This window comes from Salarias fasciatus, chromosome 16, assembly GCF_902148845.1.
Source record: "Salarias fasciatus chromosome 16, fSalaFa1.1, whole genome shotgun sequence".
NCBI lineage: Eukaryota > Metazoa > Chordata > Actinopteri > Blenniiformes > Blenniidae > Salarias > Salarias fasciatus.
In genome coordinates, this window is record NC_043760.1 from 11,700,733 (window position 1) to 11,844,911 (window position 144,179).

The following is a 144,179-nucleotide window of genomic DNA, read 5'->3' on the forward strand; positions in this document are numbered from 1 at the left end:
TTGCATTTCCTTCCTCCCCTACACCTCCTTTTATTTTTGTGGCCTGGTCTGTTCACTAATATGGTTCGGAAAAAAAAAAAAAAAAAATGTATGTATGGTTCTGTAATTTTCTGCGTTGGTTGTCGGCTCTGTTTTGGTGTTGTCTAGATTGGGGGTTTGGGATTGTTCTAGGTTGCGTGTGGTGCGTCGACAACACTGTTTTGTATTGTGACTTTGTACATAGGTTGTGCCCCCCCCCCCCCGTTCTCCCTCTCTTTATCTTTCTCTCTTTCTGTCCCTGCTCTCTGAGCGTTTCCGTCCCGGTCCTGTCCGGCAGCCATGCCGGATGCCAGCTTTAAATAAAGGCAGCAGCAGGAGGAGACTCAGTCTCGTCCTGCTGCTAATATTAAAATCTGTTCGGATAGTAAAAGGCTACAATCATACAATATTGCATGCCCCAGCTGCCGAACAGGACAAGGGAAAAAAAAAAAAGAAAAAAAAGAAAACATGCCATTGTGCCATCAAAAACGTTTAGTTGTGGCAGCTGTACGAAAATCCATGTTGCGCCGTGTGTGTGAGGTATTGAACTAGATATACTGATAAAATGGTCCACAGTCTGTATGTTTGTCATCAGTATTTGGTTGCTCATTTAACCATATGCTAGCAGACCTCATTATTGTTGAGGCATGAAACATCAGATACACATATGATCAAATAGATATAATAAAATTAAAGTGATGTTATCTAGAGGAACGAACCCTGTAGAGCATAAAGACAACATTTAGTTTTGTTTAGTCGTACTATTATCTAGATAGCAGTGATGAACGTTTCAGCAGATCACGTTTTGCTCCCCCTGCTGTCATTCACAGCTTCAAGTGTGCTTTTTTTTCTTTTTTACAATCAACAAATGAATAAATCATACTTCTGTAGTGAAAAAGTAATAAAATAAGTTTAAAAAGATCTTCAGTGATCCGCAAAGGTCAAGGGGTCGTGGGGGTTAAAGAGCGCAGATTAATCATGGTCCCAGACTCCATCAGTCCCTCCTTGTGCCCTGTGTTTACTTTAGTCATTCCTCACTCTGCGGCTTCACGCTGCTCTTTTCCACAGCAGATGCAGTGAGTTTGCTGAGTAAGCTCAACACGTGGATTTCTGGGAGCCGGCCTCCTCTCCGTCCCGGCTTCTTGACCCGCAATCAAACCTCTGACTCTGGGAGGGTGCGGGGTGGGAGGGGAAGGCTGAAGAGCCACATGGCCACATGCTACTCATCCAATCCACCTGCATATTGACAGGCCGTCAGGCCGTGTCACAACAATCCCAAACACCCCCGTGCCCCGGCCTAACCTTCGCCCGCCCCCCCACCTCCCCTCCCCAGCTAACCCATGGTGACCCCTGCAGCCATCTGTTATGGGGCTCTGGGATGTGTTGATTGGCTGAGGGGGCAGTGGGGTGAGGGGTGGGGCCGGTATAGGGGATTGGGGCTCCTGGACTGATGATGGAGGCTGAGGAGCTTTAAGGGAATTTATACTCTAAGCGGAGCGGGGATCAAAGTCATCCACTGCAATCAACTTTTAAAAAAAAGTAATACTTTGGTGTATATAAAGGCTATAGCCTTACGTATATTAATATAGCAGCATGAGGCTGGGCTTTTTTGTTAAGTAGTACACTGTATATTTGGAAAAAGCTTAGAGTAAATGGTTGGGTTGTGTTACAGTCTCAGTCTCTGCTTGCTTTATTTCTTCAGTGGAGCCATCAAGTGCTGCCATAAAACACTCCAAGAGGAGGAAGAGGAGGAGGAGGAGGATGTCCCCTCCTTCTGCAATCCAAACAAGCAGTTTCCCAGTGATAAGCCTATTTCAACATCCATCTGCATTTGTGTTGTCCAAATTTACTTTTCACCTCAATGCAATCATCTTCTTGATCCTGCTTTAGCAGATGATTGAAGCTTACCGCTCTGTGTGGAAGTTTTGTGTGGAATATACGCTGATTAAGATAATCCTTGCTGGAAAGTATCTCACCTAAGTTTTGGTGTACCCAAGAGAGTAAAGAGTTCACACTTTATTCCATTCCCAAAGTACAGAAATGTGAACGTGAGAATAAAGGTTTAAGTGTCTTTAGTTGTTTTTATCAGTGCGAGGACTTAATGTGCTCAATGTGGGGAATTAAAGAACTAAATCAGGCAAAATGAAATTGCTTTTTTAAATATTTCACTGTTTTGCTCCAGAACCGTCTTTCTGAGAGATTGCAGTCATTCCACCTGTTGTGGATGACAGACTGAGCATATGACAGTGAAACGGCCTCAGAACAGGTGTGACTCTGCAGCCACTTTTCCTCCATACTTTTCCTGGATGATTCTCTTACTCCGGCGTGCCGTGACCTCTGCCCTGTCTCTCTCAGCCTATTTTTACCGGCACGTGGCCGTGGGTGAACGGGGTGCCGTCACACACCCCAGCTCCTGCTCTGCCGTCTACGGTGTCAGAGCTTAAGACCGACGTAGTGCCGTTTTACAGTCCCGGACCAGTTCATCACACTCAGGTTGCACTTAGTGACTGGTGAAATGAGCGTAGCGGTTTGCAGAATTCACACTTTGATACGAGCATTGAGTCTGGAGTCACGTGATGATATATCAATACTTTGAAAGACTATGCGAGCATATAGTCAGCAAGCTTATTGTGACTTTTCTTTCTCTCAGCACTGCGGATGGAGCTCCCTCAGTAACAGTTCTAAGTTCTGGCAGCCTGATTGCTTGGCTAACCCCAGCAGTATACTCTAGGTGTAGGGCGGAGAAGCACGGATCCAAACTTTAACTGCCTGGGCCCCGGGACGTCTTGCTGCGTCTCGAGGGGCTTTCCTTTTCATTAAACTGCAACCGGACCAACAGAAGCGAAGGAGTGACCCCAAACCAGATGCTGTGTACGGATGACCAGCTCCAAACAAACAGTTCCACCTCCGTGTTTCTGTCCCTGAATTGAGAATGGGTGCAAAAAACATTCTTTCCAAGAGGATTTCAGACTGGAATTTATTTTATTTTTCTTTCACTTTCTCTAAATTCTGTGTACAAAAGCATATTAATAGCTTTCCAACTTGTTCAGCGAATGGCACTCAGGACCACAACGTTTTCAAAGTGAAAACAAAAAACTGCTCGGAGTCTCTGAAAATGAATTTTTTTGAAAATGTCTCCCTGAGATGGAACTTTTTTATGAAGGTGACTCAAATATATAACTATCAAGTCCCAGGACAATGTGGACTGGGAGTCATGACACTTGAGGCCGCCACTGCTGCTGGTGTTTATCTATCTACAGTTAAGAAGAACTATGACTGTGGTGAGCATGAGAAGAAGCATCTCTTCAGAAAAGCTGTGTTTTGTTGTTCCCATTGAAATGGATTGCGTTTTCAGCGGATCTGAGCACTGTTGTTACGTAAACTGACAACCAAAACATAAGGAAAATTTTCCATTTTCATATGAAAATGTTCAAAATGTGCAGTTATGTTACAATGAAAGACCAAAAACACAGCAGGGATTCCAATTCCAATTTATTCCATATATGACCAAATTAAAAAAAATAGCACTTTTAATGAAGAATTTGTGCAATTTGAGCTGTGGTTTAGTCTGGACAAGTTCATCTGAACCATCTTGCATCCAAACAAAGAGGTATAGAGAAACAACTCAATAGTGTGAAGGTGCAATTAAAACAAACAAACAAAAAAAGCTCATCATTTAAAATAGAGAGAAAAAAAGAAAAATCATTCTGGCACCACACAATAAATTTCATCCAAAGAAGGTTTAAGAATCAGCCGAAAAACACCCTGAATCACCCAACATCAAAGCGTTAAACCTACATGGCTACAGCGTTGCCAGTGTTTCATGTGTGTGAAAGTAATTCGCTTTTGTTATTTATGGAGAGCGGACAGAAACATCAAGAGCCAGATTTAGAAAAAAAAAAAAAAAGAATCTGGGCCAGTCATGTTGAGCTGCATTTACAAAAACATCCTGAAAGAAGTATTTTTAGTCAAAAGTCTTTGAGTCAGGGGATGCAAGGCTAGCAGTCCAGGAGGGCGCTCGCTGCCCAGATGGTGACAGCGCTCTGAGGCGCCAAGATGGAAACGTTTGGAAGAAGAGTGACTCACACACACACACACACACACACACACACACACACACCGGTCACAGGACGGACAGTCGCTCTCGACTCCGGAAAAACACTTTTGTGCACGTATACAACTTGTGCACATGAACCGGACACATACTGTATTTGGATTACACGTCCGCCGGTCGTTTCCATTGACTGGGGAGCCGTAGACGCTGCGAACACGCACGCACAAACATTCGCCACATGTTTTTATCGCGCTCGCTTGGAGTTTTTCAGGTTGCGTGAAGAGCTAGTAGTCACTGGACCCCGTGTGGCTTTCAGGCCGTTGAGCGACAATCCTGCGTTCCGTCTGATATACTGAGTGTGTATATGTGAACAAATACAGTCCAGTAAACTGTATACATTTGCTTTCTTCTGCTGAGGTTTACACTCCATCTGGCAGAGTGTAAGCTGACTTCTCTGCGCGTCCAGTTGGAGGCAGGAGGCCTGACACTCGTTCTCACTCCAAATGGCGACATGTTTCCATGTGTGACAGTGGGCAACAGGCTTTAGCATGAAACCAGACACCTGTTGCTCCGGTCTGAGTATCACGCTCTGCCAACCAGACCTAATATTGATTCTCAGATCCTTTCCTCCTTCCAAAGCTGTATTTTCTTGCAGAAACAGACAGTAGAGTGACGGTGGACTGAAATAGAAGAAATCACCTTTGTTCAATATCCCAGACTTTCTTAATCTTGCGCCGGTGCCAGAGATCACACGGGGGTCCGGGGCTTTGTCTGCTCTGAGGTCGTGAAAATTAGATTTGCAGAATTAGATTATATTTCGCTGGGTCCTTTTGTATATTTGCGAGCATTTGGCATGACTGAAATGGTCTGGCAAACCTGAGCCTTTGTTCGTGGCAAACGGTGGGGAACTCCAGGGTCAGAAAGTTTGGAACGCCTGTCAACCCAAACGATTTGAAGAAACCTTGCTGAGAAAGTTTAGGGAACCTTAGTCTTTACTGTTTAGGCCTCATTCACAGGAAGGGTTTTCTTATGCTTCTTTGTTTCACACAATTTCCCTCAACTTTCACACCCGAAAAGATGAAATAAACTACATTCAGTGAATCTATGTGTCTTCTTGATCCAGTGTAGATGATTGCTTTTCTTCAAGATTCATGGAACAGGAAGTGACCCCTGTGAGTTCTTATCTGTTTCTAGCACAGATCATCCTCACAACACAAGAGAAAGTCGCGTCTGCATCAACAAGTCCTCTTACTTCACAACGTCTGTCGTGCCCCGAGGTTAGCGTGCACTCGTGTTTGGTTGACTCAAACTTCTTTGCGGTTGCAGTATCGGCTCATCGCTCCAGTTTGGGCAAGTGATGTCAGTGTTTGCCCGCCATAATGATACCTATCAAGACAAAGAGGGAGTCAGGTGAGGCTGCGCTCCTGGCCGGCGACCAACCAAACCAAAGCTGGGCCAACGGATAAGTGAGCGGCAAATGGCGAGCAGCAAGGGGTCCGCAATTAGATCCTCCAACCTGCTGTTTGGTTTGGCAAGCCGACTTGGAGAAAATTAGTCCATAATTGCACAGCAGTTGTTTGTCCAGAAAGCCAAGATTATAAGTCTTGATATCTAAGTGACAAAAACTGAGGCGCAGAGTGAAGATGCACAGAGGCAAACAGATCAGAGGTGTGATTCCTCCTCTCTTCCTCACAAACAGACCGTCTAAATCCCCCCCGATCTTTTCAGCTGGACCCCCTGCAGAGAAGCACATTAGCATTTTCCAGAGTCACAGCTCTCTTCCATGATATAAGGGAGATGAAAAGATTGTAATCCTCCTCTCAGGAAGCATTATGCAAGACTTCCAGTGGCGTTGGTACATTTTCCCATGAACTGCAGCCTGAACTTCGTGCTGTAATAGGAGTCCGTTAGGTGAGCACTGAGGTAATCTGTTTGAGCGCTTGATGCAAGCGTGACTGTGAAGGACTCATTGAGGTCTGCGACGGTTTGTTCCATCTATAATAATAATCAACCGGCTTACAAATTTCACACAGTAAATACAGTAGGTGATCCATGCATGAACGCCGCTGCATCACGATGCATATTTCTCTGGAACACGTCTATAAACACATCCATGATCTGAGTTTAGTTTCCCACAGAAAAAGGATCTACTTTTACCTTTTGTGTCATACTGTAGGTGAGACAGGATGCATGCTGAGCACAGTGTGAAGAGTGTGTGAAGAGTTTCTGATAAGGGAACACTGACATCATGTGGAAAAATGAACAATTACAGCTCACTGCAAAAACTACTGAATGCTCCAGTGGCCTCAACAAGGCAGGAAATAAATAACATTTTAACATGTTTTAAAACCTTTGAGTTATTTGATGTCAAAGACCCCTCAAAATGTCTTTATATTTCACAAAACACTCCAGAAAATAACAACAATCTCAACATAAAGCCAACTGTAAAGATGTTGTGTCTCAGTGACTCCGATTGGAGTCTCTTGCAGGCCGGTTGTGGCCCACGGGCCTCATGTTTGACAACCCTGCTCCAACATCTCAAACCTCATTCCAGTTAATACTGATCGGCGAGTCGAATCATTCAAAACAACAATTACCTCAAAACAGCCTAAAAGAATTAAATATGATTAGAAAGACTATTTCAAATTTACATGACTACCAAGTAAAAACATACAAAACCAAGCAAAAATTCTTCAAACATTTTAGTTTATGTGTCAAATAAATGGAGAAAATATGTAGGTTTCACTTGTGTAAAACAGTTAAAGAATGTTAAATCCAGAAAACTGGATTGATGTATTGAGATATACCCCGTATCTCAGCCAGCTTGGAACTGTCTGGAGGAGAAGGACATACATGTTCTCTGTGGAACAAACAGAAGTGCAGGTAACAACGTTTCTGACAACTTAACAGCATCTAACCAACAAACCAAAACTCCTACTGGTTTATCCAATTCGAGAGCTGACACTGTGCTTCTGAAAGGGTAACAGTGCCATCCTGTGGTGACATGAACAGTTACAGTCTGCTGCAAAAACCATTCTTTGACATTATTTAATGTTCGAAGCCTGTGAAGCTCTTGTAAAATCTAATGTCTGCAGGACTAAAAACCAGAAAATGCTCAAAGAATCAGTCTCTCGACCAGGGGTGTCAAACACGTTTCAGTTCAGCGGGCCACAGACAGCCCAGTTCCGTTTTGAGGTGGCCAGATAGGTAAAACGGTTTCATAATAACGTTTCAGTTTAAACTTTAAGGTTTTTCTTTGTGGTGGCACAGAGTTTATGTGATGAAAATGTCTATATTTCGACAAAATCCGAGAATATCTGTTGACAATTACTTCAATCTCAACATGAAATCATGTTTAATGGAACTTTCTGTTGTAAAATACAGTGAAATGTCTAAAACCCTGCCCTATAACTGCTCCATTATGCCTGTTTTGACAAATCCCTAAAATTAGTTTTGAAAATCAGTTTTCTTTGTGATTTTTACAATTTGCTCGGTGGTTTGGCAGCCCGGACTGGACCCTCTTGCGGGATGGTTTGGGCCCACAGGACGTGTAATTTCAAAGAAAACAGGAAAACAAATCCTTGCCGGCGTGATGTGCGACTGTGAAATCAGAGTTTCAAGCTAAAAAAGCCACGGCGAACACGCTCTCAGACATTCCAGGCATCCATGACTCTGAGCCACGCTTCGGTTTTATGGCTCTCGGCTTCTTATGTAACCTCCTGACATCACTGAAATAAAACACATTTCAAAGAGGTTTTTACAGCGTCGCATTTCTATAGCTTGCTCATTTTAAATATGCGCTTTTTTTAAAAAAACTGATTTTATTAAGCTTGCTAAGGGTCCAGAAAAGTGAAGTCCATAAATTTTTACTGAAACAGCTTCAAACTTTTATGGCTCAAAATGTTGATGTCATGATGGCCGACCGGTGATCCCAGCATGTGGAGCGAGACTGGACGAATTCATTCATTTATTTATTCTTTACCAAAAAAAAAAAGACTTTCTACACGTTACTGTGTGTGTGCACGTGTGTGTGTGTGTTATGCCTCAGTCGTATATCCAGAAGATGTCCTAAATAAGTTTTGGAATTGGGCATTTTTCAGTCATTTCAATCAACACAAAGTTTTAAAAGGTTAGTTCCAGATCAAGGTTAATGAAACCGTTCTTGAAAATTCATGGTCATATCAGTTAATGTACATTCCATGAAAATCTATAATTTTGGGGGAGCTTGAAATCTCTTAGGAATGTCAAGTGCGCATGATACGCTGGAAAAATATTTGAAGGCAAAAAAAAACCAGTTTGCAGTTGTAGGATGGTTTAGCTCAAAAATTCCCCACATATGTTTTTCCATAAAATTAGAGTTTCACCCTCCACATTGTTAATTTTCAAAAAGAAAAAAAGAGAAGAATCAAAATGCAACATATTGGGGAATATTGTCACTGAATAACATAAGTGTTGTTGTTGACTTAAAGCTAAAATAAGTTGATTTTGTCACAGATGAAGGTGGACTCAAAATGCCACAAAGATCAGGTGAAATAACCAACGGAGAACATGGACAATACACCTGAGACCCGACAGAATTCAACACAGATAAACCAGTAACAAGACGGAACTGAAGCCCAGATTAAAGCCCAGTTACCAGGTGAAGACAATCAGACAATCAGGCACAGGTGAAACACATCAGAACACAAATCAGACAGGAGGAGCCTGAAACCACAGACTGTGAGCAGTAAAGACACGTGTGCTGCGAACTCTGCAGATCAACAGACGTCTGGAACAAGGGTTCTACAACCTTTATGACCAAAAGAGCCATTTTAGTGACTCTCTGTCAAGTCAAGTTGATCTGGAGCCATAAAGCACATTTAACCATTAAAACGACGTGGATGCAGCTCATGAAGTTTCATCTATGGTTTTAATGCACAAACAAAAACTATATCTTAAGATGCATTCATGATGCTTTAACTACAGTTCAGAATAGAACCTTTTATTACATTTAACCTATTTTTTGTACCTGATTTTGACAATTTTGTTGACAGTTTTGAAATTTTAGTCATTTTATCTCTTTTTAAACAGTTCTGTATGATTTTTTTCCTACCATACTTAATTTTCTCATGTTAGAAATTGGAGAAATTTCAGTTTTTTAAGCTATTCCATCCTTTTTTTCACTGTTTTTCCCAATTCTACTTGTACCTTTCGTGAATCCCTTTTGAACCAAGACTGATGCATCATATAATAATTTAAAAGTTAAATGTTTATTCCTGTATCGTGTTGTGAAGGTTTCATGGAGCCGCTACAGAGGAACTAAAGTGCCGCAGGCTGCAGACCCCTGGTCTAGACCAGAAGCCACCTGCGGTCCAATTTCATCTCAGGAAGGTGGGACCAGTAAAATAATGGCTTAATAAGCTTTAAATATGTACTTTGAAGTTTTACTTTGCTGTGTAGCAGATTATATGTGATTAAAAATCTATACATTTTTACAAAACCAAATAACCACTCCTGTAAATGATTGCAATTGTTTTCGGGACTGATTGCTAACAAAATCATAGAGGCAATTTAAATGAAACCTTATGGTGCAACAAGTAGTGAAATGTCAAAAATACTAAAGCTGTTTCGTTTTGGGTGTTTTTACAAACTCACTGTTTTCTATAAAATGTTGACAATGTGCTTGTTAATTGGCGGGCCGGATTGGAGTGCTCGGTTTTGGGCCCATTGGCCCTATGTTTGACACCCCAGTCTGGGAAAGATTCAGTACAGAATAAATGACTTGTGGACATTTTCAGACCAGCAGTTGTTTCTTTGTCCCCACTGAACCCTCTCTGGGACAGTTAGTAACTTCAAGCTGCATGTTTGACACACTTGGCTCTGAGTTTTTCCAAATACTTGATTTTACTGCTGCTGCTCTGTTGCAATAAAGTGCATTAGAGATGTTCTGTAAACTCAAACAATGAGAAAAAAATGAGTGTAATTTAATTTTGCCTTCCCACAAACTGTAGTTATTTCGGCAAATTTTATCGACTGAGCAAACATTGTCATGTTTTCTCGATCTGACAGTCGATGGTACTAAAGGTTTCTGGTTGCAGGCGTATGTTCACCGTCCTTCACAGCGCTTCAGAAATTAATTTAAAGGATCACTACACCCAGATTGCCAAAGCAAGTAAAGTTAGTAATTTAAAAACGATGCATTTATTAACTGCTAATGAACATAAAGCTGCATGTGGAAAGCTTTCAGTTCTTCTGATGCTGTTTTTCAGAAAATTCAATGAAGAGGATTTCCCAAGCCCCGAGATTTTGTAGTTTCTTGTCAGGATTTGAGACATTAATGTGAGCATTTCGTCCCACGATTGTCACTCCATGTTAGCTCAACAAACCGCCGCAGATCAAAACCGAGATTGAAGCTCAGGTGTGACGTGCGGATGGAGGTTGACGTCTGCCTGGACTTTGTTTCTCCTAAAGTCTCCACAGAGCCAGTAAACACTCAGCAGGAAGTTTCAGGCTGTCCACTCTGGAATGCTAATGAGCAGACTGTGAGTTTGTGATTAGTCTGCAGCTCTTATCTGGAACGCGCTCAGCCTCGATCCGACACGCTGTAAATAAACCTGAACCTCGCAACTTCAGTGGAAGCCGACTGTAATTCATCACTGTCTGTGGATAACAGGGTCCTGCTGGCATGATGGGGGAGAGAGGACGTCCTGGACCTGGGGGGACAGCGGTAAGGACGTCACCTTCACTGAGGAGTCTGAAACCATCAGTGCAGCACAGTCCACGCTCAGCGTGCTTTAAAGTGAGAATCCAGTTTTCTTGGAGGGCAGGTGTGTCCAACATTAATGCCATCATGAAGGCTGTCGCTTCCAGCTTCCAAATGAGCGAAAACTGAAACAGCAGCTCCATATGTTGTTATTCTCCATTATGAAAAAGGCCACAGCCTCACTGAGCGTCCAGCGGTTCATTTCACCAGTTTGATCTCTATTTGTTTGCCAATAAATCTATTTTTACTGAGTTAATTCCACATGACCTTAAACCCTCATCACACACCATCCAGATGTGTGATGAGTTTGTCAACCATCAATATTTCTTCAGGGTCCTCCTGGGAAAAGATGGAGAAGGTTGTACTTTTTTGACACTGAACACAATTCACAGCCAGGATTCAAACCTACACTGCAGGTCGAGATTTAAGCAGAAACAACTCTTAAATTTCTTGATCTCATATTAAAAGGACTTACTAGCAACCATAAAGTAACATAATTTAGTACCACTCACCACTTTATCGTGATTTGCTTTCTTTCACTTGTAAATATATTTACAGGAAATTCATAAAAAGACTGTTTACTGCAGGGGTTTTATTTTACACTAATTTTAGTTCTGGGTTCACATGCAGCTCAATTTCATCTGGAGTGGGCTGGACCAGTAAAATAGTGTCATAGTAACATTGAAGTTGAACCTTTCTTATTTACTTTTTCTCAAGTTTTTCTTATTTACAGTGCAGAGTGTGCATCTGTATTTCCACAACAATCATGACTGAATATGGCTGCAATTTTAATATAAAGTTATTTTAGTCGCACCTTCTGGTGCAAAATACAGTGAAATGTCCAAAAAACATCCATAACTGCTGCATATCAATGAAATACTTCATCAACAACAGAAGTCACAGAGGTTTGTAGTATTTTCTTTAATATTTTGCAACAGCAACGTCATTGCAACCAAAAGTAAAATAACAGGAAAATACTGAATGAATGAGGGGAGAAAGACAAGAAACTGAAAGAAAACGAAAGAAGTCATAACGAACACAGACAATAAAAGACATTACTCACTCCAAAAGTGACAAGTTAAAAAAAACAAAAACAGGTAAATACTGAGACGGCGAATCAAATGTTGTGAAATTAAAAAGTGTAAAAGGTCAGTAAAAAAGTATGGGGCTGGATTAATGGATTCAAAGTGAGTAACAGAGAGGATGCTACGGGCTGGAAGGTGGCGGTAACGATACGGATCCCATCAGCTGTGTTGGTGTCGGGCGTACAAACAGGAATGTGTCACTGATACAGAGTTCTCACACACACGCACACACACACACACATATGAAAAGTCTGCCACGGAGTGTACCATTGGACATCTTCGACTATTTACAACTCTCACTGCCTGTGCAACCAAAAGGTACTCAAAACTAGTCCTTTCATTTTTTTTCTTCTTTGTTTTCTTAGAAAAATAACTCTTTTCTATAATGGATCTGAGTTTTTTATTTTTAATTGATATATTGAAAAAAAAAAAAAAAAGAAACCCAATTTAAATGCAAATGCATATAAACCTCCAGATGAAAAGTGTGACATCTTGACTCGAGCGTGGAGTTGGATTTTGGCACTTCTTCATACAAACAGGGGGGGGAGGAGGGGGGGCATCAGCAGCGGCTGTCCAGCGGGTCCAGGGAGAAGACCGTGCCCTCTAAGGTCAGTCCCATTTTGAACCCCTCCTGGAAGACAAGCCACATGTGGTTCAGAGAGCGCGGGGGATCGTCGCCGCCGGGTCGCCTGCTCCGGCTGAGACGGGGATCAGCGATGAGCGCAAAGCTCGGAGGTTAGGAGGGAAGGAAATGCAGGAACAGCAGGGCTGTTCCCTCATGCTGGGCGGCGAGCTGCGTTCACAAACAACAGAGCATGCAACGTGAAGGGAGGAAGGAGGAGGAAGAGATGCACAGCGAGCCATTTACTAATACACTGAGACTTCTGCTTGGTGTTTGAAATGGTTTCCAGCATGCCTCGGTTTTTGTTTTTGTTCCAAGGAAGTAATTATTGCTCAATAATAAAAATTCTATTGATACATGAACTGAATGAGCTGAATATTTTGTCCAAAGTACAAAAAAAAAAACTTAATCTCAGAAAAGGTTTAGATACAAGCTGGATGCAGATGCATGTGAGGAGCATGCAGCAGCATTTGGAGCATGCAGCAGCATTTGGAGCATGCAGCAGCATGTGAGGAGCATGCAGCAGCATTTGGAGCATGCCTGCAGAACACTGTGATGAGCACTTTCACAAGGAAGAGAGAGCAAAGAGTACGAACCATCTCTGACGCTACCAGTGGAAAAGCAGAGGAAACACACATACACACACACACATTCAGGAGCTGATTCTAGTGCAATGGAGAAAAAGCAGTTTAATAGAGGAACAGCTCCTCCTGCTGGTGACACCCTGCCTACAGCGCAAACTCAACGAAGCAGCATGTTTCAACTTCAGGTTTTTTTTGTTTGCATGTCTGTCATCTCATTAATATGTCATCCTCTGTCTGTCTCTAAGTTTGTGCTGAACGATGGACATACATTAATCTCCCTTGTTTTTCACCAGAGTAAATCAGAACCACCTTTAGAATTGCTAAGCTTCTTGCTAAATATATCGGTTTGAGGAGTTTTTGATTTGCCTTCTCTGCCCCTGTGGTTGATTTTTGCCTTCACACCGACTTCCATGCTTTGACGTCATGTTTGAAATCATTGAGAAAAACCAAAGGACTTTATTGAGGCTGCAAAGCAAAGGAAACTAAGTGAATTTAAATGTAAGAACCTTCAAATATCAGCTGTTCGTTTCATCCATTTTCAAGTTCTATTTAGATTTGCGAGGCTGTGAAGGCTGATGGCCTCTGAGAGAGGAGGCTGAATGAGCTGAGAGCTTCGACACTCGGAGAGGTTTTATGAGAACATAAGAGACGCTGGTATTGACTGGAGCTGTGGCGACCTTTAATCCAGAAATTCATTCATGATAACAGGACAAAAATACAACACTACTCTATGTGAATGTAAGACAGGGACGATACAGTGAGCTGCTATTTCTGTTCAGGAAACCATAAATGAGCATCATCTTAGAGATCGTTTTTATTAAATTATCTATTTAGGAACTAATGCTTTCCGTGTGAACAGTTTTTACTGTTTCCTGATTTAACCAGATCTCACTGAAACCGGTAGATCAGGAGATCTTTCAGGAGTCAGAGAACATAAAGGAGTTTATGGATCCACAGTGTGAAGCAGGAGAGCAGCAGAGACGGTTTGTTCAGAGCTGCGTTTCTCTCTGAGCTCACCTGCATCTCGTCCAGCTTGGACTGAATATCCGGGGGGAAGTCGGCCGAGCCGCAGGTGAACGGATCGAAAGGCTCGGCGCCAAACAGATCTTTCCCTGCAAACAAAGGTAGCAGATCAACATGACACAGAGTCGAATCGCGAACAGAATTCTGATTTGTTTGTTATGTCCTCTGCATACTTTCAAATCCCTTGCTACTCTGGATACGAGGTATAAGGTAGGGGTGCACTGATACCCCTTTTTTAAAGAACAAGGACTAACCTTTAGCGACTTTCATAGTTTAATCTTGAAATTCTTATTGGAACTCAACCTTGTGAAAGGAGATCTCACAGTGAAAAAGCTCTCCACTCACTTATATCCGGGGGCAATGTGGTTGGAGGAGGTGGCGGGCAGCCGTTGCTGGCCTGCGTGGGAACCAGCGGCGTCACCGGAGAGAAGGGAACCATGTCGAAGATGTCGGTGGACTGCGGCTTCATGGAGATGCTTCCGACCTGCAGAGTGTTGAAAACGGGTTAGAGCTGCATGTCCGCCTGTACGCAGACGACACAGCTCTGTCGGCGCCAGGACAGGAGAAGCAGAACACAGAGAGGAAAAAAAGGAAGCAGAAGGTAGTTACGCGAGGCCGCGGGATGCTGCAGCCCTCGGCAGGTTTAGCAGGAAGGAGAGCGGGTTTGGCAGGCGGAGGAGTTAGTAGCCCGCTGGACAGGTTGGACTCCGGCGAGCTCATGGGGGTGAGCGTGACCGAGGAGATCTCCAGACAGGAGAGCGACTTGATGCTGTGACACCAGAAGAGAGAGGACGGCCTCTGCAGCATGTACGCTTCGTTAGCGGCGTTTATGTGCAGCGGCTGAGGGAAAGACGGCAGACAGAGAGTGACACTGAGACGGGGCGGCGTCGCAGGTGATCGCAGGAGGCTGTCACCGGCGCCGGCATTTGGCCCAATTAGACAGCGAACGCATCCCATTCCTCATCAGACCGATCAGGTGTGTAATTGCTTTGCTTCAGAAGCGGCTCAGACCTCCAGATAGCAGCGGTCAGTCCGAACCCGAGGCCATTTAATCACAAGAGCAGTATCTGCACACACAGCTGTCACTAAACACTCTTTAAAAGCTCCCCTGCTTCACCTCCTTACAGGAAATGCTAATTTTTCTGTCCTCGTTTTGGCTGATTCAGAGCATATGGATCAAATTATCAGACCGTCAGGAAGAATTTGTGCTGCTGAAACGTGGCTTCATCCCCTTAAAGTACAAATCTGTTGAAGTGTGTGTGCACAGCTCCACTCAGCACTGTAAGAACCGAAGCCTTCGGTGGCCAGAAGTATCTAAAGCCTGTACTCATTAATGAGTTCATTGACTTTAAAGCTGCTTTCTGCTTGTCGTACAAATAGTCCATGTCGAAGCAAATAGGGCTGGAACAACCGCGGACGGCTAATTGTGTAATACCTGCCAAAAGTGGACTAATTATAGGTTTTTTCCAGGTAATGAAGCCCATGATCTAATAAGATTAAGATGAGATATTTAAAAAAAAAAAAAAAAAGTCCCATAATATGGGAATTGACATTGTTGTGACATAAAGTGGACAGTTATAAAAAGAATACAAACAATAATAATACATATTAAAAACAATAACAAAAGTAACAATGATGTGAAACCGTGACAATATTTATGATTCATTACATGATTGAAGTAGCATTAAAACCATTAGTTCCAGGCAGAGTGGAAGGGTTAGTAGTTTTCATATTCATTTTGCCATGCTTGAAAGAAGTATTTTATTATTTCAATACATCTTTGTCTTTATTACATTTTGATTGGCAAAATACTGTTGAATATTGCAAGAATGCTGTGATTTATGATAACTACAAACACTTTAGCAGCTGATGGTTAAAGCCTTTGATTTGTTCTTCTAAATACATGAATTTTTCTTGAACCATATTTCATATCAGTTGCAACTGAGATGTTTTCCTGTTTTATTTCTATGTGTTTTCCCATCATTTTATGGGAATCTTAGTCCAAAAGATTGGTGAAATATACAGTTTTTCAAATATATTTGTCTTGCAATGCCAAGATACACCACACGATGGTGTAGTGAGTCCATGTATTGATAAGTTGAAGCTTTAGACTGATGTACTGATAATTTACTTGCATGTATTGCAGTATTGGTGCAGCTGGTACGTACCGGGGGGACATTAGCGATCATCAGCTGTTCCTCCAGCTCTTGAAGCTGCTTCTTCAACTCAGAGTTTTCCGTTTCCAGTTCTTGAATCTGAAAAAAAAAGGAAAATAAAATAAAAATAAAGGCACAGCGTAAGACAAGGGGAAAATAAATTGTGTGCTCATAACAAATTAAAGATTTTATATCACAGCGACGTATTATAAATGTTCCATTGCTTTGGTCTTTCTGATGAAACGGTGCAGCATAGTGCGGCTCTACAGCTGAAAAAGCAGCTCCTCAACAACAGCCGACACAACAAAAGGTACTGGAATGACCAATACCTGTGAAAAATGTCATATAACTTCACATTTCTCTTATTAAAGTACCATAAAACTTGTGAATTATTCCATCGATGGCAACTAAATCCATAAAATCATTTCTGAATATCTAACTCAGCATGTGCGTCTCAGCCTGGAGTCCATCAGTTCGTACATTAAGGGGGGACAAAAAAGTTGACAAATTTTTAATTTAAAGAGAAAAAGCCATTTTCTGACCCAGCAGGGTGACTTTTGAGCAAACGTTCGTCAAACCGGGGCGGGCAGCCATGCATTCTGGCCCTGCTGATGGTCTGCTGAGCATTAATCGCAGCGGGACGTTTAATGAGAGTCAAAATAAACTATTAGAGATTAATGTTTCTCAGCATGAACTCAGCTGTGAATGAAGCTAAAGACTGAAGTACAGCTCATTGTGCAGGTACATTGCTGAGGCTGACCTTGGGACGCATGCGGATCCTGAACTAACGTGTGATATAAACATCAGCAGTAGAAAACAGAAGCAGAAATGAAACGAGGACAGAGGTCACTGAGTTTGAGCGAAGCTGCTCCTACTCTCTTCTGGAGGCTTCCGATCTGTTTCCTGGTTTCCACATCTTTGCCCCCGGACTCCAAGAACTTCTTGTAGGCCAAGTCGAAGGCCTGACCGATGGTCAGAGTGATCTCTTCTGCCTGAAACGCCGAGAAAACGACGACTCATAAATCTGGCTTCATCTTCCATCAGTACAGATTTTTTTTTCTTTTTACCAAGATGTCAAAACGTCGACATCCACCATGATCATCGTGATCAAAGCCGGAGATGCTTACACATTTCTCACTGTCGAACACGTAGCAGAGGTGTTTGTTGGACTCAGAGTCTTTGCAGATGAAAGTAAATATTCTTTTGTCGGTCTTGTCATCGGCGCAGAAGGATATCCTGTGTAACTGGCAGTTATGCTGCACATCCTGGAAATAAACAAACAAACAAACAAACACACTGCATTCGTTATTTAATCCCTGAGAGACTGCTGAGCACAAACCAACGCCTTTAATTCATGGTGTTTACTTTCAAGTATACCTTCAGGACTCATGAATATGTTTGCCAAATAAATAAAGGTCCAAGCTTTGGGCTCACTTTTGTCTTGGGGTCTAATATTTTCACGCCATAAATGGAGATTTGCAGTTCCACCTTGGGGGTCTTCTGGCCCTCCGACTTCTTGATGTGCCTCTGGAACTGAACATCGGAGAAAATAAAGGGTCATAAAAAGATCTGTTATTCATTATAATATTTAAATGCAAAATAAAACACACCCTGGTGAGATACAAAGAAAAAGAAAGTTTACTCTACATTAAAAAAAAAAACTGTTTTGTAGAGTTTTGAGACGAACTGGTGGCAATAAATCTGAAAGAAGAGTCTCGGCTCCCAGCGTCTGAACGGCACTGGGAGTTTGTGCAGGGAGATGTAATCATTAAGGCAACGCGTTTTACAAGAGAAATGAAATGTGTGATCCATTTAGCGGGCCCTTTTTGAGCCCTGCCAAAAACTATTTAATTCTGCCACAGCTTTGTTGCCAAGCGGTATAAAATGCTCAATGGAACTGGCAGCGAGTTTAGGTCAATAACTACCAAAATCAAAAGGAGGGTGTATTTAATGAGGAAAAAGGAAACTGGAGGAGTGATAATCCACTGGGAACACTTTTAAAATACTGTAATAAGAAAAAGATATGGACACTTTAGGTTTTTAGACCCCTACATCGGGGAAATGTCTGAGGTCTCCTGAAATCATCCTTCAACACGACAGCGAGCCCGAACGGAGCAGGAAGGGACAATCTGCAGCCTCGAGAACGAGACGTCCTCGAACAGACGGTGTGATCCCGCCAGATCATCACACCAGAACACAACTGCTCCACAAGGTGGTCCTTCCACTAATGTTTCCTCCTCTTTCACGATCTGTTACATTGCTTGTGAAACTGTTGTTGCTTTAATCACTGCATCACATTCAAGCAGTTTAACTTGGCAGCTGCGCAGTTGAGTCGACCAGTTCGGCATTCGTGACACTGTCAGAAAGTTATGGAAAGCCGTCTGCGGTCATACATCCTTCAAATCATAGTGTTTAGCCAGAATTAAACATTTACATACACCCAAAAAGCAAGATCTTTGTTCGAATTTCTACGAATCTAAAAGAATCAAAGACTGCCTCCAACACTGAGGCAATAAATCAATATATTCCGTCAAGCTTTCAGGGTAATCTTGCATCATTTCACGCCAACATTTCAGGGCCTGCAGACATAAACAAGACTAGACAAAGGACGACAAGTTTGAGTTCCAGGGATATTCACCTAACCTGAGGAAAAAAATCCCATTTTTATATGCTACCTGGCAGAAGGATCCCCTCATTTACACAAAGCCATGGATTTATCTTTTTAACCTTCGCACGATCTGCGGGAGAATAGCTGAATCTGCTCTTATTGCCAGTGTATCTGGGAGAGTAACCATGGAGCTTTGGTTCAGAAAGATCAAATGTAACGTAACAATGGAGGTTTGGGGGGACCGAGCTTCCCCCCTTCCAGCGGCCTCCCAGATTCAGTCAGCTCTTGGCAGGAGGAGACGGAGCGGAGGCCAGCAGGCAGCGAGTCGCAGCCACGTTACCAAGAAGCTGTGAGAACGGAGAGTTGCAGAGTTGCGGCTTTTCCCATGCCCGAAAGCTCCGATTAAATGTCACTAATGTGGTGGTGTATGTGTCTGGAAAGACATCCAGGTTAAGTGCTGTTCACTATTCATCAGTCAAACTGCATCCGAGCTCCTAACCTGAATCTGAAATGACAGAAGAAGCTGACTGTAAGGCCTTTTCAGAATAAAACTCTGAACATGACACCCTGAACTGACCACTGGATAAATATTGGAACCTTATAACCTCTGGTACAGAGATCAAACGCTCACTTTGGGAGATTTTAAGTCAGATTTAGCCACTTTAAAATGTCACATTACCTATTTAAATCAATATTTAATTTAAAAAAACTAAGTAGGAGATTGAACTGGATGAAATATAATGCTATACCAACAGAAAGTTGCCCAGCTCAGCAGTTTGTCTCAGTTCTGTCAGCGAGTTGCTTTGGGTGTGATCAGCATTACTTCCCCACTAAAAAAAAAAAAAAAAACAAAGCTCTGAAATTACCCATTCAGTGAACGGTTTCCAGACTCAGACATTTGCATTCAAGACTGTACTTCTGGCTACCTGACAAACTCAATCCAATATTCACTCTGTGTTGGTGTCCAAGCTTCCTGAGGGAAATCTGTGGCTCTTGAGCCGCTAAAAGCTTCCCTGTGCTCACTAGCTAGCAGCTAGATGCTAGAACAAGGTGTGTTCATCTCAAATTCACCTCAGGAAACTGTTAGATGATCATGAGATTTGTGGGAGAAAGCAAAACAGACGTCTTGAGGAAGCTCATATTGATGTTTTTATTAACAAATAGGCCAAAATGTGTTGGTGAGTGTTTGCACGGCTGCCTTCGTTCTGCCAAAACCCCTGCACTGCGCGGACTGAGGAAGTCGGATATGCTGCCAGTGCTTCATGTGCAAATTATATGGTTTCCACAATTTCAGCGTTGGACCTAAAACAGAAGGCTCCGTGGCAGATAGATACTCCTCCACGTTCAGTTCTCCATCCACCTGTCCAAGGCTGACGGGCCAAACTGCAGTGCTTATCCAGCAGTTCCAGACACCTGGAGGCCCAGGAGGTACGAAAAAAAACAAAACAAAAAAAACTCCAAGGGCACCTTGCTGGTGACGAATGAGGGAGGGGGGGGCGTTTGTCACTCAGGCCCAGCTCTCCCGGTGTCACTCAGGAACACCGTGTGATCCCGCAGGCTACGGCCGACTCTGAAGACAGGCTCCTACCTTCAGCTTCCGCACGGCATCCTTCACAACTTCGGTGCCTTTCGGGGCTTCGACCTCCGTGTTTCCAAGGAACTGGAGAGGGAAGGAAAAGAAAAATCTGTGTTGTGGTACAGACACAGTAAAAGAATGCAATATGAATTCTTAAGGTGAGTGGCTGAATAACAAAAACATGCTGGAAGTGTGGCATGACAATGAGTTCTGGCCTACAGTGATTTTAAACTCAGGGTCTCAGACCCTTTTGAGCCAGAAATCATGGACACAAAAACCTTTGAAGGTACCTGCGTTTGCATACTGATCACAATAATCCCTATAATGTTATTCCAAAACAGAGAACGAGCCTTTACTAAATTCCATCTGGGAGGGAATCGCTGATTAAAGCCACTTCTTCTCTTCTCCAACAGATGGAGCCATTAACCTTTGAGGCCGGACACCAAGTATTCGGTCTGGAAGCAGGAACAGTGACTGTTCCAGTTTCACACACTCACACACCTTTGTTGCCTCCCCACCTTTATGTGTGGAGCCTGTTCTAATATCAGACTTCATAAACACTGTTGTCAGACTCTTAAAGGTTGGGGGGGGACAAATCCGAAACAACAATGTGTGTTGCCGGAAACATCTCAGACTGATGAGAATTGTCTCGAAGACACAATCAATTCTGTGTGAATTCTCCCGTGACCGAGCTGTACTAACCCTCCTCTCAGTTTCGGGAGCACCTTACAGACTGCAGCCTCCCCGATGGTGTGTTCGGATTGCTTTATCTCACTAGGGATTTTTTTTTTTCTCTAGAAAACAAACCTTCATGTGTTCAGAGCCTTTAATTACCTCGACAATTCTTCATTTATTACCGTGGCAGAACAAAACAGGCTCTGATGCTTGAGTAGTAGTTTTATAAATTAATAAATCTGAATTATTTGTTGAACTTGTGCCAGCATGGAGCCTTCAATTAATTTCCTGAAAACTACTCAGGAAAAAAAACAAAAAAACAACCAAGAGCAGACCCGTGCTTATCGATGGAGCCAGAGAACAGATTGGGGGGTTTAAACCAAAGTGTCAGTATTCCACACCGCTGTGACAAATGTACTCTACAAACTGGCGGTCATGTCTGGAGGAGCCGCTGACAGATGCCCAGAATAGAAATGGAGGAGCACTTGTTCCTGACCAGTGCGTCGACTGGGGAGGTTTCACCAGGCGAGGCGAGCTCGGAGGCTCATCCATCAACCGGTGCATGCAGCTGAAACCCCATCCACCCCTCTCCTCACATTCCACACGGCGACGACTCGTGCTTACACACTCACACACACACAGGACTTCGGCCCTGTAGCAGGTCTGATAAGTTCATCGGGATGACACACTGACGATCTGAGTCCCACCGCGGTGACTGATGTGCTCACTAACCTTGAGGTTGCTGAATCCTTTCATTCATTTCAAAGCTTTACGCAGATCTTCGCTGTGGCCAATTAAAGAGACTTCTGAATGCAGTCCCATTGTTGATGATAGACGTCACACTGACAGCTGCTCTGAAGGCCGCCTGTCAACAGTTTCCTTTCTCTTTTTGCCCACAGGTCCGTTTTGAAGCGGCGCCCACAGAGGACTTTGAGGACTCGTGCCAGAAAGCGACTGCCGCTTCCGCCGTCACGTAAAGCTAATTAAACACCAAACACGAAGACACCGGCAGACCAGACAACTCTCGGCCGCCGCTCCATCTGATGAAAGCTCGAAATCTGCATGTTTCCTTCCACCAGCTGTGTGCTGGCTCCAGCGAATAATTATCGTCATTGATTATCCTCTCAATTAATTGCTTTGTCTATGAAATGCCAGAAACATTGATCAAATGTCTGATCTCGAGCCTCACCTCAAAGAAGTGGCCTTTAGAGATTGATCTTTAGGAAGCGAGTGAAGTAATTAGATCTGTGGTTCAGGTTATCACTGGAGTTTTGTCGGAATATGCTTTATTTAGTTAACGGTGAGATTAAGAGGAGGGTTTTAATGTCGGATTCTCTGATTTAATGTCACAATTAAACTAAACTAATCATACTTGATGAACCTCTTTGAGGAAATTCCTTTTTCTCCATTGACCAGGGAGCTGATGGCAGTCAAGGGTCTTGCTCAGCGACCCACAGTGGCGACCCGTCCACTCTGGGTTTCAAACCTGTGAACTTCTGCTCTTAAGTCCACTTCTCAGCCTCTTGGTCACCGCTGCCTGAAACCGATCAATGGAGGCGATTCCACCGGGGTTTGAGTGAAGCCACGGTACAGTATTTAAAGCTACCAATTAACCTCAAATACCTGGACCGCTTCTGGACTGTGAGATGAAATCGGACGGCCAAGAGAAACTCCACAAAGTTTTGGGGCTAGGTAGGAAATTTCTAATTACTCCTTTGACGAAGTCAGGCTTGTTTGTTTACTTCCGTTGTCTTTGGAGGAAAACGAAGACGGTCCAGCAGAGCCACAGCTGGGGAAACAGTCCTGAGACGATTCTCCTCAATGTCAGAGTAGGTTTTTGATTGATTTTATTGAGTTAGCATGAGGATTAGAGAGGAATATTTACACCGTTCAAATGTTTCGAATGGCAATCAGAGGACATGCTAAAAAAGCACACACACAGGTGTTATGGGAGCTGGTGGGACAGGACCATACTATGAGTTAAAGCAGGAAGGATGTGCAGTGTAAAGAATTCTAAATTCAAAAACCCCTGTAAAAGGTAGCAGCCAGAAAGAAATCCATCAGAACAGAACCTTTCCAGAAAAGAGTGTCAATAACTGATCAAACACACTGCACGAGCCTGACCTCATCAAACAACACAGGAGAAAAATTAGTCTTCATTGAAAGAGTGAAATTGAATTAACCGGGTGCAGTTAATGTGCCGAGCTCCATCCACCCACGGACAGGCGGATACACATAAATACGAAAATCACTCAACATCACCAGAACTCAGTAAAATATGCTATTAGGAGATGGAAGGAACACGGCGCAGAGAACTCCCAGCTAAATTGAGAGGCTCTGCAAGGGGTTCATTACCTGATATCTCTCTGCTGAAATCAATCTTCAATTTAACATTCATCAGTTTGGAAAGTCATCCGGGAAATCATTACGACAATGTTTGGTTTAATAAAGCCATCAGCATAAGTAATTACTATTTGATGGGCACTGCACATGTTAAATTTGCTCTTTAAGATATTTTCTGAATAAACTTTATTATATTATATTAAGCAATGAAAACTAATGAAATAAACTTTAGCCAATAGCAATGTAACTAATCATCTTTCCAATGTCCGCGTTCTCGCCATCCACTAGTGGTCTAACAGGAAAACCACACTGTCTTCAGCGTTTATGTGGAAACGAACATCGTTTCCAAAATGTTATGGAAACGCACAAGCTCTCTGAAATGAAAACGCAAAAAGGAAGCGTTTTCACTCGGTAATGTTGTATAAATGGCTCCTTAGAGACGAAAGGTTTCTTCATATCAGCCTAACAGGAAACCCTCAGTAGTGGGAGCTGGATATCTGATGATCCACGCTCTGCTCAAACGGCTTCTTTGTGGTGAAGATAAAACTTTCGGGGGGAGATTTAGAGGTGTTGGAGCTCCACCTCCGCTCCAGCTCGGCTTTGCCGGAGCACAGGATGCAGGATGACAGATGCGGCGCCCCGTGGGAGAGAGATTCTTTGTCGAAATGAAGCAGAAAACCCAGACTGACAGGGAAATGCTCCCAAAGAGAGACATTCCTCCTTCAAAAAGTGTTTGCTGGTATTTGAAAAGCAGACCTTTTTGAGAGAAAAGAAGCGTTTTGTAGGACAACCTGATTCCAGTGGAGACTGGGAGTGAAGATTTCACTTGAAGTTACTCTCACATCAGGACCAGCAGAGCTTGCTCGCTTTGACAAAGTCACTTTACATAAAGACATGCAGGCTCATTAAAAATAAACAAATCAAGAGAGCTAAAACACACAGAGACTCTTTCAAATTAAAATTTGACAGGGAGGATTTCCCCCCGCCGGAGCACCACGGGAGGACAGCTGCTTCCAAAGATAAATAAGGGAACATCCAGTTTTTGACAGGTCACTCCAGTTTGAAAGAAAATGAAATCTAGTCCTCCTGGAAATGTAAATTATCAATGTCAGTTACACAAGTTTGGAAGGGAAATTAAATGAACGTCGGGCCGATCTGATGTTTCCCAGACAGTTTCTGACACTTCGATCTGAGGCCACACACTCCGAGAGAGAGCGGGGTTCTTTAGCAGGGCATTACCAAAGAGCAGGGGCCGCTGGACCGGGGTGAAAAGGCCCGGGAGGGACGCATCAGAGGGCACATTGACTGAGAGGTTTAAGGAAAGGGGGACACACATTTTACAATCACGCCGCTCCTTCCACACCTCATTCCCACGCAACCACAGGATGGGAACACCTACCTTGGCATTGTAGGGTATGTAATGCTTGGCCAGAGCCTCCGGGGTGTGCATCCAGGATTTATCTGAAACGATACAAACAGCTCTCTCAGTACAGCGGCCCTCACCCAATACGGTTAGAGCGGAGAGGTGAAATCTCACACGGGAGAGGTGAATATTGAAGAAAAGACAACACAACCCAAGGAATGAGATTACTGGATGCAACACGTTGGTCGACATAAACAGCAACCTGTCCAATTTACAGCCGGCTAACAGTGCAGCAGCTCCAGGGAACAGTGGGGAGGGGTTAAAGGTCGCGTTCGAGGGCAAACCGTGTCAGCAATTAGCAGCCCATTTCGATTCCCCAGCCCAATTTGTCCTGCAAGAAAGGTGAGTGAACTTGAGCCCGAGAGTAACGAGCCTGCACTGCCAGGCACTGCGATGCATTCAATGCCAATGCAAAAAAATGTGGGTGGAAACAGATGTTAAAGTGCTGAGAGCGGGGCCAATTAACGAGAAAATGTATCCTTGCAAGAGGAGAATGTTTCCACATCGAAAACTACAGGTATCTGAGACTGAGACTCCGTGACAGAACGTATAAAGATGACATTCAAAAGGCGAGCAGATGGAGGATGGCAGGTACAGTGGTGGAAAGATGTCTCCAGCTCAGGTTTTCACAGCCCAGGAGTTTTCAACCTTCAAAAAGGAAAGACCTGTTTTACCCCCCTAACTACCCTAAAAAGCTGCTGGTACTGAATTTACCTCGGCTTTCTTCTGAGATTTTTCTCTTGTTGGGATTTATCTAACTCAACACAAGCTGGGGCTGAAAAGTTGAACAACTATTTTCTGCTGTGAAACTGTTGAATGGACGATTTTGTTTTGGGACCTTGCAATCTATTGATGATGAACAACAGATTTCTTTTTTCAGCCTCTATGGTTTAGTCCACCGTGGATTTTGGTCGAGGGGCTTGTTTCAGGCCTCATTTACACAACATTCTAATGGAAATGTAAAACTTTGGCAGTGCTTTAGAGGTAAACAGTTCTTCTGCATATGCACGAGTGAATGTGCTACGATAACGCAAAAAAACAATGTATTTTCACTTGAAATGTTGTCTTTAGAAAGCATTTATTTGTTACAGATTTCATTGTGATTTTCATGCTTTATCTATTTTTGTATTCATCCAATTTGTCAGTAATCAAACTACTGCTTCTGCATATGGTGTAGTAAGATGAAGCTATAGCGAGCTGCAAAGTGCACAGTACAAATCTACTGGAAAGATTGGCTACTCTGGACCTAAATCTAATAATTATTCGTGTGTAATTAAAAAGAGCCACATGGAGCCGCTGGGGATACACTCACTATCGTAATAAAACCATAGATTGCAAACCCCTTGTATAACCCATAAAATTGTATTTAAACGATGACAAACAGGAACAAAATGATCATTCGGATGAATCCCCACAGAGGATTTTCACAGAGATGGTGAAAAAAAGGCACCATATGCTCCTGAGATTTCACAATTAGTCCAATGTTTTCAGTCTGTTTTGATGTTGAAGCACCACAAAATCAAATAGCTTCTCATTTTGTGTTAAATAAGGTTAATTTGAAGAAAAATCTTTTAATTTTATTCTTTCATTTTTTTAATGATAAAGGAAAAAGCTCATAACTCAGTACTTTTGTCAATATTGAATTACTTTTTTTTTTTTTTACAGACTCACAAAACAACCTGGAGCAGATTGGTAGGAAGTGACTGTACCGTCTTTGTTCCTCTTATTTCTCACCTGTAGCTGAAGGCATTATGTAACGGACTGTGAGCTCTTTTCACGATTTGTACAATTTCCGGACTATTCTCAAACTCATCTCCAAAATCACCAAAATCAGAAATTGGTGACACTGAGCTGTGTTTGAATGTCTGCAGACGGAGCACCTGCACATGAACTGACCTGCGCATCAACCACAAGAAGTCAAAACGGCCCCAACAAAGGCATCAAGGCCGAACAATCCAGCCTCCATACAAAGATCAGGCTTTACAACATCACCGCTACGGTTCTTTTGTCTGGCTGTGAGTGCCGGAGAGCGACGAAAGAAGATATGAGGAAAATAGAGGTCTTTCATAACAGATCTGCAACTGAGGAATAGTATAAGAGGACGGACAGCATGAATGACACGACTGCTTCATGAGCAATTCACACTAAATGACACCAAAGCAGGAAGATACTCCCAACAAGTGTATTTGTGTTGAGGAAAAAAAAAAAGATTCATCCTTTATATCCACCCATCACTAAATGGCATTTTAAACATCTGTGTTACAATGATTACAAGAGTGTTTAAAGAGTTTTTTTTTTTTTTTTTAAAGACAACTTAAAGCAGTGTTACACATCTGAAGTGACTAACAGTAAGTGGTCGATGTTTTTGTTTTTCACTTCCACACAAACTGGATTAAACTCAATTCTGAGCTTCAAAATGCCATTTCTCCCTCTCCCAACACAAACACACTCCTGTGAAGCGACTTCACAGACAATCAGCAGGAGCTATCTTCCTTTAATCGTCTGTGTTTCAGCAGGAAAAAATAAGAAGACTATTTTTAATATCATCACACGTCGCATGCGGCTGATGACTTATTACAGCGAAGCTGTGGAGGAGGTCTTTGAAGATGACGCCACAGAGGCCAGAGATCATCGCAGGACACTGACGACTCAATGCAAAGCGCCCCATTATTAGTGTTTTTTTTTCCCTCCTCCCTGCATTTCTTGATCGTCTGATTAAAGATTTCTTCCCGTCTTCATTTCCCATTCATAAACGGCTTATCTCCCTGCTAATGAATCTTGTGACAAAAGACGCACGACTGTGACCTTGGGGGCACAAGACGCCTGGAGGTTGATTGCGTTAATCAAGACTTTGCAAGGTGCGACCGACGTGAGCCAACTTCAGCGCATCCCCGGCATAACTCCGCTAATGACTTTGTTTACATTGATGCTGTCGGCTAAGTGGCTTGATGAATTTAAAGTCTGTTCTAATTAATGTTAATTTGGTGGCCCACATTTGCCTAATTGTGATTGCTTATGGATGCTATGCTGCTATACCGTTCGCGCTGTAATCCGCGCTCACAAAGGAAGTCGTGCGTTCTGTTTTTAGACCGAGCCGCACACACGAGGAGGTCTATTTAAGGCTTTCCAACAAACTTGGATCCAAACTCCTCACATCATACGTCTTAGCTGTAAAGTTTACCCAACAGCTCTACGCTGAGGTGTGACGACCAGTTTGGGTAAATGCTAGATTTTTAGACTTCTACCTTGGACTACTTTATTTCGGTCAATCTGGCTCATAGATGCTGCTGAGGGGTGCATCAGAGGGGATCTGGAAGTGGGTGTGCACAACGCTGACTGAAAAATAAGCGGGTCTGCACCGTAATGCCCGCGTATACCCTGGACGCCGCCGCCGCCTGCAGCCGTCTCTTGCAGCCGTCTCCTGCAATCAATCACCTGTCTCGAATCAAGGCTGATGGAGGGACGATGCGTCTCCGTTTGTCTTCTGGAGCTGAAGTAGGCTAAGAAAGTGCAATTTTCCAAACAAGGTAAAGAGAGAAGACGGAGGAGAGCGGTGCGGGCTGACACAGCAGGATGGCGGGTCGGCCACCATTTGATTAAGGTGTCAGCACACAGTGTTCTGATTAAAGGGGGGGGTGGGGTAGGGGACGCTTCCTTCTAGCTCTTTGTCACATGAGCTACATGAGCAGTAGGAGGGTGGCGAACGCAGCATCGCGGGAGGACTGGCTGCCGGAGCATGAGGAATGGAGGTGGCGTCTGAAGGTCACTCCGAGCGGACGACCTGTCAGCCCCTGGATGAAGACGAAGGAATATTCAGTCAACGGCGGCCGGAAAAAAGAGCCGCTGAGCCGCTGTCACGCCGTATTTTCTCCTGAGACACGTTGCATTTTGTGCAGAATCACGTCGGACGTGTGGAAGCATAAAGGTCAGGAGCCCCTCGTGCACGTCACACACCTCCAGAGCCTTCTGCTGATGAAGTCAGCCCCACTGTGTAATAGGGTTTCTGAAATTGGCTACTTGGTTTAGTGTCTGCAGGTCGTGACCCCAGAAGGCAGCGATGTCAAACTCATTTTAGTTCAGGGACCAACTACACTCCAACTTCATCTTGAGTAAAATAGCATCTATAAATTCAAAATGTAAAGCTTTCCCTTGTTATGGTGGCGACTGTACGTGATGAAAATATCAATATTTTCGTATAAACATTTTATTTCTGATAATTCTGTAAAATTATCCGTCTCGGCAGGACTTCAATCAGCTTGGCCATTCTAAATGGAGGATCTTGTTAAATATGCACCTGTATTGTTTACCCAGCTTTACCTTCTCTGTCTAGGACTGGATGGGATCAGAGAACATTGGCTGTTGTGTACATATCAAGACGCGTGGAGGAAAGACGGATCAAAAGGAGGAAACGCTGCCAGGTGTTGGCACGCCAGTAAAGGACACTCTTGAATGGAAGCGTTTCCGCCGAGTGTCGGCCTTTGAATGTTTTATGCGCTGCTTTTTAAAACACATCTGAAACATCATGAAACATCTGATGGTTCTGCTGAAAAGGTCCGTTTCGTTTGCCTTTTCTTGGCCATGTCTTCTGGATATTTCCTTTCACCGGGCAAAAGGCAGTGTTACGAGAAATTCTTTAGTAGAAACCAGGGAGTGTAAAAAATGAGGCTTTGGAGAAGAGACAATTCCTAAACCACCACAAGTATAAATCTCACCAACAGGGAAGCCACACTAAAGAACAGAGTTCAGTAAGTTCAGAGCTGACTGTGGCACTGCTGCTGCTGTTTGGGAGTTACTTCAAAAAGCAGAAACTTGCCTTAAAGGCATTATAAATAATCCAAATTCGGATCGTTTTCCAAACATCCTGCGTGCGATAATCTGTGATTTATTGATGGTTTGGTCTATTATCAGGTTATCGCTACAATCTCTCCTTGTCTGCTGGCTAACAGCTGCTTTTAGCGACATCTCAGAGGGTGTTATCTCAGGCTGTGCTGTGGATCCGAGGTGATAATGAGGCTGTGTGTCAATATATGAAAAAAAAACAAAAAAAACAAGTGCCTTGAGACGATAAGGTGAGCTGACATACTATTGCATTTCATTCATTGCATTTAAATAGTCCAACAACGGGATACTGAGTACTTCAACTACTAAGAGCATCATATATATATATATATATATATATATTTTTTTATTTATTTATATTGTGCACTGCTTCAATATCATGAGTCCCTCAGTCAAAGATCAGTGCTGGTAAACTGGGTTTATGGAGTTCTGTGGTCACACAAAAGCCTCTTTAATATTCCTGAAGCCAGTCCTCGCCTTTCTCAGCCGGAGTGCTGCACCGTAAGTGCACAATTTTTCTACGGGACCACGAGGAGTGGGCAGGCAATAGACTAATTCACTGCAGCGCTCAATCAATGACACACAATGAATTTGCTGGGTATGCACAGTTCTCCATCACGCAGAAGACAACTTCAAATGGGCTTCGAGCGGGGCGGACAAACACCGCCACGCTTCTGCAGAGAACCTGAAGGAGAGTGTCTCTGGGTGATAAAGAACTTGAAGGTTTAAACTGTGCTGCCATGTGGGAACAGGAAAAAAAAAAAAAAATCAAATTCGGCTATGTCAACGCAGCCAGGATGAAAATGTCTAAAACAGCTATGATGAGAACTGCAGCAATCACGTAGAAATATGGACAGGAAGTCCTTCGAGAGGAAAACCGCGAGAGGTTTGGTCTCCGTCATCTACAAATTTTTGCGGGAAGGAACGAGCGAAAATGCAATAAGCTCTCAGCAATTTAATGCAACTCAATACAACACCACTAAAATCAGCTGCCTCACAAGCTGACACTCAGAAAGTTTCAGAGAGGGGAAAAAAAAGACCATTACAAGGGTGACAAGGTTCATTATAGTTGAGCTGCGGTGCTGGACTGGATCATTTAGTGGAAAAAAAACATGATTCTGAGTCATGTTTTGCTGAACTTGTGTAATACCGGGTCTCCATTAAGGTTGAAGGCTGTTAAAAAGGTGCAGTCCACTGAAAACCAAATAAACTCAAGTAATTTGAGGTTAACTCAGAGAGGATGTGATTTATACTGAAGCAGATAAGTACATGGAGAAATATTCACCTGGTCATATGAATTATAAACGACTCAGAAGGTAACAGATGCAGTAAGAGACCCACAGCCAACACACCATCAGAAGAAAGAACCTTCTCTAAAGCTACCTTACTCTCTCAATGACATGGATGAAGGTCGTGTCCTTGAGAGGAATCTCGGTTTAAAAAGAAACAGAAGTGTGTTGCCCTTGTCCATTTGCCAGATCTGACTCCACTCATGTCTTCAGTTGAATGTGAGGAAAGGTGAGGGTTTGAGCACAAAGTGTCAGGGGGAGGGGTCAGAACACAATGCCAGGGCCTGGAGGCCTGTGAACATGACGAACCTCAGAGAAATGAAAAACCTTCGCTGCGTTTTGGGTGTTTGCTCAGACGGCAATGTTACTCACCACCACCACCAATATTTTGAAAATATCTCCAAAAGTGGAAGTTTTTCAAAATACTCTGACTCTTTCTTCATTTAATTCCTTTTTTTTTGTTGTTGTCTTGTCAAGCTAAAGTGGGCAAAGAAATGTTTGATATTCCTCGTTTTGAAAGTTTCCGCCATTTCCATGTAAATTAATGGACGTCCTTCTCAAAACCATTCAGTGTATATGTGAAGCTTTTCTGAAATGAAAAAAAAAAACAAAGCCATGCACTTTCACATGAAGCATCATGAAAATGGTGCTTGGATGGGTGGAAAAAACCGTTTCTCACATTTTGATGACGGTGCTTTAACACTGTCCTCACTAGACTGGACTTGTTTTAGTTGGTTGTCTACAAATCTGTATATTTATATCTCACCTTTCCTACGAGAAGTGCTTTACAAACATAACACCAAACTAAAGCCCAACAATCATCCTCCCTTAAACCACAATCTGCTCTTATCACCAGAATGTGTTGACAGATGGAGACGACTGAGGAAACCCTGTATTTAACAGGGGGAAACAGAAGGTGGAGGCAAAAGTTGAAATTAGGAACAGAAGTAAAAATAAGATCTAACAGCGAATTGATAAAATAGACTGAAATAAATGATGTGACGTCAAATATGTAACTGATAGTTTGATTTCAATGAGATGTTTATACAGAAAACGTATCATGTTAATCTTTTTACTTCAGGAAAGTTTCACGTATACAAGGAAACAGCAAAAACACTGAAAACAATGTAGATTCCCTGTTGGGCCATGAGTGGGCGCTGTTGGCTGTTTATGCAATGAAACTGCACACTCATGCTTGCAGAGAACAACACATTTGCATGGACAAATGACCAAGCTGAATTGCTATTCCAGCTGTCTGTCTACTCTAAAACTGCCAAGTCCCGGGAAAATGTGGACTGGGAGTCATGACACTCTGGAGGATGACACTGTTATTGTCCATCTACTCTATACAATAAGGACTACTTACTGCAGATATAGAGTGCATGCACAGTAGCAGAGACAAGACCCGAGTGTTTTCAAAACATTGCATTTTCCTCCATTTCCACAGAGTTGAAACATTTTCAAGACGTTCCACCCTGGGAGTCGTTTTCAAAAAGTTTTCAGTGGCTCCGAGCACCACTGCCATGTGAATTAACAGAAGTTTTCCATTGCCACTTGAAAACGTCGCAGTGTAAACTCGGGCTTAAGTATTAATGACAGCATCACAACATAAAACTTTTCCAAAACACTTCAAAGCCAGTGATGCAGACGGGAGTTATCGAGGGACTGCTGCATTATTCCTCATCAGTCTGATCTGGGGACACCTGATCAGGTAGAAATAGGTCTGAATTACTTTACTGTGGTCACACTCCCAGTTTTGAAATCAGATTGAAAATCCAGTGGAGGTTTGAAATGACGGCAGCTGGAACGCTAAGCGAGTTATGTCCGAGCTCTCTAGCTCTGTCCACCGTCCAGCTCCTCAAGTGCAAGTCACGTCTGGGAGCACGGGGCAATAAACAGAAGAGATAAAAATGATCAAGATCCCTGCTGGCATTACCTGCTCGACGTGACCAAGCCCACAACACAGAGCCAGACAGAGATAAAGGGGAGGGTAAATCAGTCTGGAGGACTTGCTGTCAGAGCCAGCAGCCCCTCTCTTTCTCTCTCCCTCTCTCTCTCTCTCTCTCTCTCTGTCTCTCTCTCTCTCTCTCAGCCAAAGCCAACAGGAGCAGGTGCAGAGCACTGTACGGCGCATTCATGCACATGTTCGGACTGAACGCTGAGTAATTATTACTATCATTAAACATCTGACAGGAAAACAAGTTGTTCTAAACCAAAGGCCTTTTGCCCAAAATTTTTCTGGTGTGTAAATAAAGGGACACACACACACACAAAAAAACAAAGATAAAGAGGAAGTGAGCGACGTGATCAGCGACACAAGGCAATTATCCTCTTCTCGTCATATTGAGAGCTGCAGAGACTGAACACTTCACTCCGGGGTGAAACGCCACGCAGACACAGCTTTTGTTTGACGAGCGTGGGAGGCTGCCAGCTGCAAACGAAATGTTGTATGTCGGATGATAATTTTGATGGATGTGAATCTCACGCTTCCACAGCGCCGCTCCAATCGTTTGGAGGCTGTGGAAATTTCATCTTCACCAAATTGCAATTTTCATTAGGAGCCATTCAAGCTCATCCAGACATCTTGTTGAAGCTCATGTGAATGCCTTCATTCGCCCGTCTGAATTAAAGATGAGGATAAACGGCGAAGCGCTAGAAATCTGTTTGTCAACATTCAGCCTGTTGGGCAGCAGGAAACTCAAAAACTTCAAGGTCCATTGAGTTTAAATGCAAGCAGAAAAAATATCCTGCGCGCACACACACACACAGCCGGCTTCCTAATATTTTATCGTTGGCATATTATGGTTCATGGTCCCCCACTCCAAAAAAAGTGTTTTATCTTCCAGGAGAGGAGAAAGCTTTTATTATGCTATCTGTCACGGACCTTTTGGCACCATTTGCTGCAGCCCAACTGTAACCAGTGTGGCTGAAATTAAATCTGGAGAGGGAGCCGGAAGGGTCGGGCGTCTGTTGGTGCCCTGATACGGCGGGGCCTCGTTTGAGGTCAGAGCCTTTCTCTTAGTGAAAAACGGCTCATGTTTAAATGGACGTACTACCGACAGATAAAGCGGAATAGCTGCTGTTGGTGTTGTCTTGTCCTGTATTTCTTGAGAGTGTGCTGCCTGCAGCACTGCCTTCACTTCCCGTCACAACACAGCAGCGGAGCGCACGCATGGAAACGTTCAGCATCTGCCGCGAACTCCGAAATCAAATTTCCGAAGCTGCGTCGGCATCTCGGGCAACATATTTCACTCCAAAGTGAGGTGCGAGAGGACCGCCTGCCCTGTTGCATTACCGTCTCGCAGACCTAAAAGAGGGAGGCTTAATGGGAGGGAAAATGAATTAAATCCCCAAATATCATTAAGCGTGACGCACCACCTGGGCCTCGGACGCGTCCGCCGACTCCGTCTGAGGCTCCTCCGGCTCTGCGGCGGGACAGATGGTGGTAAACACATCAGGCCGGCATCTCTTCCTGCCCCCCTGCGCTCCGGCAGGGTCACCTCCTCAAACCCCCGTCCGACTGTCCGGGGCGCAGCGTGGCGCCCTGACCTGTCTGTCCGTTTGTTGTCGTCCTCTGTGAATAATCTCATGATTGGGTTCTTTCAAGTGGGATCAGCTCTCTGAAGCTGCACAAAAACATTTACTTTTGTTTTTTTGTTTTTTTTGGGGGGAGCTTTCAAGAGCCTCGGCTTTATAGTGCCGCCAAATGAGTAATTATTCCAATACCGCAGCTGAAAAGTAAAAGAAAATAAAAAACAACGATGTTTGTATGTGACTCATTGAGTAAGTCTCTACATCAGGAAACAAAACCACAACAATGAGAGATTCATCCAGACAAAACTCTTCAGCCTCTTATCTCTCGCCATGGCATGTTGGGAATGTCTCTTCATCTTTCTCAGACAAACAGCCGGAACTTGTGAGGAAGAAAATGTTTCCAGTACTTCACTTCCAAGGCGACCATGGCCGTACGAACCAACACAAAGCTTTCCTAAAAGCAGGGTTTTTAGCATTCTGATCCTGATTCACTGATTTTTTTTTCAGGCATCTCTTCAGTTCACCTTCTGAATCTGCCAACGTTCAACACGGAGTGCTTGTGATTTAATCCCGGCCTTTCTGTCTCGCCGCCTTTGGCACATCCTTGGCCGGAGAGCTCCCACAAAGAGTCTCAAAATTAACTTTTCAGCTGCAACCAGAGCTCATAATAATCCTCCTCCTGTCCGTTCTGCCACTGTCCGGCCTGTAAACTGAGAACGTCCTTGAAATTTAAAAGTCCAAAGCACCGGGCAACACTTTGGCAGAGCTGCATGCGCGAGTCATTGACACTATCAAAAAAAAAAAAACAAAAAAAAAACCCTCTTCAATCACAGTTCTCACCCCACTGAGAACTCAGAGGACGATTGGAACGCATAATAAAACAAGCTCTGTCCAGAAGAGAGGCCAGTGAGCAGGATAGATGTCTCACCTCGGCGCTGGTCTGGCAGGACGGATGATTGAGTCTGGATGCAAAACATTGTCGTTTTTATTACGTGGAGGCAGTAAAAACATTTTGATGTGGACTGGCTCGAGTTGTTTAACAATTACACAACCAAACTGCCGCCGGTTTTGTTCCAGAGCTTTTGAACTGATCTGGTGATGGAGCTGAAGTGTGGCCCGCTTCGCTCCACTTGCCTCGGCGTAATTTACTTTATACCAACACTCATAGCAGCTCTCCAACCACAGCTCTTCTGTGGTGAGCCAGAGTATAGAGCAGGGGTGTTAAACATAAGGCTCGTGAAATTGTTCTGCATGCGTTCGACACCCCTGGTTCACAGGGAAACTTCATTTACTTGAGCACATCATTGCACCGCCGGGAAAAACATGACATTGAACTATTAAAGGAAGCTTTAACAACATTTTCAAGAGAAAATACAAAACTTTCGCAGCGTTTTGGGTTTCCAGGAAAACGGTACTTGGAGACACTGAAAAGGCAACTTTTTTATAACTGGTCTAAAGTTGGAACTTTAACAAAACGCTCTGATCTTCATGTAAATGATTGAAAAAGCAACTTTTTGAAAACACTCAAGCAAAAATGCCACTGCTGCACATACACAAAGAGATGGAAAGTAACAACATAGGCTCCCTCCAGAGAGCCAAGACTTCCAGTCCAGAATATTCTGAAAGGTGGTAGTTTTAGAATTGACAGCCACTGGAATAGCAATCCAACTTTATCATCCATCCATACGATTATCCCTGAACCCGTCATTGTTAATGTTCATAGCGTATTGTTCTGTGTGTGTGTGTGTGTGTGTGTGTGTGTGCGCACAACGGCACTCACTGGTGACAGCTACGCTGTTTTCTGCCGTTTCTGTGCGAACTGACATCGTTTTCAAAACGTTGTTGTGTAAACACAAAACGCTGAAACAAAATATACTGCATTTTTACTTTAAGCATCATCTCCAGTTATGTTTATTGCCAAGACGCTTCGACGTGAACGCCAGTGATTCATTAGTAACGTTGAGCGAGCCTCTCCTGAGTTAATGTTCGCTGGCAGCCGAGACGAGCTGAAAAGCGATGAGGTCCCGGTGTTAAAGTTTTCTAAAAAGCTATGAATACCTCTAAAGTGGCTCTTTCAAGTCCGCACTAGCCGTCAGTCCGAAAGGGCAGCACAGACGTCTTGCCTCACACTGCAGAGAGGAGATGTCTGCGACACCGCCGCGGCTCCAAAAGCTCCGTTTTGTAAGTTAAATGAGAACCAGTCATGTCGCCTTTTATCTTCCTTTATGAAACAGCCTTTCATAAGAGGGCTGTTTTCAGAGTTTGTGGTCTGAATAGTACTTTGATGTTTCATATCACAAACTTGAGAGCTACTTCACTTCAGCGCTCTCTCTAAACACATATTGATTCTGATGCTACCATTTATCTTTGGGGCTTTTATTCGTCTTGAAGTTTCCCCGATGCTGTTATTGTATTTTTCTGAAGCTCCGCCGTCCCGAAAAAGCGCTTTCTAAATGAAGCGGATTATTTCTTCATTTTGCCCACTCACCTTTTTTCCTGTTGAAGGCGCGGTTCATAGTGGAAAATGTGCGTCTTCAAGGTCCCTCCTGAGCGTCTGCCAATATTCCACCTGGAAAAAGCAGCAGGGGGGAAGCCAGTTAAAAACCGTTTCGACCTCAAGCTTCCGCAGCGGGTCCAAAGTCCTGAAAGAAAGTTTCCTCACTCCCTCTAAAAATAAGTATGTTGCCTCCCTCTGTGAATGATGCATGGCTCGGCTGTCAGACTGCGTTAGAGTCAGAGTGTTCCTGCATTAAACAGTTTACCGCTGAGCCCCATCATGCTCATCATCTGGTGACTGCGCCTCCGATAAGCCTGATTTCTATCAAAGGACAACAGCGACGACAACAACGGCAACATGGTAACACATAACGCGGTTTTACTATGATCCTCTTATGGTCGCTGGCAATTATGTTCTAATCTTTCCGGCAGAACTGGGGCAAATGTTTTCTGTGTAAATACGTCAAGCGCACGCACGGTGTTCACAAAGCGCACGGCGAATGAATGAATGTGTAAATCCCATCAGCTGAGACAATACATAATACAGCAACATTTCGATCCATTATGTTGAGCTGTTATCAAGAAGATATGAGGCTGTCTTTTTTAAAACAGGATCATCATAGGAACAAGAACCAGAACACGGGTATCAAATATAAGGTCTGTGGGCCAAAGTCAGCACACAGGAGGCTCCAATCCGATCTGCCGAAACACCAAGTAAATGGTAAAAAATTCAAGAACACAGTTCTTCAGTGACAGAGTTAGCTAAAGCTATAACTGTAAAGCTTCAGGAGAAGTTTGGTTTTGTGAAAACATCTCCGTCAGGTATACTCTGCACCACTACAAAGAAAAAACAAAGTGTAAAGGTGATTACGAGACTACTTTATCAGTTGCATGCATCTCTCTGCATTGTCCTGAAAGGCCTCTCCTAAAGTGGCCTAATTCACAGTAACAAAAGTATCCTTGAACATCTCTCAAAAACTTCCTGAATAAGTAACAGTTTGAAATGACATTGGAAATCCTCCAACTGGACCAAAATCACAGCCGATTGATGGTAAACTGTTCTGGAATCATCTTAAATCACAAGAATTTAAAGTTAAGTGACACTGTGCCATGTTTCTGATCGCCTCTCTGATTACTGACAGGACTGAAAACCTTCTCCCCAATACTGCTGGATGATCAACTAGACGATGACCGCCATAGCGTGTAAGGCGTGGCGTCACGTTTTGCCCTTTCTTCCTGAGTGCGATTCAAACCTCGACCATTCAGCCTCAAGGCTCACAGGAAAACATATGGGACGAATGAATTCCTCAATAACACACCGCTTTTTTGGCATTAATATCACATATTTTAGATTTCCATTCAGATATTTTGTCCAACACAAACTCACAAACCAACTGTTGGTTGTTTTTCCAGTGAGAACAGCTTAGAAATATTGATTGATATTTCGCTTTACAGTTGTAACAACGCAGGTTGAACACACGAACTATCACGGTACAACTCAAACTCTGAAACTTTTTTCCAGCGAACGCCAGTCCTCCTCCGCAGTGTCACTACAGGCGCCGCCGCTCTGACTGCTTTTGGGCCTTCGCATCAATTCCCCGATGAGTGCTCAGCAATCCAGAGAGACTGCAAGGACAAACTGTCCAGGACTAGGTGGCTGTCAGCAGCGCTGCACAATCAATACCCGGAGCTGTTTGGAAAATATGCAAAGCCTGCTGCCGCATAGCAGCGATTTCAGGCCTTTTTTTCGCCTCTGAAAACACACCTAAGTGTGGTCAGGTGATTCAGGAGGTGAATTACATTTTTCCATTAAATGTGAAGACTGTGTTGTTTTAGGTTTTAAAAGAGTGGGAACAAAGAAGTAATAACTTGGTAAAGCTCTGGTCTTCTACAGCGCCGCTTTGGATGATAATAGGAGAAGAACATGGAGAATATTGATGGATGGACAGACATGGTTTGATTAGAGGTCCTAAGAGGTAAAAACAAAACTGGAGCCAACCCCAATATTTTATGGCCATAAATCCAATAAAAAACCAAGAAGCTCTTTTCTGAAAAGGAGCCAAAGACAGTCCCACTTCATTCTGGCACGCTGAGATGATTAGACCCGACTAAAAAAATGTCACTTCTCCAAACAGAGCTAACATACAGCAACAACACAACATAAATAATTCCACCCTCATGTTCCGGAAAAGCAGTCCAGGTCGCTCGCTGGCGGACAACAAGCTGGAAGTTTTGGCCTCCAAATCCAGCAGTGCAAATGTAGACAGACAAACACAAACACTGGATCCTAACCTGAATCCAGCTGCACATCTGGCAGAGCTGGAATCTGCAACTGCAGGCGGAATTCCAACAAACCAAAGAGAGACTGAATGCTCCACACTTCAAGAGTCAGAAAGTTGCAGCAGTCAGGACCAAAAGGGTTCCAGATGGAGACAAGAGCTCTTAAGGACTCTGTAATCAAATGTTTAGCAAATCATCAGGTCTGGAGCACAATTCAAGACTGGACTTCTTATCCTTACCTGACTTTAATGGGGTAATACTGATGGATCAGTTGCAGAAAAACTTAAAAGGTAATTTTCTCAGAGCAAACCCATCATACCAGAGTTATTGACTGAAATGAAATATTAAATACCCTTTACACTGCTTTTTATCTATCTAGTAGATCTATGATGAAAATGTCCGTATTTTCACAATAACTATCAATTACTGCAGTCTTAACATAACACCAATTTTAATGAAACCTTTTGTTGCAAAATACAGAGAAATACACAGAATCCATCTCCTGTAACTGCTTCAGTATGTATGCTTTTAACAAATCCATCCTGACTACATGCCTTTGAGCAATGAAGAAGCTTGCTTTCACACTGATATCTCAGCTCTGGTTTCAGTGCTGAAACCTTTAGCACATATTACTAAAGGTTAAATAATCTCTATGGCATTAATATGCTGGATAAGTGTAATATATTGGTTCATTATATCACCCACCGCCACAACAAACTCACAAACGCCAATTATAACCTTGGCAAAAGTGATCCCATTCAAAAAAGAGGCTGTCTTTTTATATAAATTGCACTTTAAAGAAATGGTCCTTGAAGCTGAGACAGAAGACGGAAGCGCCACAAAAATAAACAACCGCTCTTACGCTGAAGCTCCGAGGATCATTAGCTTCGTCTGAACAGCAGCGAGGAAAACGACGGAGTCAAATATCTTTATCGCTGCTGGGAGGAGCTGCTGACAAGTCAAACTCCGCAAAGAATACACACTCCTGACAAGCGTTTGAACTCACGCTGCACGGGCGGAGAAAAATGAGCACATAATGACATATATGGCGGATAATTGAGGGAAATACAGATCTGTCTATGTGGGTTTCTAGTGTAAGGAGATATTTACCAGAGGCCCCAGATAGGGCTGAAAACTTCTAAATGGAACAAGCTTTTGGGTGGGGACTGGGACATTCCTCAGTCTGCCAAAACAGAATAACTTCACTGAAAGAAAGGAGAGAATGTGTGCTACTTCAGGTCCAACATGCTGCTGGAGGAGCTTTTCCACGGACAGATGATGCTGTTGTTTGCATTTCACCAGAGACAGAAGAGGAAGAGTTCAGCACTCTTCTGCATGGGACCATCCGGCGCTATCTGTTGTGTCACATTCAGACCTTGGCAGCAGTGGCCTTGGTACTTAGCCGAAGCTTTTCGCATTGAAGTGCACGACTGGCTTCATTCTCCAAGCAGCTAAGATTACTTTTCTGGTGCGAAACAGCTTCGTGATTAAAATAAAGCTTCACCTAATGGTTTCATCAGGTTCAATGTTGAAGGGTGAAGTTATGAGCGGTGGATTAAAGGTAAGGTATAGGCAGGTAAGGAACACGTAATCAGAATTTACTGAATGATGGAAGGAATAAGAGAGTTTTTAAGTCCAGAAGGTTCCATCATTGATGACGATGCTTCAACCAAGTCAACATCAGGTGATAATATTACTGGTCATCATATTGATCTGCTTACTAACTAATAGAAAAGAATCTAAGGAGTATTTCATGCTAAAGTTGTGCATTCAGAAGGCAACAAAGTGTGATTCTGAGGCTTCGTTTACACAACATTCAGAAAAGTTTTGCATTTACATGTCGATGTTTTGAAAACAATATCCTTTTACATGGAAACGCAAACATAGAAATTGAAGTAGATAGCCTGGAGGGTCACGAGTGGCCGCTGGTTTTTGCTTTAATTCTGAAACCACACTCACGAACAAAACGCTATAAACTCAGATGATACAGTTGGATTGCTGTTCCGGGTGACTCCCGACTATCAAATGACACAATACCGGTAGATGATGCACTGGCAGTCGCGGCACTCTGGAGGCCGCCATCTTTGTTATTGTCCATCTACTTGCACATGTTCAGAACTCTTTACTCCAGCCATGGCGTGCATACGCAGCAGCAGAGTTTCAGAAAAGTTGCATTCGCTCCCGTTTCAATAGAGATGGAGTCAAAGCATTTTGAAAAGCTTCCACTTTCAGAGCTGTTATCAAAAAAATTGCATTTTCAGTGACTTTCAGCAGCGTTTTCGTGTAAACGGACGCCCACAACGCAATGAAAGTGTGCCAACCGGGCCGAAGGACCTGAAGTTCTTCGGCGAGACGTGAATCCTTTGGATAACGAATTGAAAGTTTGCATCCACTGGTGTAATCGGCATGCTAGAAACTCAAACTCCAGGCATTCAGACTGCTTCAAATTAATCAGTGATGTACAAGACGTATAAAAATGACACAGGAACAGGGATCGTTTACAGCTGTTATGACCGAGAATAAAACGTTATGCGTTGGACAGACTCCCAATCACGTGGAGCGGCTTAGAACGGCCCTGAAAGTCAGCAGTAAGAGCTTTAAGATCTTAAAAAGCGAAGGCTGCGTCCGCTTGGCAGCGGCAGCAGAGGGAACCTGGCAGCAGACAAAGCCTGGCGAGCGTTGTGTGTGTTTGTGGCACGGCGGGATGTGCGGCGATGCCTCGTCTGACACTTGGCTGCGATGCCACTCACTGTGATTGACGGCTGCGGCGTTGGGCCCCGTTTTAATAGCTTCCTGTCTGGTGATTCAACAGCACCCTCCTGAGAGAACTTCCGACCCCAGGACACACGCACACACACACACACACACACACACACACACACACACACACACACACACACACACAGACGCACACACACTCAAACAGTGTGCCTTCACTGTTTACCAGCTGTGTTAGAAGCTCCAGGTTCGATCTGATGAACTCCTCACCAGGAGGCTGCAGCGCTGCTCTCATGAAAAACAAGTCAGATCGATGCAGCTACGCCAACATTAAGATGAATCTCCTTGCATTATTAGGTCCAATGTAATCAAATGGAAGCACAATCCAGGATTAAATATCTCTTGAAGCTACAGAAAGCCACTCCGTCCCACAGAAACACACACACACACACGCGGTCTGGCTTGTCTTTGCAAACTTGCAGAAACAGTGGAAAATATGACTGTGAGAATATCATCCTCCCAAGCACACAGTGCCGGGGCTGCTGGTTCACCTTCCGTGACTCAAACATTTGGAATTTGAGCTTGGGAAAGGAAAAAAAAAAAAAAAACAAAAAAACATCTTTCTGGAAATGAGCGCAACCCACCCTGACCCTGTGCGGTTGGATCGTTCAAACCACAAACAACAACCAGAGGGTGGGAGAAAAAAACAAAACAGCTGATAAAGGCTCCCAAATGCAGGGATTTATCGGACGTTAATATTTAAAAAGGCTCCAAAAGAAAGCAAAGTTAATGTCCCATTTATAAATGCCTCACAGCTACTCGCTAATGTGACCCATATGCACTCTGAAGGCAGCGGGCTTTCAGCAGGGGACTCGCTGGTCTCTCAAACATAATGCCTCAGAAAAGAAAATCAACAAAGATCCTTTGTTTTCCTCACTTCAGTCTCACCAACTCAACTGTGGAGCCTTCGCCGGGCTAAACGGCAACAAAAAGAAAATCTCAAGTACAATCTGTTTATGAATTTAGTCCCTGGAATCCGCGGCTGAATCCACCGTGGGGTCCCGGTGTGTTTAATCTAAAAGCCAGGCTTGCTCCATCACAGCCCGGCACTTTAACTCCGCTCTGAAATGCTTCAAGGAAAAAAAAAAAAAAAAAAAAAAAAAAAAACACCTCTACACCTTGAAGGCTTACAAGAAGGAAGGAAGGAAAAAAAGAAAAGGAGAACGCGAGGGGAAGACGCAGGAAAACAACAACAGCGCTGAGATAAAAGCTACTTACTTTGCCTCCAAACTGGGGTGGAAGAGTGAGGAGGAAGTTGCAGCCGGTCTTAATAGTTTTCAGCTGTGGACCAGATGGTGGTGCACGAACAGGACGGCTCAAGGAGAAATGATGGGGGGGGATTGCAAACTCAACAAGAAGCAGCCCTGACACAAGACGTTCAAACCCAACTTCCTCCGCCCACAGTTTGTCTGAATGAGAGAGAAAAAAAGACCCCTTTTCCAACGGGATCCGCCTTCACGGCGATGCTCTGTGGCGTCCCACTCATGACCTATAAACACACGGAGGTAGCAGAATGACCCTTGGTTTTTACCGTACTATGTGATTCATCATAACGCCCTCAGGGCGACGTCTTGGCTTCAATCACAACAGAAAAAACTAGATCAAGCAGGAGTTGATTGAACTTTCAGAGCACTAAATTCTTGAAGTTCCTTCCTTCTCCCCTCCATGTGTGCACACCAGCAGCTGGACGCTTTAAAATCTGACACTGGATTGTGGTTTTTACCACGTACGGACGAGCTGTCTGGGAAAACCTGAGGAAGTTGCAGATCAGAGGGGTGGCGGCGAGGCGAAGAGCACGACACCGGAACTGATAAACACCTGAAAGCTCAGCCGGGATCCTCCGGCCGCTTGGCTCGCCGTTTTAAACAACACATAAAAAGAAGATGCCACTCAGTCACAGACTTCACAAGCCTCGGAGAAACTTGTAGTTCCTGTCTTAACTCTTGTAAAAGCATAGTTCTTGTTAAAAAGCTGCAAAAAATGCCCGCTTAGGTCAAAAGATTCAGAATAACACCATTTTTGTGCTTTGAATTAGCGATGCTATGTTTTAATCACATGTTCATAGATTGTGCAATTAGTGAGAGTTGTCAATAATCAGTCAATCTTATGTAATTATTATTCACACTCATCAAAATACTATAAAAATCTATAAAAGTACAGAAAATGACAATAAAACTCAGGAAGAAAAAAACAACTTAAATCAACTTAAACGACATTTAAAATGACATTTTCATCAGTTTTATACTAGATGTTTTTAAGACTGGCTGTAAAAAGTCTTAAACATAAAAGTTAAAAAAGTAGATCTTGAAATATTCTTCCAAACGAATGCCTGACAGAGGTCTGGGTGGCTCAAGGGGAAACGTTTTGAATCCCCATTAATATTCACCAGTAGCATGAGTTGAGTTATGTCGCTGCCTTGATGAGGCTGGAAAACGCTCTGGGGAGACTTTTTCTGAGTAATAAACATGTAGATGATATAGCTAAGCTTGTAAAACTGCACAACATATATAAATTACATACCTGCAACCACATTAAGAGTAAAAAATGAGTTAAGGGTCCAAGTTTGCGCTTATCAACAGCAGATAGTCTGAAGTAAAGGTTTGAAATGATGCTTCAATGCACTCAAATTAATTCTTCAATGATGAACATGCACAGAGTCAATCTGAATGCAAAACTGGCTGGCTGGGTATCAATATGAAGATTAAATTCAGATTAAATTATAAATTCTCTGGATTGTATATATATATATATATATATATATATATATATATATATATATATATATATATATATATATATATATATATATATGAACAATGATGCAAAAGGAAAAGCAGAACTATTTGGGGGAAAAAAAACACATTTCCTGCATTATAAATGACCACACACATGCTTCTGTGTGAATGACAAGACATCGTTGTGAAGATGTTCATTCACATTTAATTCCCAAAATGCATTAGAAAAAAAAAGTGTGCATTCATTAATCCACTGGAAGATTGTAATCCACATTTCTTTCCGTGTTAAAACACAAACAGACAAAAAGAAACACTAATATGAGGAATCATCGATGAGACAAATGGGAACTTTAAATCCACTCAAGATAGAAATGATCTGAGATATTCATCAAATTCCATCTTGCACAGCTGCAGGAGGTCAAGCACTGAAGTGGAGTGATAAATACTGCTATTTCACTGCTTTCCCCACAATACAGACATTCATCCCAATATAATGAGCAGCCGTCCGAAGCGGATGAATTCATGCCATCATCGCCGCTGATGAGAATAAATAAGTGTATTGTGCATTTTGCCCACAAACATCGATGCAGTTCAGAGGAAAAAATTAGCTCTGGATCTCTGATCGGGAAATCTTCCAGATTCTTGAGGGGGGAAAAAGGCGAAGCCTGCTGGGTAACGCTCGCTGGCCAGGGAGGGCATCCCTCGCTCTTCGGTAGAGGTTCGGCTGGGTGGCGGCCTCGCCTGGCGCCGTGTTTTTGCTGGCCGGCAGAACTCCGAATTCTGCACGAGAGAGCGTTTAAACAGGGAGGGTCTCGGAGGGTTTCGGCCAGTCCTGTGCACACTTTGTTTTTCTAGGGGTTTTTCCTCCGCTCGGCTCTGGATCATTTCATGTTTGGCGTCTTGTGTGGACAGCTGTGGCGGCGTAAAGGGAAGTTGATGGTTCAGACAATTTCCAGGAAAGCAAGGCTCTTTATGTTAGACCGACTCAGCAAAGGGGGAAGAAAAAAGTCTTCATGTTGATTTAAACGAGAAAAAGTCAGAGTTCCAGTAGTAATACCTGCTTTTTTTGTCAATTTGTCTGCAAACATTCACTTTAACCGACTCGGTTTATCATCGGGAATCTGTCTGACAGCCAAATTCCACATCATTAAGTAGATAATTCACCTTTTTTTTTATGTTCAAAACAGCAACACAACAGCCTCATCTAGGTCAGCAGTCGGGAACAATGCGAGTGAGTCATCTTTTCAGACTTTGTTGAGTAAGTTGGCAACAAAAATTCCTTGTTGCATGTTACAAGAGGGGGGGAGAAAATCCATTTGGACAAGAAAACATACGATAAACAAGTAAATACACAAGCTGTGTTTACACTGTTTTAAACAAGTTCAGACTCCAATTATTTCAGTCCCCGCCTGGGATTGAGTGCGTGTTTGTGGTAGTGGGCTGAAAAAGCAACAACGTGCATCTGAATGAGGAACATCTCAGTGGATTTCAGGCTTCCTGAGCCGTGATGTAAAAGGAGAACAGACGTGTTTTCAGTCGCTGCGCCTCCTCGACGTTTCCCTTCGCCCAGAAATTTCATGACGACGACAAGCGAGCGGCAAAAGCAATCAAATTCCATATTTTAGCCACATTAGCATCAGAAAATGTGGAGCTGAAAAGATTTATATACAACCCGCCCTTGAGAGTTTGAGGCCGAGGCAGCGGGAAGAAAATTAGACTGCACTCAAAAAATAAAAACCACAATGATTAACATGAGCGCCGCATTTCGAGTCTGAACTGTAAAAGCAGAGCCGAGAGCCTCAGGAGCACCGTCCTCACCACGGTGTCGAGAAAAGCTGGATAATTTAGGCACAAGACAGAGTCAAAAACAAGCTTTCCAATTCCCAGGAAATGGCAAGTTTGTTTGAGAATCCCTCAAACTCAGCTTTTCACTCTGAGGTTTAAAAGATGTGTTTCACGAAGCAGCTCAAAATTCTGTATTTCTTTGGCAAATAAAAGGCCCACAATGATTCCCAATCCACATTCTACTCTGGGAGCTGGTAGTTTTACAGTTGAGAGTCTTCAGTAATAAAGACCCACCTTGGTCATCTGTTGTACTCCTATTGTTAATGAAGGTAGCACACTGTTTTCATAAGTCATCTGTTGATTTTATGTTACGTTTTGCATAAATCACCCTATCGCAGCGCCTCCTCTGGCCACGGATGCAGTCACGCGATAGGCTTGACCAATCACATTTACATCCAGTTTCAAATGTTCAATATGGCGATGTCCTGCTTGAAGCTTCAAAACGAGATTTCAGAAAGTTATGGGGACACCATGTAAGCTCCGCCTATCTCTATATACTGTCAATGGGCCCAACATGGAAAATATCTTTTTCAGCGTTTCTACCGTTTGTCTCAATGGACACTGTCTTCAAAACTGTGTAAATGTGAAAATTTACTGAAATGACGACGAACAACAGATGTATTTCCATGGAGATTGAAATGTTTTCAAGAAGTTGAGTTTTTTGCCTCAAAACTCAATGAAAATTCTGCATTTTCACGAGAAAACGTTGCCATGTGAACGAGGCCTGTAAGGATCATGATTTCTTTGGTGAGATGTAAATTTTTGGATAATGAATTGAAACTTTCTATCCACTGGGCCAAAGCAACGCACCCTCATCTGCTCTATTATCATAACTGTCAGCCTCAGTTCAGCTTGATTATCAATAACTGACACCTTGGAGCCGTCGTTCGATATAAATCCTTAACTTTATTTTCCTTAAAAGCCTATTTAATCTTTTTGTGAAGGCATAAAGCAGCACTTATCAATAGCAGAGATGTCTTGGCACCACCTGAGTTAAACGAGTTCATTGTTGAGGCACAGCGAATATTTATAAAAATGTCAGAATGGTGTTACTACAGATCAGTGGAAAAAAATAGACAAGAAAATCAGAGGCCTTGAATACTGGGATCCAAACGATATGCTAAAGAGTCTAAGGCAATTTTTAAAAGGTCACAATGGGAAACTGCAGAGTGAAACTTTTAGAAGTGAAAAAAGCAGATCGGGCTCGTGCACCGAGGTGACTTGACAGGTACTCATGTCAACTGCTTCCAACAATAAGGCTGGAAATATGCAAAATGACTGAAGGAGCAAATCCCAATGAGTTTATGAACTGAAACCCAGAGATTAACTTTGCCAGTGAAATTATATGAAATATGTCATTAATGAAGTCTTTAATCATTCAGTTCCCTCATCCTTTCAGCACTCATCTATTTCTTATTCTACTCATGGATGTTTCAGAGTGTTTGTCCATTTCACAGCGACTAAACAGGACTCCTGCCAAACACTTTTTTAAATTAACAGTCAATGGGAAGCTGCTGCAGTACATCAAGCTCTGAGTGGATACTTCAGTGACTCCAATCAATATTAGAAGATTCAATTAATATGAACTATTTGGACTGACTGCAACTGTAATACGTACAACAGATGTAACTTGCACTAAACCCAGACTGCATTGCGGAGACAAAAGTTGCAAACAAAAACTGGGCTGTCTTCAGTAGACGATTGCTGATAGGAAACAAACACTGACACTCATCCTCAAGAAAACAAATACATCCCATTGAAATCAATTTTGTCTTTGAATGTTACAACGTGGAAAAAAAACCTCAATAGGTCATGAACTGGCCTTTTTGATCCTGATTCCACATGGAGAGGTAATTAAACGAGACAAGCTGTGGAAGCAGGAGGGGGTCGCTGCTGATGCTGCTCTGGCTGCAGCAGACTTGTTTTAAGGGCTTGAAAGGTCAGAATGCATGAAGTTCTGCTTGGTATCGATTTGAATGAATTTACTGTCCTCAAACAGCTTTTCCTTTAATTGGTCTTGAGGGTTTCTGCAGTAGGAAGCTAAAGGAAACAATATTCAGTTTCAGTCATGAAAGTCAAGCAAATTTTAGGGCTGGACTGGAATATCGAAATATTGGCTTGCTATGGTGATACCTGGACATTAATATTGAGATCTGACTATCTGCTATGACCACTAACTCAACCCCTGTTCGCAGATGACACTCTATTTTATTCATCAACCTTACATTTACTGAAATTTGAAGCTTGAAACTTTACCCAAACTGATGCAGATATTCTTGACCTTTAAAACTGAAATTAAAAAATTTAAACATGAAATACTACAGGTTTCCATGGCATTATATCAGATGATGGTAAAATTGGATAATCTTTGGAGTTGAATTTACAGCTTAACTCAAAAACACTGCCTGTCAGAGACATACTTTAATACCGGATCTCTCATTATCAGACTGACTCCTTAGTAGACTTTGGTTCACTGTGCAAACACTGGAAAGGGGTTTTTAAAAAATTTAAAACATGAATCTCAGCAATAATATATGTGAGGAAAAATTATCTTTCCCTGTGATCTGTGAAAAAATTTTGCTTTGTTCATCGGTATAATGTTTCACCACCTTAGGTTTCTTGCCCAACCTCAAACAATCCAAACAGTTTCCTCCTATCAGCTTCACCACAGCATTGGGAAACGTTTGTGGAGGTTTTTCTTGGCATCGGTTGGAAAAAAATTCCCTCCAAGGCTGAACAAAAACATATTTCTGCGGTCACAGAAGACCTCGACGTGCTGTTCTGGGAATTTCAGTCCATCGCATTCATCAAGAACAACTGCATCAGAACTTTCTTAAAAAAAATCTTTCCTGAGTCACCTGAATCAGCAGATGTGAAAACCTGAAGGTAAATTAGACACTTCAGATGGACACATAAAGAAAAATACTACGCACACAGGGTGCCATTATATTGTCAGAACACAGGGCTCCAGTTAAATACTGATATTATCTGGGAGGTGAGCACAGTGTCTCAGAATAAAACATCAGTGTTTTTTTCATGACAAATGTAAGAAAATGTCTGATTTTGTTATGTGGCTAACAGTAATTCAATCATCCACTGAAAAGCTTTGAAGGCAGGAGTTGTCATTCCGGTGACTGAAATTCCTCCAGCAAGGTCAAAATCTAAATGTCACTCCACCGAAAACATGGTATTAGACTCTTAAGGCAAATAAGTGACAACATTTGAAATGTCAACAAGTGGTGTCTGATACAAATTTGACATTTTCTCAAGGAGATTAGTTTCATTTTAAATGGCAGTGGGGTTCAAAGATCCTTTATCCTTTCAGGATTTTTCAGAACGCCGCCAATGGCTCCAAACCCTTTATCCTCATGGCCCCCCAAGTTTGATCCTCATAAAGCCAGACACTGGTGGGCACAACAGCTGCGAGGATCAGTCATTAACAAAGATGAATTTAATAGTTTATGTTGGAAAACTCATTGAGGCATCTTTATTTCATCCCTTCAGTGATTTGTCCATGGGACTATTTTCAACTCTGTTTACATAGTTTTTTAGTGAAAAAGGAAAACTTTCATTGACTTTTGGGAGTCTGTTTATGTGACCTCCAGAGTGTCATGACTCCCAGTGCATTTCCTCCTGGGACTCTGTGGCTTTATAGTTGACAGACACCGGTATAGCAATCCAGCTTGCTCTGTCCACACCAGTGTCCATGTTTATCGCGTATTGTTTTCTGTTTGATTACAAAATCAACAAACAAACGGCCTGGAATGCTAACTATGTCTTCTGTTTCTGTGTGAATGGACATCAGAACTGAAACTGCAAAATGATACATTTTCACTTCAAACATTGAAACGGGGCATCGCACTGACTGCATTTCCAAGGAAAACAGGAGCATTTAATGAGGAAGCAGCACAGACATGTAGGTGAAGAAGACTGTATGAGATAAGATGTTTAAAAAAAGGGGGAAAAAAACACCAATAAAGATACATTTACGCTTGAAAAAGCAGAGAAGATTATCAAATGTGTGTAGGCGGGAGAAGATGTTCTCCAGAGATTTAATCACGTTCCAGAACTGAGGTTCTTCTATAATGGTGGAATGAATTGAGGAGTGTTTCCAGTATTGAGATGCTGACAAAGAAACAGACACATGAACAAATGTGGCTGCATCATGTAACAGTTTCCATAGACCACCCACGGTTCCATCGATAATAATACTCTGTCCAGCAATGGAAGAGATTCATCAAATTTAATGTCATTTTTTTTCAATAACAGATTTATCTTCATTTTTGTTATTGATTTCCCATAAAAGTATAAATAATATCAAGTAAAATGTTATACTTACCAGATAAAGCAGTAACCATGTCGTAGTCAACAGGTACATAATCCATGAGTCAAGCAATCATTTCAATGTTTTCAAACTGACATCTGTTTTCAACGAAAATGCTGAAAATGCTGAAAGCGATACAATGAGGCCAGAAGTTGGCGCTCTTGGCTGTTTTTGCAATGAAACTACACACACACGCGTGCAGAATAACACGCTGTAAACATGAGCAATGGTGAATACACTGACATACGGACAGCTTGTGCAGGAGCTTCTGCCTTCTCCATGGAAACGGAGCCGGATGCGTTTTTAAAATTTAGCATTTTTTGTGGATCCGAGCAAAGTATCCCAAAGTATCTTTTCTTTTTCTTTGATAGGTTAAACTGTTAACTTGACAACCTCAGAGTGGAACTCCCAGTGTTGGAACCAATCACTTGCTAAATTATGTTCTCGACTGTAAGCCATTTCCAAAGCCGATCAAGATAAAAAAGAAAAGAAAGGGATCCCGTTGTTAAATGTGATCGTAACTTACAGACAGTAATTCCATGTAAAGTTCTGGTTTCTCCAGCTGATGAAACTCAGCTGTCAACATGGCTCCTCACCCAATCATTGAAATAAAGAAGCAACTCGGGATACGACCTCGAACGCATCACAAACCGCTCATTTGAGACTCATCCACAAATCCAGAAAACGGTTAAATGGAGAAACTTGAGCAAGAAGAATGTGGACTTTATTTACAAACTAACTTCTAAATTTGATTACAGAGATTTGAATGAGATAACACAAATAAATAAATAAATGAGTTCAAGAAAAAGTTAAAGCAGATGGTATTTGTGGAGAAAAGTGCAGAAAATCAAAGAACTAAAGCACAGTTGTTATTAGATTATCGTTATGTAGAAACACAATTACCAAAGATTCTCTGACCCTCATGAGTCAAATTGAAAGGTTTGGCTGGCAGGAGGAAGAATCAACTCTCATGTTTGTGAGGAAGGAGGAAATGAGCAGTAAACACAATTTCAGAGACTCTAAATTGGCTGCTGGCCGAGGTTCAGCTCAGGACGTTCCAGCGAGCACAGGTGAAGGACTTTCACGTCCTCCAACAGCCTGAACAAGACGCTTGATCGAATCTGTTTCCCTGGAGATTAAGGCTTCAAAAGTCAAAACATGATGCTCTGAGAAGAGCCTCTGGTGATCCGGGGAGGGGGGAGTCGTCGCTATCGCTCTCCAGTCCCGTCGGAGCGCCACAGGCGAGCATCCCGCACATGCGGTGTGCGTCGAGTGGGTTCAAGCGCAGGCTGGTCACCGCGTCACAAGCCGGACGTGAATATTCGAGACTGCGTCGTCGCTCGTGGACTCGGATAAGCGACGGATCTCCCAACGACGCGCGACGCGTGTCAGCAAGATTTCAGAGAGCCGCACTCGGAGCTACGAGATGGGTTTCTGAGACGTGAGGGAGCGGGAGGCGTCCGGGGGTCTTTGAACGGTGTGTGTGTGTGTGTGTGTGTGTGTGTGTGTGTGTGTGTGTGTATGAAAAATGTCTCTGCCTCATCTGCCTCTGACATGTTTATCCCTTTGGGTTGTGTGTGTGAGTGCAGATGGCTGACTCACTTGTTTTCAAGTGTTTAGTCATCACTCACTTTTACAGAACTTATTACTAACATTCTGCGTGTGTGTGTGTGTGTGTGTGTGTGTGTGTGTGGTCAAGCAAAGAGCAGCACTTCCATCCAGTCGTTGGCCTTGTTTCACAGCGGTGGGTTCCATCAAACCCTCCCATGAATAAATGAACGCAGTGTGTTGTGTTCGCTCTGCGGGAGCTGGGTGGCTTTCATGCTTTTGACCAGCCGTTCCCAGGGTGTTGAGCAGGTCTCTCCTTGGTTTTAGCAGCAAAACTTGTTGCACTAGAGCAGCGATATTTACCCGATTTCAGGCACGCTCAATGCAAAACGCAACAATGTTCCTGTTAAGCTGCGTTCACACCACCAAGTGCTTTCCACGATTTTGAGTGAAAATACAATTGAAAACAAATGGGAACGCGTGTTCCAGCTTCGACGAGACGCGATTTAGCGTCCGACGCTGAAGTTGGGAAATCTGAACTTTGACGCGTCGCGATTTTGCGGCAAACCAATCAGAGAGCGTCTTTATGGTGACGTAGGTCAGGGAGCGGGGACCGGTGAAAGCGAGACTCATCGTGGCGCAGCTCCTGGAGCAAATAGTGAAATTCGCCAAACTCTGACCGTCTGTGGGTAATATCGTGCACCCAAGCACGGTGTACTGTTCGCCGACGGCGTCGCTGTCTGGCTTTATTAAGCAAATAAAGCCGAGCCACCCGCTCAACAGGGTTAGCCATGATGCTAAGCTAACACAGGAAATACGGCCGGAAGCCCCGCCTTCCCACCAGACGCGGCGCGTTTGACGCTTTCGGTGTGAACGCGGCTTTTGGCCCCCGCGTTGTTCAGCGTCCGACCTCAGAATTGATGCGCGTTCAGCTTCTCGCGTCGACGCGATTTTTGACGCAAAATCGCGTTCGGTGTGAACGCCGCTTCAGAGAGAGAGGAGGAAGTCTGAAAGCATGATCCCTGAAGAGAATCATGTTTTCGGAGACGTGGCCATAAACAGAAAAATAGAGACAAAGTATGTGTTAGAAAATCATTTAAAAGAAAACACCGCCACAGTTAAAGATGATAAAGATAGCCACATAAGTAGTCTGATTTATGCTGTGAATAAAAGTAAGGTTTTACTGGCACCTTGTAAGGTTTTTATTGGCACTGCAGAGGAAATAATGTTCAATTTATTTTCATGTTTGAGCAAACAAATATGCAAATTCAATGAGTTACTCCAAACAAGGCCCCAGAATTTAAAAGCAGTGTCAATCGGACCGAAACATGAAACAGTGAGAAGTTCATCACTGTAACATTTACAGCTCGAGGAACTGCGGTCGGAAAAAGGCGTAATCACGTTTAAAGCAAAGCATGAGCTCAAAATACATGTTTTATGGTTGGAAAGAAAAAAGTCTGCAGCCTTCAGAGAAGCCCAGTTAAGACTGGGCTCTAAGTAAAGATGAAAAAAGGAGGAGGAGGAAACCTTGAAGGCGGCTTAACAAAAAGAAATCCCATTACTGCACCAATGCAACGCAGCCTCTTTTAGAGGTGGAGAAGTTTGGGGCTAATGAGCGCGATCGCAGCGGTGATGCCAAGCCTTATAGAGACTCAGACTTTCAAACAGAACTATTTCCTCACATTTTCTACCACACAACCATTCATGTTGAAAAATGTGTGAAATGTATTATTTTTTTCATGCTATTTTAACCGTCAACCCAAAAGTTTGATGATGCATTTAGGGATGTAAGCAGATGTGGTACCAGCCATCAAATACAGCGTTTTCTTTAATCACTCAACTAATGATAGCATTCTGATAAAACTATGGACCCATTTATTTGACATTTTAAGTGAAAACACGGGTGTTTATGTATTCCATGGACACTGAATCAGAGAGTTTTCAAAAAGTTTGAATTTGAATGTCTCCGCCTTGTCCCCATGGTCGTTATGTTCATAAACAATAAATACATTTAGATGGCTATAAAGCGTACTCAGCACATTGCTGAAATCAATTGAACTTTTTATTATTATTACTGTTGTTGAAAGGTATCTTCTGGGAATCATTTTAAGAAAAAAAAAAAAAGACATCAGACAGTCATTTGATGACAGGTTTTGTAGTGATCACAAAAACAACAAGTTTAATGTACATACTGTAAAAGATTGATGTAAAAAAGTGCCATTAATTTACAGAAGTTGTTAGATTTATGAGTTGAAAATCAATAATTCACTGATAAACAGTCCTATGGAAGAAAAAAAATCTGACTTTTTGAAGACACTGCTACCGTCCATGTGAAGCCTTAATCACAACTGATGTGATAACGTTTGAAAAACCTCTTTTGGAAGTAAATATGGCCTTTAAATATGTATTTGAGCACAACCTGTGTTCCAACCACTTCTAAGAAGTCGGTGCATGATCATATTTTCAGGGTTGACGCGTCTCTTTAGCCGCGCTCTGTGTACATTCGTCAGCTTTAGCAGCATTAGCCCGGCTATTTTCTTACTTTTCGCAGCTTGCTTACTCTCATGCCAGCTGAAAAAAGCGGCGCGTTACGGATCCGGTCGTGAGGCTCCTCATTAGTGTCGGAGCGGGTTTTCTGGGCGAGCTCTTGACGAAGGTGCCCGGCTCGCAGCTGGAGCGTGGAGGTGAATTCCAGGGGAGAGGAGACAGCTGACCGAGCACAACTTAATCTGAAGGGGCTTCGGCGGAGCGTTTGGACGAAGATCGTACGGATCTGTGGAGAAGGGGCCAAACGAACGCTTCGGCAGCAACAAGTACGCCCCCGGTACTCTCCCCGGCTCCTCGCTTTCACGTCGTAAACAAGGTCATTCCAGAGGGAAAGAGACCGATTAAAGCCGATACGGACACAGCAGCAGATCCTGACTGCGTTTTGAAAAGCAGTCGTGTTCACAGCGAATTCACGTGAATCTGTAACCGCGGCGACACACTCGTAAATCTCCGAGAGGGATTTGGGTGGTGCGTTCATGGTTCATATCCACCTTTAATAATTTACTCCTAATCTGAACCTCTGTTTCAGCACGATAACACTCTCCCTCCGGCTCCCACGGAGGAATGTGCCCGCCGTCATTTACACCAGGCCATATTTTACTGTCAGCGCTCGTTTTAGACACACTGACCGCGTTAAGAGCTTCAGCAGCTCCAGGACCTTTCGAGTAGCGTCGGCTCTCACAGGAGAACACGAGGCGCTCGATACAGGCCAGAAGGACCCGGCGAAGGCCCCAGATTGAATTTACAGGATTAAAAGCATGTTACACGGACACGTTTTTGCCTCTTTTAAATTGTTTACAAGGAAATGCCACTGAGGAAGTGCGGTTTCTGTCGAGTGCAGCCAAGAAAAAAAACAAGCAAAGGGAACAAGTGATCACATTTTCTACACTGCCAATCTCGCTAAAGGAAAACATCAAATGTGCGACTTTATAGGCCAGTTTATGGCCCGCCGTCTCTGCCTTTTTATCACGCCGTCCCAACAGCTCTGCTTAAATAACGCTCCAGACTGCTCGGGATCTGACAAACAGGACCGTGAACGCGGCTACAAAAGGTAATGAAGCCTGGCTGTAAAACGCCCCGTGATAAGTGATTCTTTTTCTACTTTTCAGCTCTCATTTAACAATTTATTGATCTTTCGGAGGATTGTGGGAATAACAAATGTAAACGCTGGTACAAAGAATGAGTAATTCCCGCATGAGGCAACGCTCACCTGCGGTGCTGTTTGCACACGGGCAAACATTTCGGCATATTTCAGCCATTAAAAGACGCACGCAGTGATGACAGCTCGTGGCAGCCGACCCCGCATTGTGACAAGAACAGCAAACAGTCTCAGACGGTGGCCGGCGGAGCGAGGATTTGTCAATTTAAGTGGAGCTCAAACAAACGCTAATACAGTCTAAGCTAACCAGACCTGAGCTGACATGACAGCCGATTGGATTCATGTGGACGGGGAACAGGAATCTGCTTTTTTTGTTCTCCTTTTAATAGACTTGATCTGAACTAATGACGGCCAGATATGTTATACTATTATTCCACAGTGAAAATTCAGGTAAAAAGTGTTTAAAAGCAGGGCGCAAACTTGAAGAAACATGTTCTAAATGATTGTGTAGACTGTATTTATGGCCTGAATAGAAATGAATAGATGTTTTCCCGCTGTGAGTCACACACAAAACTCAAATATAAATGTATAAAACTGAAAATAAATCAAATAGGCCGCCTTTAATGCTCACATCCATATTCTCCATGCCGCATTTGGCATGTATTATAAATGTGGGGGTGAGCGTCAGCATGCACCGGAGACTTGGATTGTAACAAAAACACACTCACACACACGCGGTGAATTGATTTACAGGAACAGGGACAACATCATGAAAGCGGATTTGACTGCGATCTCTACCAGCACTGTACGGATTTGAGAGACGCGCTCAGAAAAAAATAGGGGGGGAGAGAGCCGAAATGTCAGAGCCGAGCAGAAAATACATTTTCTAAGAAGATAAACAGCGCGGCATCATAATGTCACCTCGTTCCTGTCGACTTTGATCACAAAGGAGAGGAGCCCCGACGAGAGCGGCAGAATACGGTGTGTGTGATTGCCACCATATGCTGTCTGCCATCTCCTTCCTCCCACAGAAGAATGAAAGTGTGTATTATCTGGATCTTAGCGGGGGGAGGAGGGGGGGGAGGGTGCTCGTGTGAGTATAAAATGATAATGATGTATAATTAGGAGTTGAGAGACAGCTACAGCTCTGGAGACGGCTGATGAGGAGTCTCACCGTCACTGCGGAGTGTTGATGTTCAGCTGGCGTTGTTGTGCCTCACTCATCTAAAGGCTGAGGGGGGTTCATTAGCGCCGCATCTTCTGCGGGAAGGGAAGAGACGAGAAAACACACTCAGGAGCAGAGCTTTTAAAGACCGGCAGCAGATTCCATTAGGCAGCGCAAAACACAGATGAAGTGAGTCAAAGTGTAACAATTTCAACGAAAACGGATTTTCCTTTTTCTTTCTTAACAGCAGCGGACACAACACAGCACTGAGACCTGAGCTGAGACGTCGGCGATGCTGCCATGAAAGATAAGAAAATAGCATTAGCCGTGCTGTCAGGGTGAGTCTGCAAAAACATCCATAACACAGCAGCTATAGGAGACATTTTCTCTACATCCCACTGTATTTTGCATCAGAAAGCTTCATTAAAATTGGGCTCAATTTGAGATTGTGGTCATTTTCAGTATTAATTGTTTGGTTTTGTGAAAATACAGACATTTTCATCATGGAGGCTCTGCACCATAACAAAGAAAAACATGAATTTAAAGGTCATTAGGTCACTATTTTACCAGTCCGGCCCACTCAAGATGAAATAAACCACCAGGTCTAAAATGTTTAAGAATAGTTTGGTTCAGACGAAGAAAGTTTATATCTTTAAAAGGAATGACTTTGTCTTGCAGGCACAGAACACCGTGACACACACCTGTCTGCAGAAACATCAGTCTGAAGAGAAACACCGCTGCACATGGGATTTCACATCTTTCTGCAATCTGGTCAAATAAAACTCAAAATCTAGTTGTTTATGGATTCAACAAAAGCCAAAGAGAAAATCCTGGCAATAAATATTGGCCATTTCACATTTGTTTTGCACCAGACAGCACTAAACTTATGCAGACCAGCCAACCTGTGAGGTTTTGGTGCAGCAGGTATGCAATCTGACATCAAGCTACGCTTAAAGATTTTTGCAACTATGCATAAAAAAACCCGTCAACACCTGTGAGTTCAACTGTGCACGAGAAGGACTCACGTCTATAAAGTCCGGCAATGGTCATCAATCATCTTCAACCAATCAAGCACAAAATAGCAGAGAACAGCTGCCAAACAGCTTTAGGCCTCCGGAGCCCCATTTCAGTTCAGTAAAAAGGTCGAAATTCAAGACAAATAACTGGTATTATTCGTTTGTGTGTGTAGACTGAATTCACTTTTTCTGTTTGTTTGAGGTTTTCAAGCTTGTATATTAGAGCATTAACTTAAAAAATCACACTGATGTTCGCAGTGTAGGAAAAACCACAAATAATTTTCAACAACTTGGAAGATCAGAATTATTTATTTTCAACTCTATCTCACTGATGTGCGATGTACCCGCCTATTGTTCGATTCATTTATAATACTGTAATTCATTTTGAGGTTTTTATGTGGAACTATAAATTCTTGTGATAAATCACACAGTACCGTATTGAGCTACGCACTGCACCATGACTTCACCGATGATACTAATTTATAGTTTATTGCGCTCTACTGTTTTTGGTCTCGTCTTGAGAACTTAGCTGTTTGTGCTTCAGTTGGACCCCCTGTTGTGACTCACCTCAGCCTTCTAATACACATATGTGGCATTATTTAAATTACCTGGTCGGATTCTGGATTGGGCCAGATTCCAAATCGAGCCTGGACTTATATATTTGACCACAGTTTTGTTTTGACTCAGCTATTTTCTGCATATGAAAAACGCTCCCCTTCCAAGCACCACGAGCTTCACCTCATGTCCGACACCGTAAAGTATTTTTATTCACAGAGGCGATTCGGTTTACAGCGCAGTGTCAGCTGGGAGATTTGTGAGCTGCCAGTGCTTATTAATGGTTTAAAGAAAACAAGCAAACACATTGATCAATCATTCCCCAAAAAAAATGTGTTGTCAAAGAAAAAAAAAAAAAAAAAATCAATGATAAGCTTCTTTAGAAAATCTGGAATCAAAAAGCATGAGAGGTCTGAGCCCATTCACCGCAGCACTCCTTTGTCTTTATTAGACCTCCAGCCTGGCCCGTTTCTTCCCCAGATGAATAGATCCAGCCTCACTGGTGCTATACTTTGAGTCTTTTCTTTTCTTTTCTTTTTTTTTTTTTTCCAGCACGTAATCTGAGTTCAAATTAGTACTTTGGAAAAGGACACACTTAAAGATTAAAGCGCGCTGTCTGCACACTTGATAAACGAGGGCCAAAGTTTTCTATTATGTGTTACCTGGTGGTGTTGCGCCGCTATCATGAAAAGCGCCGGAGGGATTTGTGGGGGAATGACATTCGGAGACAGATGTAAAGGGCAAAGAGTGGAAGGTGCTGCATTCACTGGAGCTGGCTGACTCCTGTATGAAGGCTCCTGTTGAAACACAGCACCGGTACGTACCGAGGAAGCTCTCCACTGCATTAATTCTGAGGCTGCTCGAAGAAAAGAAAAACTAAAAGGAAGTGCATGTTCTTTCTTAAATTGTGAGCTAAAATATGGAACTATTTCATTAATAATGTCTCCACATCAAATCCTTCCTCTCTCTATATACTGTCAGTTCTGCCTCGATAAAAAAAAAAAAACACACACACACACACACACAGACACACCAAAAAAAAAGGTGAAATGATTAAATTTCCTCCGTCTCCAGCTGAGAGGTAATGTGAAATGGATTTTCTTCAGAGTTTCTCTCACCCAGAGAAGTGGCTGCCTTTTGGCATCTCACGGCATATATTAGTCTCAATAATGGAGGTGAATCAGAAAGTAAACAACTGTCACTCCTATGCGCCCTCCAGCAGCCGGCTCATGCTGCAGAGAGTTAAGGCTCCTCGTGGAAGCGGGCGGAAATGGATACGGTGAAATATATTGACAGTTAATTACAAGGTTGTTAACTACCGGAGCCCGGGAGGGTCATCACAATGTAAAAAACTACAAAGAACCCCGTGGTTGATACTGCCATGGCCAGCAGGCTCCATGCTCAAAAAGCAACAGTCAGAAACAAATATTGAAGCAGCGGGACAATTAAATAAGCCAAAAATACCCAAAAAAAGTCAACAACTGCATTGTAAAAGCCACAAAACAAATGTAATTGTAAAAAACAGAAGTATAAAAGCCAGAAAAATTAATGAGAAATCCAGGAGAGGAGTACTCAAGCCAGAAGATTTTAAGAAAATTCATGGCAAAAACAGAAAAAACATTGCAAATAGAAAAGCTGCTCCAGCAAATAAGAAAGCCACAAAACAAATGAAAAAATCAGAAAACAAATACAACAGTATTGAACCATTACAAAAGCTAACAACCATCAACAAAAGTGAAGAAACAAATCTAAAACACAACCTGAAAAACCACAAAAGACAAAGACAAAAACTACAAGACAGATGAAAAAAGTTACAAAACTAATTCGAAATTCACAAGACAACTATAAAAGCCGTAAACCAAGAAAACAAATGCAAAAGCAGCAAGAATTGCAAAGCATTCACTACAAATACAAAAACCACAGTACGCAAGACACATGATTCTCTCTGAGATTAATAAATTATTTATTTGATTCTAAAACCCACAACACAAATTGAAAGGCAATAAGCCAAACACAAAATCCTCAACACAAACACAATAACACAAAAATATAAAATCCACAAAACCAATGGAAAGATGAGGACTGGTTTCTATACTGATGAGGATGTTTACCCTGCATTCCTCCACTGAGGCAGTATTTGTGTTGTGGGTTGCTGCACCGTCGAGAACCTTCAGGTTCAGCCTCGTTAACGGCTCCATTTTTTTAAATTCAGTGTTGAATCAAGCATGGAGGTGAATATCGATCAACCCGGGCTGGAGCCTCAGCTCCATCCTGGCTCTTAGTGATGCAGCGTCCTGTTACTCCACGCTGGCTGAGGGCCAATCACCCCCAAAAATAATTAATTTAGATGCGCTGACGACGAGAGGCTAGAAGTTCTGAAGAGGGGGGAGGGCTACTTGTTATGAAGGAGGGAGGTCTACTGGATTAATCCTCTTAGGCGAGTTTTGACAGCTCGGCAGAAAGTTGACTTCACAACAAACTTGAAGAAACAAGCCTTGATCTCAGATTCCCAGTCAAGTCGGGTTTATTTGAATGAGTCCATATTAAATATGACTCAAAGGGATTCGCAGGCTCCAAAATATGAACTACGCTAGACCTTTGAAAGCAACAAAAAGTTCCCCAGAGAAGGAGAAAAAAAATCCACAGTGCAATCTCTCCACGCTAAGGCTAAGGTCTCTGTAATCAAAATTACTATGAAAGGATAATTGTTACAGATAATTGGATTATAATCCACCATGGGGACTAAAATAAGTCTTGTGCTAATGTAGCAAAGACTTAAGAGTAGATTACGTTTTAGAAGAGCCAGAGAATCCATTCCTCGTAATGCTCCGGGGCCTGCGAACAGTAATTTCTGTGAGATGGAAGTGGAAAATCAACTTGTAGAGGATGTGTGTTGCCAGGAATCAGCAGCACCTTCTCTTATACATCTCATCAGAATTGTGTTCAAAAGTGGGGTGTGCCTCCTCGAAAGACATTCGAGAGCTTTATGAGTAAAAAAATGGGGGTTCTAGGGGGGTCTTTACCCTGTGTGACGTGTTTTACCCTTTTCATTTTTTTAAAATAGATCTTGATTTGTTTAGTTCTCACCATTGTTTGCATTGTGGGAAAAGCGGTGTTGTGGGTTCCTAAATCATGTCGCACTGAGAGAGACCGCACAAAACCGAAACCGATTGTTCAAAGCCGGAAGTGATCACTTAAAGGCGGAAGTATGCGTCTTCCGTGTGTCTAGTGGCCATTGTTTGAAGCCAGAGGTTGTTGAAGTTGTTGCCGGCTCCTTTGTTATCCTCCCTCCACACTAAAGGCCCGTCCATGCTTCACATGTCCGCGTGGGTGCGCGTTGCGCGTTGGTCCGCGTGACGTAAAAATCGTCATGAATTCCTGTCCGCTAGGGTCCGCGCGGACCGATCCGCGGACGTCCGCGCAGCAGCCAGAATTTGAGACCGCGTTGCGCATTGCGCGCAGGTCGCGGAAGAGTGCGCCTGCGCCAGAGCGCCATAGCAAAGAAAACATGACGGTAAACGTGAAAGTAGACGGAGCTCCAGCCTGATGGCTCCACTTAAAGACACCGAAAGAGTGAAAAACTGGTGGAAAGAGAGAGAGACTGTCTGGAGGGAGGAGAAGGTCTGCAGACAGAAGTGAAAAAGTAACTAATCGCTCCGGCGCCGCTCCGCGATTCAGAAACAGAAAAAAAAAGGCTAAATAAACTTTAATACTTAAAGATAATGTACTGACAATGTATGTGCTTAATTTTCTCTAAATAATCCGTAATAAAGGAGCAGATAAACAGTCTGTAGAGCCGGAAAAGCTTGTCGAGGCTGCGTGGATCACCGCGCCGGCATGAGACGCGCACAGCTGAGCTCAAAATGTAGCATGGGAGGAAGCGCGTCCGCATCGGTGGTGCGCGGACCTTCCAAAGCGGACGCGGAAACGCGTACATGTGAAGCATGGACGGGCCTTAAGACTTCAGCTTTTAGAACCACTGGCCAGTTTCCACCATAGTTCAGTGAAATGCTAATGGTGCTGCTAAGCTAACAAAGGCCAGCTGTATTGTTCATTGCTGCTCTCTGTTTTTAAAATAGCTTTGTCACACTGACTGCTGGAAGCCTGTTGAAATAGCAATTTGATAGTATGTTCTTTGTTTTCGATACACCAGTTTATTTCCACTGAGCAAAAACGTACATGACTGTCACAGTCAAAGCAAATAGAACGTGAACTCAGAAGTAGCTAGTAAGCCGTACCCGAGGGACCCACAAAGTTTGTTTTTTTACAGTAAGCATATTTAAGAAAAAAAAGTTTTCCAAGGATCTTGAGCGCTTTCCTTCCCTCTGGGCTCAACAGCATGAACTTCCAGATAGGAAAAGATCCACGACGCATGCAGAAGCACACATCCCGGTCCTAACATGCTGGAAGTGGCAGATAAGAGACGGGGGACGTACAGATAGCACCAGACTGGCTCTGACCCATCTTAGATCCCGAGGGAGGCAGGAGGAGGAGTGGAGAGGCAGACTCTGCCTTTACTGGGCAAATGTCAGCTCTTTTTGTGTGTGTGTGTGTGTGTGTGTGTGTGTGTGTGTGTGGGCAGAAGCTACAGTTAGAGGAAATGCATCAGATCTGAGATGTTTATGGAAAAAGGTTGTCCAAGAAAAAGCTGAGACTTTGTGACTCGGTGAACAGCTCATTGGTCATGGTTCCATTTGAGCTCTGACAGCATTAAATCACAATGGAGGAAGCTTGTGTGTGTCCAAATATAACCGCCTTCAAATATAAACTATTCCATATGTGAAGCTTGCAGAGAAGAAAAAAGACCAGAGAACATCTTAGAAATGTATTTTTTTTCTCCCACACAACATAGGTTCCATTGATATTTGTTTGAGTCATTGTTTATTTTTGGTTCTGACAATATTTCATAAGCCTGTTTTCATGCAAGGCTGTGCGACGCTTCCCGACCAGCAGATGGGCAGTAAATCCAAGACCAAGCAAATAACGGCACTGTTCAGATAATTAACATCCCCAGTTTGTGGGAGCAAATGTCAACAACTGCTTTAAGGATGGCAGCTCAAACTTCCCGAATTCAATTAGTGCAACAGATGTGGAGCAGAGTTGGGGATAACATGTGACTACCACTATTTTCAGGAGCAATGAGTAATTTATTTGACGACTTTCTGAAAATTAATGGATAGTTGCAGGAGCACTCTCCTGGTGAGTGCTGGTCACTGAGCATTAGCATCAGCCCAAAGTGCTCTTTCCATTGGTACAAGTTCTCTAAAGTCTACAGATCACGGCGGCGTCCGTCACCCTGAAAAGTTTCCTCCCAGTCAGCATTGTAAAACCCATCAACATGTAAAGCCCCGACGCAACTGGACTGTGACAAATTGCAGCACAGTGCGAGATGACGTGGAATAACTAAACAATTTTGCATGCCACTCACAACATTTGCACCATACAGAATGATATCCGATCAGGACTCTCATCATTTGCATGATCATCATTTTCGACCAACACTAAAGACGTTTGCACAAAACATGATACTCCATCGACATCTGCATGACACCCAAAATATTTGCATTGTGTGTTTGACGTTTGCACAATCCTCACATTTGGACATTTGGATGACGCTCTCTCCATTTACGTAACATGTTTGCACGAAATCTGCGCGATGGGTTATGAATTTTGCATATGACTGTCCTACCACAGATTCAGACATGTAAACTCTTGACCGCATAAAGAAAAGATTTCACCTTAATCCAGCTATCATTCTGTCATCAGACATCAAGCAAGACCGCCACAACAACTATTTTTGAGTACGCAAGACCCTGTAACTCACACGAGGAGAAAACCAGCCCCTGTGAATGTTTCCAAGAGTCTGGGACTTCTTTTAGAAAGTCAAATCTTTCTTTTTTTTTTGTATTCTAGTGAGATAGGGGCTTCACCATTTTTCAGTATTACCATCCACAGCACCCATGTTGCATCATCAGTGTTTGATTCACCTTGATATGTTGCTGATACGATTTCAGTTTGTTTCAAGATTTAAAAACAACAGGGAATAAACCAGCCAGTCACCCCGAAGTCAAGACTCACGATCTCATGTTAGCTGAAACACAGAGCAGCACAAATGAGTGTGTGAGTCAGCATTCGATGAGAATATACTTCTGCAGAGGCACAAACTCACTCTGGCATAATGCAAAGTTCCAAAAGTTGCTTACCCACGTATCCAAAACAATTTAATTCCAGTAACAAGTTGTGCTGCATGCTGCTAGATTTTCTGATGATTTGCGAAGCGGATCTGGAAATATTTAATTCACTGGGATGGGAGGAGAAATCAAATATGTCCACGATATTAATTAGTTTATTGCTGTAATCGTTCACATATTGTTGCGGAAAATACAAGACAACGTTCATCTGGTTATTCAAGCATGAACACCCATTAAGAATGTCATAACTAATATATGAAAATGAGCATCTGCAGCAAGGTGTTGCTTTTCAAAGAGGCTCACATATCAAATTAAGTGGGGATGTGTTGATATCAGTATCAGGTATAAGGTCCAATATTGTTCTCTGTTATTTGATCATGTGATTTTTGTCCTGATTTGATCATGACCGGCTTTGTTTTAATTACATTTCCTGGTAAAATAAATGTGTGAACATGATGAAAATGGGACAAAGTTAACATTAAAAGGAAACTGTACTGGCAAGTTACTGAAAATGTGCTTGCCAAAAAAATTAGGCTTGAGCCCCGGCACAGTAATTATCTAACAACTGAACCGAGTTTCTCTCCTGATGAGCTCATGTGATTCGGTCCGGCAGCTGCATAAGGGCCACGGCGCTGCGCAGATTAAACTGTGTCACTCGTTTGCAGCCATGCGAACGCTCCAGCGTGGCGTGTAATTGTGTGCATAAACACGTGCTACTATACACTGTAATGCTGTCGGCATGCGGGCTAATTGTACGTCGAAAGACCCAGATGGTCACGCATGTATACACACGCTTTATGGGCAACATGGACCCGCGTCCCACATGTGGTTCGCCAGAGACCACAGAACCGTTGTGGGCTGGATGTCCTTTGTTTCTCACATGTGGTCGACAGCGGTTTCTTGTTAGATTGTGTGACGATGCTGGGGAAAATGATGAGAACACAATGATATATCATACAGTCAGAAATCATTTTGTAGCCATCGGAAAGGTTTTGATGTAGCTACATCTTCAGGTTTGAGAGTGTACTTTGTCATGGTGTTTAGCTGGACTGTACTATGATTTGTACACTGATTTGCCTTCCTTAATTCATATAAATTAGAACGAAGACATCATTTAACGATGTGGCAAAATAAATTTTCAAGGAAATTGTCCACAAAATCAAAGTTTGCGGACCACAATAATCACATAAAAAAAATTGGTGGTCAGAATCTGACAGAACTAATATAAAATGTAGTTTGTCACTTAAAAATTGAAGTTAAGTAACAACAAAAAAAAAGCGGCAATACACTGCAAAGTATTCTGTCTTCTGCATCTCAGAGGAGAACAGAACTTGCCAAAGCAACACTCCAGAGCAAACATCGCAGCAGCAACATCCAAACGCATCTCTTTTTTTGCTGTGCTGGAGTAGAAACAAAACCTACTGCAGCTTTTGATGCACATACTGACCCAGTTAAAGCACCAACTGATATTCCGTGTCGGCCTCAGTCAAGCTACATTGAATTGCATTTCCATGGAGGAATAAATCAACTCCCCCCGCACCCACCCAACGTGCACGCAGCCCGACTGTTAGCTGACAAGCTCATGCAGCATGGGGATTTGTATTATTGATAAAACATTAGTGGCCCACCTCCTCCATTTGGTTTAAATATAGAAGCACTCGGCGAGCTGCGCCGGGCAAACTGAGCACGTTCCTGAGTTCTCATCTGATTTCAGGCCTTTAACAGAAAACTGGCACCCCCGACTGAGTTCAAACCCTCGACGACGTTTAACTTAAAACAGGGTTTATTGGCACCACTTTGAGATAAAGTTGTGTGACCCTGTGTTAAAAGGGCCCAGACGTCAATGGATGAGGGCGTCGCCGAGGATCGTTCTTCAACAAGCTCAATTCACCAACTGCTTCATTTTATTCCAAAAAAGTAGACTTTTTTTTTTTTTAAACCACATACGGTGAGCGTATTTTATGATTATCATGACAATACAAAAAATCACAATTATTTTGACCAGGATAATGGAGAAAATGTTCATATGGACCCATGACAAGTTGAAAATCACCCACAGTAGCAATCCAACTTTGTCCTCTGTCTAAATGTGCACGTAGTCGTCATTGTGAAGGATTTAGGGCATTGTTCTCTGCACACAGGGGTTTTCATTAGAAACACAATCAACAGCACCTGTGATTTTGAATGCTTGTCTGGTTTTTTTTTAATGCTTGTGAGTGATTAATAATCATCTCCAGTTAAGTAGCGATGAAACAAGGTTTTTACCAGCTCTGAACTATAATTATAAGGAACGTGTCCTCTTAGTGTCGTCTTGGTCCTGCTTTTTTGGAAACTTGCATCAAAAAAATAAACGTTACCATCATTTTGTTGCTTCAAATCTGCAATACGTCCCTCTGATGAATGACATTAAGCATTACCTAATGCTGCACAGATGATTTTAACCTTGTGCCATTCTGTCGCAGTGGAGGTTTGTTGATGCCCTCTGACTGTTCTTCTGAATGGCCTCCATGTTTGAGAAACCCTACATCAATAAATATGTGTGGTTCTTGTTTGGAGCAAAAATGTCCTACCGAGTAGGAGCATTATCATCATGGAGGAACTGCATCGCAAATGCCTGAAACTGTCCTCATGGCGATCCGAAGACTGAAGCGCGATTTATACCATATCGACACAGTCGTCTCTAAAAGATTAGAGAAAAGACACTTCTGTGTTTATCAGTTCCTTTGTTAAAAAATATTGACATAATTACATTTTAGTTTTCTTAAAAGTAAACCAATATGGTTCATGGAATATTGATGTGAGCTGGCTTGTGTAGGAAGAGTTCTGATTTATGCTGTTTTATTTTCTTCCTTGAAACGTGTTTCTGTTGGTTTGGCATTTGTTTGTAGGCAGAGAAACAAATTAAGGAAGGCAGGATGCACAGGTGGAGGGATTTTATTGTTTGGCCTGATGCTCCCCGGATTCATCTTTTTTGGATCGTGCAGAAGTTTTTTTCTTCTTCTTCTTTTTTGAGAGCAATTAAGTTTGTTAAGAGGACACATAACACAGTCCAGACAGGGACTCCCACTGACAAAGTGCCATTCAATCTAATCTTTTGATACTGTTGATAAAATCCAGTGTCCCAAGCATGTCAGGACCGCTGGAAGCAGTTCATTGCTCCACTGGGCGACTCCTCTGACGGAGATGGCAGCCAAACTGACAATTCATCAAACTGTAATGTTTTCTGTGAGTTTGTGTTTTCGTGCTCCAACTTTTTGACCTCCTGTCTCTGAAGAGCTCTCTTATTAATGAGACACTCCGTAGCAAGAAAAAGCTGATGGGAAACAGCAATGAAGAGTGAAAGAAAGATTATTTTCCCTTCACCCGAAGGCTTCAGGTAGATGGGAAATAAACAAGGCTCTGAAAAACATCAGGTGTCAAAACACGTTTCAGTTCAAGGCCCGCATACAGCACAATTTCATCTTGAGTGGGCCGGACTGGTGAAATGGTGGCGTAATGACATTTAGATTTACATTCTCAAGTTTTCCCTTTGTTGTAGACAATGTGTTTTGGAAATGCCTATGTTTTGTTTTTTTTCCAAATCCAAACAAGTAGTACCAAAAATGACGAGGTGGCTAACTTTCTACAAAGACACTTGTTAAAAAAATAAAAAAATAAATAAAAATCAATGTATTCTTTCAAATTTTCACGTTTGCTTGGTGGTTTGGTGGGCTGTATTGGAACCCCTTGTGGCTCGGGTTTGGCCCTCGGGCCAAAGGTTTTTGTCCTTTTTGTGACATTTTCCTAGGATGAAGCCAGTAATCCAGCCAGCTTGACATTACACCAACTTTTGCCAGAGCACTTTTCACCAATCAGCACAAGAGCGGCTGATTGCTCAGCGGCGCCATTACCATGAAGGAGCTTCTATCAACTGGAAATTACACCGGCTGATTGGTCAGGGCACGGTAACCTCACCAAACCGGCTAAAAGTCACCAACCTGAACACAAAGTCCAACAGAGAAGACAAAGGGAAGACACAGAGACAGATTGACTATCAGGGTGGAGAAATTCATTCAGCTATCTGGAACAGGCCAGACAGGAAGTCAAACATTATAGTCAAAATAAGACATTTCTACAGAGCACTCCTCCCAGGACATGCATTCATCTCAAGTACATTTGATTACTGCAATTATTTGAGAATACTAAGCCAATTTCAATTCTATATCTGAAAGCATCAGAGAAAAGGCCGGAGGTAATTTCACTGACATCCTGGAGTTGTAGAATCAATTGTGAAATTTGACGTATTGTCCAAAAATACCTCGATGGCTTTGCTTCACAGTCACAGGGTCTTTGGAAATGATTCAACATTTTCATGCTGTATTTTTTTTTTATGTCTTCGGGCTGGAGAACAGCGGTATGAAGCATCATCTTTTAGTTCTTTTTATGATTTCAGTTTTCTGTATCCTCCGCTGATTCAATATGTACCACCCTCATTGTGCGCTTCGAAAACAAACTTCAAGCAAAGCAACACTGTGAGCTACTTTTTTTACCTTCTTCCCATTTGATTAAGTTTGCTCTTCTTTCATCTCTTTTTATTGAATTTGGGTGTTTGAATTAGCACATAAAAGCACCATCATTGTTTGTCGCTCCTGTTCTGTGAAGCTGTATTCCCTGAAGAAACCCAGCCGTGTGCATGAGTAAAGTTTCACACACAAGCTCCTACCTCCGAGTTATCACATTCTCCTCTTCTAAATGGATTTTTAAAAGTGATAAACTGAAGTTATGCCTTTTCCCTGTTAGCTGAAGCCTATTCTCTCACGTGTCTCACGGAGACCCAGCTGTCGATCCAGCACACGGGGGTTCTGTTGTGGCCGTCCGTGCTTCCTGACTGTGCAAGTAGCAGCAGGAAATAAATCCTCTCATCTCAGCTCGGGAGTTTTCCTTTGCAGCACTCCTCTACTTGCTTCCAGTCACAGGCGTCTTTTAAATGTGTTTCTCTTATTGAGTTATGATTTTTAATGGGGAAAAGAAATATTAAAAAAAAAAAAAAAGGTGGACTAGAAAGTCTGTAAGAAGCAAGCTGACAACTCAATAGACTAAAAAAGTTTCAAGATTCTTTCACACTTAATTTTTTCAGACGATGAAAATGTAAAAAAAAAAAAAAAAATATTCCACAAGGACAAAGTCCTGCCACCCATCACACAAACAGACAAAGGCATTGAAAAGAAATGAGACATTCAAGCTAATGACTGATTTACAGTATTTCTGGGCAGCAGGATGATTCAAGACCTTCCACACAAAGATCACAGAAGCAACACTGCATCAAAATGACCCACACCAAACAGGGGAATAAGCATCTGAATTTTCTAGCTGTGAGGCAACGGATATCATCAATGTGCCTCTGAGTTACTTGAGATGTTAAAGTAGTAATGCACCGGTACAGATACCAATATTGGGCTCTGATACTGCTCAGAGGAGCGACTCGCACTCGGAAAAGCTCCTCAACTCAACTCGGCCAGTATTACGTGACGTCATGCGTCAGAAACACCATTCAGTGTCAGATGTTAAGCACTTCCGTATGCAGGCTGTGGGAGGTGTGTGTAACGTCGACACAGAGGCTTTGTGTGTGGAGTATGAATTAGGCTTTATTTTCATTGTAATCAGTACTCTTATCAGTTCTTGATGTTGGCAAGTATCTTAAGGCTAATAGTGCTTGTAGTTTTCCTTTTGAAAAGTGGTGTCGGCTCATCTAAACTTTAAAGTTTTGTTGCATTGTTACAGATAAAAAGGTTTTCCTGCCATCATCTTCACCTGCTTCATCCAGTCTACCATCACCAAGGTCAATGTCTCCAGCAGCGAGCTCTTCAATGAAGCAGAACAGGTCCGTACATCTTGAGCATGCCAATTATCTGCACAGGGTCTGACAGACCTACGGACACCCTAATGAAATAATCGAAAGTGCATGACTGTCTCTAAATCTCCCCCAGTGGAATAAGTATGAAAGCCCATCCATCTTTGCAGATCTCCTCATCGGGCTACCAGGAACGATGAGACACAGACAGATGGATAATAAAGCACCCAGTGAACAATATGAAGGCAATCCACATTTATCAGTACGATCTGGAATGCAGGTCACAAACCTCTGCCAAGTAGGTCAACCCCGTCCCTAAACCATGGTACACAAAATCCAGTCTGAAAAAACAAAGATTTAACTCTGGTCATAAATCCTAATGCGGGTTAAGAAGAACATCAAGCAGATTACAGTGGTAAGAGAACCAAAATGTTCGGGGGCGTGTCAGGAGGGAGGAAGGACACCATGCCCAAAACTCTCCAGCAATCCCTGTTGGAAGCAGTTTTCACATCTCAAGACTTTAGTCCGGGTTGAAGGTTACCTTTATTGCTAAGGCAGCGATGCAAAATGTGCCAACAAGGAAACACTGGAGTTATTTAAAAAAATAATCCTGCAAAAAAGTTGTGGAACGCCTGAGTCAAAGTCCAGACCTCAACCCAACAGAGCAACCTCAGGGGGAGTGAAACTGTGGCCGTGCACCCAACTCCTCGTCCAACCTGGTTTGGCTTGAGTAATTCTAAAAAATCTACAAGAAACTTGCAGAACAGCAGAGCTTTTAGAGTTGTAGAGTTTTTTTCTGCCTGAAGTTTGTTTCAGTAAGTACCTGGTCTGAATACTTGGGAAAATTGAAACACCATTTTCTTACTTATAATACATTTTGACACTCCAAGAAACCTGATTCTGCTTGTCCTTGGACGCCGTGGGTAGACTGATGAGAAAAAAATGAACCGTGCCTGAAACATAACAAAATGTGGAAAACTTAAAAGGTTCTGAAAACTTTCCATCTGCACTGTAATCTTATTACTGTGCAAATATGAGGGGTGAGACTTGAAGTGTTCCCAAACAAGGAAAGTAAGAAAAACTCTCAGCTGGTGATCCACCCGAACAGGTCCTTTAAGGTCAGCTGTCCGCAACATTCTGTTGCTTATTAGGGATAAATCAGTCAAACACATCTTTCTATTATGTTACCTTCAAGAAATCAAAAGATGAGCTCTTTCAACTCTGTTCTGGGACGCTTGTCAAGGAAGAGGAAAATATCCTTCAGTGGGTTGAATCAGCAGTGTCAGAGAGAGGGTAAGCTGCAGTTTTAACACCCTTGCATTACTCACTCAGAAAAACGTTGTACTTATTTCAGCTTAAAGTAACAGTAAGAAAAAAAAAACTCAGCTGTGACTTTTCCCTCTGTTTTTCTATTCCCGGAAATGTGACCTTTACAATCCGATGACCTTTGCAGACGTCGCAGGGGCTGCGGAGTGTTGACAATGGACGTCATTTCTGGACAAGTTCTCTGACAGGTTGAAACTTCAACTCGCTGAAAAGAACCATTTTTTGATTAACGTTTCTGTCCGCTCTGCAACAAAGTCTCATTTTGAAGTGAGTCATTCTAAAGATAAGATGACAGAGGTCAACTTCAAAAAGGAACACCCCAAGACAAAAGCAGCTGAATTTACAACAGAGGGGGAAAAAGTGGTTGACTTTAGGGACGGAACATGGATGTGGATTATTACAATCTTAAATCTGTAGTCTACCACTTACAGAAAGGCATTAGTCTGTATCAGGGCTGAGGGGCCACTGTGATCTTATGAGCAGCATCCAGGACAGGTGTAAAAGTATTGATCAGTACAAAGAGCAGGACTTACAACTAAATATCCCGGAAGTTTGTAACAATAAGCCGTTTTTATTAGTCGATGCCCTTAAAGTTGCTATCAGTGTCCAAAAGGTTTATTCTTAAGTCAAAGCATCTTTGTCTTGGCAGTGGTTGTCTTGACCTTGAATCGTAAAATTTTAGCAGTTACATATCTGTTCCAACGTTTATCAAAAGCTAAAGTCCTTCAAAAGTGTCTGAAGATTTAATTAGCATTTTTATAGGTAGCAGTATCTCATTCCACCTGGAGGGCATGTCAGTCTTTAAACAAAATGGACAGTTTTTTGTCTTTTATTTACTTGGTGGCAACACATCTGTCATCTTTTATGACTTGTTTGTAACTAATAAGAAAACCAATGACTTGTTCCTTCTTGAATAGCCAGTTATTTATAGACAATGGCAAACAGGATGCGTCCTCTGCACCTCCAGCTGCAATTTCTCTAACATTAGTGCGATGAGTTCTTTTTTTTTTTGTCCAAGTTTGATTGAAAACGTCTGTGATGGATACATTTACACTTAACCGTTGGGTAAAATCATAGTTGAGTTTTCTTGAAACAAGACAGAGGACAGTTCCCTTAAAAAAGAGGAATCAAAACACTGACACTGTCCCCCGATGGCTGCAGTAGAGATCATACACCCAGACTGAGAATGGAAAAAATCTTGCATAAACTAATCAAAAAGAAAGATTTCAAACAACACTATGTATGTTCTAAACCAGGGGCGTCAAACGCATTTTATTTCAGGGGCAACATACAGCCCATACTTCATCCTGGTTGAGCCTGAAGGCTAAAATACTGCAATGTAACTATTAAATTTAAAGTTTTTCTTTATAGAGGTACATGATGAAAATGTCTATATTCTCACAAAACTAAACAATTAGTATGGAAAATGGATATTTTAAGGCCATTTTAATTAAACTTTGTGGTGCAAAATTTAGTGAAATGTCTTAATAAAACGTTTCCAAGCTGTTGCATTCTGCTTGTTTCTACAAACTCATTCTGGCACGATGGCTTTGAGACTATTGATCCGTTTGCCAACTTTCATTGCAGCATCACCTATAGTTCCCCTGGGGTCTCAGCGTCGTGTTGTATAGTATCCCCTACTTTTAAAGAAATGTGTTTTAAAAAAATCATTGCCTTCGTTGAAATGTTCTCATGGGTTTGGCAGAGGGAACGAGAGGCTCTTCTGGGCCGGTTTTGGCCCACAGGTCTACTGTTTGGCACCCCCATCTTTCATTAAGTCAAATGTATCACCACATTCACTACAATCACATTCCTACACACACACACACACACACCACTGGATGCAGCTGCCATGCAAGGAACTCAATTCATCCATTGGGGTTCAGAGTCTTGCTCAAGGACACTTCAACATGTGAACAGGGGGAGATAGGAAATCGAACCTGCAAGCTGCTGACTGAGAAATGACCACTGCCAACCGAGCCACAGCTCCCTCGATACACCCCGAGACACATCCTCTCATGAGGTCTAAGTTATCGCAATCTGTGAGCAAAAACATCTGGATGAAAAACATGAAAAAATAGAAGATTCTGACTCAGGCTGTGAGTAAGAAGCTTCTCCCTGCTGTCTGCCCCTGAGCAACGAAGGGGTCGGCTCCGGATGACAACCTTTCTGAGGGAATTAGCTTCACATGTTAACATGATTCATGTTGCATGAGTCCAGCAGTCACATAATTGGTTTCTGTAAATATTTGCATCCAGTCTGCGCGGGAGGCTCGTGGAGAGTCGGCCAGCGGAGTACAGTCCGCTCACACAGAGCGAGACGGCTCTCATGCCAGCTCCGAACGCTGAATTCATGTATGGGCCACTGGCCAAAACAATCTGCCGAGGGGCCATCCTTCTCTGTCAGTGCACGGAGTAGCTGTGACAGGAAATGGCCTTGAGGGAAACTAAGCAAGCAAAACACATCTTCAGACTTCTTCCAGCTCATCTTGATTTAGCGGTTCAAGTCTGAGGTCAGGACTCCTCGGTTCTCACACAGAGCTCACACTCCCCATTGGTCTGGATAAAGACCCTCAGGAGCATCGAGTGTTTCCCCCCCGCCAATATTGAACAAGTTATTAGACTGCATCCACTTGTTTGTACTTTGACGTATACTTCCGCTGGACTCCACTGACGCCGAGCCAGTTACTACATGGACTCATTAGGATGCGTGGCGTTAATCACCCGCGGGACGACCTTGTGACGGTTTGTCAAGAACAAATGTCTGACAGTACAGCTGCTCCAGAAAGCAAACGGAAATGAAAGAAAACACAGAAACACATTCTGCGCCCTTGCGCACGATGCGACCTCCCTGCTGGGCTTTTCATATGAGCATCTTTTTGAACATGCTTATCAGTCGCTGTCATCACAGCGGAAGCAGCAACAACAGCGACGGCGTGTTGCTGCTTTTGGAACGACGCTGCAGACAGAATCTGGAATAAATTTCTCCCACTTTACGGAGGGAAGGTTTTTAGATCTAAAAAAGGGGAAAAGAGTTAAGACGACAGTTCTCAAAGTGTGAAACGGACAAAAAAACATGTCCCAGCTCTGACTTTAAGCATTAAGGTCACGTTTATATGATGTTTCAAGTGAAAAGGCATCCGTGTAAACCGATCCCCAAAACACAACAATAGTTTCCTGTTTTCACTTAAAAACAGAAAGTGGTCTAAATTTAGGGGCATCATCCCTCATAAAAATTCATCTGTCCATCTTTAATACCTGATCCAAGTTCGGGCCCAGAGAGCTCAGGTCCATCTTAACTGACATTAGCTAAAGCTTGTTAATCATAGGGCTACTTTAGAAGTACCGAGCTTCTCAAATTTATATACATGTGAGTTTGATCGACTTCAGACTCAAAAGTACAATAAATCAGTCGGATTTAATATCTGGTGTAATAGTTCATCTGTACCAGCTGGGGATGCAGTCGACACAGATAAAGGATCACGATAGATTATTTACCACAGCTGTAATGTTGAAACTTTTATACAAAACTAGCGAGCAGTGACAGAAGTATGAAGAATCCATTTCTTCAGAATTTGTAAAAGAAGGTGACTTGCAGACCAGAGGATTGTGGGCCACACAATGGTAAATTGGAAATGAAATGTTCAAACACTCCTTGCTTTCACTTTAAAGGCTCTCTTGCTTTCATACAGTCGTGCTCGAGGGCGTCTGTAATGTTTTGGTGAATGACATTTTCGAGTTTCCTATTAACACTCAAAAATGTCAACTCATGAAAACGACTGACGGCAGAGCTCGGAGTTTTCAGAAAAGTTTCGACTTCCAAGCATTTGTTTACTCAGCCAAAGGTTAAATTGTGAAGTTTAAGGAGTGCAAATTGAACTGTCACTTTGAAAGGAAAAACTTGAGTAATGCTGAGGGGGCACCGCACTGGCACCCGGGTTTTGCTTGCAAAGCTGTAACATCAACAAGAACGTTTTAATCAAACTTCACATATGCATGGATTGAGCTTGCAATATCGCACAAACAGAAGCAGCTGTTCTCTGATGGAAAGTTTTGGTGTATCTGCAGCTAATATGGCTCCAGAAAAAGAATATTTCAAAGGTGTGTGAAGTGTCCAGAGGAGCCTCCATTGAAGACACATAGCAACGTGTATGTTTTTGGACCGCGGCTATATGACAACGTTCCAAGTGAAAACACACTGTTTTTGTGTGTCTTTTCAGAAAAGCTGCATGTTTAGATCGCAATTTTATAATGAAACCACACCCACATGCAAAGACAAGTTAGATTGCTATTACAGGAAACCGCCATTGTTGTTATTGTCCATAAACTCGCACAAAGACGGAAAAACCATTTACTACGGCCGTGGTGTGCATGTGTCAGAAAGTTTCATTGTTTTCAAAAAGATCCAGCTTCAAAAAGTCTCATTATGAGTGGTTTGGTGAACGGTTGTGTGGAAAGACTCTCAAAAATGCAGCCTTTTTTTTTCTCTGTTTTCACTTAAAAACCTTCTTGGAACTCATCTTCAGACAGCCACACTGTCTTCTGCTTCAATAAAAGATGGCCAGATTGTGAAGAAGATGAAGGTATTTGCAGAAATACACAGAACGCAAACAGAAATGGAAATGTTTCAGGAAAGTAAACATATGATTCAACAAGGGTGATAAACAATCAGATGTTACAAGAAATGGTTCAAATAATGTAGTCTGGACTGAGAGATCTGCATCCATTGTTTGTATGAGTCCAGACTTCATGCTAGTCTTTTTGGAAACAAACTAGTTTGTTGCCACTGAGAAAAACACCACTCAACACTTAAACTGAGAAAGCTTCAAAGCAGAATAAGTATCAGGTCAATACACTTCACTTACCAGCTCGCTTGGTTAGCATCCAATTTGCCAGGGTCCTGATCGTCATGCTAAAAGGTTCGCTGGATGGAAATCCAAACAAAGATTCTGTTTGGCTTTTATCTGATAGCGTGAGACATAATAACCACACACCGATATGACTCACAGTTTGTCCAAAAAAAGAAAGAAAGAAAGAAAGAAAAGAAAAGCCTCCAGGAAGACCAAAGCAATCACTCATCTTTGTAAAAGGTTTTGCTTCAGATTTTGCCACATTTAGAAATTTTCATCAATACTTGACTGCTTGAACTGCTTCCTGACAAGAGGGCTTTGCAGCTAATTAATGAAAATGGGTTTGGAGAGTTTAGACCAGGTCTTACGAAGCGAGGCTCATCAAAGGTGAGTGTTCAGAGCTGTGGAAAAAGCTCCTTTCCTTTCTTTGATATCTCCTCTCCACTTCAAATCAAACCACAACTCTATCACTGGATTGCTTTGATAGAAAAACATGCTTCAATCAGTGAAAGTACACAATAAAAATCACTTTTTAAGAGCATCAAGCAGAAACTTATTCCCAGAATTTTAGAGAACTGTTGTTGGGATGGAGCCAAGAATAATATTTGTGCTACGTGAATGTTAATAAGCCCACCGGATAGACTTCAAGCCTTTATCCGAAGAAACAAATCACAGTAACAAATATGACAAGGCCATCTGTGCAAACAAACGCAACGCACAATCTGGCCAAGATCAAAGTAATTATTTTGAGGTGGATCCATCAGGAGACCGCTCCAACAGCAACTCATCTCTTGATAAGTAAATAAACGGTTTGGAACCACATTAAAATCAATACTGTATATTTCAGGCTGTCTAGGACTCTGAAGTGCTTCAGAGTTTCATTTCCTGAAACTATTGAATTGTTGAGTCGAGTATAGACAAGTAAGGCAGCACTTCATATCACATCAGGGAGCAGAAAATGTAGAAAAAGACGTTTTTGCGGTAGAGTTGTGCAACGTTGCCCTCAGTCAGATTGTCCGATCGTCGCCCTCTGGAATCACCAATCCGTCAAGTACATGACCTGAGTTCAGACGAGCATCGCAGAGGCGCAGTATCTGTAGCTTTGATTTGGATGATTTTCATCACTTCTTTACTAATTTTTCTGCTTTGGTGCCCCTGACCTCTGGCGTGTTGATCCACAGCGTGACCTGACGTGGTTTTAATGAGCTGATTACAGATGATGTAGGATCTTTTAATGTCTTTGTCTTGGGAATGAATTTTAAGAGTTCACAGTACATTTACTACAACCTCTGGTAGCATTACAAGGGGAAACAAAAAAAAAGAAAGAAACAAAGAGACAAAGAAAGTAATCTGACAATCAACTCAGTGCTAAAATACTATTGGATTACCAATAAGCACAACCCGAGTTCCTGGTTGGAATTCTTCATTTGATGGCACAATTTAGGTCTCTGTTTATGCAAAAACTTTTTCAAGTGAAAAAAAGTCGAATAAACGAAAGGCGTTTTCAAAACGTCATGTAAACGTGAGACTTTTCTGAAACCAAAAATTTTAAAAAACCACACGTTTTCACTTAAAATGTCATGTAAAGGGGTCTTAGGTGAGTAAAGTGCTTCCCCTGGTCCAGGTACCAGAGATCCTCTGGGCTCAACAACTACAAACAGTTAATTAACTCATTTCATCAATTTCTAGCATTGCAGTTTAAGTTCTCTGTGGAGAGGTTCAATCCTTCCAAACTTTGAAACCTTCTGATTTAGAATGAGCAGAGAAGGCAGACTTGCCTAATTTTACATGACTGAACGTGTGCGCCAGTCTGGCTGCGGAGCAGGAGACCAGTGGGATTCGTCTGGAGTCGGCGGTTAATGAGCGGAGGTACAATATGAACGGTGAGACAGGCAGCCATGAGGACAGGGTGCATCTCATTTATTCAAAGGCTACGCAGAGGCGGGCCTGGGACGAGCTCGTCGACGAGGCGGCGGGTCAGACGGGTACGCGGGCAAAGTGATTAGCATCCATCACAGCCTGTCCCTCCATGACAGCGAGAGAGGCTGTGACAGATGAAGGGGACGCAATCCAGAGGTGGAAAAGTGAGATGTAGGAGGAGAAAGACACCGAGGGGAGGGTAGGGAGGTGACCCTGGATGTCCAATGGAATGACAACTTTGGGATATTGCCATTTAAAAGCTGAGATAAGGGGAAAATAAAAAAGAAAAAGTGCTTTGTGAGGAGGTCAGCGTGGGTTGGAATAGCTGTGAGTCGTTACACTAAGACCTGCAGCGGACACTCCACAGGTGGAAAATCAATACGAGGCTGTTATGAGACGCTGTCACTGCAGGGAATTCTACCGTCTCAGCAGAGCCAAGCGGGAGCATCAAGTTATCAAAGGGGTCCACCAAAAAAAGAAAAATAATAATAATAATAATATTGTAAGGCAAAATTGCACGTGGAGCAGAGAACGAAACGCGTTCTGCACATTTTGCCACAGTGTGACTGAAGGCCTTGGCTAAACGTCTGAAACGCTCGACTTCTCTTATTTTTCCTGAATTACAAGTGAAGTTTCAGAGCTTTTTCAAAAATAATTAAAAAGCGGGCTATTTCTGGTAAACGGCAGGCCATTATAAAATGGATCGATCCATTTGTTCCTGTGCTTGTTGCCAGAGTGTGATCAAACAGAGCAGGGCTACTCGACCCCGGTCCTGGTGGGCTGCAGTCCGGCCTGTTTCAGGTCTCTCTCAGTTTGCAGAACACCTGATTGCAATGAGAACTCATTACTGGGCTTTTTTTTAACAAACATAATGAAGACATCAGCATCAGATTGAGGCGTGCTGAAGCAGAGCGAGAGCTAAAAGCTCAAATAGAGGAGAGTCGAGCTCATTGAGTGGAAAGGTAAAAACTTCACATCATCAAAAAAGCACCTTTATGCCATGGAAGCTGATTTACCCAAAAATGAGGTAATTTTATTGTTTTACTCTTTTTTTAATCTTATGTTGTTACATCAAAGCCACAGAAGCCAGAAAACAAAGTTACTGTGCATCTCTTTTGATTGTAGCTGCTAACGCAGCTTTTCTAAAACATCTCTAAAAGGAAGTGGTTTCTATTTGAGAAGCATCGTTAGCCAGCGCTGCTCTATTATCTCAGAGTCAGCAGTACACGCCACCAATTACAGTGAAACAGTGTGGATGTCTGCATTCACCAGTGTAATTGCTGGGTCTACTGGATGATTCATTTTCACTAAATAATTGTTACCGCTGCTTTTTCAACGCCTTTTGATATTGGTCTGTGGTAAGACACAATATGAGAAGGTTGGGACCAAATTCTATGTGGTTTCTGTTATTTTTTCAGTCCAATTTCACTAGAAAAGAAAAAAAATAAAAAATAAAATCTGAGGTGTGATTCATCACTATTCTCAGCAGACTTTCAAAGAAACAATTGAACTTTTCAACAAGGAAACAAAACCAGTGAGAATGTCCTTCAAAGGCATTTCATTTGCCTTAATCATTCCAGGACATTTCTAAGCATGTATTTTATTTTCCTTTGAGAAAGTTGAATCAAACCTTTCAAATATGTGAACCTCTAGCTGAAGAATGTGTGTTTGATTTCCAGCTCTGGGGCTCAGACTTTAATGTTTTTTTTCCACATTTCATCAAGATGAGCTTGACCGCAGTCCATCCCGGGAAGTTAGGAGTCAGCTCTCTCTGTCTTTCTCTCTCATGTTTTGGACTCTCAGTCACCTTCTGTGACGGATGCATTTATTGTTCAACCTCCTGTGCTTCAGAAAGTCAAAACTCCCGTCCACGTCTGGGCAAATCAGTCCAGACCCAGCCTGGGTCTTGTGTTAAAAAAAAAAAAAACAATGAAAGATACAATAATATACAATAGTAATAACATAATATTTGAAACTTTGTTTCACCAGAAAATGTACATCTGCTTGAACATGTGATCCATGTTTCTGACAATGACAGTTTTCATATAAAAATCAGGTCAACAGAACTGCTGAACCAGCAGCTAAAACCAATTATAGAAGCAGAGGAGGGTGAGACAAACCCTCCTCTAAAAGCTAACACCCCCCCACCCACCCCACCCCACCCCCCTTCACTGAAGACAGACAGCTCCTGTAGTAAAACTTCCAGTCAGGCGAGGATGTCACTGTTCAAATTTACAAAGAAAATAGAATTTCACAAGGAAAACCAAGCATTCAATCAAGAATGGATTCGCCTTCATTTGACCCAAATGAGCGAAAATCAACATCCACTGAAATGCAATGAGACCGTTTATGAAGCAGCAAAGTGTTAAATGTGAGTGAAAAAGTCCGTGACCTGAAAGTGTTGCGCTGACCTTTGCGATGTAAGTTTGAGATCCTCTGTCCTGAGCTGAGCCTGCAGGTCTACTTTTAAGGGAACTGTTGGTCACAAGGTTCTCAGCAATCTTCTGCTCCCTTATCGGGTGAGTGCTGTCGTGTTGTGTGTTTCTCCTGTTGCCTTTAGGTCCAGACGGCATGGGTCCAATTTCACATTTTCCTCCTTTAAAAAGGGATTTTTCTTTTTCAGATGATGGGTCAAAGAACTGATGGGTGCTGTAGAGACTTAAAAGCCCCAGAGAGTAACTTATGATTTGTGGCACTCTGTGCCGCACAAACAAACCTGACTTGCAGTCTGTTCATCATTTGCGATGTCAAAACATCAAGTTTCCAAACCGCCAGCTGCAACCTTTGGTCAGTCATCCAAGCGTGACTTTAGCTCGGGCTTCAGGTATTTGTTTGTTTTTTAAAAGCCAAAAAACACTTTGATTTTTCACACAGTACGCTTGAGGGAATCATCGTGTTGTGAAATACCCTCCACAAAAGCCTGGCCTGTGTGCTTGATAAATGCACTATTAGCCAGGGAGTCAGTGACACCAAACAAGAGAGGCCTCACACATCACCGAGCAGAAATGAGTCACTCGTGACAGTTAATGTTGGAAATGGGGGAGTTTTGATAAATCGCGATCGACTCCTTAAATAAGAGGCTCCCATGGCCGCCCTGGGGAGACGTCAGATCACACATCTGAGGGTTCGCCTGCTCTGAGGATATCGGAAATAGATTTTCACTTGTCATATCATCTCCAGGTTGCTTAAGGAACATCATCGACATGACAAAAAAGTTTCAGTATTTCTGTGCGATTATTCAGAAATTAAAGAAATATATAAATACTAAAGACAAGGAAATGATGAGAAATACATTTTCAAATGCCCTACTTCTAACCATGGGAACCATACATTCAAAAACTGAGTGAATTAGAAAAAGAAGAAGTGCACAGCCTTTTCAGAGGCAGTCTTGAAGGACAAATAAATTCAGAACCGAGATCTTGAAATAAATGACGGCATAAATAAATGTTAACTAAATAACTTTGAGTGACCCTTTGACCTGTTTTTAAATAGAGCTGAGAAAAATCGCCCGGTGTAATAACTGCAGCAGCAGGTGTTACAGCTGATAATCAGCAATCAGCCATACATTGTAGAGCTGCTCTGGATTTCAGGCTGTTCACGGTAGATTTTTAAAATGCGACAATAACATTAACAATGAAGGGTTCTGCTGTACAGATTTGGACAAGCAGCTCCAGTAGTGCAGTCAAGGTACCAGGCTATCGTGGTAAAGCAGGAACTGAGCTGTTTACTGGTCAGTCTGCAGCACCGGGCCCGTCCCACTGTGAGGAGGGCCTGAGGTCAGCCCAGGACTCTCTGGAGAGATTATATCTCTGGTTTGGTCTGGGACAGACTTGGAATCCCCCCCTGGAGAGCAGAGGGAAGCTGCAGCGGACTCAGATGTCTGGGTTTCTTTACTCTCTGCACTGCCGACCTGAACCCATACAGACCAAACAGGAAAGAAGATGGATGGATAAAAATCTGAGTTTTGGTTTTTAAACCGCGCTATGCACAAAAAAAAAAAAAAAAGAGATGTGGTCACGTTAAACTATCACAGATTTACAAAATGTTCATCTGGAAAAGGAAGAGACAGAGGAACTCGCTCCAATCTGACGTCATTTCACCTCATCACATGTCTGGAAACACTCATTCAGGCACGTCTGATGAGGCGAAGCAGCACATGACGACGACGACCTTGAAAAAGAGCCGCTTCCACGTAACTTTGTCGAAGTGAAGGCTTCGGTAATTCAAGGGAATATGCTGAGACTGGAAATGTGAACCTCCAGAGTCCTGCACGCTGCACAGCGCCTCGTACTTCAGCAGCATTTCAAATTCAAACATAATCATCGAAGCGTTTTTCCCCCCGAAACCACTCAACATTTCCCAAGACAGTGTTCAAATTAACTAAAAACTGTACAGGATTTCAACCATTTTCTAAGTATTCATATCTTTCAGGCAAGTTAATTAGTCTAAATCAAAGTTTCTGTCTGTTGACGAGGAAATAAGTCCCATTAACAGCCATAATTTTCATACCAGATACATACAATATGAATAAATATATGTAGAATCTATTTAATTAAAAAAAACAGAGCTCCAGGTCTGCCTGCTACTCTCACTGTTCCAGCGGTCTGAATATTGTTTCACCAGATAAGTACCAGTGAGTTTCTGACAGGGGCTGAGTGTCAGAGCAAAGCATGAAAAACATTTGAATTTAGAATACTGAAAAAAACAGAAGTATATATACTGAACTGTGTACGTCTAATGCCGATATGGTTTCATGCAGCTGTCAGAGAATGCAATAAGCTCCTATAGAGTTCCAGTTTCTGTCTCCAAAGCGTACGAGTGAACTTTCAGCGGCAGTACAGTGGGTAGGTTTCACACACAGCTCCACGGAGCGCAGCGTGGAGGACTGATCTGACAGGGTTCGATGTAAAGGAGACGGCTCTGGCAGGCTCACAGTACGAAACACTCTCTTCTGGCTCCAAGAAGGAAAAAAAAAAAAGTCACAGCAGTTTGAGTTCAGTGAATGAAAAGATGAAGACAAGAGGTAATGACTCCGATAAGGGACACAAAGTAATTATATCCAGAGTCAGGAGGGTGAGGGACGCACTGCACAGTATATCACTCAGAAGCAGTTTAATTCATCCGATTCATCCTGGAGAAGGATTTTAGTCACCTGGCCAAGCTTCATCAACGGCCTGGGAAGAGTCACCCTCCAGGTCTGCGTCAGATTTCGTGCACAGAACTCAAAAACCAATACACTACATTTCCTCGTGTGCTAATTGCATTCCTGACAAGCTTCTGAAGCAGCCATCAACTCTGCTGATGAGCTGGTTAAAAAGAAGGCCATCAATCTATTTCAGATCTAAAAATAAAAAATCTGACATGAGCTGTTGTTTTTAAAGCCGGACAAGACTCTCAAGTCATTGTTATTTGCAGATAAAACTGAGAAGCCAAAGAAAAGAAAAAGGCTGGATTTTAACAGCGTTTCGCACGCAGGTGCCACTGCATGGAGGCATTTCCACTTCTCATGTTTGAAAGGAAAATTGTTTTGTGTGCACAATGGTTAGAAGAGTGTTCTCAGTCAGAAAATCAATGAATTATTTAAGCAATTAACCAATCGGAGAAACACCTGACACCACAAACAGGAGGCCTCCTTCACACAGCAACATATTCAGCTGGGAACTGTAAACCTTCGCTGGGTTTTGGATGTTCATTTACTCAACAAAGGTGCTCAGATCCAATGGAAAATCAGGATTCCAAAGCGTTTTCACTTGAAGTGTCACGTAAACATAAACCTTGTGATATTCCTGGGAGTTTTTCCTCCCATCCACACAGGCTCAAGTTTTCAAAGCGGTGCCCATCCAGCCGACTTGTGCACGTACACGGAGCAATCGCACTGGAGTGAGACCAGCTGCTGAGTAAACTGACCAGAGCTCCACGCCAAAACCTGACCAAGAAGTCAAACAGCATGTAGAAAGGTAAGCAGGCGCTCAAACAGAAAACGCTCGTCCACTGCCAACAGGGAACATAGTCCAGCTTCCTGCCTCTGGATGGTTAAATCGCTCGCTCTTTATAATCTCTGATGTTTTGTGTCAACTTTAAACAGCCCAATATGAAAAAAAAAGCTGAATAACATCGCAGCATCATTTAACTGAGACACCCAATGCTGCTGCCGCTGCTGCGTTGTCAACGTAGCAGCAACAAGGAGAAAGAAGTGAAGTCCTGCCTGTGTTTGCAGTAGAAGGCCGCAATGTAATGAGCCCAAATAAATCTAATTAGTTTTAATGTGAATGATCTTTGTGGAGGAAGCTTCCAGGCCGATGGTGTAGGAGAGAATAAATAATGGACTTGAGAAGTATTTACTCAACACTGCAGCCTTGGCAAAAATAAAAAAATAAATAAATAAAGCCCTGCTCCGACACATAAATAGGCATCAGGGTCTGGGAGGATGAGATACGCCATCGACTCAGAGGATGAACAAAGAAATCATCATCCTAACTAAAGTGCTAAACAATACCCATAAAAGGCACACGCCTCCTGCCGGTTCATTTCCACACGGAGGATAATGCAGTCATGTTGTCTCAGGCGGATGGGGGGGAAAAAAAGCTAACTGCACAGAGTACGGCCCGCTCCGTGAAATTAATGGCACTCATCAGGAAATAAAGGAGCCATTAAAAGTCGACTGTTGTTCAGCCACAACAAAACGACTTCTTGAATTAAAGTGAGGGTGATTGGACAGATCTGTTTGGAGGTGCAGGACGGGGAAGACACGTCTCCTCAAAGCCTGAGTCAACCTGGAGCAGCTTTGGCAGCAGTGTCACGTTCTTCTCGCCCTCAGCTGTGAATCCTGTTGAAAACTCCGGATTTGCAGTTATCCAGCGGATCCAAACACACATATTCAGTACCGTGACCAACTTCCAGATGTGATGCAGGACATGGAGGCCTTTCAAAACTTCTGTAATAACTGTGATACCAAGGCTTTGAGCACGAGCCCTCATGAATAAAACAAACATCACCGTGCCAAGTTTGCGTGAAATGAATTTTAAGCCTGTGAACTGGAGCCGCTCGCCTTTATCAGCCGACCTTGTCTCCATGTTTGTTTGCAAATCCTGTTATGTAATCACCGAGATCGGTCCTCAAAGAACAAAAAGAGCAAGAAAAGTTCACACATTTTTTAATGTTTTGAATTTAATACTTGAATGTGTGGCTTTACCCAAATATCTGTATGCCCAGTCATTGTACTGGTGTCTGAATATTAATTTTAAAATCTGAGTATTCAGATATCCAAAGCACGGAAATTGCTATATTGACGTTTCAAGCGAAAGCACATTGTTTTGGTATTTTTGCTGGAAAGATACTTTGCATTTACACATCAACATTTTGAAAACTACGTCCGTTTTCACGACAAAGAGAGAAACACTGAAAAAAAACAAGATTTCATGTTTGAAACCACACACACGCACACAGAGATAAGCACACTAAAAGTACACTAACGAGCAAACTGGATTGCTATTCTGGGTGAATGTGTGTGTTTACTTTCAATAAATTCACTCGAGGAAAAAATGTGTCCAGTTTCATCCTTAAAAAAATTAAGACTGCTTTCATAGAGGCCAAATGGAACAAGGGACTTGATTACCATTCTCAACAGAACGGCAAAGAAAGACATCAGTCAATCAGCCACCTGTTAGTGCTGAATGAGAGAACAGAGGGCCAGCGGTGGAATTCAGCTTCGAAAGAACAGCAATCGCGGCGAGAGCCGTCAAAGCCGAACGTTGTTAGCGGTCAGTCGGCTGATAGCTGCGTGTGACAGACGGCCGAGGGCAGAGGCTGAGTGTGCGGGCTTGACCTCAAACTGTGTGGAAATACAGTTAGAGGAGTGAGTGGTTAGAAAGAGGCAAGGCGGCTGACTTAAAATCACACACTTCGTTTTTCAAGTTTGGTTCTTATCCCGATCTCAGTCTTTCCATGCTTTGACTCATTACTTTGACTAATTCGTTGTATATCTGGTAGAGCGGAGTGATCAGCAGGTAGCTGTTGGTGGAGCCTATCCTGCCTGCTCATTAGCAGAATGATGAAAACATGAATGTAGTTTTCATGTTGGGCCACCAGTCTGTGCTCTTTTGTCATGAAAACACACACACATATATAGAAACCGATCCACTATAAGCATTAACAACTGTGAGTTGCACAGAAGCAATTTTTCATAAAAGTTGAATTTTCTCCCCATTTTACATGGAGACGAAATCCGAGCATTTCTAAAAAGTTGTATTTCCAGTGGCTCTGAGCATAGCTGTCATGTAAAAGAACACCTAAAACGCCCATCACTGGACTTAGATTAGCTTGTAAGCATTTGCTAATAACAACAATAAAGTATTTTCAGAAAGCTCCACCTTGACAGACATTTTCCAACAGTTGTGTTTTCAAGTGGCTCCAAGCACCACAGAGGGGTAGGAATATAAATGCAGTCCAAAGTGAGAGATTGGACTTCAGAGATGTTTCTGACCACTAAAAGGCAGATGCAGAAGGAGTTCTACGACCCTAATTTCCACATAAAATGAAAGAGTGCATGCGGTGAATGTGTCGGTAGAAATAAGCACTGAGGCGACGGCGAGGAGCAACAGATAACATGCATGAAGGCGAAAACCTCCGATGTGATTCACATTCAGTCTATTTATAGCCACTGTCACCATCGAATTCTGATAGCTAATAGTGAGAAGCTGCGTTCCTCATCCCATTAGCTTATCTGGTGGAAAGACGGGAGCCCGCTCATCAGGAAATTGCACCGCGGGAAGATTCTTATTCATTGAAACGTGTGGCAAATTTCAAAAAGCAGCCATCAATGTCGTTCTGCGGAACGCGAGACAGAGGTCAGCAGTGGCGTCCGCTGAAAGAACGAAGCAAATATAAAGGGCTAAACACGTGAGGCGACAGGACTGGTTTCAGAGCAGTTAGCAGGGACGGCGCAAGAGGCGGGAAGAGGCCGCAGCATGCGGAGCCGCACGCAGCGAGAATCACGACGGCCGCATTAAATCAAATCAGCGGATGTGATTCGTCTCCGACAGGACGGCTGAACACTGGAGCAGAAATATAAAAAGGTCGGTGGGAGCTCGTCTGTTCACTTTTTTTTTTTTTTCCCACCAAACGGGTGTTTGTTTCCTTTGTCTCCCGTGTGATTCGGCTGCAACATCAATCGAGACTTTCCCTCCAAATGTCAACAGGCAAGGCGCCGCACTCGCTCACCTTTCTCTGCCTGCAATCACCGACGGCCGGCTCTCCAAACTAATAACTCAAACATTACTCCAAATTACTTTGCGGCGTGACATGTTTGAAATCGCTCATTGAAATTCATATCGCGGCCGGAGCTTCAAAGGTTTGATCTAAAGCGCCGAATCAAGGAAGGTAGTGTCAGAAAATTTATCTGCAACAATAATCGAATTATCTTCCGACTGATTATCAAAGAGGAGGCACAAAAGAGGCTTTAATGAGTTTCTTGAATGAACGGGGAGCTGCTGATTCAGGTCTGGTGAAGCTCAGCCAGGTGAAGCAGCTGCAGGACTTCAACAAACTGGAAGCAGGGCGGCCTTCATGTTGCATCCCGACAGCGTCACACATGAAATAAGCAACCAGCTCAGTACCCAGACACCTGGAAGGCTGTGTTGGGTTTTTACACTTCTTGTTTGTTCTGTTCAAAACCTTGGCACTGACGTTAGGAAAAAGAGCGTGTGCCAGTAACAAAAAGAAGATGGATTCATCCGATCGTGTCGCGGCGTCATCAGCAGGAAATTGTTCAGTTCTTCTCAAATGAACAGTCAGCGGTCTCGATGTGACTGACGGTTCCAGGAAATTTGCACTTAAAGCAGGCTGGAATGTGTTTTCTTTTCCTTGAGAAATATTTCTGAAATGTTTCATTCGAGTCAAAAGGCTTGCGTCTCAAAGGGTCATTTTGCAGCACAGATCCACGTCCAGACCCATCTTACAGGCGGGAACTGCTCTCAGTGTGTGAATCTGATTAAAGACATTGCCATTTTGAGAGTTCCAGAGAAACGGTGGGTATTTATGATGGAGTCTTTAAACGAGAGACGCAATGATACCGATACCAGTATCAGGTCTAATGCTGTATACTGGTATTCAAAAAGACACAGCCTGACCGGTATAACGGGACATCATCTGTTAGCAGAGCTGCCAGTAGGCCTGCTGAGAGCACGAGCAACGTCAGCAGTTTAGAGACTGATTAATATTTATGAGGATGACAAGAAGTAAGACAGACTGTCAATTATGTTCTGCTGAAGTATCAAGAGGCTGGACGAAAACTAACTCGTACAGCAACGACTCAATCACCAGTGATATTTGGACAAACAGTTAGCCTGATGTTCCTCATTACTTTAACTACTCAGTGGATTCAGGAGGCGTGCTCCATGCTAAAGAGTTTCAGGGCTCACATACATACTGATACACTCATTAAGAGCGATCTGCATGGCAACGCACAGCAAACTCTGTTTCTTCGTCTGCGGTCTACAGTACACACGGTACAGAGGGCCTGAATCACATAAAGACCCCTTCAGTCCGGTACGGCCAGCAAGTTTAAAAGTTTTAGTTCAGGATAAGTTGTTGGAAATGACACTTAATGGCATAAGAACGCATATCAGCACTCAGTATCAGCTAAAAGCAAAACGTTTGATATTAGTGCATCCCATTTTTCAGCGTGGGACAAAATCTGTAGAACACTCAGAGGGAACAGGCGGATGACTGTCATTTTATGATCGTGCAACCAAAGACGACCATAAATTCTTATTGCTGCTATGAGGTAGAGATGTGAACACCAAAAAGAAATGCAGTAAGAAAAAATAGTGTGCATAATCTGGAAGAGGGGGAAAAAAAAAAAAAGAGGAAAAATGTCTGTGTACTGAGGAACACTGCAGCAACTGTCACTGGTAATTCAAGTTGACCCCAATTTATGGAGTCTATGTCACATAATATACTTATCACTATGTTAGAATCACGCCAAAATGAAACTATAAACTCGCTGATTTAATTCTATTTAAACATGGCTAAACAAAAGAAATTTCTTTATTCCCCCCTCAAATGGTGAATGCTGATTCTGCATTTACTGAAAAGAAAATAGCCAATTAATAGTTGCAGCAGCAAAGTACAACAATAATTCCATCCATGTTACCATCTGTGGGTCATTATAATGTCAGTCATTTACTTGCGGATGTTCACATGGTCATTTTTGGAGCTTCTGTATATGTAAAATAAAAACAATGAAGTTATGAAATTACCAATGTGTGTCTTCATTAGAATCCAATCCATCAAACAAGAACCAACAGCACAGGAAGGCTGTGCTTCGGCAGAGAAGACAAATTTTTGAGGCTGCAACCCGTACAGAACTCTTTTACTCATGCTACAAATGCATGTCTTTTGCACCATCTGAATGGTAAATAATCAGACTCTGCTGCAGCGTAGGATCTACTGCATAGAAACACAAATTTCCCGACCCGCTCAGCTCTTTAGTTTAGCATTTCTGCCCGTTTTACACACATAATGTGTTTGCTCCTGTCTGTCGACGGTTCTGCCTTCATAACAACCAAGTCACATTTCCCCAGCGGACAAGAAAATATCTACTTAATCTCATCTAATGCAATCTTTTCATATTTCTTTTGCTCTATTTAATAGTCCACTGAGCAATACCATCAGCTGTCAGCTATGAATCTTATTAGCATATATAGCATGAACACGAGTTTATGCTTTATTGTAAACACAGAGGAGCTGTGTACGCATCTATGGCAAATACTCAGGGTGAAATAACTGCAGTAAAATGCATGTTTAATCCGAGCTGCGTCTGATATGTATTCAATTCTATTAAACTAGCAGAGAAAGTCAAGGAAATCTACAGAAAGCCAATTCTGAATTCATAAAAAACTCAATCGTATCATTGGGAACTGTGGCGAAACCCCCCAGGGCTTGGCAACAAATCAAACTCCGGCCTTGTCTGAGCATCTAATTAACAAAATTACCTCTGATCTATATTTTCGTGGAGCCGCAGAGTAGCTAAACACATCAGTGCTGCAAGGTTACGAGATGCAGCGTCTTACACATGCATTAATAAGCTGCCTTTTCAAAAATAAATGAGCTCAGCTTTGCACGAGCGTGCCACAGGAGAAACTAGTGATCAGTGGCTCAAAGAGACTCTGATGACTCCAGTTTCGGCCGTAAACTTGCCCCCGACCTCTCAGGGCTCTGCCAGTACGGCCGCCGCTCTTACTGCCTCTTCCTGCACATATTTATAAGCCTCATCACATTTCAGTGCCAGAAGCAAATCCAGCACGAAGGAATCACGAGGACGCACGCCAAAGAGGTCCTAAACGCCGATCGCGTGTGGACACCTGAAGGTGCGGGCACGGGAAATATTTCACAGGAAAAAAGCAATTTCCATCTTGGTTAGGCGATGTGGGATCCCAGGAGCGAGGCCAATAAGATGCTTCATTTATCATGCTGAAAGTTTTCATTACCACCAGCACCTTGTTCCATTCACGCGTTTGGCAGACTTATTTACCCTTGACTCATTTGGCTTTTTCATGGGGAGGAGCGGGGGCAATGAACGACTGCCGCGGGCAAGAAAATGTACCATGATACGGGCTCGTTTAATTTAAGTTTCGGGCATTTTATACAGCCTCACGTTCTCTTATTGGACGACGCTCTATTACATTAGTCCGGACAAGACTCCCGGTGAGTTACAAGGCATGGGTTTGTATCCAGGAGAAGCCAAACGTGTGTTTAAGCCAAAGTGCTGCATGTAAAAAAAAAAAAAAAATATCAAGGGGTTTAAAAAAGTTTGCTCACTTATTTTTATTGTCGAGCCAAATGACCTTCAGGAGCAGCAAAACAATTACTGCGATTTGGTGAGTCTAATTTGTTTTGGCGAGCCAAAACGGTGACACACGGTTTAAATAAAACTTCAGGAAGCACTGACTCAATTTTAATTCAATTTCATGTCTCCAAAAATGTTATTTCTTAATCCACAGAATGTTTCAACCACTCGGCTGGCTCGTTGATGAGCCGCTCTCAGGACCACTGGCTGTTTGTGTTGCCTTGCCAAAAACATGCATCAACGAAATCTATCGAAAAGCCTAATTGATCATGTTCCATATTCTGTCAAGGAATGCTTTTATTCAAATAAAACACACATCAGATCACGACAAGGACAGAGTCATGGAAATGGCAATCCACTTCATTAAGCTCACTACACACACACACACACACACACACACACATGCACACACACAACAAGCAATAGAACAATTCAAAAACATAATTCTTCTTGTGGCTAAAAGCAGCTGCGATGTATCGTCATGGGTCCATATATTGATCAGTGCCTGCGGCTTGTCATTACTCAGTCATTACTACGTCAGGCAACAAGACATTTTCCGAGCTTTTTTTTGTTTTGTTTTCCTCAGCTTCCTCTAGATGGCGCTGTTGTTTGTTGCTTAGGATATTTTTCGACTCAAAATTTTCCACATGATTTATGTCGATACATCTGATAATCCATCTGATAATCCCTCCAACATTTGAATGTAAACACACTGTAAGGATTTTGACTAACCCCTAATCGTAGCCCACGCGTTTCAAGACTTTCATTTTTTTGGTCCTAGCCAGACAGCTAGCTAAGATATCCTAAGGCAAATTTAACTAAACTCAGTTTAGGGCAGGGGAAATATAATACACTTAGAAAACAAACATATGGTTTGGATAAACTAGTCCAGGATGAATTAAGCAGCAATAAAAGTCACAAAAATGCTGAGTTAATTTAGAGTTGCAGGGAAAAAAAGATCAGTGAAGATGAATTAATCTAACAAAAAGTACAAAATTAAGCCAGAAGATATATGAAGTCAGGAAAAAATAAGTTCATCTAAGAGTTTCAAAGAAGAACAGCCAGCTAAGATAATAATGCTAAGATCCACTTTAAACGACAAAGTTTCAAGCGACAACATTCCCTTTCAACATTTTCATGTCAGAAAAGTTTTGTATTTATGTGGCAACATTTTGAAAACAATGTCCCGTTTACACAGAAATGCTGTTGTGAGGTGGTGCCACTAGTGGGCGCTGTTATTTGTTTTTCTAATGAAACCAAACAGTCCATGCCATTCATAAGTAATCAATCTCAACATGTCAAGGAAGCGTTCACACTGGTTTCTACAACTGATCTTGAGAAAGTCCCAAGCATATAACCCAACGATTTATTTCATGCAATTACAGTAACCCAAACCTCACAGCACTGGCCTCGACACACCCATTCACCAGCTTGGCTTTGGTCGTATGCTCACTGAACACTGACTAAAATGTACAGTGCAGGTTGTGGGCCTGACAGTACGGCACTGTGTGGGCTTTAAGGAGCAGAAAGTGACACACAGTCTTATTTTCAAACATCAGAAGCACCAAATTTAAATATACTTCTTGAGTGCCTAGGTCTTGAGCTGAACTTTTTTTTTTTTTTTTTGTACTCTTTGTAGGTCTTAATATTCTCCCGGAGTAATGCTTCATACGGGCAACAAAGAGGCTCCATTAGTGCTGGAATGAAGCCTTTTATTTAATGAAACAATGCTGGTTCAACCACGAAGGACTGACACAAAGGGAACGAGAGGCGAGTGTGGAAACAGGCAGCGACTCGAAGCTCCGTCAGCCGTCTCATCTGTCAACGCTCCTGATTTATCGAGTTGTATAGGAAGCGCACATTCCATCACAGCGATGATGAGACAACACCTGAGCCCGGCGACACAAAAACGATCAATTATCTCAACAAAGAAAGGCCCAGATATCCCCGCGCCGTCTTCTTTTAAACTACATGAAGGCATTCCCTTCAAATACAGATGAGGATAAACATGCTGATCCAGTGAAAAGAGGCGTTCTAATCTGCCCCCCCGCCACGTTTTTGATTCCACAGGTGACGGCGGCATGAGTCACGGCAGGCGAAGAACCGTTTGATGTTTCCAACAGAGGCTGAAGTCGCATCACTTTGCAGTGATCTGACAGCAGAACAGCTCCGGGTGGGAGGACGAACCCGCGGAAACAGGGTTTGTGGTGACAGAGAGCAGTCGGGAGAGCATGGGTGGGCAGAGATCATGTCGTCAGTCACGGAGCGATCGCCAGCTGATGGATGAAGTTCCTACTTCATAGAGTACTGAACCTTCCTGTGAACCAATAATTAGACGCAGAAATTGGGCATTTTTCTTTCACAGTCTGTAACTGACACTGACTAAAAATCACTTTGTGACTTCACATCATTTTGAAGTAATTTCTCTCCTGTTGAACATTTTCAGGAAAAGAAGAAGAGGGGCTCAATGTGCTTAAAGCATACACCAACAAGCAGACATGTCAGGGTAGCTGGAGACTGGCTCAGCAGGTAACAGATTGTGCTCACCACCCACACCAGCCTGCTAGCAGTGAGAAATCCTGCTGCAGCGAACCTAAAGTAACCCTCGTTTGACTGCACTGACATCAAAACAATTCATGTTAACGTTGGACACATCCTCAAACTCGTGGCCAAAGGAAAAGAACAATATATTTAGCCCACGAGTAGTGGGCTTTCAGTGAAGATAAGTTTTTGGGGTTTTTTTGTGCACATTAGTCTCAGGTTTCTCAAGTTTTATGTTTAGTTTAAACCCAGCGGTGTATCTTTTTCTTTTTGGTGACATGTTACCTGCGCTGTTGGTCCACTGTGGCAAACAGACCTGTCATACAGTGTTACCTAGTGGGCCACTACTGTATTCAGCAGAATATTTGAATTTCTAAGTTATATGACCTAAAAAACAAAAAAAAAGTCATAAAAGGAATGTAATATTGTGATAAAGTTAATGGATATGTTGTTCAAGTCTGATTTCTTAACATTGCATTTAGACTGTTTCACCATACAGACTGTTGTTAAAGCTAAATGAAGCCACACGAAATGATAAAACTTTTCATCAACAGTAACAGTCTGCATTAAGCATGAATTTATCAAGAGGTAAAACGATGACAGGTGAAAAACATCCCCACAATAAAGGATGAATATGTAATAAAAGACGGACGGAACCGACGTCACGTCACCCAGAGCGTTCTGAAATCACGTTTGGATTGAGTCGAGCAGTACATAACCATATTGAACATTTTGATTGAAAACTCATAATGAAAACTTTGACTCATAAAATAAAATCAACACATGATTTATATGAATATGGTTCTCTGGTCAAGCCGACACGGTTGTGTAAACTAGCAATAGAAACCAATGCATGTTCTGAAACCAGGCTTCTAATATGCTTTTTTTGCACTGAAATTCAGCACTTTTGAATGGGTTCCAATGGGACTTGGGCTCGTTTTGAAACCAACATCATCGCCCCCTGCTGGAAATTCCCTAGAATTACATCTTTTCTCCACTGCATTGGCTTCATTTTTCAGCAACAGAGGTTGGCGATTGGTCAAGACCAAGACCAGACCAAGACTTCAAAGGTGCAAGAGTGATTCAACACCAGTACGTTGAAAACGTGATCTTGAGACTGGTCTCAACTCAAGTAATTAAACACTCAGGTACACAAAAAAAAAAGTGAAATGCCTGGCCCCCTCACTCCGAATCCATTGATGATCCTCCCCTAAATCATTATGCATTTGATATCTGAAGACAATCGGTTTGCATCAAAGATCACATTAACAAGAAATAGTTAAAAAGTAACCAACAGTCCCCCACTTTTAACACAACAGAAACACATTTATTCTTTTCCTTCAACTGCTCCAGCTATTGGGAAGAAACTCCACGTTGGCCTGGGCACCATCATAAAAACACACCTATTCTATTTTCACATCTTGAAAGGTAATAATTAAATCAACATGCAGCATCTGTTTCATCTGCCTACAATTCTGTTTGAAATTCATTCAAGTCAAATCTCCTCCTGTGAACTAAAAAAAAAGGAAACTAACAGAAATGTGACATTTCCCTCACTTCCTCGATGTTTTCATCCACCGTTTGAAGTTTGACTGAAGCACCCTGAGCGTCTTTTATGTAACATCTTTGAATTCTGCTTTTAACTCAAGAAAAACAAGATTAAAAAATAAAACTAAAAAAAAAATTGGACAAGTGATTGTTGGCAACAGATGAGAGAAACAGAAATTACAGGTAAATCAGAATTATTTCTATGAGAGTTTCTGAATAGCGAATAAAAACACCTTGACTGCCAGTAGTACAACTAATGCAGAGTCATTTTAACACGATGCAGCTTCACTAAAACATTAAGAAGGAAAATGTATCGGCAAAAAATAACAATATAAGTTGGAATTTAACAAATTATATCACAATACTCTACGAAAGATGCAACAGCACTACAGTTCAACCACTAGGTGGCAGTGTTAAAACTGTCTTGAGCAATTAGCTTTTGCAAAAACGAACACGGCAGGAAGTACAGCTAATGTTGCATTTCCATCCATCCATCCTGCATTTTCCTGTGCAGGATCACTGCAGCTGATATAACCGGTAACTATTCGCATTTCAGTGACGTCAAAATTTCTGAATCGAGAAAGACGTCTCTTCTTTGGAAAAACCAAGTTGGAGTGTTCCAGTTGGTCAAAACACCGCAAGTCTTTTTGAAAGTTTTATTTGTCCTCACTCTTTCAAAATGTGTTCTAAAACTTGAAACAGAAACAAACATAAGAAATTAAAAATAACTGTTAAGCCGCATTCCTCTAATGATCACACTGGACCAGATACATTCAGCTCTGCATGTTCCATCTAGAGAATAATTCAGACTGTGACAGAATGACAAACCACAGGAGAGGCAGAGCTGTTGGGGGGGGAAAAGCGTAACATGCTTTTATTTGCAAAGGGAATGTACTGAAATAATTTAAACTAAATGAGACAAATTAATCTTAGAAAGCTGATATGTTCGGTCCTTCCAGCTGATTTGTATTCATGCCACCCAGGCAGGTTCACACGGGACAACTCACTGATCAAATGGAAAGAAAAATAAGTCGAAAATCACTGATTAACTAAGACATGTGCCAAAACACTGGACCTAAAGAGCGAAAGGGAGTGAAGAAAGCGAGCCAAGGCTACAAAGGTTTAACAAGTGGGCCCGTGGCAGGAGCAGAGGTGGCTGCTTTATCATATTACTGGATCCTAAATGGGAAGCATACCGGCTCGGAGAGTAATTTCCAGAGATGACACCTGACCCCTGATTGGCTCCACGTTAAATGAAGCAGTGCCTCATGCTTTAAGTGCACCTGCACTGATTATAATTCTGCCACCAGAGACAGCAGACATATTTCCAAAAGACAATAGCGCGCCGCTATAAATATTTCACCCCGAGCTGTTGGCTGTTCCGACACAGTAAATCCCAAGGCGGCGACCACATAGCGAGCCAGGAGGAAGGAGAGGGAGAAGTTCCTGAAGTCCAGTGTGTGGACTGCCATGAAATTTACACGACCTTTGTTTAACTCTCTCTGAAATCAGCTCTCCGTGACCACTTTGTCCCATGCTCTGGCTGACTGCTGGAAACCTGGGAGACAGGCAGGGGAGGAAAAAAAATGCAATTTGCCAGGAGCCTCAAGGCTAATTCACCCTGATTTCCACAGCACAGGAGATGAGCCACTCCAAGAGCAGCCATTCAGCCACCGCTGCCGGGGCTGTGTTGCACTATCAACCTGTTCGGGGGAGACAGACCGGCCGGGGGTGGGTGAGGGATTTGTGAAACTGTTTAATCGCTGACCTCAACAAGTCTTCCCCTGAACCATCCCCTCTTGATTTCACAACTGAGGAAGAATGGAGAAAACAGTGACTCTGTCTATGAAATTAGGAGGGTGCAAAAGCAGAAGTGAGACCAAGACAGAGGATCCTTGTCCATCCTGATAGTGGAGTGTCTGCACTTGGATCGTCGGTGCTACAGAGCATTTCCCAAAGTTATTATCCTGGATCTCCCGCAGCGATCCGCTGTGGATGCAGGATATGATGCAATTCTAAAGCTGCCTCTTTATTGGGATGTGCACTGTGCCCCACATGAACTCACACAAAGCAAACTGGTGAAGATCAGCTCAGCCGATTGCTTCACATCCGATTAACAAAATACAGTTTTACAACACAAAGCAGAGTGTTGAAAATCAGCTGTCGGTTAAAATGCGTAAAACGTGCGTAAAATACAATTACAATATATATTTCCCCCTGCAAATGTGAGCGCTGGCTTATATTTTACTGGTTGCCTGGAATCGTAACATGCAAAATGCAAAATGTGGGTTTTACTCGTGAAAGAGCGACGACAAAAGAGGCGAAAACAGAGGAAAAAGCCGAACTCGTTCGCTCCTTCCACCTTGCACCGACTTGCGCAACAAACTTTCCCCGTTAGATTCAAGGAGTGGAATGAATTCCTTCAACTAAACAAAAACAACCAATCCCCGTAAAAAAAAACAAAACAAAAAAAACACCCACGCTCACTAAAAGTTCCCAAACAGAAGCCGCGGTAAGTTGTCCGTGAGGAAGGGGAAAGTGAGAAACAGCCACAACAACAACAACAACAACAACACCGGCCGGGAAAGTGGAGCTGCGGAGTCCGGGGAGCGGTGCGCGAATCTCGGCTGAGAGAGGCAGGCGGAGACCGGGGGTGAAGGGTGGAGAGAGAGAGAGAGAGACACAGAGAGAGAGAAGGGAAGAAAGAGAGAGAGGCGGGTACTCACCCGGGAGAGAGCCAGAAACAAGTCCGAGCGGCCCCGCAGGAAATAATAGAAGCCCACCGGGTCGGGAGCGGTGCGCGCAGTCCGAGCTCCACATCCAGCAGCTCCTCCGCTCCTCCTCCTCTCCTCTCCTCTCTTCCTCCCCCTCCTCCTCCTCCTCCTCCTCCTCGGCTCGCCTCCACAGCTGCTCGGTAAGTTTGCTGACGTCAACAAGCTCCGGGGCTCCGCCGGAGGAGCCGCGCGGTTCAAACGCAGGGAGGAAGTCCGGGAGGAAGGGTGCGCTCCGCCGGGCCCGGGCGCAGCTCCGCCAGCCGCAGCCCACTCACGACAACGCTCCAGTGGGAACAATGGCTTTAACTCGACCCCGGCTGGGAAAACACACACGAAAAAAAACACTTTAATCAGCACTTCTGAGTTACTGTGGCTGCTTTGTTTTAAAGGTGATACATTAAATTGGATATCAGTAATAATTTCTGGGAAATTGTGACACCCTCATTCCACATTAATTCACAATTACAGGTTAATCTGAGGCTACACTGCATTTTATTATTCACATTTAAGGAGTATTATAAATTACTCTTTGAGGGTATATGGTATTGAAAAATTCACATTTCAAGGGTACATTGTAATTTATTGCACATTCAGTAGTTGCCTACTGTATATTTTTCAAGGGTGTATTATATTATATGCTGTGCATTTCATGATACATGTATGTGCATTAATGACATATTTCAAGGTTGATTGTATTGTTGTACATTGCACACTCAGGGGTATGTTGTATTGAATATTACACATTTCAGGGATATATTGTATTATTTATTGCACAGTTCACAGTATATTATATTGTATGTTGCACATTTCTGGGTATATTGTTTTATACTGTATATTGCACATGCGGGGATATGGAAGGACCACTTGATCTCCTGAACCCAGGTGACCCGCCTTCCTCACAGGAGGCAGAGCTTGAGGCTTCAAATCCCTTCATCCTACCTCCAGGGTAGTAAAAAAAATAAAACTTCAGGAGCGGATGAGCTCCACCTGGATGTTATGGATGTTGTGGGGTTGTTTTGGCTGATATGCCTCTACATTGAATCTCAGATGCACCTTCGTGTGGGAAGACTGCGGTGTTGGTCCCAGAATGTGCCAGTTATGGGGTTAGAGTACTTCCTGGGAAAGTCAGTACCAGTGAATAGATTCTTACCAATAGTCAAACCTCAGATAAAGGAGGACCAATGTGGATTTCCGTGGATCAGTTGACCAGCTCATCTCTGGCTTGAGAGTCAACAACCGAGTTTAAAGGCCCATGCTTTAAGTTGGATCTGTTCGGTTTTGATCGGTTTTGCATCATCTCCAATTTCTGTTGGTGATCCTCGAGGACAGGCTGTCAAAGTGCAGCCGAGGCCAGGCGGGCGCCATGTGGGGAGCCAGAGGGTGGCGTCTGCCCTGACGTCCTCCTGGCACCGTCACACGAAGACGCATGAAGTGTGAAGGTGAAGAGGAAAGTCTGTGTTTACCAGTCAGACGCCATCCTCACCCTCGCCTACGACCATGACCCAAAGAATGAGATCAGGACACGAGCAGCTGAAATGAGTTTCCTGAGCACGGTGGTGCTCCCCGTTCTTCATCCACTCAAACATCCTTCACACTGAAAATAGTTCAGATAGTTCACACAGCTGATTTTTAATTTTTTTTCTAAAACACTTTTTCCAGAAAACATATCAGTTGTGCTCTCTACATATTTTTCTAAACTTTTTCCTCAGCTTTTTTCTAACTACCGCCCCTGACTTTGCTGTGGTACAGTGAGAAGTTATACCTCCAGTCACCCGGCATTACAGTCACTTGGCGCTGCTCGCATATAGATTTCTACGACAGCAGCTTGAGTGTCAGCCATAGATTTGCATTTATTAGCATTTCATTGTACTTTAAAATAGCCATTGTATCAGTTTCTTTCTAGTTTCTCACAATTAATGTTCATCACAAGTGCAGAACGCAGCTTTACACTAATACAGTTCGATAAAGTAACAACAAAAACATCTAAGACGTGCAGCTTTCAGTTTCATAACTTCAACTTCAAATACTCAGAAAGTCAAAAAGATGTTGAATGGTACAACACAGATTTCAGTTTTGCAGACAGTATAAAAAGGGATGCTCAAAGCAGACAGACTCTTGCAAAGAAAATATCAAAATAAAAAAAAAATTCTGTTTCAAAAAGATGTTTGATGAAAAAAGACATAGTTTCTAAATATCTGTGACTTTAATGAAAAGTGATCATATTAACCTATCACTTTATAGGGAAACTGTATAAACTGTTGAAAATGAAGGATCTGTCAGTCGTGTCTCAACACAGAAACACAAAGGTCTTCGCTTGAGTCACATTCAAAGTCGGTTCTGACACATTTTAAAGAGTTATGAACAGATTTACGATCACCCCAGAAACTGACCCTGATAGACTGAGCCTGTCTCAATATATCTCTCTGACACTGAGGTTTAAAAAAAAACACTCAAAGCACTGATCAGCTGTTGGTGGGGATGCACCGATCCCAGCACCGCGCGCTGTACCTGTACACGTAATATCATACACCGTTCGTTTCCTCTGAAAGGACACCAGTCACCTTGAAGAGTTCAGTGATGAACCATGTGGAGGCCATTCATCCCCCGGAGCGGCGAGCGGAGGGCAGGCCTGGAGAGATCAGCGGTCCATCACCGGGCAAAACGCAGAGAGACAGACGATCGCACACTCACACACATTCACACCGTCAGGAAATTTACAGTCATTCGAGCTCCGACGCTTGTCTGGACTGTGGAGGAAAGCCGGAGTACCTGGAGGAAACACAGAAGGTCAAGAGGAGCGTTCAGTAAGAGCTGCATCCAGGACACCGTGTCTAGGAAGATATTAACATAGAAACCCTCGTCCGTTAGTATCCAGAACTCTCAGGACACACTCAAAGATTTTAATTATTTGAACTTTCCACCGTTTAGTTAGACGAGCCATCGTCTCTGCCTGTTTTCATCAAACAGATGAAGTAATTAACTAAAATCCTGCACTTGTCTTTGACATGTATATAGAATAGCAGGGATGGGCAGAATACACTCTGTTTTTTTAATTTTATTTTTTATGTTTTTCACCCTGTAAAGTACTTTGTGCTGTATTTTATTTGTACAAAAAAAGTGCTTGATAAAGAAAGTTTCATTCGGTTGGATTGGATTTTGTAAGAATCGGGAGTCTTCTATCAGCTGCTGCAGAGAGCAGAATTCATCTTGAGCTCACCTCTGAAATCATGCATATACCACTATAATCATGAGCACAAAGCACATAAAATCAACTGTCACAATCACTCGCATTAATTCACAAGTACATAAAAGACGCCCTTTAACCATTTGATTGAGAGATGAAGGTATTGTATGTGAGAAGTTGTGTGTGTGTGTGTGTGTGTGTGTGTGTGTGTGTGTGTGTGTGTGTGTGTGTAGGAGGCGACAACCCGGACTGCAGAAATCACAGGATCAGGTTGGATGTGCAACGTTAACGTCCAGTAGGAGGCAGTAATGCTGCGGAGTTTGTCTGCTAACAATACATTACATAAAGAAAGAAGAAGACAGCTAACAGTGTGAATAAAGAAAGCAACAGATGCTTTAAATAGTGATTTATCATTGCAGCAGTGTGGCCTCTGCTTTGACTCTCTGCAGTCAACACACTGTGTCGTGTAAATAATGCCTCGTGCTCATCTTTCACATGCAAGTGCATGTAATATCACATTTCCAACTGCATTTATACCTAAAAACATCAGACCCTGAGTGCTACGTGAACCTGAATCATCTCCCAGACGACTGTGTGAAGAGCACATGTCCACTGTATCACCGGTCCATGAGGGTAACACACACAGAGACACAGGATCCCACACAGATTTACTCCTGTGACTGATTTAAAGTCACTAATTAACCTCTAAGGCCAGTCTTTGGAACATGAGAAGGCCCCTTCATCTGGTTTTGTTGTCTTTTAATCCCTTCTTGGACATTTCGTTGCTCCTGATCCTTGATGTCCTGTGAATAACGCGTGGCTTCATGAGCGTTTATCATTGTTCCAACCTCTTTGTGGTTGTTTCTCCATTTACTGCAGCTGAATCTGTTGCGGTCGCAGTGAACTGCTCCGTAATATGATGGATTATAATACATGAACTCGATCATGGAGCATCGAGAGACGTGCTGCGACGGCCTCTTGAATGCGGTCGTGGTTATATCGATGAATGCTAACACGCCAGTGAGCGGCACATTCAGCAGAAACGGCGGTGGATTTACTGCAGCTGTCTATCAGGAAGTAAGTGGTATGAACGGATGATTAATGTTAAATTTAGATGTAAAATACTGGGGGAGCTGCCTGGTTGCGGGGGTCCTCGAGGAAAGCTAAACATCAAGCCTCCTATCCAGCCGAGTGACTCATCACAATGAATATATGAATCCCTTTCTTCGAGACTGTAAAAAAGAATCATTTTCAAACCCAAATAGGTCACTCGGCGCGCCCGCAATGACAGAGAGATGAGCTTTACGCTGCTGGATGCGAGCTCTTGTTTAAAGCATTTTACAAGAAAATTAAGTTCATTTCATGCCAGCCAAAGTCTGGCTCCGATATTTCACAGAGGATTAAAGAGCCGGGTCTGCAGAGAGCTGGCAGACGCTCAGCTTCAAATGACTCCCCCCCCCCCAACTTCTACAGTTAGCTAAAAATGAATCCGAGGGGAATCGGCGCAGGTTCTGTCATTGTATTTATAGCGTGTCCCTCTCGGACCGATGACATTGCAGATATACGGCGTGCGGCTGCGAGCCTCCGCTCCCGTTTCCACAGTGATGGATTAAAGTGTCCAAGACAATAGAAAATATGAATATAACCATAAGCAGCTTTTGTGGATAACCTTGTTCCTTATCTTGAGTATTTTCTCCGCGTTTGATATTTTGACCTCCAGTCAGCTTTAATCTGGATTTAATCCTCACTGATGACTCAAATTAGCTGCCTGGAAATGACTTTAACACTTATTTACATAATTTGCCTCCAGTGGAAACATTTTTATTGAGTTTTTTCTCAAGTTTTGTTGGGCTTTTGCAACACAGCTACAAGATATGGAGGATATTTCTGTATTTTTCTAAGCATGGTTGTGCTGTGTAGTGCTCTCACCTCACAGTGAGGATACCTCGGTTCGATCCCAGGACTCCATGTGGACTCCATATAAGCTGTTGCTATAAATATCAAGGTTATCTCGACCATAAAGGACAAGAGGTTTGGACGTCACATTAAAGTCCATAATCTTCCCTATAAGATTCAGTAAAGAAACTTGTGCTCCTGTTGTAAAATGATAAAACATACTAAACATATCTTATCTGTAAATATTCACTGAGCTTCAAATGTGAATTGTTCTTCCAGTGATAATAGACCCCAGAATACATCATTTATTTATGGCTGTTTCTGAAAGGTTGACTGAAAACTTGTTTTCCCTGCTGTCTTTGGAAATAGCAGACGGCTTTCTTTTCATTTCTTTTTCTTTTCTTTTTTTTTTAGATTTTCTCTGCTGCAGAGTACATAAGCACAAAAAAAAAAAAAAACATCCCAGAAACACCTTTTATCTAACGACATGCTGAAATATGAGGCTATTTCCAGCATTATGGTGCCAGCTCAGTTTATTTCCTTTTTTTGTCAAATATAATTAACTAAGAGATCAGCACCTTCCTCCTACTTACAAAACGGAGTGGAACTAAACTTTGGAAGAACTTCTGGTTTGTCAGATTTCACAATAAAGCGTCAATCAGTGGTTTTCAAACTCAAAAAGCATTTGTCAAAAATTCACATTAGAAATATTTGATGGGTGTTTTTGTGTTGAGGAATAAATGTTATTTGGATCGAGGTTAGAGCTGAATCCGTTAAGGTTGATGGTTGAACCTCAGCGTTGAGAGGAAAAAGTAGAGTAAATCACAGAGGTGCCAAACATGAGGGCCGTGAGCCAGAACTGGCCCGCAAAACGCCCCAATCTGGACAGAACACCAAGCTAATTATAAAAATTGTAAAGAAAGCATTGATTTGTTTAATTCATTCAATCATTTATTTGAATTTTAAACACTGCAGCCATTAGCATGTAAAAGCCAGTTCACTCGCAATGAGGAACTTATTTTATTACTTATTTAAGTAGAATTTACGAGAATATTGATCATCCTCCGAGCCTCCAGGTTGGTGCAATATGTGTTTTTTTCTCCTTAATCTGACAGAACGGATCTGAGGGTGTTTTCAGCATCTTACAAGAACACGAGTCCTCCCCCGGCGTTATACTGTAACCTCAGTTTGAGAAAAGTTACATGTTAATGAAGACAATAGGACACGTGTTTAATATTTACCAGAAACAGCCTCTTCCACACTCTGAAAGCAGGGAGATGTGGCGGTTGTGTTCACGGAAACATTCCCTGGCGTGGTAATTGCACCGTGCTATGAAATCCAGACTGCCTTACTTTTTCATCTCAGGATTGATGTAAATTGGTACGCCGAGGTCATTTCTGAGGGATTAGACTGAATAACAAGCCTCCTTCCTCTTTTAACTGCCTTTGATCAATGCGCAGGGTTTTTGTACTCATCTGTACCCCGTGATGAACTTCTTTTTATACCGAGCGAGGAGAAAACAGTCTGTTAATTTATTTATTTATTTTGTGTGTGTGTGTGTGTTCTTTATCGAGTTAAAAATACCGGCGTCTGATTGTGAAACTGGTTAATAACGTCATCCTGCGGATGTATCCTAAAAAAGAAGAAGCTTCTCATTTTGCTGACAATAATATATTCCTGGAACAATCCTCCCCCTGAGCCAGGCAAATACAAAAAAAAAAAAAAAAAAAAAAAAAAAAGCTTTATTTGTCATGTAAACTCAAACCCTGTTTATGTGTTGAAGGCTGGTTTGCTCTTGCAGCCGTATGATTTAGTGCTGCAGAGATCCTGATGTGGAGGAAACCTCTGCTGCTGCTGATTCATGGGGCAGAGGTACAAACAGCATAATCCATTTTCTCCCAATATGCTCTTCTTTTCGTCATCTTGCTCTCCAGCTTCACAGAGAGAGAGAGAAAAAAAGTCTGTGCTTCGGAAACTCTGCTTCCTCTGCGTTATGTCAAAGTCTGCTGATTTTAACCGCAAGAAGACCAGTCGATTGTCTTTCACTCATCTGTAGAGCAGAATATAACAGAATGGAATGTGTGTGTGTGTGTGTGTGTGTGTGTGTGTGTGTGTGTGTGTGTGTGTGTGGTTGTTTGTCACTGTGTGTTTGCCTTGTGAGAGTCCAGGGTGTAACCTGCACAGGATAGAGCCAAATACAAGATGGATGGGTGGATATGTGGGTTAAGTATGGTGAGATACACAGTGGCGACACACATATATTACATATTTCAGCTCTTATTGTCCCCCTGCGGGGCCCAGCCGACACCTGCTCTGCGCGAAGCCCACATGGGCATTTGGCACGGGGCCATTATGGAACCTGAGGACTGACCCTCATGTGACCCATTTTTCAACCCATCAAACACCCGAATCGGCCCCAGATGCATATAGTGGCAGGATATTGTAATTCCATTGAAATTCTATAAATTCCCTCCATCTCTGCCTTGTGCATTACGCCTTACACAGAAGGAAAACCAAGGTGTGTTTTCCTTTAAACTCAATGCTGTTTTCCGCAGGGAGACTTCCCCACACACTTATTTATGAGAGCAGTTTTCATTCTCAGTTTATAGCTTGGGAGTCTTTTAAAGAAAAAGAAGGAGAAAAAAAAAATCACAGACAACCCAAATCTATCCATTTCCATCCGCAGAGATGAGGCCGCGCATTAAGAGCGGAGTGAAAGACAGGTCTGTGTATCCATCATCGTTACAGCTCATCAGCGCAGCCGTCGCACGAGATCACCGCTGAAGTGATGAATGGAAAAAGGTGGGCGAGCAGAAGACGGCCGCATGCTACCTTCAGCACTCCTGCAACCCAAGATGATTAAAAAAAGGATAGACTGTTTTTTCAGAGGCAGATTTGGAAAATGAGACCAGTAATTGGCAATATTCACACCATCAGCCACAGCAGGGTGATGGGTTAGGAGTTGAACTCTGTTTCACAAATATTGTTCAGTGACTTCTATGCTTTTAACCAAGGAATCAAATCAAGTCTTGCTAGTTCAAGTAAATCCATCAAGTGAGAGCAACATTCAAAATCTGGGTTTTCACGCAGTGAACATGAAACTGTGGGCCAAAAAAGTTGCAAAGTACATTAAACAAATACAAAAGCTGCAACTGAAATATAAAATATGGTAAATACCAAAGTCACAACACAAATACAGAAACCACACAAGTCACAATTAAAATAAAAAAATATTTATTATTTATTAATATTATCTATATTACAAAGAGAGAACCGACAAGTACAAAAATGAGAAATGCACTACAAACATCACAAATGCAAATACTGCAACAGAAACACAAACTCCACAACACAAATATAGGAACAAACACAAAAATACACAACCTCAGAAACAATTACTAAAGCTGCAACACAAGTACTGTAATCCACAAATACAAAAATCACCAAACAAAAACACACAAATGTTAAAGCTGCAACGGAAATGCAAATTTTGCAACACAAACAGAAAAAATAAATAAGCACAAAAAAATCAAAAGCCACAAAAAATGAATATGTAATAAACCCAGCACGTAGCTTCATAAAAAAAAAAACAAGAAGCCTGCCCGAAGTGTCAAAAACTTGCAATATCACAGTGTCCACCAGGGGCTGGCTCCAAAAGGATGTGACTCCATAGACTCCTCACAAATATAAATAGAACTCGAAAATCCAAAAAAGACATAAATACAAACAACATTAATTAAAGGTGCCTTAAGGAGTTTGCACGTTTTATGCGAAACAGCGCCCCCTGCAGGCCTTGGGCGTAACGCAGCTTAGTGAAAAACACGTCCCTGCGGCTCGCGTGCACGAAGGGGAGGACTCCGTCTTCGCTCGTTTAGAAGCGCTCAAGTAAGATTTAAGTTTCTTTTACCTGGTGGAGTCTGTGCTGGAGCTGTGGCAGTGCTAGAAGCCAGTCTTTTCTTACTTTCTGGAAGATCCTGCTCAGTTGTTGCTCACTAAGCATCTGGCGGAGTAATGGCGGACATAACAAAATGCTGGTGCCGGACCGGCAATGTGACTTTTAAGTGACAATTTAGCGCTGTTAGAGGTACTTGTAATGAATATGTCAGGGCACATTGTACACATCATTAAAAATGTGTAACATATTTATGGTGGAAAATAAGTATTTTTAAGGTTGTAAAACTCCTTAATGCACCTTTAAATAAATACTGTAAAATGATTCCAAATGTGAAAGTTGCAACAGGAACTCAAAAATCCCAACACATAAAACCAAACACAATGCCACACATATAAAAACAACAAGTACAAAAAAATACCCCCTCGAAAAAATTACGTTAAGAAAATTCCAAAAACTGCAAGACAAATACAAAAACAGAAGTTACAGATTTAAAAGACACAAATACACAAATATACAAAATACAAAAGTATCAGCTGCACCAAAAACGCAAAAAGAAAACAATGTAAATGCAGCAGCTTCAACACAAAGTCAGGGAGAAAAGCGAAGTGTTGAAGCCACATGAACGCCACGCAGGGAGCGAGCAGCTGCTTTGGAGGATGGAGGCGTTCGGGGAAGGCTTCTGTTGACTGATGGACTGTTTGATGGAAGTTTCAGAGGAAAGTGAAGATGATTAAACAGTCTACTGGATATTATTTTCCACTGTGGCTTTTATATTTATTTCATTGACTTTTGCCTTAATGTTATAGCTTTTGTGTGTTTTCCTACTGTGTCCACACCTTCAGGAATAACCACGGCTGTGACTTCATGTCGAGCATAAATAATCACCTTTAGCAGGATAATCAGATTTCTGGATGGGCAATAAAACTTCTCAGCGGAGCACAGTCATTTTTGGATTTCAAAGTGATGGAGAGCGATTAGTCTTTTTACTTTTTTAATGGTTTGTCCATAAAGCAGATTAATTCCCTTCGTCAGCGCCCACAAAAATTAAGTGGCAATTTGAATAGATTCCCTCTCCTGCGGAAGAAAAACAAGCCTGAACGTCTCATTCCTCTTCCTTAAGAGTATTTACTTACTCAAAAACAAAGAACGAGGCGCTAATACATCTCTGGAGCCATCCCTCCATTCATTTCTCTTGACTCAACAACAAAGGCGACGGCCCTTCGTCCTTCGTCAACAACATCACAGCTTATCTGCACTCCAGCGTAACGGCTCTGTCAGCGATTAATCCTCGTTAAAGCTCCAAACTGGAACGCTGCGGGCCGCGGCACACACACGGGGCTTCCGTCAGGCTCCCCGCCGCTCCAAACACACGTATGAGGCGGGACAGTTGTCTGACACTTTGCCACTCTGTCATGGATCTGGTTTCCCGTCCTTGCGAAGCGCCATCTGCCCACCCGGCCAGCCAGCCCCGAGGTTTCATATGAGTTACATAAACCGTGATTCATCTGGATCAATGCGGGGTGGGCCGCTGCGGGCACAACAGAGAGCTGGATGGGAAGCGCAGCAGGAGGGAACTTCTGGGGGTCAGGAGGAAGCCTCTCTCTCTCTGTTTTTCCTTTTAATTCCTGAGAATTAAGAAAATTAGTGAAGGGTGAAGCGAAGTTATTTTATCAGTACGGGCTTTTAGAAGAGCCCCGTTTATGAGCAATTATCAGCAATGCAATCAAAGTTTGTGAACCGGCTTGATCGCTGTAGAGCAGTGGTGTCAGAACTCCGGTCCTCGATGGACACTGAGACGTATTCCTGCTTTGAATCTAATGATTATATCATAATGAAGCTGGTGAGAAAGCCCAATAAGGAGTCCCCCATTGCAGTCAGGTGTGCTGGAACTGCGGAGGACCTGAAGCGTACTGGACGACGAACCTTGAGGACCGAGAACTCAGTAGACACTACATAGCGCCCCATGTGTTCTGTAGACGCAGCAGGGAACTGAAGTCCTGATCAGTTACAACAGAAGAGCAGTGGTGTTAAATTAATGCGTCAGTCTAAAAGAAGGTGCTTATGCACAATGTCAAATTTATAATATATGATGATTAAAATATTTAAAGAGTTCAAACAAATTCTAATCATTTGGCGGTATTCTTTGAAGCCAGGCACATATTGTATCCACAGGGCATTCTCGGCTCCAGCTGCCCTGTGATCTCTTGCTGAAGTAACCGGATTTGATATCCATGCAGCAGCAGTGCGAGTTGAGGGTTTGCTTTAAAAGTGGAGCGTTCTGTCCTGTGTATCCCATCTCCAGAGGAGAGGAGAGTATTGATGTCACATAAAGCAGCCATTAGAGAGCTGTGATTCAGCGGCCTCTGCTCGCTCTGTGTGATTATTGGCCAGAAAAAGAAAAAAAAAAGAAAAAAAAAAAGAAATCAGCATGATTGCATGCATTGTCATGCCTCTCTCATAAGAGCCAGACTGAAGGGTGAAGCTGACATCTCCACAGGAGCCGGCTTCGCCCAGACTCTGCAGGCTAAACAGTCGAATGCCTTTCTAAAAGCAAATTACACCTCTGCGGAAATATAATATCCCCTCTAATTGAAATTTACACCGAGGTGTCTTCGAAAGGCGCCATTGTCATCTGGAACGGGCTGCAGGTTAGGCTTCACCCCGAGTTTTAAAATCGCTGATCGGAGCTATTAAAACGGGAGCCTGTGATATTATTCTCTTTATAAAGAACAAGACAGGCGCAGCGTTACATGCCAGACCTGGTGGCAAGATCCTAATAGCTTCACGAGGTGGAGAAATGGCCCCTCATGAATCATTGAAGAATGGAGAGCTATAACACAGTGGCAGCCAAAAAAATAGGATGTTGTGGAGGTGTGATGGGAAAAAAAGAAACCAGACTGCATATTACCCTGCCACAGTCGGGATGTGAGGGAGCAGGGAGCCAGATGTGGAAACAAAAAGCACTATTTTGTTGGAAATGTTCAACAAACTAACTAAAATACCAAAACTACTGTGGAGGAACAACTGAAATTTTAAAGAACACAAGAGATGCAGAATGAGTTTGTTTTTAATGCTTTGCTTTAATTTCTGTGTTGGGATGTCATGTTTATTGTTGTTGGAGTAAAATGACACAAAAAATACCATCGACGATCGAAATTGACGCTCAGGTGAATCACGATGACGAACAAGACACTCGAGACGAAGGACTTTCTATCAAAGATCGACTGGAAACGCTGCAGTTTTTACATTTCCATTAACAATCATCATAGATATGGTGGAAACGATGTAGTTTTTCTGCAGTTTAAACTCTTGCTGTATTTAGGAAACACAACATCTCATGCATGCATGCAGACAAAATTACACTGTTAACATGAACGCTCCTTCAACCTGTCTTTCTTTGTCGTTTTGCTCCACTCTGTGACGACTGCCTAGAAAAATAAGTTTTTCCACATGTGATTCAGCTGCATATTGCTGAAATCTGCGTCACAGTCGGTCTTCTTCTCTGTTCTTCCATCTTTGAGGCGAGTGCGGTTGAGTCATCGTGGTAATCGGCTGCTTTCGGTTCAGTTTTCCTGCCGGGTGTGACCGTCCAGCAGAGACGGTTAATAATTTGAGGAACACAAACAGAAGCAAAAAGTAGACGTTGAATGTGGAATCTGATGACGCTGTCAAAAAAGAAGAAGACTCATGAAATACTTTATGTCCTCCAGAAGCACTTGCGATCTAACGTGCCCTGTACAGTTCACCAAGCCTGATACGAAGGCCTTTTCCAGGAAATAAAAATACATTTTAATATTTACGCAATTGAAAAATTGCCTCATCGTTATAAATACCGCTGCTCAAACTGCATCCTAACAGGAAAAAGAAAGGTACGCTGTAAAATCTTTATTGAATGACAATTAAAGGACAAATACATCTTCATGAATAACCTGCATCCCATCATAGGACCTGTCACTGGTTAACACACAGCTTTCAGACTCTTCACCAACCAGGTAATCTATTTGCTTCAGTAACTAATTTTAGGCCCCGTTTACGAAACATTTTCAGGCGAAATTTGAAGACTTTTGTTGTGTTTACTGTGTTTCCAGTGATTTCCAGCACTGTCGTCATGTAAATGAAGCCAAAAGAGCAACTAAAGGTTTCAGTTTTCACCTGGAAATGTCGCTGAGTAAATGGAACTTTAACTTGTTTACTTGCTTGTAAACTATAATCTGTGTTTGAATCATGATCTCCTGTTTTATGACATAATATTGTTAAAGTTTGGTTAGTGTTAGTGTCTTTTTTTTTTTTTTTTTTTTTTTTTTTACAATTTTGCAAATCATTTGACAAGTTTGGGAAATGATGGTAAAGAAACGTATCACTACGCCCCACTCGGGGGAATTGTTGGATGTTTTTGGGTTTGGTTGAGAACTCTTATGTTGCAGCAGCGCCTGCTGACAGGTAAGAGAGGACGCGTCATTCATTTTGATCAAAATACAAAGCCAACTCCTCTGAGTTCTAATCCTTTTGCGAAGAGACAGCCTTTGCTGTGATGAGATTTTTGCTCATGCACCAAGTTTTGGCATCCTGGAGGCGTTTTCAAGTAAGTGGAGACATAATTAGTCTGTTTTAAACAGTTGCTCTCTCTCTGATCATCGTCAGCCAGACTCAGATCCAGGTGAGACACCGTGGAGAGGGTTGTTTTCTCATTGCTTTGCATTTTTTTACAAACCACAACAAACTTATAATTGGGCCCGCTCTTCTTCTGTCTCTGCTTCTTCCTCTTTCTCATTGTATATTTCACTCCTGAGCAGTGCTCTGAACAACTGCTGTGGCTGCACTGAGCAGTCCAGTTTTTTTTTATTTGTCCACTTGTATTGCAAACAAGTAAACGTAATACGTCTCCTCGTCGTCTTTTCAAGGTAGGAAGCTGGACGTGATGAAATAAAAGCGATCTAAATCCCCCCAAAAAATGGTACAGCAATCAGATTTATGGATGGCACAGCGGTTCTCTGGCAGATTTGTCCCACAGGGCAAACAAAAACTTCAATTAGTCCGACACATTTGTGCTCACTCTGGTGAGGAGTGTCGCTTCCCGTAGGAGCTCGTAGTCCAGATGGCCTGCGTGAAGAGGAAGCCATCAGTCCTGCCGCAAGCCACAAACACGATACACACTCTTGACATGCCAAGCCGTCCTTCATAGTGTCAAAAAATCCTCTATGTTCTGCAAATATTACATTTTTTTGTGTGTGAAGGTCATCTTGAGCCCCACATTGCCTCCAACAGCAGGATGAGCACGTTGCATGACGGCCGCCGCCATTTTTACTGGTGAATAGGTGAAAGAGTTTTTCAGACTCTTGAAGCGGTAAGAGGACTATATAAGCATGTAAGCAAAATCAATTCACCGCATTTAAATGCCACATTTCCATCACTCCTATTCAGAGTGTAAAGCACCAATGGGAACAAGGTGGACTTCGCTGTTCGGCTGAAGGACGCTTGGACATGTGCATTCAGAGCGGCCAATGAAGCTCTGAATGAAGGACAATCTGCTCCAAACATGAAGCACAGCTGCTCAGACCTTCTCTTTTCTATTCTTTGACACCACACTGAGCTACAGAAGGTTCACAGGGTTTGCACCGTTATGTCAGAAAAACATGTTTACATGTGGGATGCATTTTATTGAAATCTCTCTTCAGCCTGTTTTAGTGAGCCATGATTGGCTTCAGCGTCCTGTGAGCCTAATAACGGATGGAATATCTATCATCGACACAATGAACTTACAGTCCCTTGTATTGCAGTACTACTGATTCCATGGGGAGTTCTTAAAAATGACTAGTCTAGGCCTTACTTACCAGGACTCGTTATCAGTTGTGTACCTCAGCATCACAGGGTGTTTCAGCCATTTATCTCCTTTGAGTCGGACCCACCACAGGTTGATCAGACCACAGGGTGTTTAGAAAACTGTGTCAGTTTGAAGATCACTCCGACTCCAGTCTGGGAAAACTACAATGCCATTCTTTTGCCTTTGACTAAAATGTTGTCTTTTTGTTGAGAATGTGAGGGAGTTCTGTATTTGGCATCTGTTTTCTATCTAGCATCTTGTGAATTCTGTTTCGATAAGAAGTCCAAACACAAAAGGACAGATCATTTATCTAACAAACTGTTTAAACAGAACTTGTTGTCATTTACGAAGCAATGACATGAGCAGATTGTATCACAATGCATTAGTCTGTGATGCAGTGAGAAGAAGTTCATCCATACACAGTAAACTTTCAATATGAAAAGCCGCAGTATCATTTTTATAGCAGTCAGAGTCCATTAAGTTTGGATAGTTTATGGGCTTTTGTTTACGATTATAACTTTAGCAACACCACATGCATCAATGAGGCAACTTTAAAAGTCAATTAAAAATAGACAATAAATACATCAAGGAAGGGTCAGATGCTGAATACATTCTGGTCAACAACAGCACAGTACTGCTCAATACTTAGCAAATTCAATCATTTCCTGTGTGTTATGGTGATTAAAGCTACTTCACCACAAAATGCAACAACAAGCACCAACGTTTGTGGAAGGAACATTTGTTTTTAAATGAACAGTAGAGTTTTGTTTTGGTTTTTTTTCCCCCTACAGTTTAAATGCACATCCATACAACATAATCATCATTCTTGTAGATGTTTGCATACACCTACGCCTAAAGGCAACAGTGCCACTCACAACAGGCAGTCGTCTTGGTCATTTAACTCGTTTAGGTGCTTGTAAAAGTAATAAAAAAATGTCCAAATATCCTGAAATGTGTGTTGCTTGTCCTTCAGCAGCTCGGAGATTGTGTAAAGTGGAAGGTCTGACATCTATCTCAGCCAGCGAACACAAGTTGGTCCAGAGGCGTTCTTACATTGGCGTTCTATGCATTTTCTGGTACTCAACAATCTGAGGCCCACAAAAAGTCCAAGGTTTTTCTCGCTCTCTCTGCCTTTCTTTCTTTCTGGATACAACATCTTGAGGATATTCTGGGGATAGTCTTATTGTGAGGAATCAGTGCAAACCACTACACCACTGTGTGGTTCTGTGCTGAATTATATCATTTGAATCTGTATTTTACTCAAACATCGGTTGGTTTAATTGACAGAAATCTTAAACTTATCAGAATGCGCAGTCTGGACCCAGACATTCCCAAGCAGAATATCAAGCCCAGAATATCTTCACATAGAACGCCATTTTCCTCTGTTATCAACGATGCATTGCATAGATTATCTGTATGTAGGTATTTCATGCATTATGTATATGAAGTAACTGAAATTAAGAGTGAAAACCGATTTAGAAGTGATCTAAAAGCTCAGGGCTCCCTTCTAGCCTCAGGCAACCAAGACCCGGAGGGCAGATGCCAGTAAATCACATCTCTATTACGGAGCTGAAGAGTCTGCGTGTTGCAAATTTTATTGCTCTCATTATTGTGCACCTTGGTCCAACAAAGAATGGTCGAGTCATGTAATCTGAACCACAGATAGATGGACGAGTCCCTCTAAGTAAAAGAGTGAAAATTGAAAAGACAAAGGAGAAGGATTCTGAAGACTTCCATTCAGGATCCAGAGCCGATGTCCCACCTACACCGTTCTAATTATACCTCATCCTGTAAGCTTTTGTTTCAGAGGGGATCAGACAGACAGGTCTGAGCTTATTTACCCCTGTATCCGCTGCATTTTCTGTCAGTCCCAACAAAAGACATGTCTCCATCACACTTGGATCCATCATCCGGCTACGCTTTGCTACTCTTCCGATGACAGATTAAGACGACGGGAGCGCGGCATTCGGTGTCCCACAAAAGCCATCAATCAAAACGCCGGCCGTGGCTCTGGGAGCGCGACTCGGAACACCCACAACCGCCGTTTCATTTTAATTTACTGTCTTTAAAGACACTGCCAGTTCGTGCTCTTGTTATCAGAGGCCTGCAGGCCCCCAGAATTCCCTACGCAACGTTTGAGTCTTTTTCTGTCACTTGGTGCAATAATCCTGGAAATAGAAGCCCGCGTAAGTAAATAGGGGAATCGAAGATTGCTGAAGACGTGCAATACATTCACGGCACAGATTATGTTGCTGTATGTGGAAAAAGATTAGCGCTCTTCTGTCTTATAGAAAATAATGTCAAGCTAAGGGGGAGGGGTGTCTGGAATCTTTAACGCGAGTTTTAATACTGTGTACATGATACTTTATATGCTTGTTCCAACTCATAAAGACTTTAAATGACTCTGCTGACCTTTATGTTATCACATAAAGACCGAAGATAAACATTTGCTCCTGTCATATTACAACAGAAAACCAAGGATCCTGCGGTAAATATCGCACATTGTGTACTTACAACACCCTTCACAAATACTAAATGCAACGTCCCAGCAGGCCGCCACTGAATGCAGCATGTCTGCACATTCCTGGGGCCACTTTCTCTCTTTTATTATCACATTATAATAATAGGATGTTCTTCCCATTGTATGCCGTGGATTTCAGCCATTTGGCCGCCGCGCCTTGCTGAATCAGGTATTTTGGCGAGCGGTTGCACCTCTGCTCAAAGCGGCACGGTTGCCTTCAGTAGAGGTGGATTAGAGCGGAGGATTAGAGGAGCTCGCTGTCATTTCGCTTCGCCGAGTGCGGCAGGTTCTGTTCTCAGCCTCGACGGAAGCTGCCTCCGGTCCTCGCGGCTCTGCGCCGCCACGTCGAGGCAAAAGCATCAAGCTGCGAACCCGGTCTTCAAGGCTGGGAGAAAGCTCAATTTCCATCCATAAACTATTCTCCAAAGCTACTAAACAAGCTCGCTGAAGAAATGGAAGAAAATGCCAACACGCTGGAGACACTAATATACCAGTCAGTCATTATGCGCTACTATTACTGTTGGCTAAACGTGAATAATGCATGAAAATGTTCCTGCATATGACGTCAACGAAACAGTCTGCATTTACAAAAGATTGATTCAACAGCGATAAATTACATTTTAATGCACTGTGCATTCATGGCCAATCACATGGAGCCCTGCTGCCACTGGGTAGATGGATAACCACGTAGAACTTTTTTATAACAACTTTTTTTATGTTTTGGCTGTTTGTTCACACAGCGGCAATTTCAATCCATCAAACAGCACCACTGAAAACATGTTCCAAAGAGCAACTTGGTCGGTTCAAGCTGAAAGCTTCCTGAAAAATGGTGCACTGGCACATGTTCAACAGCTTTCTAAACATTGCTTTGTTTAAACAGTTTGACATGTTACCAGGTTCAATTCATATCTGATGAGATTCATTTACACAGGATTTTCCAGTGGAAACAAACAACTTTGACTGCATTTCAGAGATCTGGTTACAGGACAATGGTGTTTGGAGCGACTGAAAATGCAACCTTTTGAAATATGTTGCCGGAACTTTCTAAAAATGCTGTCTTCATAGGTTTGTTTATGGCATATTTTCCTCAGAACTGATGTGTGTGTGGTTTCACTCCAAAACAACCACCAGCACCATCTCATGGTGACAGCATGCTAACTACATTGTTTTCAGCCTTTCCGCCATTTCTTATAGCCTGTTTGAACGTGAAACTTTCCTGAAACTATAATGCCAAAATCATGTGTTTTCACTTAACTGTCCTGCAAACGGTGTCTCAGATATGATGGAAAAAACACAAGAAAAAAATGCCAATATCACCAGCATCAAAGGCTGAAGTGTTTCTATCACAAGTTCACCTGATATCGCGCAGTCTGGCAGGAGACACTTCAGATCTGAGGAAATGTAATTCACAGAAAACAGATTTTCTCAATCCTCCCACTGAAAGAGGTGAGAATATTCTGTAACCGGGTGATACTGGCTCACAGATCATGATATTCTGAGGTGAATGTAGTTTTCTGAAAGTTGAGCAAATAAATTTACCCGCTTCGTTTGATATTGAAAATGTCATGATTCACGTTTGGTTTCTTGTGCTATTTTTGTCATTCTGACTCTATTTCTCCTTTAGGGCTCCTTGTCTGCCCCTCCTCGTGTCTGACTGTTGTTTTCTACTCGGGTGTGTTTCACCTGTGCCTGATTGTCCTCACCTGGTGGCTGCGGTGTACCTTTGGTTTTAGTTTGAAGCAATGAGGAATCACAAGGGAGAATGTGGGATATCCTGAGACGCAGACGATCTGGGACGGACACCTGACGGATAGGGGTTTAATTACACCGAGGGGAAGATACAAGCGAAACACATTAATGAAGGAGACACATGGAGGGAAGGCAGACAGGAAGGACAAGCGTGCAGTGAGGGAGATAAGACAGGTGAGAGTCAAAGTAAGACAGGAAGAGAGGAAACACATGCAGACTTTACAGATAGAAGGAAAGTTAACAGTTTTACATGTTTGAACTATCTCAAACTTAATTGGTTTTTTTAAGTTCACTGCAGTAAAATGAGCTCCGACACCACGAGTCCTCCTGTGAACCAAACGTAACACAAAAGTAGCAATAACCCATACATTGCTGCCCAAATAGCTTGCTAAACCCTGAAAATGCCTCGAGGAAGTATTTTTACTGAGCTTTTTGTTGCTTAAATGTGGAAAAAATGCAGGTTGAAAGACCTGAACTGAGCTCTGCTGCTCTTCCACTTCCTCACACTTCGCTGCTCAGTATACCGTCCGTGCTAAAGAAAGAATCTCTCCGCTGGGACCACCAGCGAGACTCCTGTGGTTCGCCGCATTACATCAGCCTATGAGTTATCCGAGCACTGCTCGCCCTTTCAGCCGCCGCTTAATGTCGTCCACAGCTCACTTTGTAAAGCACACAGATAATTCAACACTGCACTGACCATGACTTCCTCGGTAAACCGAATCACATCAGGCGTAATGCATAAAATGTGTTTCTGCATGGCTTGATCCTGCCTAACAAGGTCATACATGGAACCCGGCGGTGACTTTGAAGCTGATTTATTCGGTGCAGTCGCACATCCTTCGGTCAAAGCTCACACTTTATTTTTGCTCAGCTGTTGCAGCTTAGTGCCTACAGAGTGAATCCTGGTCACGCCTTGAAATATTGGTATTTATTTGGCACAGATTGACCACTCAGAGCCTCATTCATTAGTCTACTGTAACGTCAGTGAGCCGGTGAAAGCTCCTCTCTGTTCCAGATGTTTCAATCAGAGCCACAAGAACAGACATGTGACTGCTGAAACATATTTTCAGCATCAAGACTCGTTCACTTCCATTCAGGAAGGAGGATGATGACAATAATAATGTCTCGGTGAAATTTGAACCAATTTTCAGGCAGTGTGGTGAGGTCGACGCGCAGTAAAGTCTCTGTTGTGACCTGAGTAGTTAAAGTAACCAGTACTCCAAAGTATTTCAGTCTGAAACGTCTCAGCTTAAATGTTTGAAAGCACCCCATCACAGCTCCATGTGCTGTTATCACAAATAAAGTCACATCGTGAGTTCTGATTGTGATTATTTAGATTGGATAAAGATCGTGTTTAATGACAGCGGTGAAGTGTGATGAAAGGAAGGCTATTTTGGGGAAATACGTGACGAAGAATTGACATATCACTGTGAATTGTCAAGTGTTTGGTATCTCTTCAAGGCTAAAGGCACAGAATAAATGGAAATAGCTTCATTATCTAAAAACAGAACTTTATTGAATGATAGATGAAGCAACCTAAATCAGTTTGAATGGGAAAATGTATTTGAAAAGGGATTAATTACAGTTCAGAACCGGAGCTTCTCCCGATGAAGCCACAGTGCTTCCAGCTAAACTGCAGTGGAGCCCAGCATTCGTTTAAAAACACACAATATGAATTATTGACAACCCCTTTGCAGAGTATGGGTTGTATATTACACGTACAAAACAGTGTGCGGTTATAAAGGAGAAAATAGTGCAGCGGCGTGAGTGCAAAGGTCACTGTACAAACACATTAACCATAAGATGAACCTGTGGTCCGCAGTAGTTTATGAATGACAAAACAGTGCAGCACCAAGAAAAGCTGGAGGGCAAGCCCTGTAATTTTTCTCCACTTTACATCGTTTTAATGCTAAAATAAATGTGTAAATAAAATGCATATTGCACAGGGGGGTGTTTTCATTCCGACAGAGGCATTATTTCTTTGCAGCCCAGGTTAACTGTACTGTCTGCTACAAAGAGATAATTGGATTTACTGTTATGATTAGGAAAAAGAAAAGCAAGTATATATTGTGGGACTTATACATTCAACAGATTTGTGAGTGGGATGTTCAAAATGTGTGCATGTGGTGGGAGATTTGCATGTCGAAATTATGTCCATAATCATGTGTGTGTGGTTCAGTGGCATGTACGCTATGCATACCAAATCTGTAAAAGTGTGTGAGTGGATGTTTGTGAGCGGCAACTGTCTCGGTCTAAGTGGGCAATGACCAACTGTTCGCAGCACACACAGTCTTACACGGACACACACACGCGCGCGGAACGGGAAATCCCATTAAAAATGGGTCAGCTGATAAGAGGGATGGAGGACACGGCGCTCCGAGTGCTTCCCCATTTCACACCTGAGCTTCTCCTTCCACTGAAGAGGCTTCACTTCAGAGTGTGTGTGGCTGGAGTGTGAGGATATGAGCTCGAAACAACAAAGGGTTTAAAATAACCCTAAAAATATCCTGCAGACAAAACCTGTTAGACACAACCTGCTGCAATGAGCAGATTGCAGGTGACATTTGTTTTTTCCACTTTATTTCTATTCTATCATTGTTCTCAACGAAATGCTCCGACTGCTCCATCATGCACTGCGGCCATAAATCACTCCTCACTGCGCTGTTTGGCTGGCGTCCCGCGGACAGGCTGCGAGTTAGATGATCCATGCCGTGAAACGCGGGGATATTTTGGGCGTGTTTTATTCCTCCGCGCTGCGGCGATCGCGAGGGAGCGCCGCTGACAAACACATATACAAGATTGATGTTTAGTTTGCGCATTCTGTCTTACAATGTGAGACGGAAATCCTTGATAACACACCGAGCAACAGCTGAATCAGGCAATGCAAAAGCAGGATTTACTCATTTCCGTCCTCAAGAAAGGTGAATTTGTCAAATGTGTTATCTAATTTCTTACTTTCAGAGTTTATTCCTTTCCTCCTGCAGCCTCTGGGCAGCTTAATATTTGTAAATTAACTTACATAGTTCTAGCTGCTTACATGTATTATTGATGATCTTTGTTGGCAAAAAAGATAAAGTTCACCCTGTCCTTAAATATGTCAGTAATTTTTGCAGTATTTTGTTTTTAACTGATTACATTGCAAAGTCAGTAACTCAGACCCGATGTATACAGTTTATTCAACAATTTCATTTCAGAAAAGCTTCGTGATTAGCCAGCACCAATTTGAAAACGTTTGTTTTGCGTGGAAACGGCCAGAAACGCTGAAAACGATGTCGTTAGCATGTCCGGCCACTAGGGGAAGCTGTTTGTTTTTATAGTGAAACCACACACATGGCAGCAGAGAGCAATGCAGCATTCATTACTTTTGTTGTTACTGAAATCAGATGAGCTGCTGTCTCTCTTGAAGAGAAACTGTTACAATTCCGCTAAACATCTGATGATTCAGATAACTGTCTTATTTTAGTGGACTTGTTGTACTTTGGATGTGAACAGTTGAAGAGCTGAAGAGCTGCTGTCTCTCTGTCCTGCTCACTGATCTGGCAACTGTTGACTGTCGCACTAGGATGATCTGGGTGTGTTGTTGCACTCTGAAGTGCAGCTCATGGATGTATTGCTGTAAACTTCTGTCCACTGGCATCTCAGTAATGTTCCCCGAACGCAGCAGATCTTTTCAATATAACTGACTTGAGCTGTGGCAGGTTTGTCCAGCTTCTGTAAAGTCACGCTATTGGAATAGTCTATGGGCATAATGTGATTTGATTTTGTCCTCCAGTAACTACCAAGACTTTAAGAAGATGGCAGCATATAGTGCTCCACAGCCTTTAGGTGTTATTCAACATTCATGGTGCTTTAAAGATGAGAAATACCATGGTCCTCTCGCCACTGGCCTGGAGGAGGAGGTTTCTCACACTTACAGGACAATTCAGTACTTTTTACTCAGTATGTCTCCAATACGTTTGGTTGTAGGTGTGTGTGTGTGTGTGTGTGTGTGTGGTAGCAGTTGAAGTAGCAATGAACTGTGTTGACATGCGATAGTTGCAGGAATGATTTTCAGAAGAGTCCCTGCGGTGATTTTCACGATGCAGTTCTGTTTTTAACTCGGCACTGCCTCAGAGATCAGGGCCATCCATCCAATAATGTTTTTTTTTTTTTTTCTTTCTTGCTTGCTTTCATAGACTTGTGCTTTGCATAATAAGTTTTCTACAGGTTTTTGTCCAAACATTATTTTCCATGAATGATGAAATCCCGCAGTTTTTAGCAGTGGAACCGAGGCACTATTTTCAAGGTCTCCCACAGAGCGGTGAACCCATCTACAGCCGTACCTTACAAAGACAGGCTATTTGGTGAACATGCCCCCTGCCCCAACATTTGGAATGTATTGCTGGCACTAAATTCAGAATTGGCTCATACTTTCTGTGTGCGTTTTCTACACGCCGGAGTTGCAGCAGGGATTTTTCTCACCTTAGATATGACAGGCCTAACACAGGGAAAGTGGTCTTGAATTCTAGATACAAGAAAATCACACTCTTTTACCCACTGATATGTTATATTTCTCCCTCCTGACTGACCACAAACCCAAGTGCTTTGTTGTGCATTTCTCTTTACACCGACTCCAGAGGGAACTCTGTGGCTAAATGACCCACTCTGTTCACAACAAGCTTGTCACAAACTGTGTCCCTTTATCTTTTGGCAGAGTCCTCTCCACACACACACACACACACAAAGTGGCCAGATTTTGCCGCTGGATAGCACAGCTGATGACCTCTGTGAGGCAGAACCGAGATGCCCGCTCTAAAACCGCGGCGCCGAACAGAGGGACACTGAAGATTTCTGTCAAGCCGACGTGAAAAGACTCATTGTTCATATAAAATATGAATAAGAACGGCTCGCACATGAAGAATGCTGCTTCTCTCTTAACCGAGATAGGTGGGATGGAGTGAGGGCAGTCCTGAGGGAGGAGGCAGGATAGGCGAGGGTTTATAGCTCAGACTTCTCCAGGGCTTGTTGGGTTTTAGTCAATTTCTAATATATCACTTCCTTACGACCTTTTTTGTAATTTATTTTTGATCAATAGTTTGGAACATGGCGTTTTCCCATACAAAGAAGCTCGGAGGAGAACAGAATGAGACGCTATTAGAATCAAACCAGACAAGACAAGGACAGACACAATTCAGGAACAAGACAAACAGGACGAGATATGAGAGATGAACTGGCAACAAACCAAAGCGAAGAAAAAAAAGTTATACTCAAAGAAGGAAAAGGAACACAAGAGATGGACAGAACTGAGGTTAAGAAACTGCAGAGACCCGGTGTCTCAACTCATTCACATAATGTTTCGAATGGAAACTTTTTTCATTTTTGTTTCAGAAATTTGTGTGTTTCTTTAACATTTTGAAAACCTTGCCTGTTAATATGAGAAATAATGTAATTAGCATCAACAATGGCGAGCACACACATTCAATATGGATTAATCTTAGAAAAGGGGTGTTTTCCCCTGTTTTCATGGAGCAGGAGTCAGTGTTTTCAAATTGCTTAAACTTGTGAAACGTTTCTGAAAAATGGCATTTTCAGTGGTTCTGGGCACCGCTGTCCTATAAATCTACACCAGTAATGCAACATTTCATTTGAAAAAAATGTTCTTAATGTGGCCTTAAAATGACAAGAAACACAATCCAGTCACAAAACAGAACATAAAGCAGAGCAGATCCAAACCATACAGTCTCATCTCACCGAGACAATGTTGTCTGGCTGAATGGAACAGAGAACATAAAAACTACATTTCTCAAAGTTTCTAATGACTGGAATAGGCTCCAGTTTTCCCTATCAGCAATTCACACTCAAACTTCAACCCCAAAAGGTACGTCTTCCTTCAAATTCTCAATATGTATTGAGTTGTTTTGAAAGTTGCCATGTTTTCTGCGGCATCAGTCACACGTTTCTTCAGCTCATGCAACATGCAGTAGAAGTGACTTCTATATCAAAATGCAGTGCATATCTCCTGGGACCACTAGATGTCACTTTATGACAACAGAATGCTGCTACAGTATTTGTCTGTTCTGACACCAAAAGGAAACCTTTAAACTTTAACTAAACATGATCACATTGGCAGCAGAAAATAGAAGTGGAGCAGCTCTTTTCTGATGTCCTTATTTAAAAATAGCATGAAATCGCATTATTTTGGTTTTCTTTAAGTCGTAAGAGAAGTTCATCTAAGCCAGGGCGGTTCCTGGGGACTAACATGTCCTACAGCAAGAAACATTTTTCAAAACTGAACTTGGGATCTTCCAATATCCCCCCCCCCCCCCCCCCCCAGTTTACCCCTGGAGATCCAGACCTAAAGGGAGCAGATCTTTGATTCTTTATGTCCTGCACCTCAGAAAACTTTAGGTTTGGGGCAAATAAAGCTCACCATGAAACAAGTCTTGCTTTGAGAGGGCTGTGTTCGTCCTGTCAGCTGGAAAACTTTTCCCTCCCAGCTGCAGGGGGGATGATGAATTGTGCTGTAAGAAAAATTAATTTGTCCGGAGCCAGAACGGGAGGTGGTGGAGGTGCGGGGAGCAGAGCCGTATCGATAAGGACGTCATGGTGAGAGAGACCGGTCTCTAACGGGTGAATTATGACGCATCCTTGAGAAGTGAAATTGTTTTCCAGCGCGATTATTTGGAATCTGTTCGGAGAGCCTCGCCGCCCAATCTGCACAGCTGGCACCGCCACTGTGCTCACTGCCGCAGGCCAATGGGAAGCCATTGATTTCTGTCCTGCTTAGAAAGATGCGCCAGACAAAATGTGAACAGCTTTCAAGACAGACTGCCAGCAGTGGGAGAGGGGGACTGAAGGACGTTTCAACACAATATTTTGTGTTCAGACTCAAAAGCAGCTGGGTCTCTTCTGTTTCCAAACACTGTTGGCCTTAATATGCTGCACTTTTGGTCTGGGCTTATTTCAAAACAATTGAGAGCAACTTATTTTTTTTCACAATGTATGCAACATGCATGTATAAGAGTTGGTTTTTCTTTTAGTAACAATAACTGTATCCTATCGCGGTTCCATCGGGGATGTTATTTAACTAGGTGAGCGGCAGCCCGGTCCACATTTGCTCGCGTTAGCACCACCAGGAGCAGGATTTTACAGCAGGGTGCAAGCAGATTGGCTCATTAAGAGTAATCACGCCATATAAGACTTCATCAAAAAGAAATTTGCTCTCACGCCATTAAGATTCCCCCGGGGGGGAGGGATTGGGGGGGCCACCAAAGCACAAAGCAGACTTTCAATGAGCACTGTTTACAGTCGAGGCTGCTGACAGTGCCTGGCGGAAAGTGAGAACTCAACATAATAAAATCACATGGTATTTCCCACCTGTCAGCCCTATTATGAAGTGTGATGAAGCGGCCAAAATGTTTATTTGATGTGGATTAATTCAGGTCAATGAGCATGTGACGTGTGTGCACCATGAGATTACGAGCAATTAATTACCCAGGCATGTTTCAAGCTCCGAAGGGTTGGGGGAGGACCACAGTGGAAGGAAATAGGTGCTATAAAAGATGAGGAAATAGCTAAATGACCTTAAGAGCCATTTTGGTGGGTTTCACCTTTAGAGAAGAGAGACCTTCTTCAAGAATTTATGGTATTCCAGTTGCCTTGGAAATGCAGTCGAACACATACAACATCACGGATGTGTCCAGTAAAGTCGATCTTGCACTACAGCTGCATTACAACTCATTGTAATCACAACAACTACAATACAAATACATTCAGGCAAGAAAGAGTCAAGAGCTACTGAACTGATCAAAAAATCCTCCTTGGTCATTAAAATAACCACAGGAAAACTGTTTAATGCTGACCTATAAGTGGCATAATGGGTCGTCAAAGCTGCACCACTGGACAGAGAAAGACTGGTGCCTAGCAAGCTCACAAATGTGGAACTCTATTTTCTAATGAACAGGATGGATGTGTATGTTCATATTAAGACAGGACAGGGTTGAGTTACAAAATATGAAAAGAGTGATTGAGTGAGTGAGTTTACGCTGACCTAAGAGGTCAGATCAGGATTCAAACACAGAGTACCATATGAACATATGAAAAAGTCCAAGGATTAAAACCAGATGAGACTAGAAAACATCAATAATGATTCGCTCTGAGGTGCTGCCAAACATAGATCAAAACCATGACTTTGCTCGAAGTACAATCGAGTCAATAACCAAAACTAGAAAAGACATTAACATATTATTCCCCAATACAAAATTTTTCTAAATGTTGTCTATTGTTTTGAGTAAATCAACAAAAATTTGCCAAAAATATCTCTGACAAGTGTCCACTAATCGACAGACGGCGTGAGTAAAAATGGACTAAATCATTGGAAGCAGATGAGAAGGGTAAAGTCCCTTTTTTTTGGGGGGGGGGGGGGGGGAGTTACAGAAGCAACACACTGTTAATAAGACTGGTGCAAATGCTTCAAAATGCTGTCATTCTTTCATATACAAAATTATGCACTTTCTTCAGAAAATCTGTTGTTGGGGAATAACTATTAGCAAGTCAGTGAGTGAACACACGGAATGATGATGATTATCTTCAGGTTGTATCTGTGTTCTTTTTCAATCCTGCGCTTGACTTACATTGATATTTCCCTGTTCTGCCAGACAAATTAATGCATATTCTCCCCGAATGGCTGAATAATTGGGAAACCAAATCACGCCTTTCTTGTCTTACATTCTATAAAATGTTAATGTTCGATTGCTGTGTCCCTCCACCAGCAGCAGCACCATCATACAATCTTACTGTGTGCCTTCTGTGCTGGAGGCAGCAGCAGCAAAGCCAGTAAAAAAGTCAGCTTTGTCAGGTGAAGAATGGACCTTCTGGTATTTGCCGATGTGATTTCAAAATGACAGTATTTCAGTCTGGCCTTTTATTTTTTTTATTTATTTATTTTTTGGGGTTCTGAACATTGGTAGAAAATGGGAAAAGTGGTGAACAAATGAATTTAAAAGCCACCGATCACAGCTGTCAATCATCCGTTCCAAGTCTGGCTGGATTTTGCCCCCATGTGCCCTGCAGTCTGCATGCAATTCATTTCTTTTTATTATCAAGAGGGGAAAGCAGGGCCAGTCAGGTGTCCACTGGGGGGGGGGGGGCCAGCTGATACCCGGTGTGGTCGGAGCAGGGGTGTATCACCATGGCGATCTAATTTCCCAGTCCTGCTTCTGGGAGCAACATGGGCAATTTTCTGCTACATCAACACTTCTTTGACCACCTCCTTTTGGCTGAGGTGTCGCAGAGTGTTTTAGTGTTTTAGCCTCAAACAGACACTAGGAGAGAAGAGTCAGAAGCAGATTAAAGCGAAAGACTACAACTACGTGGAGTTGGGCTTTAATGAATCTTGGCACATCACCAGCAGAGCATGTCTACAGTGTATCGACCCACAAACAAAACAAAGGAGGGTCGATTTGTCTGTTTTCTTCGCTCTCAAACCCTCGTTTTTAGGCCACCCTGACTGGATTGAATGAGGCATTCAGGGTTTTAGCAGCTCGCGACCTCTTTCCACGCCTCGAGTGAGAAGCACAGTGCTTATTATCAGTGTGCACGACTGGAAATGATACACAGAGCGGCCATTCTCCGCAGGGTCGCGGTGGCGAGATACTCATTAGGAGTTTGTACGTAGAGAGGGGAGCGATCACTTTGCTTTGGAGGAAACGAATACTGATTCAGAGCTACGTAGTCCTTTCATTATCACGTTGATCTTCGACTCCATCAACCAAATCCACCAAACCGAAGTCACAATTAAAATGTGGTCTTAAAAGGTGAAGTTCTATCTACATTTCATTATTTGTAAATCCCTCGCAAAGGTTGGGGATTTATTACTTCAATAAGGGATTGGATTTGAATTCGAAGCCTGATTTACTGTGCTACTTTCCTGTTAGAGAAAAGACAAAAAACACAAAAAAATGGGTGGATGTCACTCATCCAATTAATGCAACAACAACAATAAAGCAAAATAACAAACATTGTGCCAGCAAAAAGCAGTGGTGACTTAAAAAAAAAAAACAGGTATCAGTCAGTCTGAAAATTTTTAACTTTGTCCCAAAAAAAAAAGGTTTTCATGTCCCTCACAGAGAAATAAGTAAATCCACACACATTCTGAATTCCCTGAAGGTCATCCTCTGTCTTCTCGATATATCTAAACCTCATCTGTAATAACCTCTCTGCATCAATGAACTCGTTCCAGATCCTTCAGCAGTCAGAGAATGTATTTTACTGTGGATATCTATCTAGTAATTCCACTTCTCACCACAAGATGGTGTCATGAGTCTGCTGTTATGTTGGTCTAATGACAGAGGAAGAAGCAGCTTGTACGACTGCTTGTTAGTACTCCCAATACAGCTGAGTTTCTCTGAGTGGATATATACTTGAAAGCTCAGGGAATAAACAGAAATGATTTATTTCATGGCAAAATTAGTTAAAACGGTGGTCAAAATTCCAAATGTGTATATGAGAGAAAAACCACATTGCAGTAATTACCACAGCTTCGAGCCGACTGGAGAACAGTGTTGTGGTTCTTGAGACCAATCTTGGTGTCAAGAAAACATTTTTAAGATTTTTCGTTTTGATTCAGTCTCGGCCTCTTAAAATCGGAGTCTTGTCTTGGTCCTGGGATGCTCTGGTCTGGGTGTCGACTCGGTCTCAGGTTTGGCTATCTTTTCTCAAGCAAATTCTTCATTTTAAAAAGCTTATGACTTGAACATGTGCAACTACCAATGGTCACAAAATGTTTGTCAGATGTTTTCATTGTACAATCATCTAATTAATGAATAGGATTTTTAAATAGGATAATTTACATAATAAGTATTGGAATACAATAAATGGAACAAAGTGATAAAATACAGATGAATTAAACTCATTATTATGATGGACTGAAGTTGCTTCACTTCACATTTAATGTGATTGTGAGGATAATGACTGTCAAGGTGTGGACAGAGGCTCAGGCACAGAAAGCAAACCAAGGCAGAGATGCAACATTCAAATAAAGTTTTAACGAAAAAATAAAGTTTTGTGAGTTGCATTGTTCCTCCAGAACGGATCTTCTAAACTAAAGATTACAGAAGCAGCCGCACTGGTTTCACTTGGTTTACCGCTAGTAAAGTTTAGCTCTAGCCGGAGGCGGCGCGGAGTCATATGAAGGGAGAGGAAATAGTGGCAAGCAGTTTACGAGGTCTGAGTTTTTCGTGGACAACAGTTTGTGAAGCAAATATATCACTCTTTCAAACACATATTGGTTTTAGAAGAAAAATGCTTTATTTTCTTGGCCCCAGCAAACTTGCCGAACTACCTTCCTCTGGACCGAAACCGGACAGGATCTCTGCTCACTGGACGCTGTCAGCTGTAAGTCTGTGTGAATGCACAACACTGCTGACGGGGATGCCATACAGATTCATGTCAAAAATCCCGAACTATCCCTTTAAAGGTGAAACTTTTTGAATCATTGCAACTTTAATTGCATTATGGTGTTGCAGTATTTTTCAAAAACAGATTCACAAGTACAGTATCTAAGTAAAAGGTGCCAAGACATGTAAAAATGGAGTAAAAACTTATTGTTTCATGGATATTATTTAAATTCAAGCTTCACACTGCATTCATTATTAATTTCCACTGATGCACATGCATTATGCTAATGCTACGCTACAGGCATATTTGAGCAGTAATATATGGTGTGCAGAGGCTCGTTATGTGACTTTACTGCTTTCACTAAGAGCAAAACTCATCTCAGTCCCGAGTTATTTTAGAGGAGCGGGTTGGTGATTTGTGCAGCATTTTGTTGGTTGACCCTGACGACTGCGCTCGCAGTTGGCGGGCCAAGAAAAAAGGAGCCGAGCAAGCAGAGCGGCGAGTGACCGACCCCCTCTCTCCTATAATTACTGGCCTCGGGGGTAGCTGATACCCAAATTATATTTGGAAGTGCAATGAAATGAAAATGACCATAAATTACTGTATCATTGCCAACGCTGAGGGGAACCAGCACAAGGTTTGTCGTGTCCGCCCACATTTTCTGTCCTTCTCCTGAACTCCAGAGGAAGCAGGATGATGGAGATTGATGGGAGATGGAACTGAATGAACTTCAGGATGTGTACATTTCATTTCTGTTCCCGAATGGTTCTTTCTTCTTTTTTTTTTTATCATTTTAAATCAAGAAGTACTGCACAATCCATTCAAATGACGCCTCAGCATTTCATCACCCTTTTTAACTTTTTATAACGCTCTCAGTCTATTTATGCTTCTTTTAATTATTCAAGAGGCCATATTGTAAAGAAGGCTGCCATTTCTTCTTCATGAAGCATTTTCTATTTTGGACGTAAACATTCAGAAAGCATGAAAACAGACAATATAAAAAGACCCCTGTTCATCCTGTACCAGGACCCTAAATTAACATGGGTATTTATTTATCTATTATGTACACAGAGGTTATCAGGGATTTTTGTTGATCTTACTTTGACTAGAAATACTGAAGGTAAGAGTAGAGGAAACAGCAAACAAGACTGACTGTAAACTGGCATGCCTGATATGAAAGCATTAGGGCTGTCAGTCACTTAAAATACTTGAAATAATTGTGTAATTTCAGTAAATTAAATTTCTTTCATCTCATTTTTCTTTCATAAAAAATGTTATTTTGAATTTGCATGTTCGCAACACTTTTTTTTCAAGATACACATATCTCCCATGTTCAAAAATGATACTTTTGCTATATATTGTACAGCACTATATTTAACATATCAACAGTAAAATGCATGGTTGGGCTGCAGTAGACCTTGCTGACAAAAAACGGCAATAATAAAAGTTGTGGAGGAATTAACTTCACACATATGACGAAGGCATTGGGAGTTACTGAAAATGACTCTTTTCGAAACAACTTCCAGAGTTCTGGAAACACGGTGATCTCTGTCACTGTACACTTAAAGGAAAACTAAACATTTTTGGAAATGCAGAGTTCTCCAAAAATGCTCAGTTAACAGTTTTTCTCCATGTGTGAGTAGATCAACAATAATAATGGATTGCAAAGTGTGTGCTGCTCACTCTTTAAAATTTAACAGCATTTCTGCATTAAAGTATACATTTCCTGACAGGTGGAGCCGCTGTGAACTCTTAAAGATGTAGATGAAAAGAACTCAAAACAGTTAAACTGAAAAAAACAGAGGCAACTTTAAATCCTGACTGTATAACCGTGTCCTCTCTAAATATGCCTTCACTGTACATTTAAAAAGAAAAAGGCGTTGTTGAAGACCAGTGTTCCCCTGTGGCAGACAATAAGGGTTTTATCAAATGTGCAGGCAGAGGAAGATGTTCTCCAGAGAATCGGTGCTTTCCAGAACTGGAACTGAGGATCTGGCGAGAACTGAGGAGTGTTTCTCTCATTGTCGAAGCTGGCAGGACCCTTTCTGTGTCTCCCTGACCGGAGACTCTGTGGAGACGCTGGCAGTCACTGCCTGTTTTTACTGAGTTGGTAGTTTAGGATAGAAATGTTTATGCTATTTTTCTGAATGATAAGTAACACTTCATTTGAGTTGTTCGGCTGTTCGTGCAACTTGATGTATAAAAAAATACCAGTTTATAACATCTGTGACCACTAATTGTCACTATAATGACTGAAAACTCCAATCGAATCTAGTATCATAAAAAACCCTCCATCACGACTGTATTTGACTGACAGTGGAGAACTAAAAGTAAAAAAACAAACAAAAAAAAAACTATACAAGGTTATTAAGACAGAAAATTAATTATTTTGCAGAAGAAAACAGAAACAGAGCATTGGAAAAATAACTTGTGAGGGACTGGAAAAAAAGCAGAGAAACTGTTACTGTGATGAAATAAACATTCGTGGGTTAACGGAACAACAGTCAGAGACGAAGAACAAATTCACAGAATGCTGCTGGACCAGGATAATGAAAATCTGCACTTACCTTTGGAAATGGAAAAATAAATGCTTCTTATGCACCACAGAGAATTCTAAATATCTTTTTTTTTTTCTTTTCATGATGCAGTTTTACACAGATGCCTCTAAGGTATGACTTATAGTCTGGAAAATACAGTAATTTTTGAGTATTCCAGCAAGTTTATAAAAGATTGAATTAACTGCATATGAGGAAAGACTTCCACTTGTCTGTGGATCCCCGGGGCCATGAACAATAATGTCATTTATTAGGAAACAGTGTATTAAGAAGTCTGATATAAAATGGAATAACACTGCATCCAACCTCAACATGTTCACTCTCTCTAACATCAGTAACACGTTGTTTGTGGTTAAAATCTACAAATCAATTTGCCCTGGAATTGTCAGTCTTAATTTAGTTGATCATCTTTGAATGTTAAATTGAACTTACAGGGGTCAATAAACCCTGAGCCCCCTTAAACATGGCGTCTATCGTCATCATATCATCAGGAGGAAGACACACAGCTCAGCCGAGAACAAAGAGAAACGGCGTCACCGTGGTTGACTTGGCTCAGAAAAGTTCACTGACACCATTCCCTTTCAAGAACACACACACACACACACACACACACACACACACACACACACACACACAAACCTTTGTACACAGGTGGTATTTGACCTTGAGATTCCTTCCTCTTCTTGCATAATATCCGTGAACATTTTCATTTTAAAATGCCATTTTCATGATGCTTTGTATCAAGGGTTTTTTTTTGTTGACATTTTTTCTTGCATACTGCTCTGAAATCTCAGTTGTTTGAATACATTTCTTTTCTTTTTATTAAAATAGTTGGATATTCTGCCTTTTCTGGCAGGGCAAACTTGTATATGTGTTTAATTTTAGGGATGTAAATTTTTATATTGTTCAAATTTAGGTTATCTTTATGTATGTATTAAGAAGAATTGAAGAAACGTTAAATTAATAAGGATTTGCATTGAATTTGAATAAATTTGATGAGGATTATTTGAGTACTGTGGATTATCATCTTGGTATTCGATTTTACTATTTTTGAAAATGTGGTAAATCAACCAACAGTACTGAAAAAGAAAAAGAAGATGCATAAAGCAAAAAATATGGGACTTGTGGGAAAAAGTGATTAGTTAAAAATGTTGACCTTTAAAATGATAATGTAAAATAAATACTGTATGGGTCCTTAAAGAACATTAAACCTGCAAAATACAAGTAGAACAATAAATAAGGTAATATATACAAAAGACATTTAAAATGGTTAAGCATTGTGAGTTGTGGGACCTTGTTGTAGGACGTCAAAGTGTCACAAATAAAACGCGTGCATCTGGAGCGACAGTATGTCTTTAATATACATGGTTAACAATAATTGACGCCATGTGTCGCTGCTGTAGATTCAACAGTACACTGGAAGCTTCAAGGCTGTTGGAGTTGTCTGCAGATTGACGGACAGGCGACGCTGTCGTGGTTCACTGCAGCAGAGAGCTTTCATGTGTCATTTACATATGAAGTATAAATTAGACTTAATGGCTTTTAAAAAGTCCTGGTATCGCCACTTTTTTTAAAGGGCCAGTACCAATACGAGTTCGAAACTTCAGCTATTTGCTGATGAAAAATACTAACAGTGCATCAAAAGAATCGTATAAAAAATTAAAATGTAGAAATTGGAATAAGTATCAGGAAGTCTAAAATAATGCACTAAAAATTTAAAATAAAGGTGTTTGAGAATTACAGCCTATAGAATAAAGGCCTGTTAGAAAACAGAAAAGAATGTAAAAGTGCAAAATTGGATTGGATCAAGATATTTTCCAACATTGGTTCAGTGTTCATGAAAAAAAAAAAAAATAGGACCATCTTCTGTAAAATACATGAATTACATGCACCATATAACATTCATAGGATGGATCCTAAGTTTAGAAATACGTGGCATCTCTGCAGTGTGCCGTTCTCCTGAACCACTCCAGAACCTCCCATGGGAAATACCTTAAAACTACACTGCAGTCTAATGCACCTGATGTGCTCACACATACATAAATGTATCGAACAAGACCTTTCTCTCTCTCTCTCTATACACACACACACACACACACACACACACACACACACACTCTGAAAGGTTTCCCTGCCAGGTCCCCTCCTCCCCCCCCCTGGCCTGAGGCAGCAGGTTTGCTGGCATGCTGAACTAAACATGGAGACTGTACACTGTGACATCTTCCATTGTTCCTCTCTGCGAGCACGGTGCATTGTGGAGCGCGCCAGCAGCCACAGAGTTCAGGGGGAGCCGCACGGGGGGGCGCCAACTGCTCCAAACAGAAACTTCACAGGGAGAAAAGTCTGCCTTGTTATTGCCGAGAAGCCACAAGCAGGAAAGATGAATGGGAGAGAATCACACAGTACATCACACATTTATCATCACCGCTCAATATACTGTATGTGGATCAAAAGACTGACTGAACGAGGATAATTTATGTTTCCGTGCAGAGTGTGTTCATGCCCTGCACATTTAAAGTGGCAGGATTTGAAGAAGTCTGATTAATTGTGACTAGTTTGCAAAAATTATGTCATGAATGGTTTATTGATTGACATCTCTGATTATTTAATACCTGAAGGTCACAGTAAAGAAGTGAGAAACACAAAAACCAAAGAGAACTGAACAAATGCATGTCTTGAGTGAAAATGCATCATGTTTGTGCCTTCATTCGGGGAAAGTCTCATATTTACACATCGTTTTGAAAATGACACACATGGACAGAGACTGAAAACAGTGGAGTGAGCTTGTCGAGCCACGAGTCGGCACTGTTGGTTGTTTTTGTAATGAAGCCACACAAACTAGACGTTTGTTTGGATTGATGTTACGGTGATCCTCAACTACAAAATGACCAAGACCATAGAGAACATGGACTGAGAGCAGTGGTGTGCAGATACACAAACAATAATAAATAAACAAGTAAATAGTTATATTTATCTAATGGTTTGGGCCATAAATTCATTTTTCATTGAACTTGAACAAAATTGATTGTTTTCTCATTATAAATGGCTAAATTGGCACATTTTCTGTTCAACTACTGGGAAGAGATCGGTCTGGTCCGTTATCCTCTACAAACCTGCAGGGGTCGTGTTCAAAATAGTGACCCCTGATAAAGAGTGGTTCCATGTTTAGATATCAGCTTAGATTTCATGTACTAACATCATGCGGTTTATTCTGTAGACACTTCTGACCTTGCACAGCAAAACTAGGACTAGTTTCATCAATCACAGCTGTCTCTTAAATTCTTGTATTTTCTTCTATTTATTTTTTATACTCGAGCCTTTTTAAATCTGTTTCTTCTTTTGTCTATATTTGCACCTCCACCAAAACAAATTCCTTGTTCAGGCTACTGTACTTGGCAATAAACCTGTTTATGATTCTGATTCTGATAAAGTTAATTGGGGGATCCACATTATTTCTACCTGCTTAAAATGTATCCCGCCATCTGTAATTTTCAGGTGATGGAAAAGGATAAGAAAGTGTGAATACCATTAACTTGGGAAACGTACTGAACAGAATAGCAAATGCATTTATTTAATTAGAAAGTTCACGTGTTGCCAAAAATGTTTGAAGATGAAAAAATGATCCACATTATATTACATTACTAAGCTAAGCTGATCGCAAACATGGAGCCACAGCGGTTACACTTTCAGGGTTAACTTCTGCAAGATACTGGCACGCACACACACACTCAATAAATGCCTGCAATCAACTCTGTTGTCATCAAAAAAAGTTTATAAATGTTTTATTGAATGCTGAGTGAGCTGACAGCAGCGGACCGGCAGGCAGTTCTTCTGGTTTGTGGTAGGTGGCGCTCATGAGACTCAAAACTCTTAAGCTACTGCAGAGGAAGAAAGAGCCGATTTACTGCTGTTGGCTACAGAGTCAAGAGCAGATCCAGACCATCATGAGATCTTTTTGAGTTAAATGTGCATCATGTGAACTACAGTTTCTAGATGCTGCCAGTTGTTTTCATCCACTCTATTCAACAGTCTCTAAACTCTTTTCATCGCCTCAGTTTGATTGTTCTCGGTGTGTTGGTAGAGTTTTACTCTGCTCTGTTAAACATGCCATTTTTTTCTCAGACAGTAAATTGATCACTTCTTTAATGTCAGGCTGACCGAGCTACAGGAAACATCTGCTCTCTCCTTTGTAAATACTTTATACTGTCAAGCGCTTCACGGTCTTTATATTTAAAAACTATTTGCCTTGTAATTATTAACTTTTTCTTGTGCATATTAACATTAATAGATATTTTATTCTGACTTATTTGATTTTCTAATATTCTCTTCTGTTTATAGCCTTTTCTATTATATATATATATGGAACAACTGTAAGTGCAGTTGTAGTGTAAACAGATAAAGTTTTTTTTTCTCTTGAAAACGTTATGTAAAAATCCTTCACTAATGAGAATTATTTATCCCCATTTCATTCCAAACTTAACCCTCATCATCATCATCAGGCCGAAGTTGTGTGTTTCATCTTCATTTTTATCATTACAGCCCCAAAAGTTGGAGAGGCTGACTGCAATGTGACTGTGTGGAGAGAATTCTATTCCCAAAGCAAGAATAACATAACACAGGCAAGAAACACACACAGACACACACATACACACGTACATATGCACACAATGATGCTCACTGCGAAGCAAAAACCCCAGAGAAATCTGCCCCGGGGCTGCCTGGAATAGCCCCGGGGTCTGTACTGCTGTACAGTGAGCGTGGAGAGCTGGAAACCTGACGGGGTTTGGCTTTAGAAACAAAAGGTGCTGCTTCGTAAAAACGTCGGTCCTCCTACAATCTGCCACGTGCTGCGAATAGAGTCGAAACTCTGGATTGAGTGTCATAAGAATTTTTAAGTCCGACACAGCACCTCCTGGTGGTGGTATCAGAACAGACTGAATATTTAAGTCTTTATTGGGAAAGTTATCTTATTTGGTAACTTTCACATTTTTTCCAACCTGAATTTGTGATAGTTTTAAAATACATGATTTAAAAGTTGTGTGACACTTACTGTAAATTTTGAGTTTGTTTTGCAGTGTTTTGCAAGTTTTTCAATCAACCATTGATTGATTCATTGAAATTTAAGTAATCTAATCCAAAAAAAGGAAGATCCTTCTAAACAAATACGTTTTTTAAAGGTGCAATAAGTAAGAAATTTACAATGAAAATAATTAAAACATTCCCATTTCTCACCTCTCATTGAAGAAACATTTGCTTTTGACCATCTGACTTCTTCATCAACAGTGTCTTAAGTTTTTTTCCTGTCAAACTGAAAGGTACTTTGTTGGGCGGAGTGAGATGATCACTACTTTCAGAATAAATCATATGTGATTTTCCAAGGTTGCCAGATAAGCAGCACCCCACTGCGCAATGTGACGTTGAAATAACGTATACCGTATTGGCCCGAATATAAGACGACTCTGGTTATAAGACGACCCCTATTTCTTTGTGCCTGCCTTTGGCAAGCTTTCAAATATCATTTTGTGAAAATAAAAATTTGTTGAAGACAATAAGGTTACTCATAAAATAAGTTTTTATTGTATAATTATTCTAAAGTGAAAAACTCACTACAGTGATAACATTTCAAGTGATTTAAGATTGAAAAAATATTACTGCAGTATTAAATAAAAAATATATTCTCTCTCTCAAAATAAGCAACAATGAAGTACCTCAAAGTTTCAATAACTGCATTAATGATGTAAATAACTTTATAACCATCAAATTCAAGTTCTATTCAACTTCATTAATAATTCAGCCCTCGTGAATGTTGGATTCAGTTTGGCCTGGAGAGAACAGTTCTTTAGAAAGAAGATTTCAGCTGGTCTGAGCGTTTATTACTTTCTCCTGAAGGCACTGTGAAATTGAAACCAACCAGATATACATATAACTGAACAAATACACAAGATGTAGCACAACATACATCACTGTCTACAAACAAAACAAGTCAGTATTTAAAATCAAAGCCGCTAGCTCAATGCTAACCATTAATTGAAATGCCATTATCATGCTAACGGAATTAGCATCTGCGTTGAAACTTCAAAACAAACTGACAAACTCACAAGTATCAATTTCACCTCTGTCCTGAACATCAACTAAGTATATTCGAGCACTTACAGGCAGATATTTTCGATGCACTGTTTGAAATGAACCTTAGAAAAACAAACACCAGCCACACTTGCTCAGTCTTCTTCTTACACTGCTGTCGGCTTACACTCTGTCCAACTCACTAGCTCCCCCTAACGGAGCGGCTGAGCCACTGCATGCAAGCAGAGGCAGTACAGGTCACCAGTACTTTGGCTCCATCTAGTTCTCGATTATAGCACGACCCCATTTTTAAGAATACCATTTCTGGAAAAAAAAAAAGATCGTCTTATATTCGGACCAATACGGTAATTAGCGTAATTTCTTTACCTCCAAATTAGGTCCGTTGTAGGTGCAGAATGAAAGTTTTTATTATGTCTTTTTCTTACGTAGTCTGGAGGTCTAATTCAGACATGTTGTCGACCTCCAATGTAAACGTTCATATGGCGTCCAATATTTGGTCGAAATTGGCTGGTTTTCTGGAGTGCAGAATTAGTTTTTTTTGCGTCTTCCTCTGACGTGGTCTACACGCCCGATCATGACGTCCACATGACCTTTAGATTACAATATCAACCCAATTTCACTGTCCACAGGACATCTAGACAAGATACATACTAAAGACATCCATCAAAGCACTGTGTTTTGTTTCAATAGCCTTTACCTTTTACCTTTCATCTAATTTGGTTCCAACCTAAAAGGGACCATGTTATGCATGAGCTTTTGATATAAAATCACAACTTAAGCCTTCTCTCATTTTCCATCTTTTAAACATTTAAAGTAAAAACCAAACATGGAAAGTGGTATAAAAATTGGCCGAGTCCAATATTGAATCACTTCTGCAATAACATTGAAACTTTACAGCCCCTAAAACCTGTCATTTGAAGCCTGACATAATGCAGGAATAGCATATTGCAATCAACATTGCCACTATTGTACAAAAAAAGCATTTTGTTGATTGCAGCATAGAGTGATAACATGAAATCTCTGTGAATAGTTACACGGTGTTCCAAATTTTAGAACTTTCCTCCAAATGGTTCTACACTGCCACTCAGGAAAAGGCAAACAAAGAATTCTGGGGGGAAAAAAAAACTTATACATAAATAAACAAAATATTTACACACTCATGATCAACTATTTACTAGTTCCAGCAACTCCACAATATGAATCCCAATGCTGATGCCACGGTGAGATATGTATCCTGATAAATGTAAATTGTGAACATTGACTACTCTCAGAATTCCCAAAAAATGTTGTTTATTACAGGAAAAACACCATGTGCAATTTTCAAACGATTCCACAACTTAAAGGACTTCAATTCAATTCTAAGATGGTGAAATTGTTAATATTGTAAGTGTATTGATAATCAAAACATTGTAACTGTATCAATTCTGTATCCTCAAGGAGCACAGAACGATCTTGAGCCATTTCAATATTTTGAGCACAGGTCTACTATTTACACAAACTATTTACATTTATGGACAGCCATTGTTGTTTTTTTGTTGTTGTTGTTTTTTTTTTAACTATTAACACAACAACACACACAACTTTTTATGAGAACAACCAGGGACGGCTGGTATAAATGGGCTAACAGGGCTAAGCCCTCCCAGCACAAAAACACAGCTAACACAAAAAAGATGAGAAAATTATTTTTTAAATAACTTACAACAGATTGATTTAAGTTTAGGTGAAACCAAAGGCAGAAACAGCACCAATCAGCCAAAAGAAAAACATAGAATATCTCTAAATGGGCTGATTTTTTACAGCCCCAGCAGATACATTCATTTCGTTCTTGTAAGTGATTGACAGGTGTCATGTCCCGTCCCCCCGTGGTTTACTGAGCATTTTGGGCTAACTTCAGTTAGACCACAGGTCGCTGACTTTTAACCAACAGCAGCGAATTAACGCAGCGGTGTTGCTATTTGTGCCAGAGTTGGGAAGGAAGGAGAAAAAGTTCAGCTATGGCGGCGTCAGCATCAACGAGGTGGATTATTTGCTTTGATTGAATGCACTTGCCATGCTGTCTACCTAGACGGATTTCATCCAAAATTTACCCGACTTCAGTGACGTGGTGGTTAACCTGTTTGCATCCCAGAAAGGCGTCGTTGTGAGCTTCTTTTCAAATAGGGTAGGCCCATGTTGACCTGTTAAAGGACTGTGACGCCTTGTTTTTGCTGAGGTGATCTGTTGTACTGAAGGCATTTTTGGCACTACATGTCACCAAGCAGCTGACAGTTGCAGCAGGCTATCTGTTTGTGGGCAGTTGTTGAAGTTAGATCGGAACAAGTTTTGTAGTGCGTAAATGTAAATGTGTGTGCGTGCGCGCACGTGTGTGCGTGAGAGAGAGAGAGAGAGAGAGAGACCGCACTAAAACAGTACAACGTACCTGTAATTGATGTAACTGTGTATCATAGGTGATGTTGCTTTTGCAGCTCTGTTAACTGTTTAATCGTTATTATACAAGCCTTTGTTAGCCCCCCCAACAAATTTCACCACCAGCCGCCACTGAGAACAACTATTTACAACTTACTATCTACTAAACAATTTTCAAATACTTACACATATTAACTATTCAAACTGTTAAACTTGTTTCAAATATTTAAGAAATTCTATACTTAGGAATTATCCTGGCCTCCCGTCCTTGCTGGCGCGATGGTCAGCAATGTGTTGTTTGATAGCCCCCTCGGTGGCACTGGCTTGAGTCTTCATGACAGCATCTAGAGGAAAGTAGAAATGTATCAGTTCTCTGTAACAAATTTTATTTAAATAGAACATGTTTAAATCAGCTTCAGCTGCATGCGAGGCGTTGGAAATGCTTGCCACCGGCCGCGTCATCGCTTGCTGTCTGCTGCCCGCCGCTCAAGATTTAATCGCATCATTACATTGACTTTGTATGTAATCTCATCGCGCGAAAAATTTGCGACGTGTCCGGTGGACACATGGGGTGAGACTTCAGCTAACTCCCCAAAGGACAGACGTGGCGTCTAAAATTCTCCGTAAATGTGCCTAGCCTTCAGCTAACTGCCTATAAAGTTGCGTTAGCCTTAGGCCTTTGATCACAGAAAGGCCCCAAACTCCTGGCCTCGCCCAAAAATTTAGACAACTCTACCAAAAGTATAAATTAAGTGAGACATGTATGTCGGGGCGATGGTGATAGCAAACAGAGATCTGTGTTAGCTGTCGGTACAGGTCTTCTTCTTCGTCTAATTTCTGGCAGACTAGGTGCCTCACGGCACGTTACTGCCTCTCTTTGGTGAAGTCCAATATCGCAGCAACAATCAGCAGCTGCCGATATTTTTAGATTGAAGAATTTAATGTTAAAGTAATAAAGTAGGGATGTGCGATACCACTTTTTTTCAGACCGATACCAAGTACGAGTACTTCATTTTCAGTACTCACCGATACCGATACTTGCATACCGATACTTTATACACATAAAATTTAAAATAATGCAATGAGATTATTTTTGAAAATGAATTTTATTTCCAATAAAAAGGCAGCCCAGCCACTATGTTTAAGTCCAAAATAATAGTCTGAAAAATAAAACAAGCAACTGAGTTTGCACTTATTTAAATGAAATTAAGTGCAAGACAAAACAATTTCTCTGAGTTTTACACTTTACATAAACTAAGGTTTTTAAATTTACTAATTTGAATGATTTTTTTATGAACTAAAGTCAAAGATAGAAAAACCCCTGAGTTTAAAGAGTTGCTGGTGTTCTCTGTGCTGCTCTCGGATCTCTGCTCTTCAGTTTCTCGGTCTTCTGCAGAGTTTGCCGTCGAGTTGCTGCCGGAGTTTTCTTTTTTTCCAGCACAACAGCGTCAGACTCTCGTCCACAAGCTTCGCCCTGAGGTGTTTCAACAAATTACTAGTGGTAAATGAACAACATCGCGCACCTCCTTTAGCAATTTTAGCATTGCAGAGTTAGCATTCTGCAAAGCTCGGCTCGTTTTCACTTATATAACAGAATTTCCACACCGGCGGTTCTGGTGAGACGAGCAGCCGTTCTGGATTCATTCCTGTTGTCTCTGCTCTGGATGAGACTCACGGAGAAGTCAGTCCGCTGCAGTGTAGCCCTGCGCCTGTCAGCGCTCCAGAGAGGAGCTTCTTCCTCTTTCATGTTTGTCGGCAGCTTGCATCCCATTCGGTTGCACTACCGCCAACTGCTGGTGAGGAGGGCTTACTACGCGTGGGGTTTTCTTGCCGTGAGTATCGGCGGCTGGCATCGGTAGCCGTCACGAGTACCCGATACCTTGAAATAAGGCCAGTATCGGCCCGATACCGATACCTGGTATCGGTACTCGCACATCCCTATAATAAAGTAATAATTTATATCGTTTATAGTTTTCCTCTCTCTGTCTCTGTGTACCGTATTTTCTGCACTATAAGGCGCACATAAAAACCTCTAATTTTCTCAAAACCCAAGAGTGCGCCTTATAATTTGGTGTGCCTTTTTTGCCGGTGGTCAGTCCGTTGTCTTCACTACAGTTCCCATAATTCTTTGCGAGGTGATCACATGAGCAAACAGCTTCTGCTTGCATGTAGCTAAGCTAGCCAGTTCAAACAGAACGGCAAGCAAGAAGCTTCAGGCACATTATCCACCTCTAACCTGTCAGTCACCATAATCTAGGGATGTCCTCAGATAGTCGACGATTCGATGATTCGTTCGAAGGGGCCTGATTCGACTGCCAATCACGCAGTCGAAGCATCGAAAAAATGTGGTTATTAAACGAGGACCATTCCATTACAGCTGTATGCGGGTGGTGAATGACTGATTTTACATAGAATTGCTTGTTTTGTTTTTTTTCCAAATAAACATGATATAAAGCCTATTTGATATACATGTTAGCCTATCAAATACACTGTGGAAAAATGTACTTAACTTGTAGTTTTATTCAATATTCTATCTATTTAGTGTTTGTGAATGAACCACCATGGTGAGTGGCACAATCCGATTTTGCGCAGAGCTCCGTCACAGAGCAGCATCTCGGTGGTGATTTGGCTGAACTTTAAAAGGCTCACAATGTCGGGAAAAAAAAAAAAAAAACAACAAAACTTCAGACCAAGTCAAAGATGATCCGAAAAAAGTCAAATGCAAGTTGTGTCCTTTCATATCACTTCACAACAACATGGCTTTCCACCTTAAACGGGTAAGTAGCCAGATAATTGGGCTAATAAAAGACGGTTCTGTTACTCTATTCTCATTTTTAATGCTGGCCTTTGTTTCGTTAAATTGTAGTATTTTAGGTTATTATTTTATTATTATTATTATTTATCTAAAAGGCTAATTCTATTTAATTTAATGTTTGTTTTTGCATGGATGTTGCGCTGCGAAACTGACCGACACAGCGCAATTAAGCCTATTTCATTTAATTTGAGCAGATAATGTGAGAAATTGTTTAGCCAAAAAATGTGAGCCTATCTGCAGAGATTATAGATATAAATAAATTACATGCTTTAGTTAGAAGAGGGTTTGGTTCTGGTCATTTGAACTATACTTCATTTGTTTGATGTTTAGAGTTACCGACACTTTGTTCCAGTCTGTGTTTCAGTGTGTAGGAAAAAAAATAAGTGTTGTTTTACCTGCCTGCGCTGTTTTTTTTTTTTTTTTTTAAATTATTATTAGTGCAATCAGGGCCGGCTGTAGGCATAGGCGCCCCGACGCTCCGTGTGCCGTGTGAGCACCGCTCTGCACTGTGCTGCGCTGCTCCGACGCCCCGTGTCGGCACGCTCCGCAGCGGCCCCCCACCCCCGCTCCCCCCGCTCCGCCAAACAAGATGATACATTCGACTATCAGTCGACTATTGGCAGGATCGGACGAATCAGATTCGACTATGGAAATTCTTAGTCGGGGACACCTCTACCATAATCACACAGTTTGTCCTCCAGTCTCCCAACCGGACAGCACGGCACGCGGCCGGCAGCCCGCGCGCTGCGACACCAAGAGTGGCTGGCAGCTGGGACGCCGGGAGCTGTCGGCCGCTGGCCGGCAGCCCGCACACCACGACCCCGGGAGCAGTCTGCCACCGACGGAAAATACGCTATGTTAACGTATCAACATAAATCTGAAATATACTTGAAAATGTAAAAAAGGCCTCTGTTAATATCTGCCTGCAGCTGGTTGTGCCAAGTTTCACAAAGATTGGGCATTTTGGTGGATATACTGAATTACACAATGACAGACAGAATGGCAAACAAAATGTCCTCATAATAAAGTAGGATGTTGTCAAAACAATTAACCACACTCACCAGAGGCTGTGACATCCAAAATGGAATTTTT

The 144,179-nt window shown here is 42.2% G+C and overlaps 1 protein-coding gene across 8 annotated transcripts; it reads right to left on the reverse strand.

The window, feature by feature from the left end:
* Positions 1–11,720: 11,720 nt before the first annotated feature.
* gulp1a (GULP PTB domain containing engulfment adaptor 1a) lies at positions 11,721–98,887 on the reverse strand. 8 transcript variants are annotated; one of them, XM_030111458.1, is made up of 14 exons: positions 98,738–98,887; positions 57,398–57,483; positions 37,060–37,140; positions 24,886–24,947; positions 20,481–20,552; positions 17,719–17,817; positions 17,412–17,549; positions 17,160–17,276; positions 16,297–16,383; positions 14,738–14,968; positions 14,474–14,612; positions 14,123–14,217; positions 13,118–13,128; positions 11,721–12,530 (listed from the first exon to the last, which is right to left on the reverse strand). In XM_030111458.1, the coding sequence occupies exons 3-14, from the start codon at positions 37,085–37,087 to the stop codon at positions 12,509–12,511; spliced, it is 1,101 nt and encodes a 366-aa protein (XP_029967318.1). In that variant the 5' UTR covers positions 37,088–37,140; positions 57,398–57,483; positions 98,738–98,887; the 3' UTR covers positions 11,721–12,508. The 8 variants fall into 8 exon arrangements, with proteins under 8 accessions (XP_029967318.1, XP_029967312.1, XP_029967320.1 ...); XM_030111452.1 differs by lacking the exon at positions 13,118–13,128; XM_030111460.1 differs by lacking the exon at positions 14,738–14,968 and having other exon boundaries at positions 98,738–98,886.
* Between the last annotated feature and the right edge of the window lie 45,292 nt (positions 98,888–144,179).

Coding starts and splice junctions, on each gene's coding strand:
- gulp1a (XM_030111452.1), bottom strand. CDS start 37,087: ATGAACCGCGCCTTCAACAGGAAAAAAG. Junction 24,948..37,059: donor CGCCTTCAACAGGAAAAAAG/GTGAGTGGGCAA, acceptor GTATCGTTTCAG/ATAAATCCTGGATGCACACC. Junction 17,277..17,411: donor TGTTCGACAGTGAGAAATGT/GTAAGCATCTCC, acceptor TCGGCGTTTCAG/GCAGAAGAGATCACTCTGAC.